Genomic DNA, 144,179 nt, shown 5'->3' on the forward strand with positions numbered 1-144,179 from the left:
ACTGCATGGTGGAGGCTCTCGCCGCGCAGGTGGAAGCGCGCCCTCAGGGCGCTGCTGCGGCTCCCCCTCCTGTCGATCCTGTGCGCAACAGTGACGTTCCACAGGTCGTTCAACGACCCCTCCCACCTTCCCCTGAAGCATACATAAGCCCTCCAGAGCCGTACGGGGGTTGTGTGGAGACATGCGCGGACTTTCTTATGCAGTGTTCGCTCGTCTTCGCACAACGTCCCGTCATGTACGCGACTGATGCTAGTAAGATAGCTTATGTGATTAATCTGCTTCGCGGCAAGGCACGCGCTTGGGCTACAGCGCTCTGGGAGCAAAATTCACGGCTCCTTCTGACATATGATGGGTTTGTGAGGGAGTTCAGAACAGTGTTCGATCACCCAAATAGAGGAGAGACCGCTTCAGCCGTGCTGCTGTCAATGAGACAGGGGCGCCGGAGCGCAGCTGCTTATGCAGTCGACTTCCGCATCGCGGCTGCGAGGTCCGGCTGGAATAACACTGCCCTCCGCGCCGCCTTCGTAAACGGACTGTCGTTGGTCCTGAAGGAGCTCCTGGTGGCCAAGGACGAACCGCGGGATTTAGACGGGCTTATCGATCTCGTTATACGATTAGACAATCGGTTAGAAGAACGCCGCCGGGAACGAGACGAAGGGCGTGGCCGGGCACGCGCCGTCCCTCTCCCTTCCGGTTCCGACCGAGTTCCGCCCTCCCCACGCTCCACGGCCTCTACGCTCCGTGTGGTGACAGCTCCCCCTGCTGACGAAGCTATGGACACGAGCAGGGCCACATTTAGGGCACCAGATAGACAGAGGAGGCTGGCCCGCAGAGCGTGCTTTGTTTGTGGCTCAATAGAGCATCAAGTGAGGGACTGCCCCGAGCGGTTAAACACCAAACACCCGCCCCTAGACACTGGGTTAGGGGTGGGCCAAAACATTCACGTGGGACATACCCATATCGCCACACGACACCCAGTGACAATCCTTTATGAGGATTTAACCCTGAAGGCCCCAGCACTGGTGGACACGGGCTCTGAATGGAATCTGTTAGACAGCAGATGGGCCAGGGAGATAGGGCTCCCTCTGGTGGCGCTTACCTCGCCTGTGCAGGTGCGGGCACTAGATGGCTCCCTACTCCCTCCAATCACACATAAGACACCACCAGTAACTCTGGTGGTGTCAGGAAATCACCGGGAGGAGATCGAGTTTTTTGTGACTCCTACCACCTCCCGTGTGATTCTAGGGTTCCCCTGGATGTTAAAACACAATCCCCGGATCGATTGGCCGTCCGGGGTAGTGGTTCAGTGGAGCGAGACCTGCCATCGGGTATGTTTAGGTTCCTCGGTTCCTCCCGGTTCCCAGGCTAAGGAGGAGGTCAGAGTCCCGCCCAATCTAGGGACGGTGCCGGTGGAGTACCATGACCTTGTGGATGTGTTCAGTAAGGATCTGGCACTCACCCTTCCCCCCCACCGTCTGTACGATTGTGCCATTGATTTGGTTCCAGGCGTTGAGTTCCCGTCCAGCAGGCTGTACAACCTCTCACGACCTGAGCGCGAATCAATGGAGACCTACATCCGGGACTCTTTAGCCGCCGGGTTGATCTGGAATTCCACGTCCCCGATGGGTGCAGGTTTCTTTTTTGTGGGTAAAAAAGACGGCGGACTTCGTCCATGCATTGATTATAGGGGACTGAACGAAATCACGGTTCGTAATCGATACCCGTTGCCCTTGTTGGATTCAGTGTTCACACCCCTGCATGGAGCCCAAATATTCACGAAGCTAGATCTTAGAAATGCGTATCACCTGGTTCGGATCCGGAAGGGAGACGAGTGGAAGACGGCATTTAACACCCCCTTAGGTCACTTTGAGTACCTGGTCATGCCGTTCGGCCTCACAAACGCCCCCGCGACGTTACAAGCATTGGTTAATGATGTCTTGCGGGATTTCCTGCACCGATTCGTCTTCATATATCTAGACGATATACTCATCTTTTCTCCGGATCCTGAGACTCATGTCCGGCATGTACGTCAGGTCCTGCAGCGGTTGTTGGAGAACCGGCTGTTTGTGAAGGGCGAGAAGTGTGAGTTTCACCGCACATCTTTGTCCTTCCTGGGGTTTATCATCTCCCCCAACTCCGTCGCTCCTGATCCGGCCAAGGTTGCGGCGGTGAGAGACTGGCCCCAACCCACTAGCCGTAGGAAGCTGCAACAGTTCCTCGGCTTTGCAAATTTCTACAGGAGGTTCATTAAGGGCTACAGTCAGGTAGTTAGCCCCCTGACAGCCCTGACCTCACCAAAAGTCCCCTTCACCTGGTCGGATCGTTGCGATGCCGCGTTCAAGGAGTTGAAACGGCGCTTCTCGTCTGCACCCGTTCTGGTGCAGCCCGATCCTAGTCGCCAGTTAGTGGTTGAAGTGGACGCCTCGGACTCAGGGATAGGAGCTGTGCTTTCCCAGAGCGGGAAGACCGATAAGGTCCTTCACCCGTGTGCCTATTTTTCCCGCAGGTTGACCCCGGCCGAACGGAACTATGACGTCGGCAATCGAGAACTCCTTGCGGTGAAAGAGGCTCTTGAAGAGTGGAGACATCTGTTGGAGGGAACGTCCGTGCCATTCACGGTTTTCACTGACCACCGGAACCTGGAGTATATCAGGACCGCCAAGCGGCTGAACCCCAGGCAAGCCCGCTGGTCACTGTTCTTCGGCCGTTTTGACTTCCGGATCACCTACCGTCCCGGGACCAAAAACCAGAGATCGGATGCCTTGTCCCGAGTACATGAAGATGAAGTCAAAGCGGAGTTGTCGGATCCACCGGAACCCATCATCCCGGAGTCCACTATCGTGGCCACCCTCACCTGGGACGTAGAGAGAACTGTCCGGGAGGCCCTGGCACGAAGCCCGGACCCCGGAACTGGGCCGAAGAACAAACTATACGTCCCACCAGAAGCTAGGGCTGCAGTCCTGGACTTCTGTCACGGCTCCAAGCTCTCCTGTCATCCAGGGGTGCGAAGAACCGTGGCAGTTGTCCGGCAGCGCTTCTGGTGGGCGTCCCTAGAGGCCGACGTCCGGGACTATATCCAGGCCTGCACCACCTGCGCCAGGGGCAAGGCTGACCATCGCCGGGCATCAGGACTACTCCAGCCGCTGCCTGTGCCTCATCGCCCCTGGTCCCACATCGGCCTTGATTTTGTCACGGGCCTCCCGCCGTCCCAGGGTAACACCACCATCCTCACGATAGTGGACCGATTCTCCAAGGCGGCCCACTTCGTGGCCATCCCGAAGCTCCCAACAGCCCAGGAGACAGCGGACCTCCTGGTCCACCACGTCGTCCGGCTGCATGGGATTCCAACAGACATCGTCTCCGATCGCGGTCCCCAGTTCTCCTCGCAAGTCTGGAGGAGCTTCTGCCGGGAACTGGGGGCCACGGTGAGTCTCTCGTCCGGGTACCACCCTCAGACCAACGGGCAAGCAGAATGGGTAAACCAGGAGGTGGAACAGGCCTTGCGCTGCGTGACTGCCGCGCACCCGGCGGCCTGGAGTACCCATTTGGCCTGGATCGAGTATGCCCATAACAGCCAGGTGTCTTCAGCCACCGGCCTATCCCCTTTTGAGGTGTGTCTGGGGTATCAGCCCCCGTTGTTTCCGGTGGTTGAGGGAGAGGTCGGTGTGCCCTCGGTCCAGGCCCACCTACGGAAGTGCCGTCGGGTGTGGCGTGCCGCCCGTTCTGCTTTGCTAAAGGCCCGGACGAGGGCAAAAGCCCATGCAGACCGTCGGCAGACCCCGGCCCCTGCGTATCGGCCAGGGCAGGAGGTGTGGTTATCCACAAAGGACATTCCCCTCAGAGTGGACTCTCCCAAGCTACAGGACCGTTACATCGGCCCTTTCAAGATCCTTCAGGTCATCAGTCCTGTGTTTCATGTGTCCCGAATCAAACCACATCACACCTCACCCCTCTGTACCCCGGGTCCGGCGCCGCCTCCTGCCCGGATCATCGATGGCGAGCCGGCTCTTGGATGTCCGTAGGATGGGCCGGGGCTTCCAGTATTTGGTGGACTGGGAGGGGTACGGTCCCAAAGAACGCTCCTGGGTGAAGAGGAGCTTCATCCTGGACCCGGCCCTCCTGGCCGATTTCTACCGCCGCCACCCGGACAAGCCTGGTCGGGCGCCAGGAGGCGCCCGTTGAGGGGGGGGTCCTGTTGTGTGGGCCGCCACAAGAGGAGGTACTGCTGGCCCACCACCAGAGGGCGCCCTGTCTGGAGTGCGGGCTCCAGGCACCAGAGGGCGCAGCCGCCTCACAGGAGCAGCCAGGGTGACAGCTGTCACGCATCACCTGCAACAGCTGTTACCAATCATCCGATCAGCAGGGGTACATCAGCAGGACGACGTCTCCACCTCTTTGCCGATATATCGTTCTACCTGGATGGTAACGTACTCAGCTAACTGTGTGACAGTAACTTTTTGTGACTTTGTGCGTTGTATAACAGACTCCTTTTCCAACGAGAGGTGGAGGTAGTTTTCCTGCCGTGCGGATTGTTGGGTGCAAACGCGCCCTCATTTAATTGTTTCTTTGTTCCTCGCCAGCAGTACCAGGTCCGACATGCGGAGGCAGTGGCCACCTGGGAATTCGGGACTTGGCGGCTCCAGTATTCCCAGGGTCTGGTGGCGGAGGAAATCGTGTGGTTCCGGTTCTGCTTTGGACGGACGTCTCCTATCTTCGAGCCTGCCCACACGACACCTTTTGTGATTTGGCTTTTTGTTCATTATTGTAATCTGTTGTATTTGTTGTGCCCATTCACAACAGTAAAGTGTTGTTATTTGACTTCCTCCATTGTCCGTTCATTTGCGCCCCCTGTTGTGGGTCCGTGTACCTACACTTTCCCAACAGAAGTCTTGTCACAAAAGTCATGTTAGGTGAAACGCCTCATACTTTTCAAATGACATGAGCTGCAACTGTTGCACTGACATTAAAATATACTGGATCCTCTCATCAAACACATCTTTGCAACAGACACAACCGATGCACAAATAGCTGAGAAATCTGCCCTACAATCTTCACTTCTCTTTCTAAGCATCCTTTTCATCTACCACATCCTTGAACTGCTGTTGTCTCTTAGCAACGCCACCGGGCATATCAGTGAAAGGAGAGACAGTAAGACAGACAGATGAATGGGAGGTGAGGGGACAAAAGGGGGTAAAAAATGGTACAGAAGTGGGCAGAAGGACAGATGGTGTCAAGAGTAAATAGAAAAAGCCAGAGTGAATGGAGATGGAAAATGTGACACAAGAAAAGTAAGGCAAGGAGGAGGGGTAAAGGTGGGAAGAGGAGATAAAAAGAAAGAATAAAAACTGGAAAAGGGTGCATGGGAATACAAAAGGTGACAAATTCGGATACAGAAAGGAAGCAAGGAAAAGCAGGTAAAAGGGGCTAAAAGGAAAGAAAATTGAAGAAAGGATGTGTGGGGCAGAAAAGACGACAAACAGGCTTGGAAGAAAGGAAAGGTGGGGAGGGGGATACAAAGAAAAAATAGAAACTGAAGAAAAGGCATGAGTGGAAAGTTGAAAAGGAATGCATGGGGATAGAAAAAGATAAAATAAGGCAATGAAGAAAGTAAAGGTGGGAGGGGGGATACAAAGAAAAAATAGAAAATGAAGAAAATAGTACATAGAAAAGATGACAAATTAAGGCAATGAAAAAACTGACATCTGGAGAAAGTGATATAAAGGGAAAGAATTTAAACTAAGAAAAGGATGCATGGGGAGAAAAGGTGACAAAGCAAAGTAAAAAGGAAAGGTACAGAGGGGATAAAAGGAAAGAAAAGAAAGTCAAAATCAGATGCACAAAGAGAAAAGGTGACATTTTTGGGCAAGGAAGAGAAGAAATGTAGGCAGGTGGATAAAAGGAAAGAATAGAAACTTGGCAAAGGTTGTGTGCAGGCAGAAAAGGTGATACAATAAGGGAAAGAAGAGAGAGAGGGTGGACAGAGGATGAAAGAAGGAAGGACTAGAAACTGTAAAAGTCATGATGTGGGTGTAAAAGAAAGATAAGACAAAGAAGAAATAAAATATGGGGAAAGGAGGGATTAAAAACAACAGAAATAGGAACAGGATGCACATGGACAGAAAAATTACGAAATAAGGCATGGACGAGATGAAAGGTGGAACCTGGGGGATTCACAGGAAGTATAGAAACTGGAAAAGGATGCATGGAGATATAAAGGAAAGAAATGCAAAGAAGAATGGAAGGGTGGGGATAGGAAGGATAAAATAAAATAACAGAAACTAGAAAAAGGATGCAAATGTATAGAAAAGATGAAAAATTAAGTCCATGGACACAGACATCTAGAGAAAGGGATATAAAAAGAAAAGACAAGGAAGTGAGAAAAGCTGTGGTGGGGAGAGAAAAGGTCACAAAATAAGGCAAGTCAGATGAAAAGTAAAAAAAAAATAAGGCAAGGAAGAGAAGAAGGGTGAGAAGAGTGGGATACAATGGAAGAATAGGGGATGCATGGGGCGGGAAATGAACGATGAAGCAAGGAAGAAAAGAAAAGTGAGGAAAAGAGGAATATAAAGAATATAAACTGTTAAAGGATGCAGGAGGATTGAGAAGATGACAAAATAAGACAAGAGAAGAAGGGTGGGAATAGTGGGATGAGTAGAAAGCAGAAACATGCGTGGAGAGAAAGGAAAGACAATGAAGAAAGGGATGAGGAAAGGAGAGGCAGAAAGAACAGAAACTGTTGAAGGATCCAGCGGGATATTGAAAAGGTGACCAAATGAGGCAAGGAAGAAAGGAAAGGTGAGGAAGGATGATAAAAGAACAGAATAAAACTGAAAGTAGATAGATCGTGACACTTTTTTTTTTATCAAAGTAAATGTTTTAGAAAGCAGATTAGGGATCAATGGTGTAGCCCACACATTATGGAAATCACAAAAAAGCAAACCTGAGAACTGGGCTTATTCGCAGATGTTTCACAAACCTTACTAAGGAAAAAGTATGTATACTGTATAAAAGTTTAGTCTGAACAATTTTAGAATACAGGTCTCCAGTATGGAAGCCATGGCAAATCAAAGACATATCTTTACTAGAATCAGTATAGAGAAGGTGCTTCAAATATTGTATAGATAAACCTGAACTAGTATCTCACTTAGAGAAGGTAGACTTAGGAAACGGGATCTATTAGAGACATACAACTTCATTCATTGTTTATATAAATCAGACCCCAGTCAATTTTTTTTGCTCAGCCAGAGAGGCAACTTTAGAGGAAATTCATACAAGCTAGCAAAGCAATACTGGGACAGATATTAGGAAAAACTTTTTCTAATAGAGGAACAAGCGACTGGAATAGCCTGACTGATGACATAGTATGCGCACCGACAGTTCAGGGCAGATTTTCTTAAACTTTTCTCGCTTTAAATAATAAAGCCCAGAATAAAAGTGGGTATCGCTGAGAGCTCTGAATACGTCTCACACTTTTGTCTCAGTTTAATATTTTTTTTCTCCTGTTAGTCGAGTTTAATTAAAGACGAGGAGCTGTGATGAGCTGATGGCCTGTTCCAGCAGCAGACACAGGAGGAGGAGGGTAACGCCTGCATCTTCATCCTTATACCAACACAAACAACACTGTCCTCCACAAAAAGCCCACTGTCTGCTAACAAAGCGGCCGTATAAATATGGTTTTAGTCAGATGCTCACCCTGCTGTGTCAGGTGGATTTCATCGGTCCTTTCGTTGCTGTTTGCAGCTGCTGCCTATTTCGAGCATCTTGCGGTTCTCCTCCGTTTTGCGGTCACGTTGTCGGAATTTAAATGTGTGCTTTCTTTACTCTTTCCTCTAGACAAAGCCGAACAAGCTGCGGCATCCTGGCATGGACTTCGGTAAAAATTTGGAAGATGATGAAATAAAAAAAACAACGGACGCTACGTGTTTTCAGTCGGGCGATGCTACCGCTGGACAGCTAACAGCGGCTAACGGCGCTCGTGGAATAAAAATGACCGATGAGGCTGCGTCTAATACGTGAAGAGCGGACTGTGTTCGATAAGACGCCCCTCTGCGACGAGTCTTACCGGGAGGTTACTAAATTAATCAGGATAAATATAAAATTCCCTGTTACAGCTTTCAAAATTATTTTATTACAACCACATAACCACGTTATGTCAACGAGCAGAAGAACCGCATTAAGACGCCGCTGACGCACCGCAGGCTTTACTGGAAACTGTCAGGGGCGTAGGTAGGATTTCTGTAAAGTTGGGGGGTGGATAAGGAGTTGAGCTACTAGACATGTTTTCAATACAAGACACTTCATCTGTAAAGTCTCAGTCCACCCAGCTATAAATGGTGCCAGTGTCAGCAAGGGAAGTAGCTTTCCTGTCTCTGTCCAGGGGGACTAGACTCTTATCATTCTCATGTTTTTGGAATCCATGAATAAGCACAGACACAAATGGGCCTGAGGACCTTTAAAGGACGAGCTTCTTCTTATTGCACTAAAAAGGGCCTTGAGCCAAAAACATTAGTCAGGAGCACCCACAACGGACACTACATGTTTTCAGTCGGGTGATGCTACCGCTGGACAGCTAAAAGCGGCTGCAGCGCTCGTGGAATAAAAATGACCGATGAGGCTGCGTCTAATACATGAAGAGCAGTTCGATAAGACGCCCCTCTGCGACGAGTCTTACTGGGAGGTTACTAAATTAATCAGGATTGTTGGGAAAGTGTAGGGACACGGACCCACAACAGGGGGCGTAAAGGAACTGGACAATGGATGAGCCAATAAATAACAATTTACTGTTGTAAATGTGCACAACGGAATACAGACAGAACCAGAATTTGGATTACAGAAAATTAACGAAGGTGACGTGTGGGCAGGCTCGAGGATAGGAGAGCACCGTCCAGAGAAGAGCCGGACCCCACACGATTTCCACTGCCACCGGATCTGGAAACACACTGGAGACGCCAAGTCCTGAGTCCCCAGGTGGCCACCGTCTTCAGCTGCCGGATCTGGTACTGCTGGCAGGATACAGAGAAAACAGCTTGAGGTGAGTGTGTGAAGACACACCCAGTAAACAGTCAGCACACAGAAATATTCCTCTCCAGGTGGGCACGACACCTCCACCTCCAACACAGTAAGAGACTGAGGGCTACTTAGTTTGACGTGCGTCACTCGTCACGTTTCCCCAAACTTAGCGTCCCACTATCAGTAGGCTCCTCCAGAACTCCTGCAACAACTCAGAGAATTACGTGTTTTCTTTAACAGAACAACGGCTGAGAGTTTACCTATAGGTAGACGATATCTCGGCAGTGAGGTGGAGATGTCTGGCTTTTATGGGATGGTTGATGATGATGAGTGGTGATGAGTGACAGCTGGTAAGGATGATGAGTGACAGCTGTCACTCCGGTGGCTCCTGCGTGGCGGCAGCGCCCTCTCGTGCCCGAAGCCCGCACTTCGGGCAGGGCGCCCTCTGGTGGTGGGCCAGCAGTACCTCCTCTTCTGGCGGCCCACACAACAAGGATAAATATAAAATTCCCTGTTACAGCTAGCAGAACCGCATTAAGACGCCGCTGACGCTGGAGGGCTCCGCAGGCTTTACTGGAAACTGTCAGGGGCGTAGGTAGGATTTCTGTAAAGTTGGGGGGGGATAAGGAGTTGAGCTACTAGACATGTTTTCAATACAAGACACTTCATCTGTAAAGTCTCAGTCCACCCAGCTATAAATGGTGCCATTGTCAGCAAGGGAAGTAGCTTTCCTGTCTCTGTCCAGGGGGACGAGACTCTCATTCTCATGTTTTTAGAATCCATGAATAAGCACAGGCACAAATGGGCCTGAGGACCTTTAAAAGATGAGCTTCTTATTCCACTAAAAAGGGCCTCGAGCCAAGAACATTAGTCAGGAGCATCCACAACCCACATCACCAAGATGACCAGGTTGCCACGCCAGCAGGCAACCTGGTCATGATGGTGATGGTCATGAATCCTGTTATCTTACAAAACAGGAAGGATCTCCGCTTTGAAGGGCAGATGACACTGCCCCAGGTTGCTGAATCACAGGATAGAGCTTGGCACAAAGACGTCTGCTGAGCCTGCAGCCTGATCTTCACAACATCCACTGGTGTGACAACACCAGATGTGATGAGCGCTCCAGAGCCAGAGGCCACCATCTGTTCCACTGGAGAGATGGCAGCAACCTGGCGGGTGACAGCTCGCTCTCCCATTGTGGCGTCCTTTACTGTAGTCTCAAACAGCGACACCGCATCAAGGCCTTTTCTTCCATTTCGGTGGCATGAACCTTAAAGTCAATTTCAATTTTCAATTTATTTTCCTTTATATAGCGCCAAATCACAACAGAGTTGCCTCAAGCCACTTCACACAGGTAAGGTCTAACCTTACCCATCCCCAGAGCAACAGTGGTAAGGAAAAACTCCCTCTGAGGAAGAAACCTCAAGCAGACCAGACTCAAAGGGGTGACCCTCTGCTTGGGCCAAACTACAAACATAAATTACAGAAACAATTCACAGAACAATTCACGGACAAATATACAAGAACTGCTGTTGGTGCACAGGACAGGATGGTCGCCAGCACAAATACAACTCCCATCTCTGGATGGAGCTGCACCTTAAACAGAGAAAAAACAGAATCAGGCGTCAGAAAGACAAAAAATACTGTATAATTTGCCAACATTAATCAATAAGAAAAACAGAAGAAACACTAAGGTGATCGCCGGCCGCTAGCCCTAAGCTTCAGTAAAAGACCCAGAATTTAGGTAAAGTTGAGGCCGCGGCATGCTCCGTTTACTAATGAAACTAATTAAAAGAGTAAAAAGCATAAAACAAAACTGTACCAGTATGCTAGCCATATGAAAGGGAAAAGAAGTGCGTCTTAAGTCTGGACTTGAAAATCTGCACAGAATCTGATTGTTTTATTGACGCAGGGAGACCATTCCACAGAACAGGGGCACGATAAGAGAAAGCTCTGTGACCTGCAGACTTCTTCTCCTCACAGAAGAGCTGCTGAGTGCCTCTGCAAGGCAGTAGCGGAGGAGAAAATTGTTTTGGCTGTTGATGAAGAAAGAATCCTTCACCAATACACACAATTTAAATAAAAAAAAAAATCAACTCCAATTTTTACAGCTTTTGTCGCACAATAACTCTCACAATTTCTGCAGAGGCTTTGGAAATGAAAAGAACTTACAATAATTTCTATCATGTATGTTTTGAAATGATTATTCCCTGCAACAAGCCCAGATACGCCCAGCAGGTGGCAGTGTTTCACAGATGGCAGACATGAGGATATTACACAAGCAAAACAAACTTGATTTTTGGATTGATATGGTGCATTAAAGTTAACCGATGTCCAACTGCTTTATCTTTGTTAAATGTTCATTTAATTTGGTGAGTTACAAGCAACCCAGTCCAGTTGAAGATTCAAGCTTCTCTACTACCCTGCCTTTCATCTTTCTGCCACTTGGTAATCTGACACCATTATGGTCAGTGTTTGTTTATTGGACATTGTTACTTTTTTAAAGGGGCATTTTCACCAAGAGTGAGACCTCTTGGTGAAAATGTTCCTTCATAGCTCACTGCTCTTGACTTGCACAACTTAAATGAATGGATTTCCTCATGACCGTGAGTTTTTGTTTGACTGTTTGATTTTTTTTGCCTCATTCTTTTTGAAGTTGCCCCTCCTTGGTTCACTGCACTGTGCCTGCACAACTTAAACCATTAATTGAACATTGCTGCTAGTTTTTGTTTCCCAGACTATTTGATTTAGTGCCTTGCTCTTTTTGAAGTTAACCCTCCTTGTCTCATTGCACCTGACCTGCACAACTGAAGACATTACTCTGGTCACTACTGTCAGTTTTTCTGCATTGTACAATCTATAGGCATTTGCTTTTGTAACTCACTTATTTAAGTTGCTCCTTCTTGTCTCACTGCAAATAACCTGTTCAACTTAAAACATCACACTGATTGTTGTTGCCAGTTTTTGTTTGTCAGACTCTTTGCTTTTGGTGTCGTCACTTGTTTTGAAGTTGCCCCCCCGCTTGCTGCACATGACCTGCATAACTTAAACAATCACACTGATCATTTCTGTGAGGTTTTGTTTATTAGACTGTTTACTTTTGTACCTTGTTTTTTATGAAATTGTTCCTCTTCAGCTAACAGCACATGACCTGCACAACTTAAACCATTACACTGATCTTTACAGTCCATTTTTGGTCCTGGTTTGCTTTTTGTGTTTGTTTTTATGTCTCATTCATGTTTGGTGAAGATGCCATCTTGGCTCAGTGCAGATACAAGGTCTCATTGGGAAACCACAAAAGAACAATAAGGATTCTGTGTCACAGACTGCAACAGGGATCTGTTCTCGCACCAAACCTCGCCATCTAAGCAAGGAACTTTGATGACATCAGTGGCCTCCTTTCCCATGATCTTAGACTAATGGAGGAGTCTACATCCAAACCTAGCCAAGATATCTGTCACTGCTTTCCACCTTTGCAATCATTTGGCCAACCACCGACTCAAGGTGACTTTCTCTGGCAAACCAGTCAAAAACAAAAACCACCCAAAGTACTTTTGTGTGATTTTGTGTGATTCTTCAGTTTTACATATATACAGAGTGTGGGCCAAAAGCCATCACACCAAATGAGCTGACACAATCCTGAACTCGACAATGCAAATAGCCAGTGGGACACTGAAATCCACCCATCTGCAGTGCCTTCCTCTTCTGTCCAACATTGCACCACTTGACATACTGTGTAAGGTCAGAACTTGGCAGTAATACAACTGTATCCAAGCCAACCCACACATGCCAATCCATGGTGACCTAGAAAACCTGCCAAGATTCTTTTTGAAATCCAACAAATCTTCTAGGTCTCTGGTCAGTTGCTGGTGGATATAGATTTCAACCCAAAGACAGGCTGGCCAGATGGCTGGAAACACAATGATTTTACAAACAAAAATCTTGTGAAAGACTCAACTGTTGCACTGTTGCAAGCGGTAATGGCATGCACTCAGCAGGATCCATACCAAAATGCACATTGTCTGTACATGTGAAAGGTCCCGAATGACCTAAGATGCAACTGTGACCATCCAGAGCAGACCATTACCCATATTGTTGGGGCCTGCAATCTGTTGAAGTTCTCTGGAGGAATCAACAGTGCACTGACATGTCTGACCAACCTGGACATTAATTTATGATACAATATTAAAAGTAAATACACACAATTTTATAAGAATGAAATTATTTTCTGGCCTTGTATGGACTAAATAACTAATTAAGAGCAATAAATTAAATTATTTTTACTCTTGGTTAGTTTTACTTTTTTTTGTCTTGACTGACACCTGCTGGATCATCCGCGTTCCTGCAGCGTGTCTGATTTTACGTCAGGCATTTCGCAGGCCACCTCTCATCACGACAATTTGGCTGAAGGTCCTCCTCCGAACGGCGGGTTGTCGTTTTGCATCTCAAGAGTTGGTGCGAAGTCGTTTCTCTAAATGAAACGATCCATTTGAAATCAGAATCATCTCATTTCAGACACGGGTAATTAAGTTCATGTACAAATATGGTGTTTGTTCGCGATCCAGCTGAGACTGTATGGCCGTAAAGAGTGCACGATATTCAGTATATTATAGTAAATAGAACCAAGCGGAGCTTGGTATGAGCCTGTCGAGTACAAGTCGTTAAACTGTAGAAAATAATCCTTTAATCTTAATTTTGTGCAGTTCTCATTAAACAGCCGAGTCAGAAGTGAAGTTGAACCGATACTAAATGAGAAAAAAAAAAAACCGAAGACTTGCTACGAGGTTGTCTCGTTAAGCTAACATTAGCCGTAGTTAGCAACGTTAAACAGGCAGTGGCTTTTAAACTTATTAAATGCATCTAGACTCGGAACAGCCTAATATCACTAGTTTCTTAAACTGGTAACAATTTTACTACAGTTCATGATTGTACCTCTTCCTTTTAAACAGATTCCCTACATGCCATCATCAGAGATGAAGTAACAATGAGAAATATGGTACTATGTTTTTGTCTGACATGAATGCTGTCTGTCTGTACAGCTTTGAGACAGTAACTGCTGTGCAGCTCAGAAAGAACCTAGTGGAGCCTTCTGAGAAGGAGCCATGTTTCTGTACAACATCACCCTACAGCGTGCCACTGGCATCAGCCATGCCATCCATGGAAATTTCTCTGGTACAATTTCTGTTCTCTCTGGTAGATTTTGGTAGGAATGTCTCAACACCAATGTGGGTATAAGAGCTGATAGCTGTGGTTTCCAGTCCTTAAGGCATTTATTCTCTGCTGAAAATTGGCCTGACCTGATGGAGAAATATTTGTGTCTTTGTAGGAACCAAGATGCAGGAAATTGTTGTTTCCAGGGGAAAGATCTTGGAATTATTGAGACCAGATGCCAACACAGGAAAGGTTCACACTCTACTTACAGTGGAGGTATTTGGGATCATCAGATCACTGATGGCTTTCAGACTTACCGGAGGAACCAAAGGTGTGTATGTGTCTGTATGTCTGTACACTGATGACACCACATATATTCTATAATAAGCGAAGTGCGCAACTCATCTGCACATGCGTGGGTCAAACGGGCAAAAATTCCAACTCCCAAACTCACACCGCTCCCATTGAATTTCGTATACAGTAGCATTAGCGGACTTTAAAAGTTAAGGCTTACAGGGATTGTTTCAAAGGCTTTAAGCCTTAACTGATGCATACAATAATGACAGTTGCGCATTGTGCTGTTTTCAAATGCTTGGGAATTTAGAGGCTTGAAAGTTAGCTGAAAACACTATTGCAAAGCTCCACTGAGTCCACACAAAGACGACAAGAAGAAGAAATGTGGTTGTAAGCCTCCGTTCATTCTACACAATTTCCCCGCAGAAAAGAAAGATCCAGACGGACGTAAAAGACAGACTAAAATTGTAAGTTTCTTGCACACATTTATTTTGTCAATACCCTGAAACTTTGCCGGATTATAATGTGGCTAATGACGCCGTTTTCGTGCATCTGCTTATGACTTTAATGTCGCGTAATATTGTAAAATTGACATGTTCTATAAACAAACAGCATGCATGCACATATTGTATGTCAACTTATCAAAACAAACGTGACACCAAAGAGGTTATATGTGAGACCCACCTTCCTTGTAATCATTATGAAGCCGGCGGAGTAGCAATTTCTCATCCCTGCTTAGCAAATATTCTGCAGTATCCACAGTTTCAGACTCTGGACTTTGTCTAACCATCCGTCAGTTGCTTTCAAGGGGTCAGAAATTTGTCTCCAACTATCAACAAGGACTGGTCATTTTCGACAGCGGCTCTCTCTTCCTCCTTTGTTGGCACCAACGGTAGTTGCTGTAATGATGCAGCACACGCAAGCGCAGCCAGCTCTTCTTTCCGTGTCTGTCTACTGCTGTACGTAGTCCTGGTTGTAACAGGCAATCCGCGGAGCTTACAAAAACGCTTTAAATGGTCAACTTTCCAGCGGTTGAAATTATCCAAATCACAGCACTCCTCACTGCTTTCTGCCATCATAGCTTGTGGATTGGTAGTCGAAAAATTTAGCGTACCCATAATTGTGCACTTCGCTTATTAAACACCCCTGTCTCCCGATATTTAATGTGGATGAACACTGAGCCTATGTTTTATAAGGGTATTTTCAAATGTTCATGATGTTATCGTCACATTTGAAATAATCAAACTCACTTTAAAAGTAAAGTATTCTATGATACTGGTATGTGGCAAATAAGCTCATGCTTATGTCATTTGAAATATCAGTGATGAATTTTGTCTTGTAGTTATAGTGCTCATGGACTCATTTTGCGTGGCACAAATTTGTCAATACCCAGCACCAGATCATGTAATAATAACATAACTGAAATTTGGAATAAAATATTATGCAAGTAGTGAACGTTTTAGCGCAGTTGTAAGAATATTTGCAAGAGCTGAAAGATGGAATGTACCATTCAACTTGGCTGCACCTTGTTGAGTGGTACATTCCATCTTTCAACAAATGTATGACACCTAAATAGGTCTGCATCATTTGATATTTTGGTTAAAATAAGGCAGAAAGTGGAGAGCAACAGGGCACAGTCATCTGTGTCTGCCCAGCAGTTCACTCTGCCTCAGAGGCAACTCGCAGACACGAATTTAGGGAGTGCAGCTGGGCAGCTTTGCAGTGTGTGTGTGTGTGTGTGTGTGTGTGTGGTGCACGCCTGCTCTGTTTGGTTCATTAAAAAATTCACGACAAGAACTTGTACACATCTTCATCTGACAGCGCAGCAACAGCTAAAATTTTCCCTGTGAGCACTGTGGCTACTGGATTTAGGTTTCTTGTACATGGAAGCATTTTTTACAAAAAGCTAATGGAGGCATTCAATAGAGCAAAATGTATGGGACAGAAATGCATGGTAAATAGAGGCAAAATGAATAGTACATACGGCACTAGTACAGTGGGACAAATAATTGATGTAATATACAATTCACCAGTCAAATGAAAATGATCTGTTTAGGTGTCCTATATGACATATATGTCTGATGTGAGGTGCTGTTAATCACATTCACATTTATTGACAAGTAAGTTTGCAGATACAAGGAATTTGATCTGGTGTTATTGGTGCATAAACAGAACATTGCTATAAGAAGTAAAAAGAGTCAGACAGAACTATATTCACTGTTAAATAAATAAGCTGTAATGGAATGTGATTAGAGTACAGATGTACAGTACCTTGCAGTGCAGGAATTACCAATTTGTGCTGAATGGTAGTGGGAGAGGAAAGCTGAGTAAGTGGGGGTGTCTGGCAGTTGCAGATCGAAAGAAGCTGTTTTTGTGTCTTGAGGTTTTGGTCCTGATGGACCTCAGCCTCCTGCCAGAGGGGAGGGTGAAAAAAAAGTTTGTGTCCTGGGTGGGAGGGATTAGCCACGATCTTCCGTGCTTGCCTCAGGGCCCTGGAGGCATACAGGTCCTGTAGGGATGGCAGACTACAGTCGATTAAGCTTGATTTATGCTTCTTCAACTCCATGGTCATGCAATCACGTTGACTTGGGCGAGACCCTTTCGAAGTTCTTCGTCACGTTGCTGGGTGTTGGGGTGCGACGTAGACACCAAGGCAGGGACTTACTTTCCGCCTGCACCGCCACTGCTGCTGGTCATTTTCTTTACCTTTTTCTGGACTAATTTGTCCCTCACTGACCTCCAAACCAACATTGTTTACAATTTCCCTCCATGAATTGCTGGTCATTTGAGCATCTTTGTAGTTTTTCAGCTCCGTGTTGTAAAGTTGGTCATATTTGTGGTCTTCTTCTGCCAAACATTCCTCTGTTTGATTCATGATCAAAATGTAGTAAATGTGCGCACTGCAAAAACTTTTAGTCAGACTTTAAATATGACGGGAGATGGAGTGAAACCGGATGAAAGACCAATCACAGCCCGTCCGGTCTCCATCGTTTCAATGTGTAGTTTCAATTTTTGGGAGGCACACATCAGGCTACAGAGAGGGTTTGCAGCGAAGAGGGGGCTTTGCGTGGCTATGGAGTTGCAGCAACAGAGTAGCATAAATCAGGCTTTACGGTTTACGTTGAATTTGTTTTAATAAGAATTTGAGCTGCACCTGCCTGTTCGTTGTTCTGTATTTTATGAAAGGTGATTCATAAACTGTAGGCAATGTTTTTATGTCACTGTGTGCCCAGTGCCCTTACACCATGTTTATGTGTTCTGTGTACTTATAGATTACATTGTTGTGGGAAGTGACAGTGGCCGCATTGTAATCCTGGAATATTTTCCATCAAAAAACATGTTTGAGAAGATCCACCAGGAAACATTTGGGAAGAGTGGCTGCAGACGTATTGTTCCTGGACAGTTTCTTGCAATTGACCCAAAAGGCAGAGCTGTCATGATAGGTATGTGACCCTTAACTGGACTAAGCCTGTTTAGAAAATAGATGGATTAATCTAAGTATGCACATTGGGATGTTCCAAAAAAACCCTTCTTTTTTTCAGAATTTTACTGCTCTCAACCTTTCACTGAGTTCTAATTAGTTAAAATATTCTACACACAAAATGTTATTGATTTACATTTAGAGGTTGCTCAACCACCCTTAAGCTGCCCGCCTTCACCGACGTTACACCAGCCCTTCTCTTGAACGTTTGAGAGTTTAAGGTTTAATAATGGGTAGTATGGAGCTATTAATGTGATCAAATTGAAAACCTGAAAGCACATGAAGTCAGGTGCCTTTGTGATGTAAGCATCTTTGCTTTTACCATTTACATGAAAGCCTGGTTCACAGCATTCACTGCACCATCTGCTCCCTTCAGTGCCTTTTGCTTCTTTGTTAAAAACCTTAAAAAATGGTAATCATCCTGAGATCAGCAATGCAAGTTCAAAGGCCACTTGTGGTACCTTTCTGAGGAGTCGGTGTCCATAATGGATTGCACCACACTTTCCATTCTGACTGAAGTTCTAAACAAATTTAGGTATTTAATTTCAATTGATGGGTTTACATGGGACATTTCAGTTCAGATTCTTAATTACAAGAGGTTATTAGAGTCTATGACGATGTAGCTAATGTCACACCCGCTTTCAGAATGTTTAATCAGTTTAGTGCTGACCTAAGTACATTGCAATATTTTGTTTCTCTTGAAAATGCATAATATCAGACAAGCTGTTCTGTTGTTATTTAAAAAAAAAGAAGGTAAATGAATGCTCCCCACCCGCTCCTCCGTCTTTTGCAGGAGCAATCGAGAAACAAAAGTTGGTTTATATTCTGAACAGAGATGCAGCTGCGAGACTGACCATCTCATCACCTTTGGAAGCACATAAGGCAAACACACTGGTCTACCATGTAGTGGGAGTGGATGTAGGCTTTGAAAATCCCATGTTTGCTTGCCTTGAAATGGACTATGAGGTAAGGTCATTAAAACCCAGCACTTGACATGTATAAGCACAAAAACTGGCTTTTTAGATTAGCTTTAGATTATATTTTATATTTAAAGGGTGAAGTGGTAAAGCAAAGGTGAGTACTGGAATTGGGTTTAACTGTGCCTGACTATGCCCTTTGTGAGGTGATGTGGTGAGCGCAGTGTGGTTTTGCTCATGTCACTACCTTGTACAACACTTTGAACATGATGTGTTCAGCGAGGTGCTGTGTTGATGGGTGGATCAGCTACATGGGGGGGAGGGGGTCTTACACCCAGCAGAGCCGATTGCGCCTTGTAAAAATCATTAAGAAAAAAAAACATGGTCAAAGTCTATACAAAGTGTGCCAGACAAATGACGTGGAGAGTTTGAACAGCAACACATCACAGACTTGGCTGAAATGCAGCCTGGTGTAAATACACACGCATGTCAGCAGCAGCAGTCGAGAATGCACATGCAACAAATGCAGTGTGTGATAGGCATAACATTGCCCATGTTAGCTACCATTATGGATGGGTATTGATAAGATTTTATCTATCGATGCCATTATCAATTCAGCTAATTGATCTGTAGTAGAGAAGCTTGAATCTTCGACTGGACTGGGTTGCTTGACGCGAGGACGTTTCGCTTCAAATCGCAGAAGCTTCCTCAGCTAAAATTCTTGCTCTGGTGGGCTGACTTCTGTCTTGACTCTTGTAGAGAAGAATCAAGAAGTCACAAAAGCTGGAGTTTTAAACCTAACCAGATCCCTCCTACCGAGAGGCAGACTGCTATAGGCTGGTGACTAAACAATAGCTCTAATTAGCACCTATTGTGCTCTAGTTAACACCCTCCTAATTGATCTGATTCTTTATCGATTCCCTTATCAATAGCTCCTGTGAATTTTCTGTGTATTAAAAGTAGGCTTTACAGGTTTTCTGTGTCAGGCACATTTTTAGTCAAAGTAAATAAATATGGCATTGGTCACTGGATCCTTGATCTCTGGACATGAATAAAAATAAGTAAAATCTGTACATGGTCACTGGATCTGAGATCTCTGGACATAAATAAAAAATAATTAAAATCTGTACATGGTTACTGGATCCTAGATCTCTGGACGTAAATAAACAAAATCTGTGGTTTTTGTCAAAAGCATTTCCTTTCAGGTATTAATGAGACAAATTTAGCTCCATAGCCTCTGAGCTGCGGTCTCGCAAATGGCTGTTCTGCAAGTCAAGATCAAAATTTCATAAAGAACGCAAGACATCTCATTTTGGGAGAGAAAAATTGGTTTTGGTCGCTTGTAGTTTGTTCTCTGTATTACAATGTTTGGAAAGAGGTGTCATTTGATTTAATCTATCTTTCTATTCAGTCATTTGATTTAATCTATCTTTCTGTTAAATCATTTGATTTAATCTATCTTTCCAACTTTACTTGGCAGAGAGCCGCGCAGCATTTGGAGCTGTGCAGTTAGTCCCACAAAACAGAGGATATGATTAGAAATATTATTTCCTTTACCTGACAGACAGTAACTTCAGTTTATGGACTGGTGATGTGGGTCTAGCTCACGCCAGAGAACTATCGCATGCGCTGCCCCACGAAAATTTAATAAGGAACGAATAAAAACTCCGGTGTGGAACGGAGGACGATTCTCGTTTCTTGCCCTCAACAAGATGAGTCAAAGGCTTTGAGGGGCCCACTGCTTCTGAGACTGCTTCACAGCTTGTGCTGTGACCTATTGCTTCTCTTCGCAGTTTCTCAGAAACAGCGGGCCTGCAATCAACAGAGAGAAATGATCATTTTGCTGATACACACCCTCAAAAGCAATGGCTGCTCCGGCGTTTTGGGAAGTTAAGAACCGACAAGAGAATTGTTAAGCAAAAAGGCTATTGATGTCGGTGCAACGAATAATTTCTTATCGAGTCTTAACAGGAACCAGTTTTCGATACCCATCCCTAGGTACCATGCTAACAACATATCGTATCCGCAATCGTGTAGTCCATAAAGTTGAAATTTCAAGCTTTCAGCGCATGTCTCTGGTTTACAATTTGGCCCTCTCCAACCTGTGTTTCTAAAGCTCTGAAAATGCCTGTCCAATGGCAGCGTACGCCTTACGCATGTGACGCGTGGTTCTCCAATCAGAGCGCAAATACTCATGACAAAGGTTGTTTGTGAACAAGAGAATGCTCTGCTTCGACTTTGTATGCTTGTAGTCACTCGGCTGACATTTTTTACGGCTATAAATGCGATCAAATCATGAAAATAACGAGCCTATATCAAAGTATATAGTGCGCAATTACGCACGTGCACTGCACAAACAATATATATACTACAGAGCGGCACAAACACAATACGGTGACTGAAATAACGTCACGAACCAGAAACGGCTCTGCTTTACGCACAGACCTGCGCACAACCATCTGATATACTTTTCTGGAAAGAAGCAAGAATGGCAAAGAAAACTTTCACCGTCCAGGAAGCTTTGCAGCAGATTTTTGACGACAGTGATGTCAAGTCAGGCTCATCCGGTGAGGAGAGTTTTTACACTGACGAGGAGCTGGACTATCTCGTGCGTTTGGATCCACTTGAGGAGTGAGTATCCAAATTATTATAGGTAATAAGAAGTGCAGTAAAACTATTATATCTATAGTAAATTGGGATAAAGAGCAGTGCATTGTGTTGTTTTAAGTGTGTGGGGTTTTTTTTTCTATTGGAGAATATGCAGTTTTCCCCTGCTCAGCAGTGTAAACAATATGAACATGTGTGTTTATGCATTTGTTATGTGAACAGACTATGTGAAACTCACATTTTAGTGATTCTACACTAGTATGCACACATATACTGTAATGTATGTGTACTGACTGTAAAAGCTAAGATTGTAGTTTTACTTTGGGAGTTTACTTGGAGCTCCTTTGTTCCTGTCTGTCACACTTTTTCACACCTTTGGCCTGGGGGGGATGGGGGTACTTAGGTGTGGCCCTGGGTGATGAAGTCAATACATTTGCTGACTTGTCTTTGTGAGATTACAGTGTAAATGCTATATTGTTATAATAATAGTATGAGAGGTATTACAAGATACACAAAGTAACTTATTTCTCTTTTGTTTTAGTGATGAGCCTCAAGGATCTCCACCTACATCATCAGGGGAGCATTTGCCAGTGCCTTGGGCCCCACAGGAGGACGTCAGCAAGTGTGCCTCTTATGGGAGAAGGAAGTGTGTCCTGTGCTTGGACAAACTGAACAAGCAGCAGTCCACACCATGGAAGTGTTTTGTATGCGATGTCCCTCTGTGCCTGGTGGCTGACAGGAACTTTTTTTTTTTTGACTACCACCACACCTAATCTGTCAGGACGAGTGACTTTTTAAAAAAAATTTATTTAAAAAAATATATTTTTACTTATTCCAGAAATTCGAAATTTTGCACATTGGTCAAGTCGACCTCCAAGATCATATTTCAGCTGTGACTTTGCTTATTCATTGGTGTTTAGTGTGTTTTTCCAATAAAACTTTGTAAGATTTGTTTTCCACCTAAATTTTTCCTTTGCATTTCTTGTTCTATAACTTTTTCTACCTTCATGCAAATAGAACAGAGTATGTATATTATGAAAATTCAGCTTGTCCTGAAAAAAGGATATATACTACTTGATTGTGGCTCATAAGGTGTTGTTATAACACCATAATAAAGTCCAGGCGAGAGAAATGGCCAAAAAAGGCCTTAGACCCAGAAGAGTTAAAGTGCTGTTGATGTGATGAGTCTGTCATGTCTCTTCTCTGACCAACTCTGGAGAAAGAAATAGCATCTCTGATCACAGCATTAATCAAAATATTGAAGCACCAGAAATAATATTCAGTCATAACAGTATGTTCAGAAAAAGTATGCCTTTCACTTTTTCAGTGTCTCATATCGTTTCAAATCCAATACTGAATACAGTCTTAAAATATCAGTAGTTGCTCTATTTCTAATACCCCCGTCACACATAGCCGGAATCACGCAGAGTGGTGTCGGACTTTTGAATTGGCGCACATGCGAAAGGTCAATTTTCAGTTCCAAAACGTTCTGACAGCCATCTGCGGAAGTTGACACAGTTGGTCAAAATTGGCCGGCGGCCCCGAGTATGACACGCATGTTCAAAACTCCGGGCGCCGTTGAGATGGGACACCTATCCAACGGCGGTCCATGTGTTATATGAGGACCATCTAACCGCAATTCACATATTCCGATAGCAACAAAACAGGATCCAAAATGATTTGACCACATACGAGGGAACCTCAAGATAGATCTGGCACTTGGTGGCCCATGCAGCGTTGTACACACACAGCTGAGTGATAATTACAGCCCCATGCATGTGTGCGGAGCGCACAACAGTGCTCCGGTCTGCCATCCAGACATTTGGAGATCGGGCAGTCTGCAGCACCTTTTATGGCCACCTGACAGCAGTCTGTGTCGTCTACATACGCTCTGTATGTGATGTGACAAGTGTGGACGAGGAAGTCTGTCTGCGCTCCGACACTACAGACCACACCTCTTCCTCCCGACTGCGTTGGATTATGGCAATATTTGCCATATCGGGCATGCTTCTGGCACCTTTTGCTATGTGTGACGGGGGCTTTACTGTAATGGTGGACAACATGTTGCATCATGTGGTCTTTTATGTTGTTCATTCCTTTAGGAAGCTGACAATGACCCAACAGGAGAAGCTGCTGCTAATACGCAACAGACACTTACCTTTTATGAGTTGGATCTCGGCTTGAATCACGTCGTTCGGAAGTACAGTGAGGCTTTGGAAGAACATGGAAATTTCCTCATTACTGGTAAGATTTTGAGGACAATTAACTGTAACCATGGTTGGAAAAATGATGCCTTCAGTTTTTTCTACATCAATACTTGGCTTAAGTCAAAACCTGTATACACAAGCTTTCACAAAAGTCTGTCCTCATTGAAGACATGTGGCATCAACATTTGGCTTTTTTTTTTTTTTTTTTGTAGTATGGACTTTTTTTCCATTGTTGTCTTGCATTTATCTATGGAAGGAATAATAGTGTTGGTGGGGGAATACGGCTGGGCCTGCAGCCACTTTGGACTTGGTAAATCAACACAGGAGAGTGGCACTGGTTTTAAAGTGTCTGTCTGTATAGATAATATTTGCGTACTGGCTTGTTTTAAATGTTTTTTTTTTTTTTTTTATGGATACCATGTGCTGTAGAAGTGATGAATTTGTCATGTCTCTTCTCTGACTACCATTGGAGAAAGAAATACATTCTCTGATCTCAGCACCAGTTAAATTCTCATGCATCAGTAGCTAATGCAGTGAAGCACTTACTGTTCTGTGTTTTGACCTTTTTAACATACCAATTTAAAGCCTGTAACATCTTAGAATTGTTGCCTGAAATTCATTTTGTGAAGAGGCAGACCAAATGCAGGGTTTTAGTCAAAGTAGTGTTTCTCATTTAAATCAGCAGAAATGTGTGCTTGCAGTGAAACATGTTCTCGATTGATCCCTTCAGGAACGAGAACACTCTTAGACACCAAGACAACAAATGGCCAGATGGTTGCCATCATCAAGTGAAAAATGTGAAATACGGTTTCCATAAGAGGTCAAGATGACTTGTTTTTTTTTTGTTTTTTTTTTTCTTCTTCTTCTGAGAAATTAGTGATTGGTACAGATTTCATCTGTCGTTTGTGTGTGTGTGTGTGTGTGTGTGTGTGTGTGTGTGTGTGTGTGTGTGTGTGTGTGTGTGTGTGTGTGTGTGTGTGTGTATAAATATATTCACCCTTGCCCTGCGAGAAAGAAGAAAAAAACTACACATAAGAACAGGAATGATTTAGCTCTGTGCCTGAAAATTATCATAAAAAGCACATTTGAAGACAAATAACATGTTTGTCTAGTTCCTGGAGGTTCAGATGGCCCCAGCGGAGTGCTGATCTGCTCTGAAAACTACATCACTTACAAGAACTTTGGAGACCAACCTGACATTCGCTGTCCAATCCCACGACGCAGGGTGAGTTCTAGATGCAGGCTGGTTTCTACATGTACAGTCAGGCTCATTCAGTTGAATGGGAAAGTGTGTCTGGTATGGTAGTTGAACAGTACTGTAATTTCTCCTCTGTGCACCATCACAATGGAATTGGAATGAAACAGTAAAGATGTGTTTGAAGTATGCACTTTCAGCTTTGATTCAAGGGGTTTGTTGAGTGCAGTATACGGTACATCCGGAAAGTATTCACCGCGCTTCACGTTTTCCACATTGTGTTATGTTACAGCCTTGTTCCCAAATGGATGAAATTATTTTTTTTCTCATTCTACAAAAAGTACCCCGTAATGATGTGACTTTGTTTTGTTTTGTTTTTTTTGTTGGTTTTTTTTTTTAGATTTTTGTAAATTAATTAAAAAAAAATCATACTTAACGTAAGTATTCACAGCCTTAATCATGAATCTCAAAATTGAGCTCAGGTGCCTTCTGTTTCCACTGATCATATTTGACATGTTTCTACAGCTTAATTGGAGTCCACCTGGGGTAAATTTAGTTGACTGGACATGATTTGGAAAGACACACACCTGTCTACATATAAGTTCCCACAGTTGACAGTGCACGTCAGAGCACAAACCAAGCATTAAGTCAAAGGAATTGCTTGTATACCTCAACCACAGGATTGGCTCGAGCCACAAATTTGGGGAAGGGTACAGTGCTTTGAATGTCCCAGTGAGCACAGTGGCCTCCATTATCTATAAATAAAAGTTTGGATCCACCAGGACCCTTCCTAGAGCTGGCCGCCCGTCTAAACTGAGCGAACCGGGGGGAAGGGCCTTAGTCAGAGAGGTGACCAAGAACCCGATGGTCACTCTGTCAGAGGTCCAGCATTCCTCTGTGGAGAGAGGAGAACCTTCCAGAAGGACAGCCATCTGTGCAGCAATCCACCGTTCAGGCCTGTTCAGATCTGCTTTTAATATTTTTGAAAGGATTGTTTTTATGGTGATTTAAATTATACTGTACAGCATGTTTGAGTGTTTTGAAAAGCGCTTTATAAATAAAAATTATTATTCATGGTGGTGGCAGCATCATGCTGTGGAGATGTTTTTCTGTGGGAGGAACTGGGAGACAATTCAGTATTGAGGGAAAGATGAATGTAGCAGTGTACAGAGACATCCTGGAAGAAAACCTGCTCCAGAGTGCTCTTGACCTCAGACTGTGGGACGGTTCATCTTTCAGCAGGACAATGACCCTAAGCACACAGCCAAGATATAAAAGGAGTGACTTCAGGACAACTCTGTTAATGTCCTTGAGTGACCGAGCCAGAGCCCAGACCTGAATCCCATTGAACATCTCTGGAAAGATCTGAAAATGGCTGTGCACCAACGCTCTCCATCCAGTCTGATGGAGCTTGAGAAATGCTGCAAAGAGGAATGGGCAAAACTGCCCAAAGATAGGTGCACCAAGCTAGTGGTATCATTCAGGAAGACTTGAAACTGGAATTGCTGCCAAAGGTGGATCAACAAAGTATTGAGCAAAAGGTGCGAATGCTTATGTACATGTGATTTCTTAGTTTGTTTTTATATATATATATATATATATATATATATATATATATATATATATATATATATATATATTTGCAAAAGTACAAATAATAAATAAACTTTTCATGTTGTCATTATGGGGTATTATGAATATAATTTTTGTTGGGGGGGATTTTCTCCATTTTGGAGTAAGGCTGCATCATAACAAAATGTGGGAAAAAAGTGAAGCGCTGTGAACACTTTCCAGGTGCACTGTATGATTATCTTCTAGATGTGTCTGTCACAGGGGAGGTGTGGCAAATGTTTTTGTTTATTCAGAGCTTCAGGCTTGCTGTTTAATCTGTTGACTTTGTTTTTACTCCTCATTGTCACTGCTTTCTGCCATTTGTCCAAACATACAGAATGATCTGGATGACCCAGAGCGTGGAATGATATTTGTCTGCTCAGCCACCCACAAGACAAAGTCCATGTTCTTCTTCCTTGCCCAGACTGAACAGGGAGACATCTTTAAGGTTACTCTAGAAACAGATGAGGAAATGGTAAGAAGAGGTGGAAGGTTTTGTTGGTGTTGAATAGTTCTCTTACTCAAGGAATTTGTTTGTGCCTGACCTTTATTAGATGTCTAGTTGGAAACTGACTAACAATTGGTGGAAATATTTGTTTCATATTTGCCAACTGACAGAAAAGGGCAGCAATTACATGGTCACTCAGGCTGTTTTTGTGATAACTCAAAAAGTAAATGATAGATTTACAATTTGTGGAGAGGTGATCTGATTACCAGGGCTGCGAAAACTCCGCGGATCTGCGGGATTCCGCGGATTTCATCATGGGGGGGGTTAGTGTTGTACTCTTTAATCGTGATCGTTACTGAGTTTTTAAAATGCTTATCGCAAAGCGTTCTTTTTTTTTTTTTTTTTTTTTTTTATGACGTCATGCAAGTTTTATGAGTCCGCGGACACTGATCTGTGTGTTAGAGATGCAAATTTTCTCGGATCCGCGGAGTTTTGAGGAGAATAAATGCCACTCAAAGCCTGGCTGTCATAAAGCGGGACTGGTTGGTTGCTGCAGTGACACTGTGTGGCTCCTGTGCGAAGCTTAGCTAAATGTACCATGTGGACATCGCAAACTTTTAGAACTTTCAAGTTTTTAAAAGAAGAATTTTGCATCATGTCTGTGTCACGGAGCGACATCAGACAGAGCGAAGATGGCGAGAAAGACTGTTTGAAAAGTCTGATAAGGACAAGAATCCGTGGAATTGTTGCTGGCTTCATCAACACACCTGAAAGATAAACGGGAAAAGCGAACTGGTAAGAAATTTTTTCTCTCTCTGGAAAGTAAACATGCTGTTCAAACAGAACTTCAGAAAAGATTATGTGCCTTTTTTCTTTCATTAATCTAGACTTTCTTTCATTGAAAAAAAGACATTATGGCTTTGAATGAATTTGGGCTACATGCATTTACACAACAATGTAAATTAGTTTTTATTAATGCAGATTTTTTTCATGGGAAAAAAGACACCCTCCAGATCCCCTGCGAATTTTCCTCAGATTTCACAATTTTCATTTCACAGCCCTGGATTACGATTCAGTTTTTTATTTATTTATTTATTATTTATTTTATTTTATTTATTTATTTATTATAAAAAAAAAAAAAAATACAGGGTCAATAGTCATAGAAGCACCACCTCAAAATGTAATAGCCTCTGTTTTCTAGAATCTAGACCTTGGTCAATATTTTTACAGAGTGCCCATTAGGTTTTTGTTTTGTTTTTTCCTTGGTAATACTAAAAAGGGGAAAAAAGTGATGTAGGGTTGAATGGCATTTTGTAAGTGTTATTTCTTTTTTTTCTCCCCTTCAGGTCACAGAAATCAGGCTGAAATACTTTGACACAATCCCTGTTGCAACAGCCATGTGTGTTCTGAAGACCGGATTCTTGTTTGTTGCTTCTGAGTTTGGAAACCAGTGAGTCTTGGTTTGCATTTTTATTATTTTATTTTGTTTTTCTTTTGAACACATCCTGCTCATGCTGCTGTTGCTTTTGTCTCTCTCCCCCAGTTATCTTTACCAAATTGCCCATTTGGGTGATGATGATGATGAACCTGAGTTCTCATCTGCAATGCCATTGGAAGAGGGAGACACTTTTTTCTTCCAACCCAGACCCCTTAAAAACCTTGTGCTGGTGGATGAGCAGGAGAACCTGTCTCCCATCATGTCCTGTCAGGTGTGTACTCACACATTGGGTTTCTACAGATTGTTTCCTCCCTTATTTAGCCAGTTTGTCTATTATCTGTTCTACCATTTCCAATGAAAAGTCCACTGACAAGCACATCATCTTAATCAGTACATAGTTCAGACATTTTGGACTAGTGAAATGTTCAGGTCTAGTCTTGAGCTTGTGCTGGTGCTGTGTGTCACCTCAGCCACCACACCATGGAACCGTTCTGGGTGGTAACCACTCAGGCAGACCACCAGTCCATCCCCACGTCCCGAAAAAGCTATCTATCTACCACACCCAGGTGAATGTCATCCTGGCTGTTTCCAGTAGCAGGCACGCTCAGGCTCATGTGAACTGGATTGTGTCCAGAGAAACATGCCACATGGCCAGAATGATATGCAAGGAGTATGTTGCATCTGAGACTACCTAAGTGAATAGTCAGTTAACGCAATCTTTCCAATGGTACCAAAGGATCCTCGTAAAAAAAGAGGTAATACCACAGACACGTCGTCGTTAATGCTGATCACTGGTTAGTGTCCAAGTCTCATAACCATAGCGTAAGATGGGAAAAATCAGAATCATAAAGTCTTTGACCTGCTTTTTTTGCAAAGGTATCTGCACCGAAAAAACAACTCTCTCCAATTATCTCATGACTGCAAAAGCTCCTCCCACACAACGGTTTTCATACGTATCACCTGCGTGTGACTGATAAATGGGTAATTTTAAGATGTGATGGTTAGAGTTGGGTATTGAGAACCGGTTCTTTTCGGGTATCGTTAAGAAATGATTCGATCCACCGATATAAATAGTCTTTCTGCATAACGATTCCCTTATCGGTCCTTCAGAGCGGCCGTTGTTTTTGAGGATATTTCTCTACATTGATTGCAGACCCTGCAGCAGCTCTGTAATCAACCGCTTCTGCAGCGCGACTCACTTTAAAGCGTGAAGCAATGCTTCGATCCATTGTTTCTTTGATTCGCTGATTTTCAGAAGCGGCGAAACTACAGATTTTGTTTATTTCTACAACCCCTGGCAATAATTATGGAATCACCGGCCTCGGAGGATGTTCATTCAGTTGTTTAATTTTGTAGAAAAAAAGCAGATCACAGACATGACACAAAACTAAAGTCATTTCAAATGGCAACTTTCTGGCTTTAAGAAACACTATAAGAAATCAGGAAAAATAAATATGGACTCAACTCAATTCTGAGGAATAAATTATGGAATCACCCTGTAAATTTTCATCCCCAAAACAAACACCTGCATCAAATCAGATCTTCTCATTAGTCTGCATCTAAAAAGGAGTGATCACACCTTGGAGAGCTGTTGAACCAAGTGGACTGACATGAATCATGGCTCCAACATGAGAGATGTCAATTGAAACAAAGGAGAGGATTATCAAACTCTTAAAAGAGGGTAAATCATCACGCAATGTTGCAAAAGATGTTGGTTGTTCAGTCAGCTGTGTCTAAACTCTGGACCAAATACAAACATGGGAAGGTTGTTAAAGGCAAACATACTGGTAGACCAAGGAAGACATCAAAGTGTCAAGACAGAAAACTTAAAGCAGTATGTCTCAAAAATAGAAAATTCACAACAAAACAAATGAGGAACGAATGGGAGGAAACTGGAATTGTCTGTGACCGAACTGTAAGAAACCGCCTAAAGGAAATGGGATTTACATACAGAAAAGCTAAACGAAAGCCATCATTAACACCTAAACAGAAAAAAAACAAGGTTACAATGGGTAAGGAAAAGCAATTGTGGACTGTGGATGACTGGATGAAAGTCATATTCAGTGATGAATCTCGAATCTGCATTGGGCAAGGTGATGATGCTGGAACTTTTGTTTGGTGCCGTTCCAATGAGATTTATAAAGATGACTGCCTAAAGAGAACATGTAAATTTCCACAGTCATTGATGATATGGGGCTGCATGTCAGGTAAAGGCACTGGGGAGATGGCTGTCATTACATCATCAATAAATACACAAGTTTACGTTGATATTTTGGACACTTTTCTTATCCCATCAATTGAAAGGATGTTTGGGGATGATGTAATCATTTTTCAAGATGATAATGCATCTTGCCATAGAGCAAAAACTGCGAAAACATTCCTTGCAAAAAGACACATAAGATCAATGTCATGGCCTGCAAATAGTCCGGATCTGAATCCAATTGAAAATCTTTGGTGGAAGTTGAAGAAAATGGTCCATGACAAGGCTCCAACCTGCAAAGCTGATCTCGCAACAGCAATCAGAGAAAGTTGGAGCCAGATTGATGAAGAGTACTGTTTGTCACTCATTAAGTCCATGCCTCAGAGACTGCAAGCTGTTATAAAAGCCAGAGGTGGTGCAGCAAAATACTAGTGATGTGTTGGAGCGTTCTTTTGTTTTTCATGATTCCATAATTTTTTCCTCAGAATTGAGTGATTCCATATTTTTTTCACTCTGCTTGGTCTAAAAAAGTAACCGTTACTGACTGCCACAATTATTTTTCCTGATTTGTTTCTTAAAGCCAGAAAGTTGCCATTTGAAATGACTTTAGTTTTGTGTCATGTCTGTGATCTGCTTTTTTTCTACAAAATTAAACAACTGAATGAACATTCTCCAAGGCTGGTGATTCCACTATTTTTGCCAGGGGTTGTATTCATGTCCAGAGATCAAGGATCCAGTGACCAATTTCATATTTATTTACTTTAAGACTCAATAAAATGTTGTTGACATAGAAAACCTGTAAAGCCTACTTTTAGTACACAGAAAATTCACAAGAGGTATCGATAAGGGATTTGATAAGAAATCGGATTGATAAGCGGAATCGATAATGGTATCGATATCGATAAAATCTTACCAATACCAATCCCCAGTGGTGGGTGGATCAGTTGTTTGCCAGGGTGATATTACAGTGTGCTGGATGAGGGAATGTGCAGCACCAGAGCATACTGACAGATGTGACCTGACACAATGTGGAAGAATGCAATTATGTGCTGATTCATTCTTTTGATTTGTTTTTTTGTCTGTCTCATGCACACACACTCACACTCTGTTTTGTACAGATAGCAGATTTGGCTAATGAAGACACGCCTCAGCTGTATGTGTCATGTGGTCGAGGACCAAGGTCTACACTGAGGGTGCTTAGACATGGATTGGAGGTATATTGTATACCATCCGTTGAGATTGCAAGCTCTGTCTTTCTGTTACTCACTTGCACACAACAGGGTGTCAATTTGTGTAGTTTTGTAAGACTAAAACATTTACAATTTCTCATTGTTTTGATTTCAGCACAAACTGTTGTTTGATTCATTCTACATCCAGAGTCTCACTCAGTAATCAAACGGTCTATCCATTTTCTATACCTGCCTACTCCAATTAAGGGTCAGTGGGGCTGGAGGCTATCCCAGCAGACATAGGGCATGAGGCGGGGTACCCCCCAGACAGGACACCAGTCTGTCACAGGGTGACATATAGACAAACACATTCATACCCACAGGAAAACACACCTACGGTCAATATAAAGTTTCCAATTCAACTAACCCGCATGTGTTTGGATGTGGAAGGAAGCTAGAAGCAGTCTGGAGGGATCCCATGCAAACATGGGGAGAACATGCAAACTCAACACAGAAAGGCCTCAGGTGGGATGCGATCCCATGACTTTTGTGCTGTGAGGCGACGATGCTAACCTTTAAGCCACTGTGCTGCTCTCAATATTCAGATGTAGAATAAAAAGTGTCAGTTATAAGATGCTTGTAGATTTCTATAGGTCAAGTTGTTACCATAATTATTGTAGTGGCAGATTTGTTTGTGTGTGGTTGTGTTCTTTTGGCTGCATTTTCAAACGTATGGTGAGTAACTTCTAGCTCTGCAGTTCCCCATTCTTGTCCTCAAGGACACCTAAAAACCAAAACATGATTTGCTCATTTAAGACCCGGTCACACGGCACTAACGAAGGACACTGAAGCCAAAACAAAACAAGAAATCTGGACTTACGTTGACTTTCGGAGACATCATTTAACCATCGTCCAGCTTCGTTCCTGTAGTTGGCGCTTTGTCAGAATTTTCAAACTGTTGAAAAATGTGAACGAATCCTGATGACAACTTCAATTCATCCGTAATCCGTTTTGCTTTCTGTCTTGATGGTTTCTTATCGTTTGCATAGTTCCCGTACCGTCAGCGTTCCGTTTGATTGTCGTCCAACTTCGTCCAACCTCCCAAGTCTGACGTCTTGCACGAACATTGACGATATCTGAACGGAACAATAACTAAAGCTCAGGCGCGCTGAACATGACTCGTCCACGTGTAGGACAAAAAGCAACGTTGTCATACAGAAACAATAGCGGCAAGAGCGTTGTATCAACTACTGTAACTATTTACGCATGTTCGCATGCCATCTGTGGCTGGAGAGGCTCTGGGCACATTCACATGCTGTCTGTGGCTGGAACGTTCCAGCCATGCATCTCTCATGTTAACATTTATGTGTTCTTAGCCATTGTTTTCCATCTTACATTATTTTCCAATCTTTCGTCTCCGTCTTCATCAGGTTTCAGAGATGGCTGTGTCTGAGTTGCCCGGTAACCCCAATGCTGTTTGGACAGTTCGCAGACATGTGGAAGGTGAAAACATTTGATTTTTCTAAACAACTTATTTTGAATTTGAGCATTTCTAGGGGAGGTGATGGTCTAGTGGTTAAGTGTTGGGCTTGAGTCCAGAAGATCATGGGTTCAAATTAGGGATGTCCCGATCAGGTTTTTTTGGCCCCGATCTGATTCCGAGTCATCTGATTTTGAGTATCTGCCGATACCTAGTCTTGATCCGATACTTTAAAAAACTGAATGGACAATGAACAAATGCTAAATATATAATAATTTCATTTTAATCACCTTATTTTATTATTTATCACTTAAACAGTGCACTTCTCCTTGAGGTAGCTTGAACAATCAAGTAATAATCTACCAGACTAAAAAAAAAAGTACAAATTTCCATGTTATTTTATTTGTCTAAAAATAAATGTCAAAGGTTCCTTCTGTTAAACAAGAAATGATCTAATCTGAAATAACAGGTGGTTTTAATTTATAGATGAAAGGTTTTTAAAGAACCATTTATTGATTTAGCTATTTTAATTACAAGTATTCTAAACTTTTTTAAACAGTAATCAGAAATTTTGAGGTAATAAACAACAACAAAAAACATTTCCAAGGATTTTTCTTCAGACACGTGGTTTCTGCACTGATCTGTGGTTCAAATCCCTGCCTGACTGGAAAATCACTAAGGGCCCTTGGGCAAGGTCTATAATCGCCTATTGCTCCCGGTGTGTAGTGAGCACCTTGTATGGCAGCACCCTGACATCGGGGTGAATGTGAGGCATAATTGTAAAGCGCTTTGAGCGTCTGATGCAGATGGAAAAGTGCTATATAAATGCAGTCCATTTACCATTTGTACAGCTCAGTTGTTTCTGCCACTATTCTTCTGTGTTTTGGCCCGACGCGTCGTTCCTGTTGGACAGCGCGAAGCTACGTCACAGCTCAGAGCGTCGAAAGTTCAAAAGTCAACTTGAAAAGTAAAAGAAAAAAAAAAACAACTTACATTTGCATCCTAACAGTCCTCAGTGTCCCTCTGATGCTTTATCAGTGTTCAAGTTCAGAGCAGCGCAGTGAACGTGAATGAAGACGGAAGCTCTTTAAGACGCGCTCCTAAATGTGATGAGTGTGCACGTTGCTCGTGCGCACACCATCTCTCGCTCCGTTTTGCAGACAAACGATCACAGGACAATTTGTTTTTTTTATTTTTGTTAATCAGATGACAGATCGTCGTCCAGAAGACTTGGTCAGCACCGGGTCCTGCTGCGCACAGAAGGATGACTGAGCAAGATGTTCGGTGGGAAAATGTCCATCATCCTCTTGTCATTCCATCGAGGCGTCAGGCTCAGCGTGTTAACACACAAACAGCAGTTCTGCGAAAGAAACTGCGCGCGTAACACCCCCCACCTCTGTCCGGTTGAACTTATGTTTTTTCTTTTGTTCAATTAAAAAAAAAAAAGATTGGGTTGAACTTTGACCGCGTCAGCCTGCCGACAAGCGGCAGTGCATGCTTCCATCAGAAGCATCATGTCAAAAGCCGAGCTAAAGCGACGCTTCTGACACCTCTAAAAAGCAATGCGTCTCATGCCTCTGCTGCTTCCGACGCATGAAAGGCCCATTAATCTGCAATAATAAGCCTGAAATAGCGCTGATCAAAATAATGACGATAAAATCTATATCGGATTCCTGATCGGGATGCAACGTCCGATTTCGATCAAGTCTGAAACCACGTGATTGGGCCCGATTTCCGATCACATGATCGGATCGGGACATCCCTAGTTCAAATCCCCGCCTGACTGGAAAATCACTAAGGCCCCTTGGGCAAGCCCTTTAATCCCCTATTGCTCCCGGTGTGTAGTGAGCGCCTTGTGTGGCAGCACCCAGACATCGGGGTGAATGTGAGGCATAATTGTAAAGCACTTTGAGCATCTGATGCAGATGGGAAAGCACTGTATAAATGCAGTCCATTTACCATTTCTAGAACACAAAATAAAGTAATGGTGATGAAAGTTTTCTGGAAATGGCCAGAAATCAGGGTTTTTACTCACGTGGTGAATGATTCCAGGTTATTTTTGGCAACATACATCAGAGTCCACTCATTCAGTTCATTTCGGTGCCTGCTCCCAGACCACCAATAACCAGCAAAAATCTATTTAAGCAAAAAAATTCAAAAAGAAAAAATAATATAGCACCTTCAACTGCACCACAGACTAAAACAGTTAAATGTGGTCTATTAAACATTAGGTCTCTCTCTTCTAAGTCCCTGTTGGTAAATGATATAATAATTGATCAACGTATAGATTTATTCTGCCTAACAGAAACCTGGTTACAGCAGGATGAATATGTTAGTTTAAATGAGTCAACACCCCCGAGTCACACTAACTGTCAGAATGCTCGTAGCACGGGCCGGGGCGGAGGATTAGCAGCAATCTTCCATTCCAGCTTATTAATTAATCAAAAACCTAGACAGAGCTTTAATTCATTTGAAAGCTTGTCTCTTAGTCTTTTCCATCCAAATTGGAAGTCCCAAAAACCAGTTTTATTTGTTATTATCTATCGTCCACCTGGTCGTTACTGTGAGTTTCTCTGTGAATTTTCAGACCTTCTGTCTGACTTAGTGCTTAGCTCAGATAAGATACTTATAGTGGGCGATTTTAACATCCACACAGATGCTGAGAATGACAGCCTCAACACTGCATTTAATCTATTATTAGACTCTATTGGCTTTGCTCAAAAAGTAAATGAGTCCACCCACCACTTTAATCAAATCTTAGATCTTGTTTTGACTTATGGTATGGAAATAGAAGACTTAACAGTATTCCCTGAAAACTCCCTTCTGTTTGATCATTTTTTAATAACATTTACATTTACCCTGATGGACTACCCTGCAGTGGGGAATAAGTTTCATTACACTAGAAGTCTTTCAGAAAGCGCTGTAACTAGGTTTAAGGATATGATTCCTTCTTTATGTTCTCTAATGTCATATACCAACACAGAGCAGAGTAGCTACCTAAACTCTGTAAGGGAGTTAGAGTATCTCGTCAGTAGTTTTACATCCTCATTGAAGACAACTTTGGATGCTGTAGCTCCTCTGAAAAAGAGAGCTTTAAATCAGAAGTGTCTGACTCCGTGGTATAACTCACAAACTCGTAGCTTAAAGCAGATAACCCATAAGTTGGAGAGGAAATGGCGTCTCACTAATTTAGAAGATCTTCACTTAGCCTGGAAAAAGAGTTTGTTGCTCTATAAAAAAAGCCCTCCGTAAAGCTAGGACATCTTTCTACTCATCACTAATTGAAGAAAATAAGAACAACCCCAGGTTTCTTTTCAGCACTGTAGCCAGGCTGACAAAGAGTCAGAGCTCTATTGAGCTGAGTATTCCATTAACTTTAACTAGTAATGACTTCATGACTTTCTTTGCTAACAAAATTTTGACTATTAGAGAAAAAATTACTCATAATCATCCCAAAGATGTATCGTTATCTTTGGCTGCTTTCAGTGATGCCGGTATTTGGTTAGACTCTTTCTCTCCGATTGTTCTGTCTGAGTTATTTTCATTAGTTACTTCATCCAAACCATCAACATGTTTATTAGACCCCATTCCTGCCAGGCTGCTCAAGGAAGTCCTACCATTATTTAATGCTTCAATCTTAAATATGATCAACTTATCTTTGTTAGTTGGCTATGTACCACAGGCTTTTAAGGTGGCAGTAATTAAACCATTACTTAAAAAGCCATCACTTGACCCAGCTATCTTAGCTAATTATAGGCCAATCTCCAACCTTCCTTTTCTCTCAAAGATTCTTGAGAGGGTAGTTGTAAAACAGCTAACTGATCACCTGCAGAGGAATGGTCTATTTGAAGAGGTTCAGTCAGGTTTTAGAATTCATCATAGTACAGAAACAGCATTAGTGAAGGTTACAAATGATCTTCTTATGGCTTCGGACAGTGGACTTATCTCTGTGCTTGTTCTGTTGGACCTCAGTGCTGCTTTTGATACTGTTGACCATAAAATTTTATTACAGAGATTAGAGCATGTCATAGGTATTAAAGGCACTGCGCTGCGGTGGTTTGAATCATATTTGTCTAATAGATTACAGTTTGTTCATGTAAATGGGGAATCTTCTTCACAGACTAAAGTTAATTATGGAGTTCCACAAGGTTCTGTGCTAGGACCAATTTTATTCACTTTATACATGCTTCCCTTAGGCAGTATTATTAGACGGTATTGCTTAAATTTTCATTGTTACGCAGATGATACCCAGCTTTATCTATCCATGAAACCAGAGGACACACACCAATTAGCTAAACTGCAGGATTGTCTTACAGACATAAAGACATGGATGACCTCTAATTTCCTGCTTTTAAACTCAGATAAAACTGAAGTTATTGTACTTGGCCCCACAAATCTTAGAAGCATGGTCTCTAACCAGATCTTTACTCTGGATGGCATTTCCCTGACCTCTAGTAATACTGTGAGAAATCTTGGAGTCATTTTTGATCAGGATATGTCATTCAAAGCGCATATTAAACAAATATGTAGGACTGCCTTTTTGCATTTACGCAATATCTCTAAAATCAGAAAGGTCTTGTCTCAGAGTGATGCTGAAAAACTAATTCATGCATTTATTTCCTCTAGGCTGGACTATTGTAATTCATTATTATCAGGTTGTCCTAAAAGTTCCCTAAAAAGTCTTCAGTTAATTCAAAATGCTGCAGCTAGAGTACTGACGGGGACTAGCAGGAGAGAGCATATCTCACCCGTGTTGGCCTCTCTTCATTGGCTTCCTGTTAATTCTAGAATAGAATTTAAAATTCTTCTTCTTACTTATAAGGTTTTGAATAATCAGGTCCCATCTTATCTTAGGGACCTCGTAGTACCATATTACCCCATTAGAGCGCTTCGCTCTCAGACTGCAGGCTTACTTGTAGTTCCTAGGGTTTGTAAGAGTAGAATGGGAGGCAGAGCCTTCAGCTTTCAGGCTCCTCTCCTGTGGAACCAGCTCCCAATTCAGATCAGGGAGACAGATACCCTCTCTACTTTTAAGATTAGGCTTAAAACTTTCCTTTTCGCTAAGGCTTATAGTTAGGGCTGGATCAGGTGACCCTGGACTATCCCTTGGTTATGCTGCTTTAGACGTAGACTGTGGGGGGGTTCCCATGATGCACTGTTTCTTTCTCTTTTTGCTCTGTATGCATCACTCCGCATTTAATCATTAGTGATCGATCTCTGCCCCCTTCCACAGCATGTCTTTTTCCTGGTTCTTTCCCTCAGCCCCAACCAGTCTCAGCAGAAGACTGCCCCTCCCTGAGCCTGGTTCTGCTGGAGGTTTCTTCCTGTTAAAAGGGAGTTTTTCCTTCCCACTGTAGCCAAGTGCTTGCTCACGGGGTCGTTTTGACCGTTGGGGTTTTTCATAATTATTGTATGGCCTTGCCTTACAATATAAAGCGCCTTGGGGCAACTGTTTGTTGTGATTTGGCACTATATAAAAAAAAAGTTGATTGATTGATTGATTGATTTCAGTTCCACGCCAAATAGTTGGTGACGGTAATCCACCGTGTTGGTTTGCACGTCGCCAATCATTTCCAAAGAAGAAGGGGGGGTTCATTTGTTTTGGACTTAAGAGTTTATATAGTCATATTTTGGAGGACTGTATTGTTGTTTTACTAACTGTTTACTTTGTTGTGGACATTAAAAGTCATGAGTTGCATTTTTCCTCCAGTAATCATACATTAAGTGGAGCTAATGGGTGTTTAACTCTTAGAATGCGAGTCAAAACCACAAGATTAATGAGTTTGAGCAAAGGACAAAAATTTGGCTGATGTGATTGAGTGAAAATAATACGTAATGCTAGTGCTCTGCTTAAGTTCATCAGGTAAATTAGATTTTAGGTGCATGGTGTGTCGAGCTGAGTGTTTGACCGATTTTTATTTTTACCAAATAAAGCTACACAGTTTTTATTGTTACTGCCGTAACTACAAGAAAAGTCTCAACTTTAAATAACTTAGATTTTTTTTATTTAAAGTTTAACCATCAAGTAATCAAAGAAAATAGCACAGTGCTCTTTCATATTTCTTTATTTTTTAAGAAATATATTTCTTGACCCACATCAGAAATATAAACAGGGCTGTGAAAACTCCGCGGATCCGCGAAATTCAGCGGATTTCATCATGGGGGGAGGGTTTGTGTTTTACTCTGTAATTGTGATCGTCACTGAGTTTTTAAAATGTCTATTGCAAAGTGTTCTTTTTTTTTTTTTTTTTTTTTACGACATCGTGCAAGTTTTATCAGACCCCGGACACTGATCTGTGTGTTATAGATACAAATCACTGTCCTCGGATCTGTGGAGTTTCATGGAGAAAAAAGCCTGGCTGTTGCGACAGTTGTCGTTATTTGAGACTGGCTGGTTGCTCCGGCGACACTGTGTGTCTCCTGCACGACGCTAAAGCTAAACGTAGCATGTGGACATCGCAAACCTTTAGAGCTCTAAAGTTTTTAAAAGAAGACTTGTGCAGCCCGTCTGTCACGGACCAATGTCGGGAGAAGATGAGAGAAGATGGTGAGAAAGACGGTTTGACAAAGTCTGATAAGGACAAGCATCCATGGAATTGTCACTGGCTTCATCAACACACCTGAAAGACCCCCTGCAAATTTTTCTCGGATTTCAAGATTTTCATTTCACAGCCCTGTATAATTTGCTAAATGAATCTACCATTACTGCATTACACATTACGTTTCATGCTATTTTTATTGTAGTAAAATAGTTTTCTAATGTAAGAAAAGTTTTTTTTTTGTTTTTTTTTACTTCAAATGTACAGCAATCATAAGTTAATGTTGAATTAAAAACATATTTGTAAGGATTTTAAGGTGGTCAAGAATTTGAAAACAGAGATAATCAATAGGTCCAAAGCTCCTGCCAAAACTCAGAAGTGAGGAAAGGTTGAACAAGTTGATGCATTAATGTGCGATTAATACTCCTATTGTTCCATTTGATTTGATACTGAGAATTATTATTTTTGAGTTTTTTGAATTATTTCATTTACTGTGTACCTTTCTGAACCACAATGTTTTTTTTTTGTTTGTTTGTTTTTTTTGGATTAAAGGCTGGTAGCACAATACAAGTTGTGTGAAAAGACTGGGGTGGAAAAATTGACCTGACCCAACCAAAAAAAAATTTACTTTTTTTTTTTTTTTTTTGGAGATTTATTTTGGTGAATAGACCTGAAAATGCACCAGAATGCATCTGCGATATCAAATTTTTCTGGGGGGGGACTTTGGGCCTTTTGCCCTTGCTACAAATCTTCAGGTTTTTTTTTTTTTTTTTTTTCCATGGCCCACTTTCATCACTGAGTAAAAACAAGTAGCACTTCCCTGGTAAGGAAATCTACCTGGGAAAGACTGTGGTGGAATCGAAGCAACATTCAAATTTGGATTTATTACACCATCATTTGTTTGGACTGGGCTCTTGATAATGGTAAATTCAAGTTCCATATACTCTGGTTGTTAGCAGTGCTGAGAGATAAAAGAACATTGTACCAGGGCCTCACAAGTGTGGAACTCCACACTTCCATTTCCTGCCATAGAAAACAGAGTTTGAATTTTAAACTGTTGAAGTCTCTTCTAAACTACTCGCACTGGATTTCTGTTCACCTATTTTTCCCCACACAACCTTATTTCTTATAAGCTCTATATCCTTTGTTATCCCCCCCGTATGAAATACGGGATGAATATAGCGATCAGCATGTCCGGCCGTTTTTGGTTGTTATATATGGTTTATATTGCCATTGCCACCCTTTAGCACAGGGGTGGGCATTGAGGGCCAAGACAGTGCAGGCTTTCTTTGCATCCAATCACCTCAGTAGGTGGGTTTGCTGATGAGCTTCTCCCCTGAGCATAAACACCTAATCATCAATGAAATCAGCTAATGAGGTGATTGGTAGTAAGTAAAACACACAGTATCTTTGACCTTCATGGCACATGATTGCCCACCCCTGCTTTAGTGCAATATCTCAAGACCATTTGACCAATTTAATTAATGTTTAGCATAAGGGCATACGTGGGCAATTCCCCGACACTTTGTATTTCTGATTTGTGGGGACCGGGGTGGGGTGGGGAGGGTCATCTTTTTATGACTCTTATTTGATAAACGCAGTGATGAGATGATGTTCATATTTCTCTTTACTTTGCTCCTTTGAAAAGAGAAAATTACTAAAAAGTTTATTTTGTACAGTGTATTGCAATCTCTGGCTTATCTTTACGAAGATTCTCAATTATTTTGCAATTCCACTCTATTTCTGTCTAATCTTCTGAATCAGAGTATGATTCTTGTTGAGCAATTCAGAACGGAAGAACCTTTGCTAACTTATGGCCTTTTCTCATATTAGATGAATTTGATGCATACATCATTGTGTCATTCGTCAATGCTACTTTGGTTCTGTCCATTGGAGAGACTGTAGAAGAAGTGACAGATTCTGGATTTCTTGGAACCACGCCCACTCTTTCTTGCTCACTGCTTGGTGAAGATGCTCTGGTACAGGTGGGTGAAATGTGGCACTAACATCTACTTTTCTGTGAGCAAATTAAAATATTACACAATGTTAAATACCTTTGGCTGCATGAGCATAAAAATAGGAAACATTGTGACCCTTTGACCTCTTAAAATAAGTCAAGGTTAGCCATCTTTGAACTTGTCCAAGGTCTGTGTTCCAAGTATGCTCCCTGTGAGTTTGAAGACTCTGATAGTAATAGGAATGGACGTATGTTGAGCACAGACGTACGGATGGACCCAAGGCTTTCACCAGATGGCCATATTTTGGCCTCTGGTAAAAATTGGACGTTCACCACAGTATCTGAATGCATATCATAAGCAGACTTCGCTTCCATATTCAAAGTAAAGTCTTTCTATGAGCACAACACGTCATCTATACAGAGGACTCAGGAGAGATAGGGAGGATGGAGGCAGCAGTTTATCCAACGTTTTATAAGCTGGACAAAATCTATCACCATAGTCCATCATCGTCTGTGCTGTGTGAGTCTTCTCCCAAAATGCAGAGAAACAAACTCAAGCCTAACACATCTGAAATGATCTTGTTTTTAAATAAAAACCTTTGAAGCCCCCAAATCCCCTTCATTTTGTACAACTATGGTCATAACAGTACCTAGTTGCACACACATTTCACAGTTTATATCTCTATTACATAGTGTTTTATGATGGCACACTCACATTATAACACAAGTTTATTATTAATGTCTTTAAACAAAAATATAGTGAAACATTTCAAGATGCACATAGAACCTTTATTATTTAACATACATAGCAGAACCTGTTTTCTTGTTCCATGCAAATGCTATGTTTAAGATTGGCCAGCAGATGTCACCACATTTAATTGTATCAAATGCTTCAAATAAGGTTGCGACCGATCTGATACAGTATCGGCATCAGCTTCCGATACCAACATAAGTCAAGTATTGGAAAATACTGATAAAACCTGCAGCGTTTTCCGATACCGGAGAGAAGACACATCTGTGAAATCTCTCAACTGCTGCTGCTTGCTCTCTGCTCTGTTTACTGCTGAGTGTGAGGAGGCGAGTATTGTGAGTACTTGCTAACCAGGATGTTAAATAATGTGCGACATGTCCTTTAAACACTAACTTACTGAAGAAAGAAGCAGAGCAACTTGCCTGAACTTCACACAGGGTCCAGTCCGACGGCTACCTGATGCCTGTTTTTCTGTCAATGTTCCTGGCACCCAGATCACCAGTTTTATTGCTTTCTATTGTCTTTCCGCAGATTTTGACTCATTTTGTTTGGCTTTGCGTGATTACAAAGCAAGGTTTTGGTTTTTGTTGCTTTTTATTTTGATGCTTTACAATTGCAATTTGTACCCATTTACTGTGTAAACATGATTGTGGGAAATTGTTTTTACAACATCTAACATGCGCTTTCAAAACAGACTGATTTTATCTCATGCAAAACACTTTGGCAGAAATGTTAAAGTGCGTAAACACGCAAAAATGTGTTGTTCTCACATGCCTGATTGCACCATGCACCACGATGGTAAAGCACTGCTTGTAATATGAGAGCAGCCACAACAATTTAAAAAGCTGTTGCAGTGTATTGGTGTTTTGGGAAAATATTGCATTTCAAGCAGTTTCTGTGACTTAACACAGGTGCAAGCTCAGCTTAAAAAGAAATTGGAGTCATTCATTTGGTACATTCATGCATGTAAATTAGCAGTTCTGACTTTTTCCTCTAATAATAAATTTAAATTATTTTGCAGGCCTTGACCTTGGCTCTCAAATTATTTTTTTGGTCACACTTTCTTTGTACAGGTGTATCCAGATGGTATCCGCCATATCAGAGCAGACAAGCGTGTGAATGAGTGGAAGACTCCTGGCAAGAAAACCATTGTCCGCTGTGCTGTGAACCAGCGGCAAGTGGTAATTGCTCTTACTGGAGGGGAGCTGGTCTACTTTGAAATGGACCCGGTAAGAACCAAAATATGTGATAATATGTGTGTGTTTTCATGTTCTATAGTAACCTGTAAGACTATAACTGGTCAGGTAAAGGAGCGTGTGCTGGTGCTGCGCATTGCCACATCCACCACACTACAAAACTGCCTTCAGTCTTGTATGGCAACCACCTAGACAGACAATGGAAAGACATTAATTATTAATATCAGTGCCAGAATTTTTTTGGGGGGGTGGGGGCATTTCTTCTAAGCATGGAGGACTATAGATGCGTTTAGGTAAGGTGTTCGTGATCCAAAGGTGCCGCAACCTTGGGCCACCTCCTTTGTCACATGGACACTGTGCAGTGCATGCAGATAAAAAGAAGAAAAAAACATGTCAGTGTGAAATGTTTTTGTGTCTGCATGGGAGATGGTCGGAGCACCTGCTGTGCTCTGTGCACAAGAAGCACGTGCAGAGCACATACAGCCAAATAATAATAAAATCAAAACAAGTCAGTGAAACCGAGAGGAAATTGTACAGAAAATCTTTTTTTTCTTATTTTCTTTTTTTCTTCAGAGCTGAGAACAAAGAAAACATGTGCACAAGCCCCTTTTATTTATTTATTTATTTGTTTATTTATCTGGGTAGTGGCTACCTCAGGCCTGGTATTTTTCTGGCCTGAGCCTGATTTCCGGTTTTTGGATCCAGATATTTGCAGCGGAGGCGACTGGTTGCCATTTAATCTCTATGGAAGGATGCATTGTAGATATGTAGAGACGTGGAGATGTCTGTCTGGAGTTTATACTTGACAAGGACATGTCTCTGGCAATCAGCCTGTGAGCAGGACTTATGTCCCTTTTGTCTTTTATTTAACACAATTATGACAGTTTGAGGGGAGAAAGCAAGGAAGTGCAGCAGGAGCCGGTGTTTTTTTTTTTTTTTTTTTGTTTTTTTTTTTGCTTGTTTTTTCACGTGCGTGCGAACGAATCGTCCGTGAAGATCATTTTATTAATTACACAGATGTATAATAAAACAAATGGTGACTGGTTTATAACACAATTATGACAGAGTTTGAGGGGTTGGTCCGCGAATGATGTTTAGCGTGGGGAAATATACCGGTTCTTTGTTTAATAAGAGCAGTGAAATATACCCTGTTCTTTGTTTAATAACACAATTTTCCATTGGTCTAGCTGTGTGTGATGACCAATCATTGAACGTGTTTTAATGTGGCTCGATCCGTATCAGAACAAAAATCTTTTCTTAGCATTTTGCAGGCGCCTGTTAGACAAAGCAGTCAAACTGAAGAAAGAGATTATTTAGTGGATATAATTTTGACCAGTGCAGCTGATTGCCATAAGTAGACATGGGTCGATAAACGGTTTCACAGTATACCGCGAATATGAAAAAGCCACGGTATCAAAACCAGTAAAATTTTCCATTATACCGTCCTACGGTATGAGCGGGTTATGAGAATTCTTGACAGGCAGAGCGAAGGCAGCCGCTGCCGCCCTTCCCCCTGGTGCGCACCTCTGTCTCTGTTTACAAACAGGCAGCTAATGTTAGCTAGCTCTGCATCATGACTGAAGGAGGCGAAGCTTACTGAACTTTTCCGTACGTCTAAAAGGACCAAGTCGGCTTTTTCGTTTTATTTTCCGCAGAATAGCCCTTCAAGCCAAAAATGGTGGCAACAAAGCACTGTAGCTATAGCCTGTGTCAGACTCGGAGCGATTCAAGATACCCGAAAAGGATTACATGGAAAGAGTAAACTTTATCCCATCTTTGAAACCACTGAGAAGTACAAGCAGTAGATTCGAGTCATGCTTGTGGTTGACGAAATTTCTCCCACAAACATGTCAAGAAGGACAAATACATCTATTACAAGCACTTTGTTGGTGAAGCTGGGCCAAGTATTGAGCATCCAGAGTTCCGGACCTTATTCCAGCCACTTTTCTCCCTAAGCAGGTAAGTCATGTTTCCCACGGGACAGGTGCTACATGTTTAAAAGAGTGAGTATTATTTTGGTATTTTTTTTTCTAAATTTGTCAGTGATATAGTGCCCGTAGCGGTAGACATCGTGTCAATTAGTGCGCCTGAATCATGCGCGCTTCATATGCAAATAGCCATAATGTTGTTAAAGCACGTTTTAAAGCTATACATAATACTGTGAAACCGTAAAACCGCGATATTTTTGTTCACCGGTTATCATACCGTCCAAATCTCATAACAGCCCATTCCTAGCTGTAAGTAGTATTTCATTTTTTTTTATCTTTGTAGTTTGAAGAGGTCTTAGTGAAAGGATTAAGCATCCATGACGAGTGTTCGATAAATTTCAAAATTCAAATTGCTTGCAAATTTTGGCATTTCGAAAACGAAATGCTTAGCTCATGTTGTAAGTTAATAACCGTTCATTTATTGAAATAATAATTATTTTTCACATATTTGAAACTCGGAGTGGATGCGAACCCAACCCTTTTCATTTTCTGCCTTGCTTTTCTTTCCACACTGATGTTTGCTTGGACTGGTCTGTTGAATAAACTATAAAATAATTACCCTGAAAATATGAGCCCAGCAGCAACAGTGTTCAGTGATGGTAGTATGTAGTCAAAACCTGCAGATGTTAGGGGAACCTATGCCCAATTTTTGTTTGTGGTTATTTTATTTTTGCTTTAGAAAACTGCATTATAAAACACAAACAACTTGACCTCAAAGATGGTAATGATTGTTTAAAATGTTTAACATTGGGTGTTTCTGAGAGCTTTCCAAACAGGCTTGAAAAGGCCTAAAATCGCAGCCCCCAGCCCGGGGATTTGCCCCTGGACCCCATTGAGGACCTAGACGACCCCCAAACCCCTTGACAAATTAGTTTCAGCCTTAGCCTTATTACCTCAATGGCAGCCCTGCTACCTGTTTGTAAACACTGTCATTTATATCAACTGGGGAAAGTCATGCTTGAGAATGATTAACTACAGCACTGTGCAGATTGGGACAGTTAAATATGTAACTATGGGTCTTAACTGCTGCAGTATTTGTCAAGTAAAATTCAAACTCTTGTATTTTAGTTAAAGTCTATGTATTTTTTTTTTCTGGATATATTTTGTTTCAGTTAAAGTCTATGTTTTTTTTTTTTCTGGATATATTTTGTTAATTTATAACCAAAGTCCAAATAGCTGTTATTTATTTGTGCTTGTTGAAATAGTTTCAGTTCAGTGTTTTAGTCTTGAGGGACACTTATAATTTATCTTTTCTGTAAAGCATTTTGTGACCCCCCCCCCCCCATATTTCTTTCAATAGTCGGGCCAACTAAATGAATACACAGAACGGAAGGAGATGTCTGCAGATGTGGTGTGCATGAGTCTGGCTAATGTTCCACCTGGTGAACAACGATCACGTTTCCTGGCTGTGGGCTTGGTTGACAACACTGTTCGAATTATTTCTCTGGATCCATCGGTATGAACAAATCCATGTGTGCACTAGATCATTTGCATATGTCTTCATGTTTGATGGTAATGGAGGATAGAAAAAAAAAAAGATGACAAAATTGCTGCTGGCACTTTGAATCTTTGAATTACATTATTAATTAATTTCATGTAACAAATCGTATGAAAAATATGAAATGTACTGAAATGTTGAAATCATTAATTTGCTATGGTGAGCATTGTTTGATTATGTTGCAGTAAGAAAATATAGTGTGAATCATTTATTTATTTTTAAAGTCTCCCATTTCGTCTGCCAAAAAACACACTAACAAAAAAATGGAAGTGAGGCTTAAAAGGGATATTAATAGAAGTTAACATTTAGCAAACGTATAATTATTTAGCGGGCAGGGGCAAGAGGTCCCTTGGTTCAAACCCCACCCCTGCCATATTTCTCCATGTAATGTGGAGATGCGCCAGGAAGGGCTTCCAGTGTACAATTTGTGCCAAATCAACACGCAGAACCACCTTGGATCTGCTGTGTCGACCCCAAGTGAAAATAAGGGAGCAGCCAAAGAGACTGACTTACATAATTATTTAGCAAACATACATGTAGCAAAATACCTAAAAGAACCACAGTTACCTGATGCGGCTCTGCAGCATTCTCACATTTTACTGTGATGATTAATTTCACAATAAAGAGCACAGATCTCTTGTTTGAAACAGGTTTTTATGTTGATGTATGACCATGGTTGTCACAATTACTGCCCTGTGTTTAAGTAAAGAAGTACTAAAAATGCCCCCCCCCCCCCCCCCCCCCCCCCCCCGCATGCCACAAAATTATAGGTGTTTTTTTTTTTTTTGTGTTTGTTGTTTCTAATTTCATTTTATTTTATTCTGGCAAAGTATTTGATTTGGGGGAAATTCTGTGGCAAATTGTGACATTTTGCAGAGGACATGGAGGAAGTGCATGTACATGTGCACAAGGTTCAAAATTTATGCTGCTTTCAATGGAAATCATGGAATTTCTGTTTGAATGTGTGTATGGTACATATTGAAAGTGTTTTGTTTTTTTTTACTATTATTGTGAATGTACAGGACTGCTTGCAGCCGTTGAGTATGCAGGCTCTACCAGCCCAGCCAGAGAGTCTGTGTATTGTAGAAATGGGAGGTGTGGAGAAACAGGATGAACTCGGAGAAAAGGGAACCATTGGTTTCCTTTACCTCAACATAGGCCTTCAGGTATTATTTGCTTACTGACGAAAGTTTGTATTGCAATTAATAGTCATATATTAATAGCTTCTTTTATTATACAGTGAGGAAAATAAGTATTTGAACACCCTACGGTTTTGCAAGTTCTCCCAATTAGAAATCATGGAGGGGTCTGAAATTTTCATCTTAGGTGCATGTCCACTGTGAGAGACATAATCTAAAAAAAAAATCCGGAAATCACAATGTATGATTTTTTTTTTTTTTTTTTTTTTAGTAATTTATTTGTATGTTACTGCTGCAAATAAGTATTTGGACACCTGTGAAAATCAATGTTAATATTTGGTACAATAGCCTTTGTTTGCAATTACAGAGGTCAAACGTTTCCTGTAGTTTTTCACCAGGTTTTCACACACTGCAGCAGGGATTTTGGTCCAGTCCTCCATACAGATCTTCTCTAGATCTTTCAGGTTTGGAGTTTCAGCTCCCTCCAAAGATTTTCTATTGAGTTCAGGTCTGGAGACTGGCCAGGCCACTCCAGGACCTTGAAATGCTTCTTACATAGCCCCTCCTTAGTTGCCCTAGCTGTGTGTTTGGGGTCATTGTCATGCTGGAAGACCCAGCCATGACCCATCTTCAATGCTATTACTGAGGAAAGGAGGTTGTTTGCCAAAATCTCGCAATACATGACCCCATCCATCCTCCCTTCAATACGGTGCAGTCGTCCTGTCCCCTTTGCAGAAGAGCACCCCCAGAGTATGATGTTTCCAACCCCATGCTTCACGGTTGGTATAGTTTTCTTGGGGTTGTTCTCATCTTCTAAACATGGTAAGTGGAGTTGATTCCAAAAAGCTCTATTCTGGTCTCATCTGACCACATGACCTTCTCCCATGCCTCCTCTGGATCATCCAGATGGTCACTGGTGAACTTCAAACGGGCCTGGACATGTGCTGGCTTGAGCAGGGGGACCTTGCTGCCCAGCAGGATTTTAAACCATGACAGCATCATGTGTTACTAATGTAATCTTTGTGACTGTGGTCCCAGCTCTCTTCAGGTCCTTGACCAGGTCCTCCTGTGTAGTTCTGAGCTTTCTCAGAATCATCCTTACCACACAAAGTGAGATCTTGCATGGAATCCCAGACCGAGGGAGATTGACAGTCATCTTGTGTTTCTTCCACTTTCTAATAAATAATCATAACAGTTGTTGTCTTCTGCCAAGCTGCTTGCCTGATGTCCTGTAGTCCATCCCAGCCTTGTGCAGGTCTACAGTTTTGTCCCTGGTGCCCTTAGACAGCTCTTTGGTCTTGGCTATGGTGGACAGGTTGGAGTGATTGATTGATTGATTGTGTGTGAACACGTGTCTTTTATACAGGTAACAAGTTCAAACAGGTGCAGTTAATACAGGTAAAGAGTGCAGAATAAGAGGGCTTCTTAAAGAAAAATTAACAGGTCTGTGAAAGCCAGAATTGTTGCTGGTTGGTAGGTGTTCAAATACTTATTTGCAGCAGTAACATACAAATCAATTATTTAAAAAAAAATCAAACATTGTGATTTCTGGATTTTTTTTTTTTTTTTTTTTTTTTTTAGATTATGTCTCTCACAGTGGACATGCGTCTAAGATGAAAATTTATGACCCCTCCATGATCTCTAAGTGGGAGAACTTGCAAAACCGCAGGGTGTTCAAATACTTATTGTCCTCACTATATATATATATATATATATATATATATATATACATACATACATACATACACACACACATACAGCCAAGTGGCCTCTGTGTGCATGTGTGTGTGCATCTGTATGGCTTCAATCATGCAAAAAACCGAGGAGAGCTGAAATTTGCCATGCTTATGTATTTTGGGTCAAGGGTGAACGCTACAAAAAATTAAGACAAATATTTTTGGAGAAATTAGCCATTTTAGGTCGGCTCTAATTAACCACTCTATAAGTGTGATGTATGGAAACTGATGATGTCCCAGCACATCCCCATTGTATATTAAAAGTATTTTCATTAGGGGCGGGCCAGAAGATTTTTGGAGGGGGGTGGGGAGCAGCAAATATTTGAAAAAAAATCTGTCTCTGATATTTGAGGGGAAAAAGCCCATTAAAATTTTCATATCAGACTTAGAGAGTGGTTAATTAGTGCCAATAAACAATGGATGCTGTGCTGCAATGCCCAATGGGAGTTAGAGGTTTTGAGGTTTTAAATGTTGTTATTGTGGTTTATGTTAAACTGTTAGTGTTAATGGTTTATTGTGTTTTTGTCAGTTAAGATAAGTCTCATGTTGCTGTTACCATGAGTGACCTAAGTTTCATCTTGGTACCATGAGTGAAATGTTTAGTGTTTTAATGTCTCCAGCCACTGTCTTTGCTTATCAAATTAAAGCCACCTGCCTATGGCATCAGTGTGTGCATATGTGCAACTTCAATCAGGGACAAACAGAGCACAGCTGATATTTGCTATTTGGCATGCTTATGCATTGTGGGTCAAAGATGAATGGTGTCAAAACGGAACACTGATAGGACTAATAGTTTTTGGAGAAGCTATGAATATTTGGAGAAGCTATGAATATTAGCCAACGTTGTCAGTTACATTTTGGACTCGCACGCCTTTCCAGTAGGGGGGCAGTAAATCATCTAAAATCATGAGTGTAAGTGCATATAATTGTAACTGTTAAAAATGCATGAATGACACAAAGTGAAAATACTTATCAAATAACAAAACCGAATAATAAAATAATAACTAATAGTAATAATAATAATAACAGTAATAGTGTGTATATGATAAGAACCTAAACAATTTATAAATACATTAAGGCAGTAAATTAACATTAAAAATTACATAATTAACAGGAAATAAAAGGATTGAGTTCTTCTAAAAATTTAGGTCTAAAGTTCTAAAAAAAATTCTGGGCTGACATGGCATTCAAACTCATTGCTTAATTTATTACCACCCAAATGTCAGCTACCTATTTTATGAACACTACCCAATCTACAGCCTGTGTGTGTGTTTATATATATATATATATATGTGTGTGTGTGTGTGTATATGTATATATATATATATATATATATATATATATATATATATATATATATACACTCAACAAAAATATAAATGCAACACTTTTGGTTTTGCTCCCATTTTGTAGGAGATGATCTCAAAGATCTAAAACTTTTTCCACATACACAATATCACCATTTCCCTCAAATATTGTTCACAAACCAGTCTAAATCTGTGATAGTGAGCACTTCTCCTTTACTGAGATAATCCATCCCACCTCACAGATGTGCCATATCAAGATGCTGATTAGACACCATGATTAGTGCACAGGTGTGCCTTAGACTGCCCACAATAAAAGGCCACTCTGAAAGGTGCAGTTTTGTTTTACTGGGGGGGGGATACCAGTCAGTATCTGGTGTGACCACCATTTGCCTCATGCAGTGCAACACATCTCCTTCGCATCATCCGTGAAGAGAACACCTCTCCAACGTGCCAAACGCCAGCGAATGTGAGCATTTGCCCACTCAAGTCGGTTACGACGACGAACTGGAGTCAGGTCGAGACCCTGATGAGGACGACGAGCATGCAGATGAGCTTCCCTGAGACGGTTTCTGACAGTTTGTGCAGAAATTCTTTGGTTATGCAAACCGATTGTTTCAGCAGCTGCCCGAGTGGCTGGTCTCAGACGATCTTGGAGGTGAACATGCTGGATGTGGAGGTCCTGGGCTGGTGTGGTTACACGTGGTCAGCGGTTGTGAGGCTGGTTGGATGTACTGCCAAATTCTCTGAAACGCCTTTGGAGACGGCTTATGGTAGAGAAATGAACATTCAATACACGAGCAACAGCTCTGGTTGACATTCCTGCTGTCAGCATGCCAACTGCACGCTCCCTCAAATCTTGCGACATCTGTGGCATTGTGCTGTGTGATAAAACTGCACCTTTCAGAGTGGCCTTTTATTGTGGGCAGTCTAAGGCACACCTGTGCACTAATCATGGTGTCTAATCAGCATCTTGGTATGGCACACCTGTGAGGTGGGATGGATTATCTCAGCAAAGGAGAAGTGCTCACTATCACAGATTTAGACTGGTTTGTGAACAATATTTGAGGGAAATGGTGATATTGTGTATGTGGAAAAAGTTTTAGATCTTTGAGTTCATCTCATACAAAATGGGAGCAAAACCAAAAGTGTTGCGTTTATATTTTTGTTGAGTGTATATATATTTGTACATGTATATATGTGTGTGTTGAAATTACAGCCCTTAATCTGATGATTTATCTATGTTGTCCACACTTGATGTGTGCATATGTTTGTTTATCCACTTTCACAGAATGGTGTGCTGCTGAGGACTGTTCTGGACCCAGTGACCGGTGACTTGTCAGACACCAGAACACGTTACCTGGGATCTCGGCCTGTCAAACTTTTCAGAGTTAGGATGCAGGGACAGGAAGCTGTAAGTGAATCAAAGCCCTTTTTGTGCTTTCTTGGAAAATACTGGATAGAATTAGGCCAGATATATAGATTGAAGCAATAATTATGATGCAATATGCAGCCTAGAGGAGGAGAAAGAAGGTTTGGACCTCGAAGGCAGTCATTTGTGGTGGAGCTACGGAGCAGGCCACATATCCGCTTGACCGGATTTGAAAACTTGCAGTGCATCCAGAAAGTATACACAATGCTTAATTTTTTTCCCACATTTTCTTACGTTACAGCCTTATTCCAAAATGGGTAAAATTTGTTTTTCCTCAAACTTGTACAACACAATATCTCATAATAATGATGTTGGGGGGGTTAAAAAAGCTTTTTTGAGATTTTTGCAAATTTATTAAAAATAAAAAGCTGGAAAATCACATGTGCATTAATATGCACAGCCTTTGCCATGAAGTTCAAAATTGAGTTCAGGTGCATCTTGTTTCCATTCATCATTCTTGAGATGTTTCTACAGCATAATTGGAGTACACCTAGGATAAATTCAGTTGATTGAATTTGGACATGATTTGGAAAGGCACACACATTTCTACATATAAGGTCTCGCAGTTGACGGTGCATGTCAGAGCACAAACCAAGCATGAAGTCAAAGGAATTGTCTGTAGACCTCCAAGACAGGACTGTCTCAAGGCACAAATCTGGGGAAGAATACAGAAACATTTCTGCTGCTTTGAAGGTCCCTATGAGCACAGTGGCCTCCATCATTCATAAATAGAAGTGTGGGTCCACCAGGACTCTTCCTCGAGCTGGCCGCCCATCTAAACTGAGCGATCTGGAGAAAAGCCTTAGTCAAGGAGGTGACCAAGAACCCTATGGTCACTCTGTCAGAGCTCCAGCATTCCTCTGTGGAGAGAGGAGAACCTTCCAGAAGGTCAACCATTTCTGCAGCAATCCACCAATCAGGCCTGTATGGTGAAGTGGCCAGATGAAAGCCACTGCTTAGTAAAAGGCACATGGCAGCCCACCTGGGGTTTGGCAAAAGGCACCCGAAGGACTCTCAGACCATGAGACACAAAATTCTCTAGTCTGTTGAGTTTGGAGGAAACCAGGCACCTTCCCTACAGTGAAGCATGGTGGTGGCAGCATCATGCTGTGGGGATGTTTTTCAGCGGCAGGAAGTGAGAGAATAGTCAGGATTGTAGGAAAGATGAAGGCAGCAATGTACAGAGACATCCTGGATGAAAACCTGCTCCAGAGCGCTCTTGACCTCAGACTGGAGCGACGGTTCATCTTTCAACAGGACAGTGACCCTAAGCACACAGCCAAGATATCAAAGGAGTGGCTTCATTTCAGCTCTGTGAATGTCTTTGAGTGGCCCAGCCAGAGCCCAGACCTGAATCTGATTGAACATCTCCGGAGAGATCTGAAAATGGCTGTGCGTCAACGCTCCCCATCCAACCTGATGCAACTTGACATGTGCTGCAAAGAGGAATGGACAGAACTGCCCAAAGATAAGTGCACCAAAATTGTGACATCATATTCAAGAAGACTTGAGGTTTTAATTGCTGCCAAAGGTGCATCAACAAAGTACTGAGCAAAGGGTGTGAATATTCACACTTAGTTTCATTGGATGTTGCTGCTCTGTGGCCGAACAGGAAACGTCCAGTGTGCTTGCGCAGCGTGTCCACGCATTAGAACTTAATTCCATTAGATGGAGCAATTCCTCCATGGCTGGACAGGATGCACGGGCTCCGAAATTGTTTGGAAGCACTCTGATAAAAATCCAGTTACAGTGGTCCCTCGTTTATTGCGGGAGTTACGTTCTAAAAATAGCCCGCGATAGGTGAAATCCGCAAAGTAGTCAGCGTTATTTTTTACAATTATTATAGATGTTTTAAGGCTGTAAAACCCCTCACTACACACATTTTCTCAATTTTCTCTCCTGTGTAAACACTCTCAAAGTTCAAACCTTAGTAGAAAAATAAGACCAGTATTATAGAATGAAACCAAAGATCAAAACCTGTTTTCAGGCCCAAACATTTGTTTGAGAAATAAAAATATAACGTTTTCCTATAAAAAATTATGATTGCTTTTAGAACTAACAAATTTAATTTTAACGATTTAAATTTAATTTTAAGGGTTTCTAGATAGCTCAGATGCATTCTGAGCATCCAGAACAGTAATTTTAATGTTTTGAGAAGACCATAAAGTGGACACCATTTGACTTATACAGTTTGAAACTGTGGATATAAGTACTTTATTCTGAGAATAGCCAGCATTGATTTTTATTAACATCCTGGTGTAAATAAGGTATCACCACATGTGTAGAACTCAAAAAGAATGATAGGTTGAGTTCTCATTAAAAAAACAACTGCATTGTGGTAAAATGTATTCATAAATATATGAAAGAACAGGCTCTTAATTATTAATTATATAACGGCTGAGTGGATTGTTGTCATTTGATTGGTGCTTGTATGTCACATGACATGGATTAATTCATCCCATTAGTGTTGCATTGCATTCAGAGTGCGGCTTGGTTCCATTTAGAGTGCAAATTTGGTTCCATACGTTTGGTAAAATTACACTCTTACGTGCACACGCGCACATGTGATCACGCATACACACGTGTGCACGTCCTCGTGCACGTGTACGCACTAGGGGTGTCACGATTCTCCAAATCCTCGATTCGATTTTATTTTCGATTTTAGGGTCACTCGATTCGATTCTCGGATTTTCTTTTTCTTACAACAGAGAGGCCTATGCTAGTTTTAGATTAGTCTATGATCAGTCATTGGTTTGATTCATCAAAGGTGGGCTTGGTATAAGTGATACTTTTTGTAATACATCACATTAGGCACTAATGGTAAAATTTTAATAATTTAATTAAGATATAATGTAACAATCTTCTCAGTCAAGTGGAACAACAAAAAAACTTAATAACAAAAATTAGAGGTCATAGAGGGTAGCTGCCATCTAGTGGCTTTTTTTGGTAGCAGCAGTGTACACTATTAAAATAGCAATGTGCAACATAACAAAATAATAAAAAAATACAGTAACAGTCATGTGCAAAGTAATAGAACAATTAGAGCCATAACAAACTAAACTCTATCCTATAACAGTTGAACATAAAAAAATAAAACTTTTGGTCCCTGAGAATGACAACTGTCATTTTTCTTTAACAAAGATATAACTTTATGTGGAAAGAAAGATGCTCCTTAAGGTACCAAAACTAACATATTTGTGGCTAGACAAGACAACGGTATTTTTATATTTTCAAGTTTTTGTTTAAGAAGATGAGAATGTCCACATTCTCTGGCGAAAGGGCTGCTCTATGAGCAGTCACAATGTCCCCTGCTGTGGAGAACATTCTCTCACTTGCTACACTTGTTGCTTACACAGCAAGATAATGTTTGGAAAGCTTGGACAAATTTGGGTACTGATGCTCATTGTTTTTCCACCATTTCAGTGGATTTGCATCCACAGAAATTACTTTTGCCATCCTGTATAGCTCAATCTCCTCCTTGACAACATCAGGCCATGATTTTGGTGGTGTTGATGTAGTGGAGGCTGTGCTATAAAAGTCACCAAACAGTTCACTGAGTGTGATTCTCTTTGCTGGGGGGCTGCCTTCACTGGATGCTGCAGTTTCTGGGTTCTCTGCATGGTATTGGCTGGTCCCTTTTCCTGAGGCCTGAGTCTAAAAAAATAATATAAATTTATAAATGTATCAGTATTTCAATTACAAGATAATTTTGCATCACTATTAATAGCTGACATTTCATCATATGAATTTCAGTTTGTCACATACCTGTGTGGGATGCTTTTGTAGGATTTTCTCAGCCAGACTGTTGAATATCTCTTTCTGAGAGGGGTCATCCAGATGGGGTAAAGACTTGAACCGAGGGTCCAAGGCAGTGCGCTCATTCAGGAACTGTTGAAGACTGGGATCTGAATACCTCCCTTCAATGTTGGTTGCTATAGCAGATTTACCATCCTTCACAATCTGTGAATCTGTGCCACTATGTTTCATTGTTGTGAGAATGGAGTGTTTGAGTGGCAGGATCATAGACACAGTGGGCTGCTGTTCTGAGCTCAATAGAGTTGTGATTGTTTTCATGGGCTTCAGAACCTCAACCACATCCTCCAGAACAGTCACATCTTGATCAGAGAGTGTGATGAGATCTTTGGCATTCTTTTTAACATCTTTTCTGTGAGTGCAGAATAAACAGCAGCTTGTTGCTCTAAGTAGCGTTTGAGCATGTCATAGCTGGAGTTCCACCTTGTAGTGACGTCTTGAATCAGCTTGTGAGGAGGAAGCTGGAGCATCTCTTGTTTGGCCTTTAAGACAACTGCTGCAGTCGTGCTCTTATGAAAGAAGGTGACGACTCTCCTGACTTTGCTCAAAAGACGAGAAATCTGGTTTACACCCAACCCCTTCTGGGATGCCAGGTCTACTGTGTGTGCAAAACACCCTATATGCGGTGACAATCCAGCTGCACTTGAGGCATTGACAATGTTTTTGGTATTATCAGTGGTCACAGGGATGGTTGTATTTTGTTTATCCAGTTTCCATTCTAATGCTGCTTCCTTTAGCACTTCTGCCAAATTATCACTTGTGTGTGATTCATAGATAGGGCGAGTTTGAAGTACTGGACTTTCAATCTCCCAATCATTATTGACGTAGTGTGCTGTCACTGTAATGTAGCTCACAGTTGCTCTTGAGGTCCAGCCATCTGTTGTTATGGCAACTGACTCCGCAGTGCTTAGACCCCTCAAAACTTTTTCTTTAGCATCTTCATACATGGAGGGCAACAATTTGGTTGTAAGATGCGACCTGCTGGGAATACTGTAGCGTGGCTCAAGTACGTTAATTAAATGTTTAAACCCAGCGTTTTCCACCACTGAATAAGGCTGCAGGTCTGCTGCTGTGAATAGCCCTATAGCGTTAGTTATTGTTTTAGCGCAAGCTGAGGTCTCTGCAAGTTTCATTACAAACGAAGAGTCAATAGTTGGCTGGACCAATGATGATGTTTTTCCAGCCAAATCAACATCTTTGTGATGACGGCGAATGTATCCAGCCATGTCGTTGTGTTTCCCGTAGCCGGGTAAGGTACACGCGTGTAGCACATTTTACACACTGTTGTCTTCTTGTCAACACCGCGAACGCTGTCGACATAACTCACCGTGAACGCAAAATATTTCCATACTTCTGATTTAAGAGAAGCAGGAGCTGCTTCCAGCTCCAGTAAGGCATCCTTATCTGCACTTGCCATGGTGACATACTCTGCAGGTTAGCAAACTAGCGGCGTCGGCTACAGTGTACTGCGTCGCTTGCGTAGCTTAGGGGGCAGGATCGTCGATCCCCTTTTTGACTTCGAGGCTCGAGACCATGACATAATTTAGATCGATTTTGATGAAATATCGACATCGTTACACCCCTAGTACGCACGCATGCGCGCACACGTGCACTCATGCTTGTGCATGCACACGTCGCAAACACACACTCGTCTGCGCCCACGCATGCTCATGCGCGCCCACGCACACACAAAACCAATCCACTGTGCTGCCTGGAGGCTGTGAGCAGGAAGAGAGAACAAAAGCTGGACTCATTTCTGACATGATTTATTTATTTATTTATTTAGCTATACTGAGGACGTATACAGTCTTATTTTTACCAGCAATCTTCCACTCCAGCCTATTAATTAATCAAAAACCCAGACAGAGCTTTAATTCATTTGAAAGCTTGACTCTTAGTCTTGTCCATCCAAATTGGAAGTCCCAAAAACCAGTTTTATTTGTTGTTATCTATCGTCCACCTGGTCGTTACTGTGACTTTCTCTGTGAATTTTCGGACCTTTTGTCTGATTTAGTGCTTAGCTCAGATAAGATAATTATAGTGGGCGATTTTAACATCCACACAGATGCTGAGAATGACAGCCTCAACACTGCATTTAATCTATTGTTAGACTTGATTGGCTTTGCTCAAAATGTAAATGAGTCCACCCACCACTTTAATCATACCTTAGATCTTGTTCTGACTTATGGTATGGAAATTGAAGACTTAACAGTATTCCCTGAAAACTCCCTTCTGTCTGATCATTTCTTAATAACATTTACATTTACTCTGATGGACTACCCAGCAGTGGGGAATAAGTTTCATTACACTAGAAGTCTTTCAGAAAGCGCTGTAACTAGGTTTAAGGATATGATTCCTTCTTTATGTTCTCTAATGCCATATACCAACACAGGGCAGAGTAGCTACCTAAACTCTGAGAGTGAGATAGATTATCTCGTCAATAGTTTTATATCCTCTTTGAGGACAACTTTGGATGCTGTAGCTCCTCTGAAAAAGAGAACCTTAAATCAGAAGTGCCTGACTCCGTGGTATAACTCACAAACTCGCAGCTTAAAGCAGATAACCTGTAAGTTGGAGAGGAAATGGCGTCTCACTACTTTAGAAGATCTTCACTTAGCCTGGAAAAAGAGCCTGTTGCTCTATAAAAAAAAGCTTTCCGTAAAGCTAGGACATCTTACTACTCATCACTAATTGAAGAAAATAAGAACAACCCCAGGTTTCTTTTCAGCACTGTAGCCAGGCTGACAAAGAGCCAGAGCTCTATTGAGCTGAGTATTCCTTTAACTTTAACTAGTAATGACTTCATGACTTTCTTTGCTAATAAAATTTTAACTATTAGAGAAAAAATTACTCATAACCATCCCAAAGACATATCGTTCTCTTTGGCTGCTTTCAGTGATGCCGGTATTTGGTTAGACTCTTTCTCTCTGATTGTTCTGTCTGAGTTATTTTCATTAGTTACTTCCTCCAAACCATCAACATGTCTATTAGACCCCATTCCTACCAGGCTGCTCAAGGAAGCCCTACCATTAATTAATGCTTCTGTCTTAAATATGATCAATCTATCTTTATTAGTTGGCTATGTACCACAGGCTTTTAAGGTGACAGTAATTAAACTATTACTCAAAAAGCCATCACTTGACCCAGCTATCTTAGCTAATTATAGGCCAATCTCCAACCTTCCTTTTCTCTCAGAAATTCTTGAAAGGGTAGTTGTAAAACAGCTAACTGATCATCTGCAGAGGAATGGTCTATTTGATGAGTTTCAGTCAGGGTTTAGAATTCATCATAGTACAGAAACAGCATTAGTGAAGGTTACAAATGATCTTCTTATGGCCTCAGACAGTGGACTCATCTCTGTACTTGTTATGTTAGACCTTATTGCTGCTTTTGATACTGTTGACCATAAAATTTTATTACAGAGATTAGAGCATATCATAGGTATTAAAGGCACTGCGCTGCAGTGGTTTGAATCATATTTATCTAATAGATTACAATTTGTTCATGTAAATGGGGAATCTTCTTCACAGACTAAGGTTAATTATGGAGTTCCACAAGGTTCTGTGCTAGGACCAATTTTATTCACTTTATACATGCTTCCCTTAGGCAGTATTATTAGACAGCATTGCTTAAATTTTCACTGTTACGCAGATGATACCCAGCTTTATCTATCCATGAAGCCAGAGGACACACACCAATTAGCTAAACTGCAGGATTGTCTTACAGACATAAAGACATGGATGACCTCTAATTTCCTGCTTTTAAACTCAGATAAAGCTGAAGTTATTGTACTTGGCCCCACAAATCTTAGAAACATGGTGTCTAACCAGATCCCTACTCTGGATGGCATTACCCTGACCTCTAGTAATACTGTGAGAAATCTTGGAGTTATTTTTGATCAGGATATGTCATTCAATGCGCATATTAAACAAATATGTAGGACTGCCTTTTTGCATTTACGCAATATCTCTAAAATCAGAAAGGTCTTGTCTCAGAGTGATGCTGAAAAACTAATTCATGCATTTATTTCCTCTAGGCTGGACTATTGTAATTCATTATTATCAGGTTGTCCTAAAAGTTCCCTAAAAAGCCTTCAGTTAATTCAAAATGCTGCAGCTAGAGTACTGACAGGGACTAGAAGGAGAGAGCATATCTCACCCATATTGGCCTCTCTTCATTGGCTTCCTGTTAATTCTAGAATAGAATTTAAAATTCTTCTTCTTACTTATAAGGTTTTGAATAATCAGGTCCCATCTTATCTTAGGGACCTCATAGTATCATATCACCCCAATAGAGCGCTTCGCTCTGAGACCGCAGGCTTACTTGTAGTTCCTAGGGTTTTTAAGAGTAGAATGGGAGGCAGAGCCTTCAGCTTTCAGGCTCCTCTCTTCTGGAACCAGCTCCCAATTCGGATCAGGGAGACAGACACCCTCTCTACTTTTAAGATTAGGCTTAAAACTTTCCTTTTTGCTAAAGCTTATAGTTAGGGCTGGATCAGGTGACCCTGAACCATCCCTTAGTTATGCTGCTATAGACTTAGACTGCTGGGGAGTTCCCATGATGCACTGTGTGTTTCTTTCTCTTTTTGCTCTGTATGCACCACTCTGCATTTAATCATTAGTGATTGATCTCTGCTCCCCTCCACAGCATTTCTTTTTCCTGATTCTCTCCCTCAGCCCCAACCAGTCCCAGCAGAAGACTGCCCCTCCCTGAGCCTGGTTCTGCTGGAGGTTTCTTCCTGTTAAAAGGGAGTTTTTCCTTCCCACTGTAGCCAAGTGCTTGCTCACAGGGGGTTGTTTTGACCGTTGGGGTTTTTCCGTAATTATTGTATGGCTTTGCCTTGCAATATAAAGCGCCTTGGGGCAACTGTTTGTTGTGATTTGGCGCTATTTAAATAAAATTGATTTGATTTCCTTTAGGCGGTTTCTTACTGTTCGGTCACAGACGTTGACTCCAGTTTCCTCCCATTCGTTCCTCATTTGTTTTGTTGTGCATTTTCGATTTTTGAGACATATTGCTTTAAGTTTTCTGTCTTGACGCTTTGATGTCTTCCTTGGTCTACCAGTATGTTTGCCTTTCACAACCTTCCCATGTTGTTTGTATTTGGTCCAGAGTTTAGACACAGCTGACTGTGAACAACCAACATCTTTTGCAACATTGCGTGATGATTTACCCTCTTTTAAGAGTTTGATTATCCTCTCCTTTGTTTCATTTGACATCTCTCGTGTTGGAGCCATGATTCATGTCAGTCCACTTGGTGCAACAGCTCTCCAAGGTGTGATCACTCCTTTTTAGATGCAGACAAACGAGCAGATCTGATTTGATGCAGGTGTTAGTTTTGGGGATGAAAATTTACAGGGTGATTCCATAATTTATTCCTCAGAATTGAGTGATTCCATATTTTTTTTTCCCTCTGCTTGGTCTAAAAAAGTAACTGTTACTGACTGCCACAATTTTTTTTTCCTGATTGCTTATAGTGTTTCTTAAAGCCAGAAAGTTGCCATTTGAAATGACTTTAGTTTTGTGTCATGTCTGTGATCTGCTTTTTTCTACAAAATTAAACAACTGAATGAACATCCTCCGAGGCCGGTGATTCCATAATTTTTGCCGGGGGTTGTATAACAGCAGATGGAAAATGAACAGTCTCTTACGAAAAAAAAAACTATGTGCAATGGTGAAAATATGAACCCCAACCTAAAATAAACCACTGATGTTCAGACATTTACCCTTCTTATTTTGTCCTTAGCAGAATACACTGCCTCCACTCACATAACATTCAGAGTCTTTGTCTCCTATCTTTTCTGGAGGCAGTCATTCATGACATCAATGTAAGAGATGTCATGGCCAACTTTGTGGTTGACGGTAATAAGTGCAAGCACTGTGAGTCTTTCCTGTGCCTTTAAAGTAGCTTTTGATCAATTTGAGTTAGGAAAAGCTCCATTCGGCTGAAGCTGTTAGCTATTGGTCGCATTTTGTCAGTTAGCCAGCTAATCTATCCAGAGCATAAACTGAATGGAAGGTTTGGTTATGACAAAAAATATTGTAGTCGTGGACATGCAAATGTACCTTTGTTCAACCAACTTTCTTTTTTCTTTTCTGTGCTCCAGAGGGAAAATTCCTTTTCTGAGACATGCCGACTTGCACTCACTTAAGTTCTCACGTTAGTTATCAACCGCCCAAGCGGTACATATCTGAATTGCCAAACAGTGGCAGCAGCCAGCAGCAGGAATCGATTAACTTAGTGTTGTTGTTGTCAAGCATGAAAATAATATATAAATCAATAATATGTGTGAAATACCATTTTGTTTAAATTATTCAATATTATTAATTATTTAAAATTTTACGTACTTTATCATGATTCCTCTGTCCTCTTGGGGGCCCCCTGGTGGCGTGGGGGCCCTAAGCGACCGTGTAATTTGAATATCCTTTTGGCCGGCTTTGTTCATACAGTGAGGAAAATAAGTATTTGAACGCCTTGCGATTTTGCAAGTTCTCCCACTTAGAAATCATGGAGGGGTCTGAAATTGTCATCTTAGGTGCATGTCCACTGTGAGAGACATAATCTTAAAAAAAAAAAAAAAAAAATCCAGAAATCACAATGTATGATTTTTTTAATAATTTATTTTTATGTTACTGCTGCAAATACGTATTTGAACACCTGTGAAAATCAATGTTAATATTTGGTACAGTAGCCTTTGTTTGCAGTTATAGAGGTCAAACATGTCCTGTAGCTTTTCAGCAGGTTTGCACACACTGCAGCAGGGATTTTGGTCCACTCCTCCATACAGATCTTCTCTAGATCTTTCAGGTTTGGAGTTTCAGCTCCCTCCAAAGATTTTCTATTGAGTTCATGTCTGGAGACTGGCCAGGCCACTCCAGGACCTTGAAATGCTTCTTACAGAGCCCCTCCTTAGTTGCCCTAGCTGTGTGTTTGGGGTCATTGTCATGCTGGAAGACCCAGCCATGACCCATCTTCAATGCTCTTACTGAGGGAAGGAGGTTGTTTGCCAAAATCTCGCAATACATGACCCCATCCATCCTCCCTTTAATACAGTGCAGTCGTCCTGTCCCCTTTGCAGAAGAGCACCGCCAGAGTATGATGTTTCCAACCCCATGCTTCACGGTTGGGATGGTTTTCTTGGGGTTGTTCTCATCCCTTCGCTCTCAGACTGCAGGCTTACTTGTAGTTCCTAGGGTTTGTAAGAGTAGAATGGGAGGCAGAGCCTTCAGCTTTCAGGCTCCTCTCCTGTGGAACCAGCTCCCAATTCAGATCAGGGAGACAGACACCCTCTCTACTTTTAAGATTAGGCTTAAAACTTTCCTTTTTGCTAAAGCTTATAGTTAGGGCTGGATCAGGTGACCCTGAACCATCCCTTAGTTATGCTGCTATAGACGTAGACTGCTGGGGGGTTCCCATGACGCACTGTTTCTTTCTCTTTTTGCTCTGTATGCACCACTCTGCATTTAATCATTAGTGATCGATCTCTGCTCCCCTCCACAGCATGTCTTTTTCCTGGTTCTCTCCCTCAGCCCCAACCAGTCCCAGCAGAAGACTGCCCCTCCCTGAGCCTGGTTCTGCTGGAGGTTTCTTCCTGTTAAAAGGGAGTTTTTCCTTCCCACTGTAGCCAAGTGCTTGCTCACAGGGGGTCGTTTTGACCGTTGGGGTTTTACATAATTATTGTATGGCCTTGCCTTACAATATAAAGCGCCTTGGGGCAACTGTTTATTGTGATTTGGCGCTATATAAAAAAAATTGATTGATTGATCCTCTATACATGGTAAGTGGAGTTGACTCCAAAAAGCTCTATTCTGGTCTCATCTGACCGCATGACCTTCTCCCATGCCTCCTCTGGATCATCCAGATGGTCACTGGTGAACTTCAAACGGGCCTGGACATGTGCTGGCTTGAGCAGGGTGACCTTGCTGCCCTGCAGGATTTTAAACCATGACAGCATCGTGTGTTACTAATGTAATCTTTGACTGTGGTCCCAGCTCTCTTCAGGTCATTCACCAGGTCCTCCTGTGTAGTTCTGAGCTTTCTCATCCTTACCCTACAAAGTGAGTCTTGCATGGAATCCCAGACCGAGGGAGATTGACAGTCATCTTGTGTTTCTTCCACTTTTTAATAAATAATCATAACAGTTGTTGTCTTCTACCAAGCTGCTTGCCTGTAGTCCATCCCAGCCTTATGCTGGTCTACAGTTTTGTCCCTGGTGTCCTTAGACAGCCCTTTCGGTCTTGGCTATGGTGGACAGGTTGGATTGTGATTGATTGTGTGAACAGGTGTCTTTTATACAGGTAACAAGTTCAAACAGGTGCAATTAATACAGGTAAAGAGTGCACAATAAGAGGGCTTCTTAAAGAAAAATTAACAGGTCTGTGTGAGCCAGAATTCTTGCTGGTTTGTCAGTGTTCAAATATTTATTTGCAGCAATAACATACAAATAAATTAGTAAAAAATCATACATTGTGATTTCCGGATTTTTTTTTTTTTTTTTTTTTAGATTATGTCTCACAGTGGACATGCACCTAAGATGAAAATTTCAGACCCCTCCATGATTTCTAAGTGGGAGAACTTGCAAAACCGCAGGGTGTTCAAATACTTATTTTCCTCACTGTAAATAATCACAAGTCAAGAGATGATTTATTTGAATAACAAGAAAGGAAAGTGGTTGCCTTAAGAATTTTCTCTATGCTCACTGACAGGTGTTGGCAATGTCAAGTCGTTCCTGGCTCAGCTACTCGTACCAGTCTCGCTTCCACCTGACGCCTCTGTCTTACGAGACTCTAGAGTATGCTTCTGGTTTTGCCTCTGAGCAATGCCCAGAAGGCATTGTGGCCATCTCCACCAACACGCTAAGGTATGCACAGTGCTAACTTACGTAGCTTAAGGATCCCAAGAAAATGTAGATTTACAAAATACATGTTGTTTTCACTTACATATGTAATCTTGAAATACACAGATACCCTTATTGTTAGTTTGCTGTCACTTCAGTCAGATTTTTTGTAATCTCACTTTGAGATCATTTTCCTGTCACCTCAAACCTGTCACAGAAAATCAATCAGAAGGCATGAAATTGATCTTTTGCAGATTTACAAGACTTGACTTGCACTTCTTCAAAAACAAAACAACATTGTGGCAGTGGAGATAATGTGTCCACATGATCAATATGGCTTTTTTTTGTGTGTGTGTGTGTGTCATTTTCTGATGATTTTTTGATTGCAAAGACTGCACAGACAAAGGTTGTTAAAAGCTCAGTCCTCTGCTCCTCCTGTGCAAATATTACTCTTGATCAATGAACACCATTGCAACTGACGGGTATGTTGCTTTGTAATGATAGCTTAGTCTCCTTTTTCAGCAAGTATCCATTTGACAGTTTTTCACCTGGGTGGTTTAGTGTATTTCTCAGACACTTAGAAACAGGTGATGTACAACACCACAAGTGTAGAGTGCATTGAGAAAACATTCACAGTGCTTCACTTTTTCCACATTTTATGTTACAGCCTTATTCCAAAATGGAGTAAATTAAATTTTTTCCCCTCAAAATTCTGCACACACTACCCATAATGACAACATGAAAAAAGTTGTTTTTTTTTTTTTGTTTTTTTGTTTTAATTTAGTAAAAATAAAAACTAAGAAATAACATGTACATAAGTATTCTCACCCTTTACTCAGTACTTTGTTGATGCACCTTTGGCAGCAAGTACAGCCTCAAGTCTTCTTGAATATGATGCTACAATCTTGGTGCACCGATCTTTGTGCAGTTTTTCCCATTCCTCTTTGCAGCACCTCTCAAGCTCTATCAAGTTGGATGGGCAGTATGTCTCTGTACTTTGCTGCATTCATCTTTCTCTCAATCCTTACTTGTCTCCCAGTTTCTGCCGCTGATGAACATCCCCACAGCATGATGCTGCTACCACTGTAGGGATGTACCACCATCCCTACAGTGGTGGTATGGTGCTCCAAACATGACAGCTGACATTCACACCAAAGAGTTCAATCTTTGTCTCATCAGACCAGAGAATTTTGTTTGTCATGGTCTTGAAAGTCCTTCAGGTGCCTTTTGGCAAACTCCAGGTAGACTGCCATGTGCCTCTTACTAAGGAGTGGATTCTGTCTGGCCACTCTGCCATACAGGCCTGATTGCTGGATTGTTGCACAGATGGTTGTCCTTATGGAAGGTTCGCCTCTTTCCACAGAGGAATGCTGGGACTCTGACAGAGTGACCATCGGGTTCTTGGGCACTTCCCTGATTAAGGCATTTCTCCCCCTATTGCTCAGTTTAGACAGGCGGCCCGGTTTCATGAAGCAGTCTAGTCTTTTAGTCTACTCAGTTTACTTAGTTGACAAGGGTTTGTCGCACATCATTATCTGTCTAATCTCCATTTCACTTCAATGGTTAAACTTGTAGATTACCCGTCTTGTGTTAGTTAACAGTTTTCATGAACTAGCGAGTGCCATTGCCAAGAAACACCTCCAGTGTGCGACAGTTCCTTACGAGTTGTCTGCTACAGAAGAGGAGAAGCGCTTTTGACCTCAGCTTCCGTAAACATCTCCAGTGGATTATTCCGGTCCCGGAACACCCGCTTCCGCTGTGTCCTTCCTTCCTTCCTCCTCCATCAAGTTGTGGTACATGATAGCCACCTTTTTATAGTTTTTGTAGCCAACCAAGTTTTGTAGACTAAAATAAGATTGGCCTCCTCTGTATCATACTAAAAACCTTTAGTCGGGTAACGCGAAACTTTAGCCGACTAAGCACTTTGTGCAGCGACTAACATCAAAAGATGAATTGACTGAGTTTAGTCCACTAAACAAGAGTTTCAGTTTATTGCCATTTGCAGTAGAAAACCCATATTGGAATTAAAAAAAAGATTGGACTACTTCATAAAAACATTCCCTGATGTTGCTGAACGTCTTCCATTTACAGATGATTGAGGCCACTGTGCTCAATGGGACCTTCAAAGCAGCAGAAATGTTTCTGAACCCCTCCCCATATTTGTGCCTTGAGACAATCCTGTCTGGAGGTCTACAGACTATAGTACTGACTGACATGCACTGTCAACTGTGGGACCTTGTACAACCCCAATTCCAATGAAGTTGGGACGTTATGTAAAAGGCAAATAAAAACAGAACACAATGAATTTGTAAATCCTCTTCAACCTATATTCAGTTGAATACACCATAAAGACAAGATATTTAATGTTCAAACTGATAATCTTTATTGTTTTTGTGCAAATATTTGCTCATTTTGAAATAGATGCCTGCAACATGTTTCAAAAAAGCTGGGACAGTGGTATGTTTACCACTGTGTTACATCTCCTTCTAACAACACTCAGTAAGCATTTGGGAACTGAGGACACTAATTGAAGCTTTTTAGGTGGAATTTTTTCCCATTCGTGCTTGATGTATGACTTCAGTGGTTCAACAGTCCGGAGTCTCCGTTGTCGTATTTTGCACTTCATAATGCGCCACGCATTTTCAATGAGCGACAGGTCTGCACTGCAGGCCAGTCAGTCTAGTACCCGCACTCTTTTACTATGAAGCCACGCTGTTGCAACACGTGCAGAATGTGGCTTGGCATTGTCTTGCTGAAATAAGCAGGGACGTCCCTGAAAAAGACGTTGCTTGGATGGCAGCATGTGTTGCACCAAAACCTGGATGTACCTTTCAGCACTGATGGTGGCATGGGCAACTTACACACCGCCATACCATCACAGATGCTGGCTTTTGAACTTTTCACTGGTAACAGTCTGGATGGTGTTTTTTCTCTTTTGTCTAGAGGACACGACATCCATGATTTCCAAAAACAATTTGAAATGTGAACTCATCAGACCACAGCACACTTTTCCACTTTGGGTCTGTCCATTTCAAATGAGCTCGGGCTCAGAGAAGGCTGTGGTGTTTCTGAATGTTGTTGTTGATGTATGGCTTTCGCTTGCATGGTAGAGTTTTAACTTGCACTTGTAGATGTAGCGAGGAACTGTGTTAACTGACAGTGATTTTCTGAAGTGTTTCTGAGCTCATGCGGTAAGATCCTTTACACAGTCATGTCGGTTTTTAATGCAGTGCCGCCTGAGGGATCGAAGGTCACGGGCATTCAGTGTTGGTTTTCGGCCTTGCTGCTTACGTGTAGGAAGTTCTCCAGATTCTCTGAATCTTCTGATTATATTATGGACTGTAGATGATGGAATCCCTAAATTCCTTGCAATTGAACATTGAGAAACATTTTTCTTAAACTGTTGGACTATTTTTTCATGCAGTTGTTCACAAAGTGGTGATCCTCACCCCATCTTTGCTTGTGAACAGCTGAGTCTTTTGGGGATGCTCCTTTTACACCCAATCATGGTACTCACAATTAGTGTCCCCAGTTCCAAATGCTTATTGAGTGTTGTTTGAAGGAAAAGTGATGTAACACAGTGGTAAACATACCACTGTCCCAGCTTTTTTGAAACATGTTGCAGGCATCTATTTCAAAATGAGCAAATATTTGCACAAAAACAGTAAAGATGATCAGTTTGAACATTAAATATCTTGTCTTTGTGGTGTATTCAATTGAATATAAGTTGAAGAGGATTTGCAATTCATTGTATTCTATTTTTATTTACATTTTACACAATATCAAAACTTCAATGGAATTGGGGTTGTATGTAGACATGTGTGTGCCTTTTTCCAAATCATGTCCAGTCAAATGAATTCACCCCAGGTGGACTCCAGTTAAGATGTACAAACATCTCAAGAATAATCAGTGGAAACAGGACGCACTTGATCTTAGTTTTGAGCTTCATGGCAAAGGTTATGAATACTTGTGTACATGTGATTTCTTAGTTTATTATTTTTAATAATTTGTAGAAAAATTGAACGTTTTTTTCATGTTCTCATTATAGGGTTATTGTGTGTAGAAATTTGAGGAAAAGAATGAATTTCATCCATTTTGGAATAAGGCTGTAACATAACAAAATGTGGAAAAAGTGAAGTGCTGTGAATACCTTCTGGATGCACTCTATGTCTGATACAGTTCAAGTGGATTATCATTCATTCTCCTGTTTTCATAATTCTCATCTGATTTTCAGAATCTTGGCGTTGGAGAAGTTGGGTGCTGTCTTCAATCAGGTGGCTTTTCCTTTGCAGTACACACCCAGAAAATTTGTAATCCACTCAGAGACCAACAACCTAATTTTGATTGAGACTGACCACAACGCATACACTGAGGCGACCAAAGCTCAGAGAAAGCAGCAGATGGCTGAGGTATGAAGTGCACCATCCAAGCACAAAAACCTTTCTCATGCACCTTATTCAGAACATGTTTCTGCTTACGACTCGCGGTTCAAGTTAAGCGCACACACAAAAAGGGCAATGCAGTGAGGGTTGTGATCATTGTCATTGTCTATTTCCTGCAAGTCCCACCTTCTGAAAGTCCATAATAAGATGTGTACCAAGGTTCACGTTTTCATGCGTTTGGTTTCACATTGCAATTTTGCATTTGTGCTATGAGCTATCCATGGCTAACATAATTGCTGTCGTTATTGTCTGTGTCGGCTGGATCTCCCTGTAGTTGGGTTTGATTGGTTTGTTGAGTTGTGTACATCTGACACTGGCTTGTTTTCAATTTGGTATGTAGGTACATTTGAATGGAGGATATTTTATGCATCTTGTCAAATAGAAAAAATTGCAGTTCAGAACTATCTCCTTTTCATCCCATATCCGTCATTTTTACTACTACTTTTACAGGGATTAAAGTTCTCCATCGCTGTGACAGATTTCTGTCAAATGGGCTGCCAAAAGGTAGCTGGCGCTGTCCTAACGCAAAATCAAGGCAGGACACAAGATATCAAATTTACTGCATGCCCGGGACACATGCGCGGCGTGTTCAGAATTTTCAATAATCGATTTTTAGAATAATGTCTCTGTTTATTTTTTTAATTTATAATTTTTTTGTTGTTGTTCAGGGCTGTGAAAACTGTGGATTTTGTCATGGGGGTGGGGGGTGTTAGTGTTTTACTGTGTAATCGTGAGGGTCACCAAGTTTGTAAAATGAATTATCACTGTCAGAGTTGTTCAGAGTTGGACCTGAAAAAGAACAATTCAGTTAACAAAGAAATCACACAGGAGACACTGAGTTTCTTTTCCTGAATCAGGAGAGAGCAGAACGAGCGTGACCCTCATCACCGACTGCCTCGTCAGCTCTGAAGGGCCCCGCCCACTCGCTTCCTGTATTTATTAAGAATAACGTGCGTACAGGCATATAGAAAAGGCAAAATACCAAACAAGTAGCGCCACCAAATCTATTCTCACATTGATATGAAATTGTTATGGCTTTAGAACCTCCAGTCTCATGGGTTGTCTCATAACATAAAGAAAGCAGGAAAACAGCGCTCAACCCTGTGCAGGTCACACCGCTCCCTGCTCAAGGCTGAACTGTTAATTAAAACGTACATCTGTGCTCAGCAAAGACATGATCTCAGCAAAACAGTCTGCCCTCTCACTGAGCCAAAGTTCATCTGTTCATCTTCCCGTGCGAGCAGTTTAATGATTACTTAAACAGTTCAGTGAATATAGTGAATATGTATGTATCAATCAATCAGTGTAGTGAATATAACTACTTTAGCAATTCAGTGATTAGCAAAGAGAGTAATATTAAAATGAAACACATATAATTGAAACACATGTATATAAATGTGTACATGAAGAATGAGATCAAAGACAAAATCAAAGACAGCAAATCAAAGTAAAGACATTAATAATTGATAATATATTGACAATTCCTGATATTCCCCCATTTTATCAGAATTAATGTCTACATCCGCAACACCAACATCATCGTAGAAACATCAAAACCTTACACTCAGAGGAAACAAGACACTTAACCATTCATGAATCAGCATCAGATAGCAACAACGCAATATAGTCACGGTCTAGCAATAAGCCATCAACTGTGGTGGAAATCATCCGTTGAACCATTGATCAAATAAGAGGAATTATACAACAAATCATAATACTTAGTGCACCCAACAGAATAATTGGGGTAAGCAGTTTTAACAGAATGTGATACCATGATCCAGAAAAGAGCCACACGGTCCAGCCATTACTAGAAACAAAGTCCTTGCTTTACAGCACTTCTCAATAGTGTCAAATTCTGAATGGCCAATCGTCGTCGTTGTTGGGGACAAATGTACAACAGCTCTCTCCCACCATGGCACACACCCCTCCTGAGGCTGCAGTTAATTCATCCAAAACCATTTAATCCTGCATTTCCATAATCCTCAGAGCTGACAACTCCGCCCTTATGCCTCTAAGAGCCTCAACGGTGGAGTTCACAAAATAGCTAAATCGGTAATTTAATGTCTCCATTTGTAGCAAGACTTTGCCCACGCCCAGCCAGGGGAAGAGTGACAGCAGGACCTTCTGGTCTGTAGACCACAGCTTTGCGTCCTGGGGCACGTCTGTTCCCCATATAGGGTCGTGGGGAGCCAAGTCATGCTTAAAGTGATGACTGGTCGAGAGGTGATCGGCTACAACGTAGGAGTGCTGAGCCATGATTATTGGGGCACATCTGCATGTCCATCCCGTGGGGAGTGCTATGAAGGCGTTGTGGCCACACAGCCAGTACATGTTCACCTGAGCGTAAGTCCCCATCGGGTCCGGTGCTTGGAAGTAATCTATACACTTACCCCCATAGGGAGCTTGAGTATGATTAAAGCTTCCATCCAACAGGCGAGTGCACGGCTCCAAAATCACTTTACAGAACGGCTTAGCTACCTTACCCAAATTAATAATTGGACCAGAAAACAAAGGCTGGTTGTTTGTATAACAGATAAGTCAAGTTCCGGGATCAAGGAAAAGGTTAGTGTGTACAGGTGCGTCAAGTGACCGTTCTGCAGCTAAGAAGTTTTTAAATGATATGTTTTTTGGTGCCTTGGTAGTTATATAAGAGCCTGTATGTCTGTAAACTGAGAAATTGAGTGCCATGGGATCGATTGCTGACGCTACCACATGTGGAAACAAAAGGCTGACATTCAAAAGCGGCAGTGGTTTTATACATGGGTGTGCAGCAGAGACAGGCATCAAAGAACACACATAACAGTTGTTCACATTCACCTCATTAGCCAAAAACTCAGCATATCTGTACCACATGTTCATTTGATATGGATTACGTGGCGTATCAAACATCCACTCAAAACCTCGTGGTTTTACTTTTTTCTGGTCTGAATTATAACGTGGTTCATATATTTTTTCATACCACGACACAGTAAATGACACAATTACAGCAATAATTTTCAAAATCATTAGCAGAGTACAGACTTTGCAACCCGCTCTAGCAGCAAATCTTTCCATAGCTAACACAGTCTTTGAACAAGTTGTTGATATTTCTCTCTCTCTCTCTCTCTCTCTCTCTTTCGTGTTTTTTTTTTTTTTTTTTTTTTTTTCGCTTTTATTCTAGGGAGAGAGGACAGTTCTGGTCTTAAAGATGTCTTCTTTGGTGACAGCTCAAAAGTTCAGTTTGTCTGGGCTCAGGGGCTGAAGGTGATAGTTCAGTCTCAGTTCAGTTCAGCAAGGGACTGAGGGAATCAGGAACTCTTTTTATGTTATTTCCCTTCAGCTGCAGTGCCTGAATCTGTACTATCATCAGTATGTGTAAAGCATGCTGCAATTGGAAGTAAAATAATGTCATGTACTCTGTCCTGTGCCATGTTCTTGACGTTTCTTTAAACGCAGGCACACAGGAATAGAACAGCATCCCCTCGTGGCCTGTTCTCAAAGAAGTGGATTCGTCTGCTTCTTTTTCCCGGGTCTTCAGTGCTCTATTTCAGGCTTGTAGTCTGTCTGCTTCTAAATCTGGTACGAAGGACCAAAATGTCAGAGTTGTTCAGAGTTGGACCTGAAAAAGAACAATTCAGTTAACACAGAAAATAATCACGCAGGAGACACTGAGTTTCTTTTCCTGAATCAGGAGAGAGCAGAACGAGCGAGACCCTCGTCACTGACCGCCTCGTCAGCTCTGAAGGCCCCACCTACTCGCTTCCTGTATTTATTAAGAATAACTTGCGTACAGGCATATAGAAAAGGCAAAATACCTGCCACCAAATCTATTCTCACATCGATATGAAATTGTTATGGCTTTAGAACCTCCAGTCTCACGGGTTGTCTCATAACATAAAGAAAGCAGGAAAACAGTGCTCAACCCTGTGCAGGTCACACCGCTCCCTGCTCAAGGCTGAACTGTTAATTAAAACGTATATCTGTGCTTAGCAAAGACATGATCTCAGCAAAACAGTCTGCCCTCTCACTGAGCCAAAGTTCATCTGTTCATCTTTCCGTGCGAGCAGTTTGATTACTTAAACAGTTCAGTGAATATCAAAGTAAAGACATTAATAATTGATAATATTGAAAATTCCTGACAATCACAAAGCGTTCTTTTTTTTTTACGACATTGTGCAAGTTTTATAAATCCGCAGACACTGATCTGTGTAACAGATACAAATCAGTGTCCGCAGAGTTCTGTGGAGAAAAAGCGTACATGTGTGATTTTATTTAGTATGTTCATTGTAAGTACATAATATACTTGTAAATACATTAATAAAAACACATGGATGACAGAAGAAAGTGAAAACATTTTCAAATCAAATGACAAAGTATAAGTAATACTACTAAAAAAAAAAAACAACCAGTAGTACTGATAATTAGGCATGGGCCGGTATGAGATTTGGACTGTATGATAACCGTTGGCAAAAATACAGCGGTTTCATAGTATTATGTATAGCTTTAAGCACACACAGACACACATTAGGAGACTGTATTATAGGCTGTATGCTTTCCCTCAGCCACTAAAATCCTGGACGCAAATGACTATTGTGATTGGATAACAGAGCTGGAAGAAACATGGTGAACCTCCTTTTTAAGGACTGGTTGACTGAATTAGGCAAAGTAGCTGCATATGAAAGGATGTCATATAGGATATAGGACAGAATAGAAAAGTACTTTATGAATAGGATTGGAGATAAGATATTTATGGCAATATTGGGAATATTATTTATTATTACTTGTCCTGTTTATGTGCACTTTAGTTGTTGTCATTTTCCTCTTCAGGTGTTATTTGTTGTGACATGATGGACTTATTTTGGTGAATTTCTTTACAGGTTCCATTGAGAAATATAGCTACCTTTGTTTTGTTTTTTTTATGAGATGACACTTTCATGTTGTGTGTGGGAGGGGGATGGGGGGAGTATTTCTGTTGGGGAAGAATGCTTTTTTTTTTTGGTGTGTGTGTGTGTATATATATATATATATATATATATATATATATATATATATATATATATATAAAGATCCCTACAAATTTAAGATTGTGGCTACAGGCCTGAGATTTTAATTGGAGTTTCAGCTTAATCGTGCATCCTACATCGTGTAGTATACGTGGAATAACGAGCTGCATTTAACCTCTCACAACCACCTCCCGATCGACAATCGTATGGTCGGATGAAAATCAAACCTGTTTGCTATTCTGGTCGGCCCTCGTGAGGGTATTGTACTGCTGAAACAGCGCCACAAGCGTCTACAAGCTGATTTACCCCAACCGCTCGCACTGTGCCTGCCTGTGCAAACACCAGAGAGGGCATAAACAGTGATCATCTCTTTGGGAGAGCAGCTTCTGTTTCTTTTTTCCCCCCTTACTCTTCAACTCATTTAAAGTCTTGTATTGTTTGTTTGTTGTTTGTTTTTGTTAAAAATTGATGTCTCCCATCGAGAGTTTTTGTAAAAATAAATGTAAATAAAGTTTGAAAAAAAAAAAAGCTTCTGTTGACATTTTGCTTCCGGAAACACGAGTCCGACATAGTTTTTGAACGTACAATGTGAGTAGTCAGATCGCATCAGAGCATCGGGCCGTATAGTGCGAGAACATAAATCGTACACTCTGAACTTTTACACCGTGCGGTTTTGTCGCACAGTTTGAGCTGGAGCCGAGTACAACGATTGAAAATATTGTACAGTGTCTGCCCAGTTTTAGAAAAGAGCAGCAATGGTTAGACAGTGAAATATAATCATGTTCAGCAGGAAAACAATTTGATGTTTTCTTAGCTGTTTCCACCTTATTTTGAGATGCAATCGCAAAAGGGTTTCTATAAAAAAGGTAGATGGTGAACACCTTAAGATTTGGCCATGAAAAAAATAATTCAGTCAAAAGACATATTTTTTAATCCCCATTTTAATACTTTTCCTGTTACTGTTTAAAGGAGACCTGCATTGAAAAAAATGCAGTCAGATTTTTTGAACAAAAAATGACTTACATTTACACGAGATCCTTCTGAATGTAGTAAAGTAAATCTGCAAGCCCAGATCTGTCATTCAACGGAGAAATCTTCATTTGAAAATGACAAATTTACAGCTAACATTTAGCCCTCCGCAAACTGTCCCTCTCATCATGGACGCTGCCGAGACGTCATGGACAAGACCCTCTCCCAGCATGCATTGCGCCAATTGTAATTTGTGTATTTACGTCAGTTTGCATCTGCACCTTTTTCTTGTCTTATACGGAAGGATCTACTTTTTTAAAAACTTCAGACTTCATATTGTCTTGCGGCACGTTTGGTGAGTACACATTTCTTTTATTTGTGCTTGAAAATTATTTTGGGGGACTTTTTCATACGCCCGTTTGATTGAGTGGTGTCGCACTGAAAATCTACTGTCTTTCGCCTCCAGTACCATCGCGGGATATGGAGGCGAGACCCGCAAAGAATCCCAGTCATTAAAAATATATAAACCTCTCTCAGCGTCCATGGAGCTCTGGGGCTCCGATTGCCGAGATGTGCGGTGCTGTGGATTTTGCCGTAAGAAGTCTGTCCTTGCAGCAACACGTGTACCGGCCACTTCGCATTAAAACAGCGAGCGTAATCTCAGGACTTGTGCCAAGTGTGCTGCAGCTCCATTCAGTAGACAGAGAGGTGATGCTGGTGTTGTGCGCTGAATCTGGCACAACACCAGCTGCAAAGCAGACACGGGCGGTGAGTGGCCCGCGTCGGCTGTTAACGAGCTCGTTAACGAGCCCACAGACTTAATAAGCGCAGCGGAGGCAGAGAGCGGGAAAGGAAGAACGGCGCCCGCTGTCGATGTCGTTGCTGATCTGAGCACACAGATCTGTATCTCACATTCATTGCAGCTTACTTTTGGATGTTGAAACCAGGACGTGTATAAGTAACATTACTAAGAGATAAAATCAATTTCAATGCGGGATCGGACTGAAGGCGGGAGCGCGTCGTCTTGTCCCTGACGTCATGGAAATGATACGGCTGTACAAACTGTTTTCACAGAGGGCTAAATTTTAGCTGCAAATTTGTCATTTTTAAACGAAGACTTCTCCGCTGAATTACAAATTTGGGCTTACAGATTTACTTTACTGCATTCACAAGGGTCTTATAAATACATATCAGCTATTTCTTTCTGAAATCTGACCACATTTATTTCAATGCAGGTCTGCTTTAATGCGTGACAGTAACCTGCCTCAGCTTCCTGTAATTGGCCTGAACATCTGGAGTATCCAAAGAGTTTTCAAACTACAAATTAACTAGACCGTGGTTCAGTTTGAACAGGACCAAAGCCAACGCCAACTCTTTAACTTCAAACAACATTATTAATCCCACAAGGTGCAATTAAGTTAAAGCAGCACATAAAAATACAGTGACATATAACAACATTTAAGAACAATAAAACAGATAAAAACAGACTTTGGCAAGGAGTTAAAATGAGTAGCTAGGTTAAAAATAAATAAATAAAGACCTACAGAGCATTTAGAAGTCAAATTGCAGAGGGGATAAATGACTTTAAAAAGCGGTTAGTTTTACAGGCTGGTAAGGCATAATGGCACTCTGAAGGCAACAAAGAAAATGCCCCTTTCTTTTGGTCAGACCAGATTTTGGTCTGAAGCAGATTTCACAACTATTGTTTTGGTTCGCACTAAATTGAGAACTCTAACACTCCAGACCAGACAATGTCTGTGTGAAACGACCCTAAATGTATTTATTTTTTCATTGTTTTTAGGAAATTTTTAACTAAAGCATAGTCCCGCTTTGTTCCATTTCACAAACCGTATGCACAGTCCTGTATTTCAAAACAAAAATGAGGAAACTGCTAAGCTTTGTTTTAATTGTGGCCCTGTGACCATATTGCACTTTTCTGTATAATTGCCAGTCTTTTTTTCTAATTGCTCTGAGTACAGAACATATGTGGCTAAATATAGTGAACTCCAGAAAAGCGTTGCACCAAACATCGTTTTTCAGTGCGACGATTTTTTTTCCCCCTTTTTGTGATCGCTTTAAAGTTGAAAGTCCATCAACTTCTTCAGAAAACCACTGTGATGTCACCGCAGTGCCTTTTCAGGCAACCAATCAGATGGAGCAAAACTTGTCACTGTGTGAGTGTGAAGCTCAGAAGTTTTTTGTGGTTTGTGTGAACAGTCAGCTGATTCATTGCACAAAATCTGTCACAGTAGATGCAAATACCCACCCCCGCTACCCCACAAAACCTCGTAGACAATTGGGCAGACACTTGGTTCTTGCTGAGGTTGAGTGCTTTTTATTTGTGTGATCATAAGCACGTCCTTAGCTGTTTATTTTTGTCATAGAAATGCCCATGAAGAGAATTATTTTTCATTTTTTGGTTTTAAGAAAAGAGCTGAGATGAGATGCTGGGATGACGCACTTCTGGGTGCTCTCTCAGCACTTCTCCTCCAGAAAATGCGCTACATGGACATGGTGCCTTATTATTTCTCCATAAAGTGCACAGTGATGTGTAATAGGACTGCTGAGCATGTTCCAGTATATGGCCATTGAACAGACACGGTGTCGTTGAGTGTAAATTTGTTTCTGTATGCTCCTTTGAATGTGGCAAAACACCATAGTATTCCTTTGTTTTACCTCAGTCTAATCTTTTTTACTCTATGCCTCTCAGGAAATGGTGGAGGCTGCTGGTGAGGATGAAAGAGAACTGGCTGCTGAGATGGCTGCTGCTTTTCTTAATGAGAATTTGCCAGAAGCCATTTTTGGTTCACCAAAAGCTGGAGCAGGACAGTGGGCCTCATTGGTGCGTCTGGTCAACCCCATACAGGGTGCAACACTGGATCAAGTGCAACTGGAACAGAATGAAGCTGCATTTAGGTGAGCGCCGAGTAAAGAGACGTATAAATAAATGCGGTGGATGATAGCAAAAAAAATTGTGCATTTTGAAACTTTCATCAGAATCCTGTAAGTATGTGGTTTTAGGTGTGTAATATTAATATAAACAAGAGCAATCTAAGATTTCTGACGTCCCCCAGTCTGGATCCAAATCATCTCCAAAATTCAGTGGAATCTTCTGTGCCCTAATATCTATCTGTGGTGAAAATTTGGTGAGAATCTGTAAAGTAGTTTTGACATAATCCTTAAAAGCCTATAAAGTAAAATCCTGAGCCCGAATCCAGTGTCACAGATTGAACCCCTAAAAATTGGTCCGCCCTGCCTCCACTGCGCATGCGTCATTTGGGACCACATCAGCTCGTCTGAGATGGGTTCTCTTCACCCAAAACAATCAAAGGGAATAATGGGATTATTAACCATCAGATGACAAGTAGAGCATGACACGGGAGTGGATTTTCACTCCCGTCCCATGCCGCTCCCAGAAAAAAAATCCCATCCTGTCCCAATCCTGGACTGGAGTAAAAAATAAATCCCATCCCGTCCCACTCCTGTAAAGATGACTCCCAATCCCATCCCGCTCCCACTCAAAATCAGTCCCACTCCCATCCCACTCCCGTATGTCTTGCGCCGTGATGATCAATCAGGGACTGAATATGTAGTGACATGGAGATGTCTGGAGTTTGACTGAAGATGTGAACATGTCCTGTCTCTGGTAGCAGCCTGTGAGCAGGACTTGTGTCTCTTTTGTCCTTTATTTCACAATTATGACAGAGTTTTTGGAGCGAGCAGCAGCACCACAGCAGCGGGGAGCGGAGTTTCTTTCTATGTCACGTGCGCGCGCAAGCGACTCGTCCATGGAGATTATTTTACTTATTAACTACACAGATGTATAATGAAACAAATGGTGACTGGTTTCTAAACACAATTATGACAGAGTTTTTTGGTGGAAGAGCGAGCTGCAGCAAGCAGCGGAGTTTTTTTTGTTTTGTTTTGTTTTTTTTTTACATGTGCGCGCGTGAACGGGACAGTTGGTCCTCAAGTTGGGTCCTGCAGAGGCGGAAGGACCGCTGAAAGCAGCCGTCATCCAGACTCAGCTCCTGCAGCAAATAATGATACTCTCTGTATTGGGAGCTTTTCACAACAACTCGCTCCGTGTGATCAAAGTCCGTCATGTTAACTTGACTGACATCCGGAGCCGGCGAGCGGAATGGAAGTTCCTCCTATTTGATGACGCACCGGGGTGAATTTTCGCAGCAAAAGCAGAGCGACACACCAGGCAAAGGAGGCACGTCCGTCGCCACGCGACCCCCGCGAATTTGTAGCGTCTGATCGCACCCGGTGTGAACGCGGCATTAAATAGATGAAAATCATCATCTATTTTTTGCATTCCCGCTCCTGCCCACTCCCGTTCATTTTTATTCCCGTCCCATCCCAATCACGGGATTGATAAAATTTTGACTCCTATCCCGCGGGAATCCCGCAGGAATCACGTGGCCCGCGGGAATCCCGCAGGAATCACGTGGCCCGCGGGAATCCCGCAGGAATCACGTGGCCCACGGGAATTCCCGAAAAATGTCATCCTCTAATGACAAGGTAAAACCTCTTAAATCATTGTAAAGTCAGTTTTAAGCAGAAACGAGGCCGTTTTAAGCAGAAATGAGGCGATAATCGGTGAGTTGCTACTAACGCTTTGAAATGACTTAGGCGCAGTGAACACAGCACCAGCAGCCTGTGTATCTGCAGCTCTCTGATCGCTTCCTCAGTCTTTTATTACGAAATAATGCTGAATTCACGTGGAAATGATTGTTGTACAAAAGCTTCAGATATCTGTCGCTGAGACAGATGATGACTAAAGTGCAGTTTTAAGCAGAAACAAGGTGATAATCGGTGAACGGCAACTGACACGTCGAAATGACATGCGCAGTGAAGGCAGGCAGACCCAGTTTTAGGGGGAGACCGTTTGGTCTGCAACACTGGATCCGGATCACCTCCAAAATTCAGTGGAGTCTTCCATGCTGTAATATGTATCAGTGGTGCAAATTTGGTGACAATCTGTGAAGTAGTTTTGATATAATCCTTCAAAGCCTATAAAAATGAAATCCTGAGCCCAGATCTAGATCACCTCCAAAATTTAATGGAGTGGCCTAATACATATATGTGATGCAAATTTGGTGAGAATTCATGAAGCAGTTTTGACAAGTGTATAAAAGTGAAACTTGATCCAGAATCCGGTGTTGCAGACCGTACAGTCCCGCCTAAAAATCGGCCCGCCCTGCCTTCACTGTGCATGCTTCATTAGCCATAGTTCACCGATTATCACCTCGTTTCTGTTTTAAACCACACTCCATCATCTATCTCAGCGACAGATATCTGAAGCTTTTGTATAACAACCATTTCCACATAAATTCAGCATTATTTCCATCATAAAAGACAGCGGAAGCCATCAGAGCACCACAGCCACATGAGCTGCGAACTGTCATGTACACTGCGCCTCCCTCATTTCAAAGCATCATCGATTATCGCCTCGTTTTTGCTTAAAACCACCTTGTTTCTGCTTAAAACTGACTTTAGAATGATGTTTTACCTTGTCATCTGATGGTTAATAATCCCATTTATCCATTTGAGTGCTTTGGGTGAAGAAAGAGACTCTGTCTCAGACAAGTGGCTGTAGTTCCAAATGACACATGGAGGTAGGACGGACCAATTTTTAGTGGGGGGTGGGGGTGTTCGGTCTGCGGCACAGGATTCGGATTACCTCCAAAATTTAATGGAGTCTTCCTTGCCCTAATATGTATTTGTGGTGAAAATTTAGTCAAAATGCATGCAGTAGTTTTGACGTAATCCTTGGCGGACGTAAAAACTAGTCAAATCCACAGGATCAAGAGGAGACTGTTGTCTCAAGCAGGTTAAGCTGTGAGTTGATGTTCTGAAATTTTCTGTAGAATTTGAATTAACCATAAATTTTCTTTCCTGTGTTTGGTGTTTCTTAGTGTTGCAGTGTGTCACTTCACCAATACGGGAGATGATTGGTTTGTTCTGGTGGGTGTGGCCAGAGACATGATTCTCAATCCCAGATCTGTCAGTGGTGGTTTTATCTACACATATCGGCTAATCGAGGGTGGAGAGAAGCTGGAGTTTGTGCACAAGGTGGGTTTGGTTATTTATCAAAACTGATATTAATGTTTCCCACTGAATTAAAACAAATTTTAGCTAAAAAATAAAACTGTGGATTTAAAAAAGACATTTTCAAATATACTTCTTGGAATGCTTCTTGGTGCTAATTTTGAACTCAGTCATAAGGCTCCTTCATTCATCCAGGATTAAAGTTCTCCATCGTTACGTCGTTTTCTGTCAATTGGGCTGCCAAAAGGCAGAGTTCATGCTGACACAGAATCAAGGTTGGACACAAGATATAAAATGTACCGTGTTCAAAAATGGGTTTTTATAATGTTTCTGTTTTGCTTTTTCTCCTGGCAGCAAGTCATGTCCTGTCTGTCTGTGTGTGTGTGTGGGGGGGGGGGGATGTGTTTGAGTGTCTCTCAACGCGCAGAGTTTTATAAAAAAATATTTTTTACTTTTCTTTCAAAGTCTGCTCTGAGTGACTCTGTGAGTCTCCTCACTGTGGTTAATGGCCCAGTCACACAGCACTAACGAGGGGCAATAAGCTCTAATGAAACAAGAAATCTGGACTTTCATTGGCACCGTTTAACCATCGCGCAGTCTGGTTCCTGCAGCTGGTGCTTCGTCAGGATTTTTAAACTGTTGAAAAATTTGAATGAAGGGCAGCGAAAACCTCAATTTGTCCGTGTTTCATTTTGCTGTCGTTCCTGACATTTTTTTAATCGTTTGTTTAGTTTTTGTAACGTTATTGTTTAGTTTGACTTCGTTCAACCAACTGAATGTTTTCACACAGTGCAGAAGACGGTTTGTGAGCGCTGAGGCTGCTGCTGCGTTCATGTACCGTCGGAAATTACAGGGCAAACTCAGCCTGTTTGCTTGGATTTTTTTTTTATCTGGGTGGGGGGTCAGCTTCAATTGGCTCAGGCACCTTGTATAGACGAGAATTAATCTTTTGTGTGGATACAATTCATTATTTTGCCACAAGCAACTGCTGAATTTGAAACAACAAAGAAGTTGTGTAATTTCCGACGGTACTTGAACGCAGCGACAGCAGCAGCTCCTGTATGCACTTATTATCTTTTATTAAATATAACAATATGAGTGTAGGAATGACAATCCAGTCCTTCTGTACATGTGGCAACAGGTAGATAATTCAAATGATTATATAACGAGCTGTTCTGGAAGGCAGAATTCACGTTGTGGATCAGCTGCAGCTGGTGGAAATAACCGCACGTGAGTCAGTGTGCGGCGTTCACACGGACTGATCAGTTTACTGTTCTGATATATTCAATCATCTTTACACATATTTATTCCCCGTTTTGACAGTTTTTTGGTAAATTAATATATATGGCTTAGAACATAATACAGTGATACAGCAGTAACCACGGCACACCAGAGGTTTTTTTGTTGTTGTTTTTGGAGCAAGACGGAGTGCGCAGTGAGTTGTCAGACAGTGAGGATTCTGATGATGGAGATGATCCCTCTTTTGTTCTGGACGAGGAACCAGAGCAGGTGGTCCACCGATGTGCACACAGATCTCCACAGCTTCTGGTTGTAGTTTTTCCAGGACTCAGGCGCTATGAGCTCTGTCCCAGCACCGAGTCCTGGAACTCAGAGGTTCAGACACACACTGCTGCAGCTGTGGCTCCAGGCGCGTTTCATTTAAAGCGTCGAGATCATTAGCTTCGGTTTTAATTTCCTCTTTCGTCTTTTTTGCGCTCTTGCTTCGCAGGCTATTCGGTGATAAAGCTCTTTCGTCCACCTTTTCTCAATGAGTTGTGACTTTTTTTTTCTTTTCCCCTTCGTTCAGGAATCGTCGTGCCGTGTGACTGGGCCATAAACTATGACCCACGACGCATTAACATCAAACACTAACTTATTTCCAAACTATGGCCAAAATCTTTCCCTTTGGATGGTATGACCTAAAGCACTCATTAAACCTTCTTACCTCTCAATCAGGTCATACATTTCACATAAATACACAAATTGTTGATTGTTCCTGCTCATAGACTGCAAACGGGGGTGAATCCCGACGAAAGAGGGCATTGTGTGTGTGTAAGTGGCGGGGAGCGTGGCTCCCCAGCACCCTCTTGATTAAAGGTCTATGTTTGACAAGACATTTTTCATGCTATTGCTACTAGTAGTAATAATAATAATACATTTTACTTTTGCTATAGTTGTGGGCTAAGTTTAATTGATGAGCCAAAAAAATTTTTTTTGTGTTTATTTTTTGTGTGGTTTTTTTTTGTGTGTGTGTGTGTGTTTTTTACATGTAATGTAAATGGGTCTGTTTGGGGTTCTATCTTTAAAATCAGGTCAGTGATGATGAGTGAAGCCAAAAATATGAAAATGATCACCGTGGTTAGTAATCTTATCAAACAAAGATGTAGGTTGCGATATCAATTTTGGTAAAAGGCAAAGAAAAGGTGAAAATGTGCAAAAGAACCCCCTGCTGACAAAGGTCCACCTTCACCAAAAAAGACCCCCCCATTCACATTCTGGCTACAGGCCTGAGATTTCAATTGGCGTTGAATAGATAAATAAATACTTTATTCATCCCCTTTAAGGGCAAATTCATTTGCCTGAAAGCATTCATGCATACACAATTCATCCATTCAATAAAATACCACTAAATAAGCCAAATATATAAGAAGTAAAAATGCATTAACAAGAGGCGTTAAACAGTCTTGTGGCAGCCGGGACAAATGATCTTCTATACCTCTCAGTCCTGCGTCTCATGGAGAGGAGTCTGTCACTGCGGTTACTTTTCTGAGCAACCACTGTGTCTTGCAGAGGATGAGATTTGTTGTTAATAATAGAGTTCATAATACACCTCATCCTGCTCTCCACCAGTTCACCCACAGAGACCGCCTCCCTCCCCATCACTGACACGCACTTCCTGACAAATTTGTCCAGTCTGTTGCTGTCCCTGATAGACATGCTGTTCCCCAAAACACAACAGCAAACAATACAGCACTGACCACCACAGATTGATAAAAAAGCAATGAAGTAAAAGCTCTAGAAAAGCCGTCAGGGTTTATCCTAAAATATTTAAATATTATGTAAGCTAAAGACTTTTATAACATGATGGCTGCATTACAAAAGAGCAGCAATGGTTAGTGACTGAAATGTAATTTTGTTCAGCAGGAGAACAATTTGCTGTTTTGTTCATGGTCTCCACCTTGTTTTACCTTAAACTCAAGGTCGTGATCGCAAAACTGATCCTATAAAAATGTAGATGGTGAACAGCTTATGATTTGGCCGTGGAAAATAATTCAGTCAGAAGATTTTTTTTTTTTTTTCTTTTGCTTTAATCCCTGTTAATTTTATCAGAACAACAGGGGAAAAAAGCATTTAATTCAATGCTTTGAGCAAAATGTGCATGGACTCATTTGCTTTGGACACGTTGAATTGAAGAAACAAGGCTGCAAGTGGAAAATGTTTTTAGTTCTTGCGAATATTATGCACTTAAATTGTGTGACTCCATTTGGTCAGTATACACCAATAAGTCACCAAAACATACAGTACACACACACAGTCTATGTGTATGTTCACTGTCTGTATGCTGTGTGAAAATGTTGCTGAGGTTTCTTGCTTGTAGGCATTGATGTTGATGTGCATTATTTTTCCTGCCAATAGATGGCAGCAGTTGTACTGTAAGTGCAGGTCTGAAACTGCTGATGGATGATGCATCTGCTCAGTTGTGTGAAATTGGTTTCTAGCCTTGATTGTTTTGCATTATTTTTTCCCCCTTGAGCATTAAATGTAGTTCATTATTTTGGGGTAAACAGTGCAGTGCAGTGGTGGCCAAGTGGTTATTGCATTTGGTTTCAGTGCAGAAGGTTTCCTTTTCAAACTCCACCCCTGCCCATTTTTCCATGTAATGTGGAGTTGCATCAAGAAGGGCATCTGGTGTAAAAGCTGTGCCAAATCAGCATGCAGATTCACCTCGGATTTGCTGTGGTGACTCTGAGTGAAAACAAGGGAGCAGCCCCATCCCTAGCACAAACCAACCATGAAGTCAAAGTGATTGTCTGTAGACCTCCGAGACAGGATTGTCTCAAGGCACAAATCTGGGGAAGGGTACATAAACATTTCTGCTGCTTTGAAGGTCCCATCTGTAAACGTAAGACTCAAGACTCAAGCTGGCTGCCCATCTAAACTGAGTGATCAGGGAAGTGACCAAGAACTCTATGGTCACTGTTAGAGCTTCAGCATTCCTCTGTGGAGAGAGGAGAACTTTCCAGAAGGACAACTGTCTCTGCAGCAATCCACCATTCAGGCTTGTATGGTAGAGTGGTTAAACAGAAGCTTCTCCTTAGTAAAAGGCATATGGTAGCCCACCTGGACTTTGGCAAAAGGCACCTGAAGGGCTCTCAGACCAAGAGAAATAAAATTTCCTGGTCAGATGAGACAAAGATTGAAATTGGTGTGAATGCCACCTGTCATATTTGGAGGAAACTAGGCACCAGCCCTACAGTGAAGCATGGTGGTGGCAGCATTTTGTGTTTGTTTTTCACCAGCAGGAACCAGGAGACTAGTCAAGATGGAGGGAAAGATGAATGCAGCAACTAGGGCTGCAGCTATCAAATATTTTTGGAATTGAGTATTCTATCTTTTATTTTATCGATTGAGTAATTGGATAGAAAGTACTTTTGTGTTTTTAAACAATATCAATAGTGGCAGGGCTCTCCTTAAGCAGTGGCACAATGTCGCTGTGCCATCATGCAGATTTTTAAGTTTAGGGTGTTTCCTCTCGCTCTGTTTTCCCGAGTAATTATTTTTTCACATCAAGAGTTTTGGAGCTTTGCCAAACCATAGACCCAGGTGGTCTGTGAAATCTTAAGTCTGCGGACAGGACATTTTTCTCTCTCTCATTGCACACAGAGGTGGGACGAAGTCACAATCAAGTCACTTTCAAGTCATGAATCAGCAAGTCCCAAGTCAAATCTCAACTCATTAATGACCACCAATTGTTTGCAACCTGACTAATATATTTTTAAGAACTGTTGTCTAGAGTTTTGGAGCTTTGCCAAACCGTAGGCCCAGGTGGTCTGTGAAATGTTAAGTCTGCGGACAGGACATTTTTTCTCTCTCTCTTATTGCACACAGAGGTGGGACGAAGTCACAATCAAGTCACTCTCAAGTCATGAATCAGCAAGTCCCAAGTCAAATCTCAACTCATTAATGACCACCAATTGTTTGCAACCTGACTAATATATTTTTAAGAACCGTTGTCTAGGGCTGTGGCCTATCTGATCCAATATCTGTATCAGGTTCCGATACCAAGGTAATTCAAGTATCGGAAAATACAGATCCAACCTGCGGTGTTTTCCAATACTGGAGAGAAACCACATCGGTGCAACCTCTCAACTGCTGCTTGCTCTTTGCTCTGTTTACTGCTCGGCAAGGGGGAGGGGGAGGTTTCTGAGCTGAAGCCGAGCTGTTTCTTCGCACCACAGCCGAAGGTTTTAAGGCACGGGAAGCAGCAAATTTAGCTGGGTAGCGGCTCTCAGGTTCAAATGGTCTGTGCCGCCGAGGATGGATTTTCCGAAAAAATAACTAGAAATGTGTGCTGAAAAAAAAATCTGCTGCTTTGGCGTCCCGAGGCAGTGAAACAGCAGCTCAAAGCACAAGAGCGGAGCAGAGTTTGTTTCTGTACGCCAAATGTGAAAAAACTCCATCAGAATCCTTCAGTATTAATCCGCAGTCCCCCTTGTGAGCCTCACTGATAATACATTTAGAAATTTATGGTTTATTTTACAGTTGAAAGGCTTTGTGTTTCCAAAAAGTAACACGTTTGCTGTTAGTAGGAAAACTACGAGAGGGGGAGTGAGAGAGAGAGGGAGAGGACTCTTTTTTTTTTTGCTCAACACTTGCTTTGACAATGTAGATGCACGTTTGTCAATTTAGAGACAGACAGAGGGAGAGAAAGGACTTCATTTTTATTTTTTACTGCAACACTTGCTTTGACAATGTAAACATATATATACAGTGAGGAAAATAAGTATTTGAACACCCTGCAATTTTGCAAGTTCTCCCACTTAGAAATCACGGAGGGGTCTGAAATTTTCATCTCAGGTGCATGTCCACTGTGAGAGACATAATCTAAAAAAAATAATACGGAAATCACAATGTATGATATTTTTTTTTTTTTTTATGATTTATTTGTATGTTACTGCTATAAATAAGTATTTCAACAACTGTGAAAATCAGTGTTAATATTTGGTACAGTAGCCTTTGTTTGCAATTTCAGAGGTCAAATGTTTCCTGTTGTTTTTCACCAGGTTTGCACACACTGCAGCAGGGATTCTGGTCCACTCCTCCATACAGATCTCCAAATCTTTCAGGTTTGGAGTTTTGGCTCCCTCCAAAGATTTTCTGTTGAGTTCAGGTCTGGAGACTGGCCAGGCCACTCCAGGACCTTGAAATGCTTCTTACGGAGCCCCTCCTTAGTTGCCCTGGCTGTGTGTTTGGGGTCATTGTCATGCTGGAAGACCCAGCTATGACCCATCTTCAATGCTGTTACTGAGGGAAGGAGGTTGTTTGCCAAAATCTCGCAATATATGACCCCATCCGTCCTCCCTTCAATACGGTGCAGTCATCCTGTCCCCTTTGCAGAAGAGCATCTCCAGAGTATGATGTTTCCACCCCCCATGCTTCACAGTTGGGATGGTTTTCTTGGGCTTGTTCTCCTCTAAACATGGTAAGTGGAGTTAATTCCAAAAAGCTCTATTTTGGCCTCATCTGTCCACATGACCTTCTCCCATGCCTCCTCTGGATCATCCAGATGGTCGCTGATGAACTTCAAACGGGCCTGGACATGTGCTGGCTTGAGCGGGGGGACCTTGCTGCCCTGCAGGATTTTAAACCATGACAGCATCATGTGTTACGAATGTAAGCTTTGTGACTGTGGTCCCAGCTCTCTTCAGGTCATTGACCAGGTCCTCCTGTGTAGTTCTGAGCTTTCTCAGAATCATCCTTACCCCACAAAGTGAGATCTTACATGGAATCCCAGACCGAGGGAGATTGACAGTCATCTTGAGTTTCTTCCACTTTCTAATAAATAATCATAACAGTGTCAGAGGACAAGTTTGGACATGTCTATCTCGGCTTTCAATGCTTACCAGTCCAGTAAGTATCAGTGAAATTGTGGAGAGCTGGACATGTCCAAACTTCTCCTCTGACACGCCGAAACGGAGGTGTTCCTTTGTCTCGCTTCCAAAGCGAATCGGTCTTTATGCGCGAAGCCTCCGCGTGGCTTTCCATGACAAAATCTCTTGTTAAAAGTGAAATCTGCCGGAAAATGGCTGATGTCCAGCTCTTGTGATAACCAGAGAAAGAGCACACGACGGTCTCGTATCCACAGAGCCATCCATTTAGAAATGGTCCGGTGGCTTGTGCCGCGTCGTCGCAGCTCGGAGCGCAGTGCGCCGAGCATCCTTAAAGGGGTCCTTAAAGCTGTAGTAACAAACCTTATTCTCTGTCAAGCCCGTAAAATTTTCACAGAAAGCCAGATAAATTTTTCGAATGGTTTCCAGGTGCCAGTCTCTAACAGCTTCTGAAAAAATTCTGATGGAAAAAAAGTCCTTTTCATTCCGCCATTTCCAGACAATGAAAATCCGACGAGGTGGCGAGACCACTCCTTCCCAAGGCGTGCTCACAGGCGAATGACGTCACCGACAGGCGTGGAAAAACTCACGCATGCGCACGAGGGTTCAAGCATGTCTGACGTAAAAACATGAATGAAATCCATATAGTTTTTGAAAAAAATAAAAAGGACCGTTACTTTATTGACAGACCTCGTACCTCGAAATGCTAACAGAATGTAGCAAGCACTTTTACCAAAGAAGCATTTGCTAGCGAGAGATATTGTGCTGTCAGAGCACTCTTGTTTGTTTTTATTTCATTTGCCATGTTAAGATCAGTGCCAGCCCTAACCAAATTGGCGCCATGGGCAAGATTTTTAATGCCCCCACAGATACACACACTCCCACACACACAAATGCAATGTATAGACACTGCTGCATGGAGAATGGTCCGGTTGATCAAGATGTTGCAATCTGATATTTAATTCACAAACTGAAACAAAATAGTGTCTTCCTGATCTTGGTTTTACATTGTGATGACGAATTCATGAAGTAATTTTGATGTAATCCTTAAAAGTCTAAAGTGAAATCCTGATCCAGAATCTGGATCCATATCATCTCCAAAATTTAATGGAGCCTTTGATGGCCTAACACCAGTGTGTGGTGAATACATACAAAGAATTCACCATAAACGAAAATAACAAATGTTTATAGCTGCAATGACTCCTCTGCACCGGCGCATCAGAGGCACCATGGCATAAGGCTCTCAGTAAGGAAACCCTAGGTCTCCCCCAGGTGCCTGGACAAAGAAGGAGGGTGCCCCCATGGAAGAAGGTGTGCAAGCCCGGTGGGTCTGTTCAGATCCAGGTGGGCTGGCTTGAGGCGGTCCACCGAAATGTGCTTTGCTTTACCGCCTGTATCAGCCACATTCATCATATTATTTTTACTGTACGTCTTTTCTTGGTCCTGATTTTCAGCCCCCCCCCCCTCGGCCAGGCACCAGACAGTTTGGGCCATTTTTTTGTTGTTGGTTTTTTTTTCTTTTCTTTTCTTAGAAGAGCTCACCATCACACACTTTGTCAGGTGGGGGTTATGAGGAAACTATTACCATCGTTATTATTTAATAGGCTTTGCTATGCAGTTAAATCAATATGGGCTAATATTTATTTCGTATTAAATAGTATTAACTAGTTTTAGTATAACAATACTGGAAATTTACTTTATCTCCCGCCTAAAATTTTTATATACAGAACCTCACCTATACATAACGTGTGTGTAATTTCAAAATGAAGACGTGTAGCAGCTCAAGGGTTCACAAAGTATCAGATACCACTGTACATGAGAAAACAATCACCCAAATGGTTCGAGGCAAAAGGGCAAAGAGTGCTGACGTCATGTGGAAATTTGCTGTACTTTAAAACAAAGGCAACATTATTGAAAATAACCTTAACTCCAGGGCACTACATATTTTCTAGCAGTTTATTTTTAAGATGAGTGCTTCATTTCACTGTGCTTCTTATCGCCTTTTTTATCCTGGAGTCCATGGCAGTGTGGTTTTTGAAAATGTTGATCAAAGTGATTGTGGGCCACATAAGGAGCTTTTTCTAAGGCCTCTGGCTGTAAATTGGCTTGGGTTTTGGTTCATTTCCCCCAAAACAATGTGATCAACATAGTCATGTCAACTGATTTTATTTTATTTTTAAAAAAGGGAAAGAGAGAGGTTAAAGACACTTCTGTCTGAAAGTAAAGGTCCATACACTGGTAAAATACAGACTCACTTGATGTCAACAGCTGTATGTACATGTCAGTTCAAGTTTAAAATTTTCAAATTGTTATCATCTAATTAAAACAAAACAAAAGTTTTCCTCCAGTTTCTGAGATGTACATGTTGTAAACTATGCATAAACTGCACAAATTTTCACCTGACTTTAATTTGAGAAACGGTATACAGCAGGACTTCCCAAAGTCGGAAGCGCCACAGCCCCCTTAAAAATCTGACTCGCCTGTGCGGCCCACTCAGTAATTGCACCAGTGATACGTGATACAGGATATTCTCATGTACACCTAACTTTTGTGTTGCATTTTTCCCAAATTTACAAAGTAAAATAAACAAGCTCTGAACTTTCAAAATGTTAAATAGTTCAAAAAATATATTTAAAAATGTAAAAAATATATATTTTATATTTATATTTTTTACATTTTTTAAATCTTTTGTGTCTGTGTGTTTTTGTAAAGAGGCTGAATGGGACTCAAAAGTTGTTTCATAAAATAAGTTAGACCAGTACATTTCATGACAATAAATAAATATAATCAGTGTATCTGGTATCTGCTTGATCTCTCGCAGCCCCCCAGGGGGCCCCGGACCCCACTTTGGGAGACACTGGTATACAGTAAAACTCTCCTAAACCGTCATCGTATAAACCGGATATTCGCACTCACCGGACAAAAGCGAAAGTCCCAGTGTTGTATAGTTTTAAATTAAAATTTAAAATAAATACCATATATAATGGATTTTCGCTCGCATCAGACGTAACATCCTGTCCAATCGCAATGCATTTTCATTAAAAACCCCTCACATGTACAGATCAGTCTGGATATTCCCAGTAACAGAGGTATGAAGTGAAGTTCAGCACTGACACCAATTTCAGGAAAGTTGGTACCATATTTCCTTGATTTAAAAAGCCCGCCTTTTTTTTTTTTTTTTTTTTTTTTTTGTCCCTTCAGACCGTGCTCAGACCTGGCACCTAAACGAGGCAGGGCGTAATCAAGGCCAGTGATTATTAACAAACTGCTGCTTGCTGCCTGCATTGTAATATGGTGTCAAGTTTCACACATATCCCTGGGTGTGGCAAACCACACAGCTTTAGATCTTAGCCTTCTGTGTAGCTGTGAACCCTCCCCGTGACATGCACCTGCTAAAAGATTGAGACCGCAAGGGCTGTGATTTATCATCTTTACATTTTCTCTCCTTCCCCTGCCATCATATTTTAAAAGTTTTTGCAGTGCGCCCACTGATTACATTTCGATCATGGATCAGATATGGTTGGCAGAAAATTCCGCAGATATGACCAACTTTGCAACATGTAGTTGGAAAAGCCACTCAGATGACCCGCAATTCATGAAGGAAAATTGTACGTACCATGTTGTTGGTTTGGAGGTTGATGATTGCGATAAAGAAGTGTGGAGCTCGTTGAATATCACAGATTTCGAATATAACAGACAAAATTCGCTGGTCCACCTGAATCCATTATATACAAGTTTTACTGTAGTTGCACTACATGGTGCAGTTTTATCATCCAAAGCAACACGACGGAGTGATAATTATTGACAATTATTATTAGTGACAATTATTTTATTAGTGATCAGATATTTATGCTCAGGGGAGAAGCTCTTAAGCAAACCCACCTGCTGAGGTCATTGGTTTTCAGGGAAAACCTTCAGTGTCTTGGCCCTCGCTGCCCATACCCCTGGCATAGACAGTTCCTTAAAAATGCACAAATACTTTTAAAATGTGTTTAAGATGTGTAAAAGAATAAAAAGAAACACATAAAGATGTTGAAATTGTGTGTATGTGTGTTGACTGGCGTATTTATTTGTTCTCTGAGGTGGGGCTCACTCTCCCACACTTTGAAAATCCCTGATAGACACCAAAACCATTTTTATACCAGGCTGTAAACATGTTTATTTCTGCTCTAAAGTTGGATGTTTTAATGTGAGCTTGAATGGGAGCCTTTGGGGCCAGCCTCAAGTGGCCAGTCAAGGAACTGCAACTTTTTCTTCTTCTGAGAGGGCCTCATCTGAGGCCAGCTAAGTTTACTGCTTCATTGTAACTGTGGACTTAGCGCATAGACCCCATCCCCGTACCAAACTGAACTGCCAAAACTAACTGCCCATTGTATACTCATGCACTTTCAGTAAAGCACCATCCATGGAGTGCACATGTGGACCTTCTGAAAAAGGACATCTCAATCACTGAGCGACAGGAGACATAAGGTTTTTAGGCTAATATCCCATTTTTCTTTTCTGTCCTGGCAGGCATTTTCTTTATGTCCAAAATGTGTTCCCGTCATCCCCATCAGAAAATATTATCACAGATATCTTTTACTTTACGGGTTTCTTGGCCTAATAAATCCCATGAGCTAGAGTCTTACTAGACATGAGAGCATCAAAGCAGTTTAATTTTCACATCAATGTGTTAATGAAGCTCATGTAGTGCAAACTGTTTTAATTTTTTCCTTTTGTTTGGCAGACACCAGTTGAAGACGTGCCATTGGCCATTGCTCCATTCCAAGGACGTGTCCTGGTGGGAGTTGGGAAACTTCTACGAATATACGACCTTGGTAAAAAGAAGCTGCTGCGCAAGTGTGAGAACAAGGTAGCAACAGACCAACACACAAATAGGTCATTTGTTGTTAGGTTGAGGTTGATATTTGCAGATGTCTTATTCCAGGGGTGCCCAACCTTTTTTGAGCCCAGATCTACTTTTAAAGTTGACAGTGTATCAAGATCTACCAAGCCATATCGAACGCCATAGCGTAGCCGCAATTTATTGTGCACCAATATAATAACACAATTTCCTGGCACATAGATAAAGTTTTAACAATAATAATGCATTATTGAAGTAAATGTGCAAAGAATAAGCACAAGTAGGCTTAGGACTGACCTGTATTAACACAACAACGAACAACTCAAATTACACAATGCCTAATTAAAGTTGGAAAAGTTGTTTCCTACCTTAGTGGGACCTAATGGCACTGAGAGGAGGCAAGAAATAAGTAAGGCTCAATCCAAAAACTGCATATTCAGCATGGTTTGAACGTTTCAGAGTTTTTTAATTTTGGGCAGTAATTCATTAAACCGTTCTGGAAATTTACCTCTGCTGAACCACCTAATGTCTGTGTGCAGCAGTCCTCCAGCTGCACATGGAATAATGAAAAAATAAATAAAATAAAATAAAACCACAAACACTGTCGTCTTTATCAAAAGCAGGAAATCACAGTATATCTCTGTATTATATTTATAAACTGTTACAGAAACGGCTCACCCGTGTCACTTTTGTAAACATTACACAAAATGAACGTACAAAAAATAAAATAAAATCTCAAACAGTCATCATCTTTGACAGAAGCAGTAAATCACAGAATTAAGATTCACACTTTAACTGAACTAACGGCTCACTATTTGCCTTCACACAACAAATGCACGAAAAATAAATTCATAAAAATACTGACTTTTGAACTGTTTACATACCGTTTTTGTCCACAGTGTAACTTATTCCGGTTCTTTAAGCTGTTATGTTGCTTCAAAAACTTTTTTCCTCATTTTAATGTTTTTCTCCTCTGCATCCTGCACCATAGAAGACAAAGAAGAAGCTCTTCTTGTATCATGTTTAATGGCAGCCGACATCCTTATTGGTGCATGCTGCCACCTTCTGCATCAATCCATTCTAGCAACACTGTCCGTTACAGCACCAGTGTCAAGCGATCGACTGGAACTCAGCTGGCGATCAACCATTCTTACTCTGTTTAAAAGTTCTCCTGGTTGTCATCTAATAGTGCTTTGCAGATGTTTTCTTTTTAGCCCATTTAGTCTAATGACATCACATCATGCGACTCATAGGTCAAACACACTGCAGTGTAAGGCACTGTAGATTACTTAGCCTTATTTAAAATAAATTTATACCCAGTTTCTTGTTATTTAGTTTGTTGTGTCGGGTACCTTATTTTAATAATTTAATTTTAGTATAAGCCACATCTGTCAAAAAATGCCTCTTGAAGTGGAAAACACCATATATAAGTCGCACCTTTTTCTGTGATATGAGCTTTTTAATTTGCATTTTTTATTACTGGCATTTATTGTTTTATTTTTGGAGTTTATTTTGTTTATTGCTTTGACTCTTGGCGAAGTTCTATATAACAGTCATAATTATTATTAGTAATAACAAACATGTGAATTTTTGGTAGATAAGTCGCACTGGAGCATAAGCTACAGGGCCCCCCCCCCCCGGTAGTGGAAAAAAAAAAGCGACGTATGCTCTGGAAAATACAATATTTAAAAAAACACACATACATTGAGGCTCTCATTTAGGCACTTTTATTTTAAATTTTTTCCTCATAAACTATATTTTTGCCCAAACAGGAGCACAAGTTTTACATCAGTGGAAATATTTGTTTTGCTTTCACCTTGGAGCCACAACAGCAGACACAGACTTAGTCCTACGTAGCAACATAAGAGCAGTTTTGAATATTTCTGAGATGGCGTGTGATCTGTAGAACACTGTTCTAATGTAATATTTACGTTTTTATGTTAAACTGACCTGTTATGGTTTTCTGAAACAGTTCATAGGTATATTTTATAACTTAAAAAAGGGAGCGATGCTAACGGGTTAGCATGCCTATGGCATTTTCAATGTTAAAGTTAGCATTAAGCTGTCGCCTCTCAGCACTTTATGTGCATTTGTGTTCAGTATAATAATTAATGACTCAGCATTTGTTGACGTAAAAGAGTCAAATGCATTACAAACTGTAATGTTTTGGTTTTTTTCATTTTATATTGTAGTTTCACAGTGATATTCACAGTGAGCATCTCAAAACTACCTGGTGACTCCTGGATGTTTACTGTTGAACTATTTATTTGAAGGTTTATTTTGAACATAATAAAAGAAATAAGTGATTTGTGATCATGGAGCTGTATATGAGAACTAGAGAGCGCCGTAGCGCTGAGCCATGTGCCGACAAGGAGGCATGATCGCCATTTTAATTCCGGGTAAGTTTGTGATTTGCCGTGCATAGAAGTTCAAGAAACAGGTGGAATATGCCGGAAAGCTGCGCATGTTGGCAAAGCCACAAACGGAGGAACAAGGGAGACAATATTTTCCTCCATAAGTAAGTGGTTTTGGTTATTCTTGTCACTTTGTCCGTGATATTTGGATGATAAACAGCTGTATGTCTCGTGCCGTACCTGTGTCGCCCGATGACACGGACCATTAACTCTTCACTTATGTCTAGTTGATATTTTCCACTGCTAGACCAATATCTAGTTAAAATACTTGTCGTTAGCGATTAAAATTGTTCAACAAGACTGGGGATTTTTTTTTATTTTTTTTATTTGCACCTTAAAATAATGAGATTATAATGACCCGCGCTGTGCCGCTCACAGTCACACCCACACATAGAGATGTGTACCCACACCGCTGACTTCATGAATGAAACTCGGTCAATAAAGGATAATTGTGTAAAAATATAATATATATATATATATAAATGTATTGTAATGGTTTTAGGAGCCGCGCTGCGTGAACGCAGCAGCTGCAGCAGGACGCCTCAGGTCAGCATCTTGAACAGCGCAGATCAGTGTAACTTTCAACACTAATATTTGGGAATGTGTGTGTGTCAGAGTAAGTTTAATACTTTCCTGACATAATTTAATGTAATTAAATTTTACTGGCTCGATATCCAGGTCAAAATGGCATTTTAAACATGTATTTTGCAAACATTTTTCTGAGTGTGTTCAGTCACGACTCCGTTGAAAATGCGTTAACATCCGGGTACTTCATCAATATTTTGCCCGGTTGGGAGACGTCATATCGCTGACTCGCTGTCCATGAAGGGACGTTTTCGTTTAGTGTGCAGCATTGGGACTGCGCTCTCTAGTTCTCATATACAGCTCCATGTTTGTGATCCAGAACATTTTTTTGCTTTTTTTTAAACACTGAAATACTTGATAATTTGGTTTGTTTTTATTTGATATTTGGTTTCCAGCTAATTTTCTCATCTATTATTATTGCCCCAAGGAATTTATTTTCATTAACCCTTTCAATTTACACCTCATCTATCTGTATTTGTACTTGCTCATTGGTTCTACAGTTCCCAAATAACATTAGTTTTGTTTTATTTAAGTTTAATGACAATTTGTTTCGGTCAAACCATATTTTCAGTTTGTTCATTTCTTCATTGATTTCCTCCAGCATTTTCTCCAGAACTATCTGCCAAGATAGAAAACTGCTGCATTCTAGTAAGGGCAAAATACTACTAGTGATTTTCTGCACTCTGCAGTTTTTTGTCTGGAATAGCCCCAAATTGCATTTTAGTTTCTAGAATTCAAAAATATTTGGGGGGGATAATTTGGGGTTATAGCTTTTTTGTGTGTTTCACCACTTTCATCCCTATTTAATTTATTCACCTATTTCTTCCACAGTTGAGGAATTAAACATGATGGCAACAAAACTTCAGAACCTCTGCTAGTTTTTTCTTTTGTGATCTATACATGAGGACAAGTTGTTTTATTCCACCTTTCTGCAGACTGTCTGAAACAATTATTTCAAGGCTTTTTCTCTGGTGTGACAAATATCACATGGACTGTGTCCTGGCCTTTACTTTGTAGAATGTCGCTTCGCTGTTTTTGTGTACATCAGCAGTCATGTTGTGGACACTAGTGTACACAAGTGTACATTAACACTCTTTTCTCTTTTCTAGCACATTCCTAACCTGGTGACTGGCATTCATACCATTGGCCAGCGCGTGATCGTGTCTGATGTTCAGGAGAGTCTGTTCTGGGTTCGTTACAGACGCAACGAAAATCAGCTAATCATTTTTGCTGATGACACGTATCCCCGCTGGGTGACATGCACATGCCTTTTGGACTATGACACCATGGCCACTGCTGACAAGTTTGGAAATATTAGCATTGTAAGTGGGGAAATGGGGTTGCCTTGGCTGTGATAATATCATATTTGTGTGGAAAGAATAAATTAGCAGCATGACTTTTGACTTGTACAGTTGCCTGTTTATGGAATATTATTTCAGGATATTCACAAAAAGTGTCATTGTCACCATGCCAGAAATATTTTATTGACAGCAGCAAAATGTAACACTAATGAAATAATAAAAAAGAAGACCAAATCTCCATTAATCATTTTGGTGCAACTGCAGCTCGAATCAGCACAACAGTGCTGAGGCTTTGATGATGCTCTGTTTACTATCCTCTCTCTTGCTGCTGAGCTTCATACGAATCAAACACCTGTTAAATGCATATTCTTATAGACAGGTGTGCACATAACTGGTGATCATAGAGCTCACATTTGATAAAAGTAAATGATGGAGACATTGGTAGTGGAAATACCTAGTAATACTGTGACATAATGCTGTCACTGTCCAAAAAGTGAAAAATACCTTTTAGGTCATATGGTCCACCCAACACTAAGCGAACACACCTCTTTATTTTCCGCTTGATTCCCCACAGGTGCGTCTTCCCCCCAACACCAGTGATGACGTTGATGAGGACCCCACAGGAAACAAGGCTTTATGGGACAGAGGTCTCCTTAATGGGGCATCACAAAAGGTAAAACATCTTTTACCATTATTTTACATACCAGTATACACTCCTGAAACTATGAAACTGTTGGGGGTGATCGATACTCATGATTTTCCGATATTTTGATAATCGATATTTAAAGTCCAGTATTGCTATACCGTAATTTCCCGACTATAGAGTGCACCTGAATATAAGCCAATTTTAAAAAGGAAGAAGGAAATTGTACTTGCTGGTCTATAAGCCGCAGATGTCCACATTGTAACATGAGATATTTACACAGAAAGACGTTAGGAAGATTTTTTTAACTTTTAATCAAATACGTACCATAAATGCTGTTTTCTGACAAGCATGTCACTCAGCCTGCGTGTGGTGTCGTGCGGCGTCTCTGCTCCACTTGGAGAACTGAGTAATTTTAACTTTTTTTTTTTTCTTCTGTGTGGATCATGAGATAGTCATCACGTACAGCCAGGATCACCTGGTGTCTGTGGTAAATGAGACGTTAATGAGGTGGGGGCTGGGGGCAGAGAAGGCGCCGCTGACTGATCTGATGGAGGCGCAACTGTAGCGCAAAGCACCAGAGGGACCTTTCTTCAGCCACTACAAGGAATTAAAGTATTTTCAGATGTTGTTTTCTTCAGGACGTGTTGATGAATCCAGTAAGACTATATATTGTGAGCGTGAATTTACGCTGCATGACAACCACAGCTTTCAGCCTATTAATGGACAGCATCAATTGACATATTTCAACTTATGAAAAAACATTTAAAAATCCATAAATTAGCCGCATCATTGTTTAAGCCACAGTGTTCAAAGCGTGTGAAAAAAGTAGCAGCTTATAGTCCAGAAATTACGGTAATTCAAACTCAGTTGCCATTTTAAGGATAATTTAATTTATAATGGGATAATTGCCAATTATCATGTAAACAAATATGTGACATTATTTTTAAGTCAGAAACTTTAGTCTTTATTTATAAATATTTATTTATCAAAGACTGAGGCATATTTACCTCAGTGGCAAAGCTTCCAGCCAGCGTGCCAGCCAGCCAGCAAAGCTTCCAGCCAGCGTGCATTTAATTTATTTTGTAGGTTTTCTGAAAAATAACTATAAAGCCCCTTTCACACCGGGGCCAACATAGAATTGTGTGTGCTAAGTCTATGCTAAGTTATGCAGCTCTATGCCGAGTTTAAGCAGCTCTACGCTGAGTTTTTGCTCCCCTACACAGCAGTATTCTGAGGAGGACGCAAGAAATGAAACATGTTTAATTTTTTCGGCATAGAACACTAGATGCAGACAGTACGCAGTTTTTAAGCAAGTCTACACAACACTATGCTACTGTATGTAAATCTACAGAACACTGCGCTACTGTACACCAAACCTCCGCAACTCAGTCTGGACCAGTCTTAGCCTTCCTCCTGGCTCATTTCGTCTTTCTGGTCCTGGCTAAAACATCCTCGTGCTGATTTAGTTTGCTGTATTGTAGGTTGCTTACGCCTCTCGGTACAATGGCTTTGCAAACATTGCACGTTGCTGTCCTGCTTTGCAGTGTTTTTAGTATAAAACATTTCCAATCAGCGGACATGTGTTGAAAAGTTGGTCAGCTTAATGCCCACCTGTACTGCTGGCTGCAAGCTGCAGAAAGGACCCCCGCAGCCAGCCAGCAAGAGGTTTCAGCAGAAACACAGATAAAATAAAATTTCTTTCAACACCCCATAATGACATGAAAAAAAAATTTTCTGAAAATGTATTAAAAATAAAAAACTAAGAAATCACATGTACATAACTATTCACAACCTACAAAATGGCACCCGAAGGACTCTCAGACCAAGAGAAACAAAATTTCCTGGTCAGATGAGACAAAGATTGAAATCGGTGTGCATGTCAGGCATCATGTTTGGAGGAAACCAGGCACCATCCCTACAGTGAATCGTGGTGGCAGCATCATGCTGTGGGGATGTTTTTCACCAGCAGGAACTGGGAGACGAGTCAGGATTGAGGGAACGATGGATGCAGCAATGTACAGAAATATCCTGGATTAAAAACCTGCTCCAGAGCGCTCTTGACCTCAGACTGAGGCGACAGTGCATCTTTCAGCAGGACAATGGCCCTAAGCACACAGCCAAGATATCAAAGGAGTGGTTTCAGGACAACTCTGTGGATGGCCTTAAGTGGCCCAGCTAGAGCCCAGACCTGAATCTGATTGAACATCTCTGGAGAGATCTGAAAATGGCTGTGCACCGACGCTCCCCATCCAACCTGATGGAACTTGAGAGGTGCTGCAAAGAGGAATGAGCAGACTGCTCAAAGACAGGTGCACCAAGCTTGTGACATCATATTCAAGAGGACTTGAGGCTGTAATTGCCGCCAAAGGTGCATCACCAAAGTATTGAACAAATGGTGTGAATACTTATGTACATGGGATTTCTTAGTTTTTATTTTTAATAAATTTGCAAAACAACGCTTTTTTATGTTGTCATTATGGAGTGTTGTGAGTAGAATTTTGAGGAAAATGAATTCCATTTTGGAATAAGGTTGTAACATAAGCATGAAGCACTGTGAATACTTTCTGGATGCACTGTAAGCCTTCTGAAATCAATTTCTCTCACATTTTTAGTTGTAATTTAGTCGAAATCCTTGTAATAGGTTGAAAATTAATTTGTTTAATTTTTGTTAATTTAATCTGAGTGGACAGTCTGCCGCTATGGGTGCACTTCACAAACACAGCCTGTTAAAAAACAGCCTCGTGCTCCACTTCAATGATGTTGTTGAGGCTGCTGAGTGCAGCTTTTCCACAGTGATTTCCTCAGAAGCTGCAATTATAAATCCGCTGTGCACCCTGTTGACAAATAGATGAAAAACTCTGATAAAGTCCAGTAAGAATCAGGACAATAAAGGTGTTTTTTGATTAGTGGGTTAAACTTGATTCACTAAAAAAGTGTGCACAACCTCTCTCACTGTGTGTCTGGGTCACTGTTTGATAGTGCCGACTTGCGGAACCGATAACAGCAATTTAAAAAACAGCCATCACACCTGCTTTTTCTTCTTCTCTGTTCTGTACTTCACACATAGTGGGTGTGTTGGGAATCCCCCCCCCCCCCCCCCTTTTGAAGATATTGTTTGCACATAATCAAATTCAGTGGTGGGCACAGTTCAGCAAATCCGATAGCAGTTAATTATCGAAGCTAATGTTTTTGCTATCTGATTAGCTTTTCAGATAAAGGTGCGTTTACACGTAACCAAGACGCGTTACGAATGTCATTTTTCTGTCATTCGTAACACATTCCTGATAGTGCGTGTTGGTGTGTGATATTCTTGATATTCGTGGAGGATGTTTTGCCTGTCAAAAAAATCTTCCACGAATGTCACACACCACCCTCATTTCGTCTCACGTCGTGTAGGGTCGCAACTGAGCATGTTGATCCGTCTTGATGAGTAGTGATCCTTAATAGAACGTGACAAGGTTCGTAGTGGTTCCTGTGATGGTTCTTGGAGCCCAAACTGTCACGCGTTATTACGAAGTGACATGGAAACTGTCAAGTTTTGACACGACTTGTAACGCGGCGTCACATTTCACTGTGCACCACGACAAATCAGTTTTCTGTCACGTGCGCACAATTAAACTTGGTTTAATTGGTTTAATTTTTTTAATTTCAGTGCTCTTCAGCGCGCTCCTGCAGGTGTTCCACCTGCTGTGTGTGCCTGATGTTTGGGAAAATGGGCGAGACAAGAGCCACATGAAGCCACACATCTGGCTCTGTCCGTCTCCTCCTCCCCCTCTCTGCGCCACTCCATGGCACAGAGCCCAACTACGCATGCAGTCACAAAGTTCTTCTGAAAAACTGGAGTGATCTGAATTCAGTTGGATGAATATGGGTGTGTTTGTGTGAAGACAATTCACCTCATTCACAACGTGACAGAACTTAACGATGCGCCGTTACGCACAATAGCGTGCAACAACACGGAACACTATTCTTGACCGTGTGGAATGGTTCTTGATAATTCTCCAGCAACACATGCCATTAATCGTAACGTGTGGTAACAGGTTGCAGCAGTTCCTGAGGACACCTGACGCCTCTGCCCCGAATCATCACATTCGTGATCAGCGGCCAAGAATGTGTACTTCGCGGCATTTGTGACTTGTCATCGTTATGTGTAAACGCAGCATAAGTTTTAAAACTATCATCGCACCAATTATCTTCCGATAAATTTAGTTCTGATAACTTTCAGTTTGATAACATTTTCTTTGCTGGTAAAGTTTAATGGTCAAAAACGTTTGTAAACCCTAAAATCAAACATTTTAGTCCGTTTGTTGTGTTTTTGTATCCACTGAGCAGACTGGCTGCCTGTCGCTTGCTGATGACATAATCATTAAGCGCAAAACGTGATTGGCCGGTTGACACAGGGAGCATTGTGGGTAGTGTAGTTCAGGTTCACTTTGCACATTAGTGACTTGTCCACTCGACACAAAAACAAACAGACTAATTTTAACATTATTTAATTTTATTTCTTTGCGGCTGTAATTTAATCGCCAACACTCTGTGGGGGAGGGGAGCTCTCATGGTGCAGCTGTGTGTACAGAGGGAGGGACTTTTCTTCACGTTTAGACACTGTTTAAGATTTTAAAAAAGGATGCTTTTTGTGGATTATTTATTCAAATGAATCCCACTGAAACTAACAGATAAGAATTTATATTTAATATGTGTATTTTACTCTACCAATCAATGCAGTAATGGATGTATTTCGGGTGTTTAAGCCGCAGGGTTCAAAGCATGTGAAAAAAGCGGCAGCTTTTAGCTCATAAATGACGGTGTATCTAATACCGAGATAAACTGTGACTTCTAATACTGTGTTTTACTGCTTTTGAAAGATGATGACTAGGGATGGGTATTGATAAGATTTTATCGATATCGATGCCATTATCGATTCTGCTTATCGATCCGATTCCTTGTCGATTCCCTTATCAATACCTTGTGAATTTTGTACTAAAAGTAGACTTTACAGGTTTTCTATGTATTTCATTGAGTCTTAAAGTAAATAAATATGAAATTGGTCACTGTATCCTTGATCTCTGGACATAAATAAAAATAAACAAAATGGTGTTTCGCTTTGAAGTTATTAATTCAGACTGGATTCTATCATTCTAACTTGACTCGTCAGAGAGCCGCGCAGAGTTTGGAGCTGTGTGAACAGAACGGAGGACGATTCTCGTTTCTTTCTCGCAACAAGACAGGAGTCCCAGTTAGTAACTTTAATCCGCACAAAAGTGAATCACGATTGAAATATTCAGGGATGAAAGTGGTGAAAAACAAAAAAGCTGAAACCCAAAATTACCCACCAACACCACCCGCACGAAAATGTTTCAATTCTAGAAGCTCTGAAATGCAATCTGGGACTATTCCAGACGATAAACTGCAGCGAGTGCAGCATCCATTTAGGTGAGGGAAAAAAAAACAACTTATTCAGATTCATTCCAGTAGTATTCTGCTCTTATTAGGATGCAGCAGTTTTCTAGTTTGGCAGATAGTTCTGGAGGAAATCACTGAAGAAATTAACAAACTGAAAATATGGTTTGACCAAAACAAACTGTCATTAAACTTAAATAAGACAGGGATGAAATGGAGGTGTAAGAGTCACTGTGTGTTCACAGGAAACATTTATTTCTGTATGTATTTATTTATTATTTATTTATGTTCATTGTTAGTTGCTTTATATTTTTTGTTGTGTTTCTATTCAGGTTCTTTTTGTCTCCTTTCTCTAAAATTGTATATAATAATCATTAGATTATTAATATATAAACAAAAATAAATTTAAGAAATATTACAATTTGAAAACAAATGCACCCGAACGTGATGACAGCTGGCAACTGCTTAATGCTAACTTTTAACATTGAAAATGCCATAGACATGCTAATGTGTTAGCATCGCTCCCGTTTTTAAGTTATAAAATACATCTATCAACTGTTTCAAAAGACCATAACAGGTCGTTTAACATAGTAAAAAGGTAAATAATACTCAGACGTATGCTCTTTAGGGTTTTAGCGGGGGGAAATTACGCGAACAGAAAGAAAGAAGAATAAACGAAGCAATAGATCAAAGCATTGCCTCAATCTGCGAACCACTGCTTCGATGGTTCAAGGTTCAAAGCAAAGCTACGCTGCAGAAAAGTTGATTACAGACCCGCTGCAGGGTCTGTAATCAATGTAGAGAAATTATCATTTTCCTGACAAACACCCCCAAAATAACGGCCACTCTGAAGGACCGATAACAGAATCGTTAAGCACAAAGCTTATTGATGTCGGTGGATCAAATCATTTCTTAACGATACCCGAAAGGAACCAGTTCTTGATACCCATCCCTAATGATGACAGTGTTTGTGGTTTTATTTTTTATTTATTGATTTTTCGTGTGTGTCTCTTGTGTTTGTGATCCTTGATTTAACTGGTTATCCAGAAGCCGACAGTGTAATCGGATGTGGCTGCGTCCACATCAATACTAATAGTTATCGGTTATCTGTAATAAACATTAATTTTTTTTAGTAGTTTATTGTCATAAAAGATAACTTTTCAGTTATCTGATTAATGGTTTCAAAACTAATCCTTTTTGGTTAGCTGCGCCCACCACATGGTCAAATTTACCAGATTCTGCTACTTTGAAAAAATGTAGTTTTGAACCATGTTGACTGTGAAACCAAGATTGGTTTTGATTGATTTTTTATTTTTATTTTTTTCCCCTGAGCTCACTGAATCAAAGTGGCACGTCCAAGTGACTGAAACAAGTATTCCGGACATTTTTCAAAGCTTCTACTAGGCTAAAAAAAATTGGTAAATGGACTGGCATTTATATTACTTTCCTGTCTGCATCAGACATTCAAATGCTTTACCATATGCCTTACATTCATCAGATGTCAGGGTAGCTTGCCATACAAGGTGCTCATTACACACCGAGAGCAACTAAGGGATTAAGGACCTTGCCCAAGGGTTCAGCCTGGTTAGGCTGGGATTTGATGAAACCAAGGGTCCTTGGTCTCAAGCCTGACACTTAACCACTAGACCATCATCTCTCCCCTTAAAATGAAGGCTTAAAATGAAGATATTATGTTTAAAACCCAGGATTCAGTGATTTCTCCTTCTCATTAAATGAAACTTTTCTAAATAATCACTGTACATATGATTTACGAATATGCAGTTAATGTACAATGAATAATGTAAAGTGTGACCTTGTCGTGTTATGTATTTCCTTCTGGTATGGTAATAGCAGAACAAGTATATAGGTCGTTCTGTAGGAGGTGGATGTGGTGAAGCACAGCCCCAGTACACGCTGTTTGACCTGACCTGGTGTTAAACTCATCAGTGGAAGGCAGTGGAGGCAGACATGAAAGTTGGAGGATTTCATGTTGCACAACATTGGTTTCATCAGGCATTGGTTTGAGTACAGAAACATTTTTCAGGTACTGCTGAGGTTGAAATTGTGGGGCTGTGCTCTGCCCTAATTTGACTCCTCCGCTCTTCTGACCAAAACACTGAAATGTGCTTATACTACACAAGATCCATGCAGACTTTAACCACAAGTTTAACTTCTCACAGACATAAAGGTGTGTAGAGACACCACAGGCCAAAATGCCCCAACTTCACTGCCCTACTTTTAAATTCTGGTTAAAAACTGTGTTGGTAGCAGATGGTCTTGGAAAGTCCCATCAGTTTTAATGTGATCGCTTGGTTCCAGTAGTCTTCATGACATTTTGGCCTCTGCACAGTTTGAGGATTTGTTTTATCTTTGTAAATTTACTGTGTCCATTTTTAGATGTGGGTAACTAGATTTGTACTCATCTTAGTGTGTATGTACGTTTGTGAGTGCTCACATACCACTGGCTGAATTGTAGTAATTATTTTATTCATTTATTTATTTGGAAAACATGGCCTTATGTGATCCTACATAAAATTAGATTAATTACAATTTTTAGTTCATTAGCTTATCTCAAAAGATGAAGGTCAAAGCTGTCTCATGATGGAGTCCTCAGGATCTGTTGGGCAAAATGAAAGGATTGCTTTGTAAAAAAGCTACAAAGTGTCAGGATTTGTGGTGGTGTTTTTGTTTGTCTGGATTCACTTGGGGTGTATTAAGTTGTGTCCACTCTTCTGTCTCTTGGTTTTGGTGTCCTGTCTTATGAGTATTTCTTGCACTATGGTTGGGCAGTGTAAGAATCCATCGCCTGTCTTGATGACTGACAGGAATTACAGTATGGAACCCACCATCATGATTATACAACCCTCACTGTGGCCACACACACACTCAATATAACATAAACACTGTGGCGCGCTCTCTCTCACTATATATACATACATACACATACAGTAGTGTTCAGAATAATAGTAGTGGCTATGTGACTAAAAAGATTAATCCAGGTTTTGAGTATATTTCTTATTGTTACATGGGAAACATGGTACCAGTAGATTCAGTAGATTCTCACAAATCCAACAAGACCAAGCATTCATGATATGCACACTCTTAAGGCTATGAAATTGGGCTATTAGTAAAAAAAAAAGGTAGAAATGGGGGTGTTCACAATAATAGTAGCATCTGCGGTTGACGCTACAAACTCAGAACTATTATGTCCAAACTGCTTTTTAGCAATCCTGTGAATCACTAAACTAGTATTAGTTGTATAACCACAGTTTTTCATGATTTCTTCACATCTGCGAGGCATTAATTTTGTTGGTTTGGAACCAAGATTTGCTCATTTACTAGTGTGCTTGGGGTCATTGTCTTGTTGAAACACCCATTTCAAGGGCATGTCCTCTTCAGCATAAGGCACATGACCTCTTCAAGTATTTTGACATATCCAAACTGATCCATGATACCTGGTATGCAATATATAGGCCCAACACCATAGTAGGAGAAACATGCCCATATCATGATGCTTGCACCACCATGCTGCACTGTCTTCACTGTGAACTGTGGCTTGAATTCAGAGTTTGGGGGTCATCTCACAAACTTTCTGCGGCCCTTGGAAATTTTTGCAAATACAACCTCTGGCAATATTATGAATCCACCGGCCTTGGAGGATGTTCATTCAGTTGTTTGATTTTGTAGAAAAAAAGCAGATCACAGACATGACACAAAACTAAAGTCATTTCAAATGCCAACTTTATGGCTTTAAGAAACACTATAAGAAATCAAGAAAAAGAAATTGTGGCAGTCAGTAACGGGTTACTTTTTTAGACCAAGCAGAGGGTAAAAAAAATATTGGAATTCACTCAATTCTGAGGAAAAATTACGGAATCATGAAAAACAAAAGAACGCTCCAACACATCTACTAGTATTTGTTGGCGCCACCTCTGGCTTTTATAACAGCTTGCAGTCTCTGAGGCGTGGACTTAATGAGTGACAAACAGTACTCTTCATTAATCTGGCTCCAGCTTTCTCTGATTGCTGTTGCCAGATCAGCTTTGCAGGTTGGAGCCTTGTCATGGACCATTTTCTTCAACTTCCACCAAAGATTTTCATTTGGATTAAGATCCGGACTATTTGCAGGCCATGACATTGACCCTGTGTGTCTTTTTGCAAGGAATGTTTTCACAGTTTTCGCTCTATGGCAAGATGCATTATCATCTTGAAAAATGATTTCATCATCCCCAACATCCTTTCAATTGATGGGATAAGAAAAGTGTCCAAAATATCAACGTAAACTTGTGCATTTATTGATGATGTAATGACAGCCATCTCCCCAGTGCCTTTACCTGACATGCAGCCCCATATCATCAATGACTGTGGAAATTTACATGTTCTCTTCAGGCACTCATCTTTATAAATCTCATTGGAACGGCACCAAACAAAAGTTCCAGCATCATCACCTTGCCTAATGCAGATTTGAGATTCATCACTGAATATGACTTTCATCCAGTCATCCACAGTCCACGATTGCTTTTCCTTAGCCCATTGTAACCTTGTTTTTTTCTGTTTAGGTGTTAATGATGGCTTTTGTTTAGCTTTTCTGTATGTAATCCCATTTCCTTTAGGTGGTTTCTTACAGTTCGGTCACAGACATTGACTCCAGTTTCCTACCATTCGGTCCTCATTTGTTTTGTTGTGCATTTTGATTTTTGAGACATATTGCTTTAAGTTTTCTGTCTTGACGCTTTGACGTCTTCCTTGGTCTACCAGTATGTTTGCCTTTAACAACCTTCCCATGTTGTTTGTATTGGTCCAAGTTTAGACACAGCTGACTTGTGAACAACCAACATCTTTTGCAACTTGCGTGATGATTTACCCTCTTTTAAGAGTTTGATAATCCTCTCCTTTGTTTTCAATTGACATCTCTCGTGTTGGAAGCCATGATTTCATGTCAGTCCCTTGGTGCAACAGCTCTCCAAGGTGTGATCACCTCTTTTTAGATGCAGACTAACCGAGAGATCTTATTTGTATGCAGGTGTTAGTTTTGGGGATGAAAATTACAGATTGATGTCCTAATTTATTCCATAATTTATTCCTCAAAGTGAGTGAGTCCATATTTTTTTTCCCTCTGCTTGTCTAAAAAGTAAACCATTACTGACTGGCCACAATTTTTTTTTCTTGATTCTTATAGTGTTTCTTAAAGCCAGGAAAGTTGCCATTTGAAATGACTTTAGTTTGTGTCAGTCTGTGATCTGCTTTTTTTCTACAAAATTAAACAACTGAATGAACATCCTCTGAGGCCGGTGATTCCATAATTATTGCCAGGGGTTGTAAATTAGGCTTCAGCACAGGCATCTCTAACTGTCACAGGCACTTACAGGTAACGCCAGACTGTCTTTGATCATCCTGGAGCTGATCAATGGGTGAGCCTTTGCCATTCTGGTTTTGTCTTCTATCCATTTTGATGGTTGTTTTCCATTTTTCTTCCAGCGTGTCTGGTTTTTGTGTCCATTTTAAAGCATGGGAGATCATTGTGGATGAACAGCGATAATTTTTGCACCTGCGTATGTTTTCCCCCTCTCCAATCAACTTTTTAATCAAACTATGCTGTTCTTCTGAACAATGTCTTGAATGTCCCAGTTTTCCTCAGGCTTTCAAAGAGGAAAAGCATGTTCAACAGGTGCTGGCTTCATCCGTAATAGGGGACACCTGATTCACACCTGTTGGTTCCAACAAAATTGACGAACTCACTGACTGTAGCCAACTAGTATTATTGTGAACACACCCCTTTTGTACTTTTTTTTTTTTTTTACTAATAGGCCCAATTCCATAGCCTTAAGAGTGTGCATATCATGAATGCTTGGGGTCTTGTTGGATTGTGAGAATCTACTGGTACTTTGTTTCCCATTTAACAATAAGAAATATACACAAAACCTGGATTAATCTTTTTAGTCCACATAAACTACTATTATTCCTGAACCACTACTGTGTGTGTGTGTGTATATATATATATAATATATAATAATATATATAAATACACACACACTTGCTCTCCACGCTCTCTGGTCCCCTGTCTCATGTATGACTTAAGCCTGATTTATGCTTATACATCTCTGTAACTCCGTAACCGTGCAATAACGTCAACATGGGCATGACCCTTTCAAACTTCTCCGTCGCTTTGGTGGGTGTCGCAGTGCAATTTATCGCCGCAACAGTAGGTGGCTCAATGTGAAGAACATGGCAGGGACTTTCTTTCCACCCGCTCCACCACTGTTCCTGATCCCCCTCCCTGCCCTGCCTCTTTTTCTGGACCAATTTGTCCCTCAATTACCTCCACTTCTTTATACAATCATCAACCTCAAAACCAACTTTGCATGCAATTTCACGCAAAGTTTCACGCAACAATTTCTGGCACCTGTTAACAGGTATTCCATAGCAGGACGATTGGACTACATTCCACAGTTTTGCCTCAGAAACAGGCATTTTTGATGTCACCCCACAAGTTTTCTATCGGACTAAAATCATTGGCTGCCCCATCTTGAGGAGATAGCTACCTCCTGCTGTCTCAACCGATCCAGAGCCATTTGCTGACATTTGTCATTTGGTATGCTTATGTGTTTTGAGTCAAGGGTGACTTCTTCATCCATCAAGGACAGAAAGCGCTGTAGTATCTTACTCTGATTTAGCCATCTGACTTAAGTGTGGAGGAGGAGCTCCCCGTACGCCGCAAAGCATTCCTTCAGGAAAAACTTAAAGCTCCGGTGTTGCTTTTCCTTTACTCAAATGGAATTGATGATCTTAGTAACAGGCACTATGGCATGGTCAAATCCCATAACCTTTGTGCATATAGCTTGTTTGTGAATGATGCAGTGATAGTTCAAGTCCACTTTGCAGTGTGCAATAAATCTTGAGTGACAGCCTGTCATCACTGGTGATCCGTTGATTGTTACAGACACCAGGTTTTCTACAGGGATCTTTTTTCTACAAAGATATTCTTTACTGCATTGTAAATATCAGCTTACCTGGCTGTAGTTTTCAGTGGAAGTAAGGTTAAAAACTCCTCTTTGGTGGCAAAAACCAATTGGAAGAAGTATTTGGAAAGGGGCTTCAAGCTATTGGTAGCTCGCGAGTGACGTGTTGGAGACCCTTGCTCCAACATGTTGGGGAGGTGATGGTCTAGTGGTTATGCGTTGGGCTTGAGACCAGAGGATCCTCGGTTCAAATCCCAGCCTGACTGGAAAATCACTAAGGGCCCTTGGACAAGGTCCTTAATGCCCAAATTGCTCCCGGTGTGTAGTGAATACCTTGCATGACAGCACCATGACATTGGGGTGAATGTGAGGCATTGTTGTAAAGTGCTTTGAGCATCTGATGCAGATGGAAAAGCGCTATATAAATGCAGTCCATTTACCTTGCTTTAGACCTTCTTTGCTCTACCTGGAGCTGATCATTGGCTGAGTCTTTGCCATTCTGGCTATTCTTTGATCCATTTGAATGGCAGTTTTCTGTTTTCTTCCACATCTTTCTGGTTTTTGAGACCATTTTAGTTGAGCAGCGTATCATTTTCTGCACTTCTGTATACGTTTCCCCAGTTCAGTCAATTTTTAAATCAAAGTACACTGTTCTGACCAATGTCTGAAATGACCCATTTTACTCAGAGAGAAATGCACAACAACCAAAATGTACAACATTTTCTGCCTTCGTCATTAAATAAGGGCCACCTGTAAGGGTGTAATAAGGGTCACAGAAAAAAAAATGCAGACACTATACGCTTTTTTTTCTTTTTTTAACAGCCTAACATTCCTTTTCTTTACTTTCTGTAAAGTAACAACAAATTTGATCAATTTTGATTTGGTATAGAATGTGGAGTGTATGGAAATAAAAGCTATTATAAGTATTTTGAGCTTTACTCACTTTTTTAAACACTATTATTTTGAACATAACTATTCATCTATGAATAAATAATTTGACATTCAATTTAATGCATATTGGAATCATGCTTTCTGCACAATTAATAAATGACTGTCAGTAATGTGCATTTACTGATAAATAGTGTCTGTTGGTGGTCCACCTACAGCATGTCAAGGAGACATGGTGTAACAAAGATGATGACAGTAGCTTACTCTGTTAATGTTAAAGCGTGACTTATTCAAGGGAACAAATTCATAATTTGAGCAAATTAATTAGTAATTCAAGGAAACAAATTCATGATGTTACAGCACAGAACTTATTTCTTAACAACCAGGAAAGCTGCAGGGCTTCATGGAAATTTTCCAGTTCCGCTGGTCCCCCCCCCCCCAAAAAATTAATTAATAAAAAAAAAACCATCATATTGCAGCAGTTCTGCTGTCATGTGAGACAGCATCATTTTTGTATTGAATGGCCAACCTTCTGCCCTGTAGACAGCTTGTGTTCATTCCAGATAAATATTTTTGGACCCACTTTTTTCATTTGCTTGCTTTAGTTTGTGCTTGTGCTGTGCAGAGAGGTTTGTCTTGCTGAGGGATCTCTAAAGATCTGTTCGCACCAGCAGACTAGTGGTGTGTAGATGCCAAACAACCATGAGCGACCTGCCGCCCAACTCCGGTTACCCAAGAAATTTGCATTTAAGCACTACAGTGCATCCAGAAAGTATTCATGGTGCTTCACTTTTTCCACATTTTGTTATGTTACAGCCTTATTCCACTCACTCAATCATCTTCAAACCGGATCAGATTGCGGGGCCAACGCTCCAGCAGGGGACCCCAAACTTCCCTTTCTCTGGCCACATTAACCACCTCTGACTGGGGGATTCTGAGGCGTTGCCAGGCCAGTGTGGAGATATAATCTCTCCACCTAGTCCTGCGTCTTCCCAGGGGTCTCCTCCCAACTGGATGTGCCTGGAACACCTCCCTCGGGAGGCCCTTAGGGGGCAACCCTACCAGATCCCTCAACCACCTCAGCTAGCACCTTTCAACAAGAAGCAGCAGCGGCTCTACTACGAGCTCCACACAGATGGCCGAGCTTCTCACCTTATCTCTATGGGAGACACCAGGGAGAAATAAAAGCCTTATTCCAAAAAGGAGTAAATTATTTTTTCCCCTCAAAATTCTAATCACAACATCCCATAATGACAAGTTGTTTTTTTATTATTATTATTTTTGCTAATTTATTAAAAATCTAAGAAACTACACATACATAAGTATTCACAGTCTTTGCTCAATACTTTGATGAGGCACCTTTGACAGCAATTACAGCCTCAAGTCTTTTTGAATATGATGGCACAAGCTTGGCACACCTATCTTTGGGCAGTTTTGCCCATTCCTCTTTGCAGCACCTCTCAAGTTCCATCAGTTTGGATGGGGAGCGTCGGTGCAGATCTCTCCAGAGGTGTTCAGTTGGATTCAGGTCTGGGCTCTGACTGGGCCACTCAAGGACATTCACAGAGTTGTCCTGAAGCCACTCCTTTGATATCTTGTCCTGCTGAAAGATGCACTGTCGCCCCAGTCTGACATCAAGAGCACTCTGGAGCAGGTTTTTATCCAGGATGTCTCTGTACATTGCTGCATCCATTGTTCCTTCATGCCTGACTAGTCTCCCAGTTGCTGCTGCTGAAAAATATCCCCACAGCATGATGCTGCCACCATCATGCTTCACTGTAGAGATGGTTCCTGGTTTCCTCCAAACATGACGCCTGGCATTCACGCCAAAGAGTTCAATCTTTGTCTCATCAGACAAGAGAATTTAGTTTCTCATGGTTTGAGAGGCCTTCAGTTGCCTTTTGACAAACTCCATGCGGGCTGCTGTGTGCCTTTTACTGAGGAGTGGCATCTCTCTGGCTACTCTATCATACAGGCCTGATTGATTTATTGGTGCAGAGATGGTTGTCGTTCTAGAAGGTTCTCCTTTCTCCACAGAGGAATGTTGGAGCTCTGACAGAGTGACCATCGGGTTCTTGCTCACCTCCCTGACTAAGGCCCTTCTCAGGCTCATTTAGACAGGCAGCCAACTCTAGGAAGAGTTACGGTGGATCTGAACTTCTTCCATTTGTGGATAATGGAGGCCACTGTGTTCATTGGGACCTCCAGAACAGCAGAAATGTTTCTGTACCCTTCCCCAGATTTGTGCCTTGAGACAGTCCTGTCTGTGAGGTCTGCCTTCATGTTTGGTTTGTGCTCCGACATGCACTGTCAACTGTGGGACCTTATATCTAGACAGGTGTGTGTCTTCCAGATCATGTCCAATCAACTGAATTTACCCCAGGTGGACTCCCATTAAGCTGTAGAAACATCTAAAGGATGTTCAGTGGAAACAAGATGTACCTGAGCTCAGTTTTGAGCTTCACGGAAAAGGCTGTGAATACTTAGATACCTTTATTTTATGATTTTAAGAAATTTGCAAAAACCTTCAAAATAAAACAAACAGCAGCCAAAAAAAACTTTTTCACGTCATAATGGGGTATTGGGTGTAGAATTTTGAGGGGGGAAAATGAGTTTCATTCCTTTTGGAATAAGGCTGTAACTTTTTTTAACACTGGTAACATTAAATCTCTGTTTTGGTAGAATGGAAATAACCATCATGTCTTGAGCCTCATTTTAATTGTGTACATGAAAAGATATGATCAGTTTGATTTAAAGTAAAAGACAGATTAAAGTTTCCTATTTTTATTTTTTGAATGTCGTGTTCAATTGAAAGTTATTGTTTCTGGGGAAAAAATGAGTTCACCAGCTGTAAGCAAAATGTTTGTTATAAAGTTCATCCATCCATTTTCTTCCGCTTCATTCGAGGTCGGGTCGCGGGGGCAGCAGCTCAAGCAAAGCTGCCCAGACCTCCCAAGCCACACACACCGGCCCCAGCTCCTCTGGGGGAACCCCAAGGCGTTCCCAAGCCAGCTGCGAGACATAGTCCCTCCAGCGTGTCCTGGGTCTTCCCGGGGCCTCCTCCTGATGGGACGTGCCCGGAACACCTCTCCAGCGAGGCGTCCAGGGGGCATCCGAAAAAGATGCCCGAGCCACCACAGCTGGCTCTTTTCGATGTGGAGGAGCAGCGGCTCGACTCCGAGCTCCTCACCCTATCTCTAAGGGAGCGCCCAGCCACCCTGCAGAGGAAACTCATCTCGTCCGCTTATACTCGCGATCTTGTTCTTTTGGTCATGAGCCACATCTCATGACCATAGGTGAGGGTCTGAACGTAGATCGATCGGTAAATCGAGAGCTTTGCCCCCCTGCTCGGCTCTCTCTTCACCACGACGGTCCGATACAGCGACCGCATCACTGCAGATGCTGCACCGATCCGTCTGTCGATCTCACGCTCCATCCAGCCCTCTCTCGTGAACAAGACCCCAAGATACTTAAACTCCTCCACTTGAGGCAAGGACGCTCCATCGACCTGAAGAAGGCAAAGCACCTTTTTCCGGTCGAGAACCATGACCTCCAATTCGGAGGTGCTGATTCTCATCCCGGATGCTTCACACTCGGCTGCAAACCGCTCCAGTGCACGCTGAATGTCCTGATTTGACGAAGCCAACAGAACCACATCGTCCACAAACAGCAGAGATGAGATTCTGTGGTTCCCAAACCGGACCCCCTCTACACCCTGACTGCGCCTAGAAATTCTGTCCATAAAGGTAACGAACAGAACGGGTGACAAAGGGCAGCCCTGGCGAAGGCCGGCGTGCACTGGAAACAGGCTTGACTTACTACCGGCAATGTGAACCAAGCTCCTGCTGCAGCCGTACAGGGGCCGGATAGCCCTTAACAAAGGACCCCGTACTCCCGGAGCACCCCCCACAGGGCGCCTCGAGGGACACGGTCGAACGCCTTCTCCAGATCCACAAAACACATGTGGACTGGTTGGGTGAACTCCCATGAACCCTCGGGCACACGATGGAGGGTGTAGAGCTGTTCCAGTGTGCTGCAAAAGTTCAGTGAAAACAAAATAATAATAAAAAAGCAATAAGGCTGTAACATAACAAAATGTGGAAAACGTGAAATGTTGTGAATACTTTCTGGATGCACGGTAGATCAAATCTGGCCTGTATATTCAGCGCATGTGTAAACTGTCCTTGCCGTTACATGGCGCTAGATGCCCTAGCCTCCATGGAGAGAAGAAACATCGACTTGGAAGTTGATGCATAAATGAGAGCTACAGAATTTGTTTCCTCTTGATCTTGTCATTGGCTTGTTTGTGTCACTTCAGCTTCAGGGAAACAGTGCACAAGAAGAGAAACTTAACAGCCAATCAGCACGTGCGCTGTGTGTGGGATAAATGTTGATATTTCCTCTATAGCACCTGATTGCAGTGTGTGTTTTTTTTTTTTTTTGGCACAGCAATGAGTAGCTACAGGCTGCAGTTTATTATCATAACCAGAAGAAACAAGATCTCTGAACCTGGGGGAATAACAGGGCATAACAGTGTTTGCAAAGAGCCATGAAATCAAGAAATTTTGAAGGTTTAAAGTGATTTCAGGAAGTATTTATATCACACTCTTAAAGACGAGATGTCACAAAGTGCTTCACAGACTAAAGACATGCATAGTATAAAGAATAAATACATACATTTATACAAAGGTAAGAACTGCAACCAGAAAATCAGTGATGTTTAATTTTTAAACTTCATACATAGAACTGTAGAGATCTCTTCATGGGCCTGCAATAGAGCTCTAATATAGGAATGTGGAACTTGATAGGTGATCATAGGCACTGGAAGGTGGAATCTGAGTTTGTGCAGAAGTCAGTGAAGAGCAGTTAAAATCAGTGTCATGTTACATCCATAAATAAAAGCAAAATGACACATTTCTAGATTTTCCTTCTCATCTTATAGCTTAGGTTAAAAAAAAAGGCACACCAGAAAACCCCCACTGTGTTACTCTTTCTTTATCCAGGCTGATGTGATAATGAACTACCATGTGGGAGAGACTGTGTTATCACTCCAGAAGACCACTTTGATCCCTGGAGGTTCAGAGTCCCTGGTTTACACCACCCTGTCTGGAGGCATTGGCATACTCGTCCCATTCACTTCACATGAGGTACAGTGCACAGTACATGGAGTCAGTCCCACACAAGGCTGCCAATGCACTGTTCCAACGGTCTGTTTTATTTCATTTTTTAAATATCTCCTGCACACAAGTTTGGTGGGGTGAAGGTGTAGAAATAGGAATCAATTGCATGTATAGGAAAACCTGTTTGACCCTTCAATATAAAGGTTGACAACATTCAGGTATTTCATTCTAAAAGATTTAGTACAGGGTGACCCCCCCCCCAAAAAAAAACAGAACTCATACAAATGGTCATAAATCCTACAAACTTCAGTCTGTGTATGATCATTCTCAAAAGTTTCAGTTGTCTTGGTCGCTTTGCATAGAAGTCATGTCCTTTCAAATTATGCCCCCAATGCTTTGATTTGTTGGTGAGATGGGCCTCCACAAATGCCTTTTCCTTGGTTGACCAAGACATGTTGAGGAAGACTATTGTTCCAGTCATCTTCCCCACCATGTCCCCAATAAATCTACCTTTGTAAGATTCATTACAATTTTTATGGGTTCTGGTTTTTGCGGAGGGGAGGGGAGGTGTCACCCTCTATCACCAGTCGTGCTCTTCCAGCTTCATACAGTTCTCCTTTATACTCAGAGTTTTGTCCCACTCTTATTTTATCACATTGCTTTCTCTCTTTCAGGATCATGATTTTTTTCAGCATTTGGAGATGCACATGAGATCAGAGTTCCCTCCACTGTGTGGCAGAGACCATTTGAGTTTTAGATCGTACTACTTCCCTGTCAAGGTTAGTGTCAGTTTTAGTCTGTACCTGTTGGAGTTAAGGTCTCACACAGATCCCACACTTGCACGTTGCACAGAAGCTTGTTTTTCCCATAGCTGTTCTTGTATAGCCTGCAATTCCGGTTAATTAAGTACAGCAATGAAGTAAGCCCTCTTGTGCTGTAGTGGCAAGACGTTTTCTGCTTCTTTTCATTCCAGCTGGAACAAAATCATAAAATTCTGATAACAGTTTTCAGTAAACGCAGGACTTTTGATTCTCTGCAACTGAACACTGTATCTGACGTCAACTACGTTAATGCATTTCCACCACAGATTCTGAAGATACTCCGCAACACATTTTAAAAATTCAGTGTGTCACAAGGTGGGTTTCCATTCCAGTTTTGTGCAAACGTTGAGCGATATTTTCAGAATGTCAACGAGGCTTTTTCAGTTCCCCTGAAAAACCACCTCATGTGAGCATAAAAACATTTTTGTGATATTTGAGGGTTTATTATTTATTTATTTATATACAGTGTTTTTATTGAGCATATTTTCAATTGGCGACTTCAAATTGTGTAATTTGGAGGGTAATGAAAACCTGCTTCATGCTGAAGACCCCAGTAACTGTAAAAGGCCATGGGGACGCCCACATTTCACTTGGCCACAGAAACATGGCTACTTTCAGGAGTTTGAGATGGACCTGTGGTTGCCAGTCACGACGTGAGGCAAAGTACTTGATCCCATACCTGGCCTGACTGTACCCATATTTGCTTGTTATTTTCACAACAGCCAAGTGGTCAGTGCACACGCTCTGAAAACAGAAGCTTCCCAGTTCAACATGCAGATCATTTATCAGATCTGCTGCGGCGATTCCGAGCAAAACGGAGATTCCCAAAGAACCTATTGTGAAAATTTTGGGCTGATCCTTGACTAGAATCAATTAGGATTTGGGGTGTTTTGCATAAAGGAGGTATGGCATGGTATTCTAAAATACACTTTTGATATTCTGAGAGAAGTTATATGTAATGTGGCGTTGCGTCAGGAATGTCATCCGGCGTAAAACGTGTGCCAAATCAAGATGCAGATCCATTTCGGATCTGCTGTGGCGACGCCGAGGGAAAGCAAGGGAGCAGCCAAAGGGACTTAATGAAGGTGGATTTGGGTAAATGAGTTCAGCATTTACTTTATTATTTTATTTTATTTTATTCGGATTGTCATATGATTCTTCCCTTACTTAAACCCACTGTTTATAAATAAATAAAATAAAAAATCAGGTCATCAAATTTTAAGTAATGATGACATCCTCAGGAGGAAATACATATAAATTTGTTTGCTGATTCTTTAAAAAAATTTTTGTTATTCTTTATATATATATATATATATATATATATATATAATATTATATAAAAATTTTGACCTGTTAGAAATCATGAATATTTTGTGTGTTTGTGTCATCTTTGCAGAATGTGATTGATGGTGATCTGTGTGAGCAGTTTAACAGCATGGACCCTCACAAACAGAAGAGTGTGGCAGAGGAGTTGGACAGAACACCACCTGAAGTCTCTAAGAAACTAGAGGACATTCGCACTCGCTACGCTTTCTAATCATCACATTCTCACATGTCAATGGACACGCATGGATTACCGCAAAAGAACCCACATCCACCTGCAATCAGTTTTGTTTTTTCCCCAGCAGTCACACGTATTGACTCAGTTAGGAAACATTTTGTGACTATTTCTCGTGTATGTGATGTCCTCAGCAGGAACCACACCAAGGTGAAGTGTTAGTAAGAACTACACTCAGACTTCCTGCCCTTTTTATTTCTAACACACACTCAGAGGTACAGATGTGGGTACAAACTTCATTCACTAAGCTACAAACTGAGCTCCAGTCATCTGGTGTCTGTGGGCAGGTGGTTCTTCAGCGATGGAAATACTTGGAGAAGAAAAGCTTCCGTTTCCTGCTGATGACATTATTTAATGATATCGTTGGTACCTGCACCACCATTGGCCTGAATGCATGTTATACTTTTGATTTTGCTGAAATAAATTTTGTATGGTGTGATTATTTTAAGCATATTGTTTACTGTGATTCGTGTATCGTAGTCTCGGGTCTTGTTTTAACCCTTTCATAGTTCCTGAACTGATCAGTCGACATTTTGGCCTCGGATTGATTTGAGCACGTTGCTTCCTAACAGTTGGAAGCGAAACTGACGCAAACCTGTTGTAGCTTTTAGGTGAGCTTCAAGAGCTGGTGGCGTACTGTGGCGACGAGTGAATCATGACATAAACACGTGGGTGGAAGAATGCTGAAGGTTTGTAGGCTGTAAATTCCCAACCTCAGCCACAACCAGACATAGCATTCCACAGCTGTCATCGAGTTTAGGGGTTTGTGGGATGGACGGTGGTTGATTTGTAAATAAATTTTTTTTTTCTTTTATCACTTTACACTACTGTGAGTTTGTGTGTCATTTCCTGTGCTGTGAGTAAGAGCGTTACTCAGCTGGACTTACTTTCTGTTGTTAAGCTTTCAGTGTCCAACTTTAAAAAAAAAAAAAAAAAAAAAAGTTATTTTAGCTTTTCCCTTTTCATTTGGGTCACCAAAGCAGATCTGACATGGATGTGCTCTTTCTGGTGAAATTCCCAATTCTGGAAACAGGCGCACTAACCGCTTGGCCACCACGCTGCCTGAGTTCCAATGTTATTGAGCTTTGCATTTTTCACATTACAATTGCCCCACTGTGCTTTGGGTAAGTTTAGACCTACTTGTGTGTAGTGCTGTGGGGGCCACTGATGCTGTGATTTGACAGAGTGTAAATAAATTGGCAGGATCAGCTGCTATAATAAATGCTAAATCTGTTGAGGATTGTCACTTCAGACTGTCAAAGGAGTTACTTAACACTGCCTGTAAAAATGTTAAAATTAAGGAAGTGGGTGAAGGAAGCTACTGAGGCACTTACCACAACCCTGTTATAGGCTTTTGTGGCCTTGGGGCAACTGTTTGTTGTGATTTGGCGCTATATAAAAAAATTGATTGATTAAACTGTATGGGTAGTTAAATTTTGTCTGTTGCACCATCAGTCACAACTTCATGTTGGAGTGGAACACAGAAGGATTTTCATACAATAAACTTTACATCTATGTTATGGTATTCCATGTGCCTTCTAGAGAACTGTTTCTGTGAAGGCTCTCAGTTGTCCAGGTGGTTTCTATAGTAGAAAAGCTTGAATCTTCGACTGGACTGGGTTGCTTGACGTGAGGACGTTTAGATTCTAATCGCAGAAGCTTCCTCAGCTAAAATTCTTTTTCTGGTAGTCTGACTTCGGTCTTGACTCTTGTAGAGAAGAGAACTATTGCTGAAATTTTTATTTTGTTGTAAAATCTCTCTGGTGATGCAACAGATGATATTTGAGTCTGCTGCTTTCTCAGTTTTTGTCTAAGGCAGCATCTTGACATCGAGTTGATCTCTTGGGGCCAGGCTGTGGTTACACTCTGCTCCTGGAGGTTGAATTATATCTAACTATAATTATGATGGGTTAAATACAAAGGGCAAATTTCATTGCATTATTCTATACCTTTTCTTGACCGGAAAAAGGTCCTTTGCCCTCTTCAGGTCGTGGAGTGTCCTTGCCTCAAGTGGAGGAGTTTAAGTATCTCGGGGTCTTGTTCACGAGTGAGGGACGGATGGAGCGTGAGATCGATAGACGGATCGGTGCAGTGTCTGCAGTGATGCAGTCGCTGTATCGGACCGTCGTGGTGAAGAGAGAGCTGAGTAGGGGGGCGGAGCTCTCGATTTACCGATCGATCTACGTTCCGATCCTCACCTATGGTCATGAGATTTGGCTCATGACCGAAAGAACGAGATCACGGGTACAAGCGGCCGAGATGAGTTTCCTCCGCAGGGTGGCTGGGTGCTCCCTTAGAGATAGGGTGAGGAGCTCGGTCACTCGGGAGGAGCTCGGGAGTCGAGCCGCTGCTCCTCCACATCAAAAGGAGTCAGTTGAGGTGGCTCGGGGCATCTTTTCCGGATGCCCCCTGGATGCCTCGCTGGAGAGGTGTTCCGGGCACGTCTCATTGGGAGGAGGCCCCGGGGAAGACCCAGGACAACGCTGGAAGGATTACATCTCTCGGCTGGCTTGGGAACGCCTTGGGGTTCCCCCGGAGGAGCTGGGGGAGGTGTGTGTGGATCGGGAGGTCTGGGCGGCTTTGTTTGAGCTGCTGCCCCCGCGACCTGACTCCGGATAAAGCGGAAGAAAATGGATGGATGGATATTCTATACACAGTGCATCCGAAAAGTATTCAGTGCTTCACTTTTATGTTACAGCCTTATTCCAAAATGGAGAAAATTTATTTTCCCTTAAAATTCTACTCACAACACCCCATAATGATGACATGAAAAGGTCCCAATGAGAACATCTGTAAATGGAAGAAGTTTAGATCCACCAGGACTCATCCTAGATCTAGCCACCTGTCTAAACTGAGCGATTGGGGGAGAAAGGCCTTATGGAGTTGACCAAGAACCCGATGGTCACTCCGTCAGAGCTCTAGTATTCCTCTGTGGAGAGAGTAGAACCTTCCAGAAGTACAAGAAGCCACCAATAAAGGCCTGTATGGTAGAGTGGCCAGACGGAAGCCACTCCTTAGTAAAAGGCACATGGCAGTCCACCTGCCAAGGTACCTGAAGGACTCTCAGGCCATGAGAAACAAAATTCGCTGGTATGATCAGACAAAGATTGAACTCTTTGTTGTGAATGTCAGGTGTCATGTTTGGAAGAAACCAGGCACCATCCCTACAGTGAAGCGTGGTGGTGGCAGCATGATGCTGTGGGGATGTTTTTCAGCGGCAGGAACTGGGAGACAGGATTGAGGGCAAGATGATTGCAGCAATGTACAGAGACAACCTGGATGAAAACCTGCTGCAGAGCCCTCTTGACCTCAGACTGGGGTGACAGTTATCTTTCAGCAGGATAGTGACCCTAAACACACAACCAAGATATCAAAGCGGTTGCTTCAGGACAACTGTTCTCGAGAGGCCCAGCCAGAGCCCAGAACCTGAATCAGATTGAACATCTCTGGAGAGATCTGACACTCCCATCCAAACTGATGGAACTTGAGAGGTGCTGCAAAGAGGAATGGGCAAACTGCCCAAAGATAGGTGCACCAAGCTTGTGGCATCATATTCAAGAAGACGTAAGGCTGTAATTGCTGCCATAGATGCATCAATAAAGTATTGAAGAAAGGGTGTGAATACTAATGTACATGTGATTTCTTAGTGTTTGTTTAATTTGCAAAAAATAATTTTTTTTTTCTTCATGTTTTCATTATGAGGCGTTGAGTCGAATTTTGAGGGGAAAAAAATAATTTACTCCATTTTGGAATAAGGCTGTAACATGAAATGTGGAATAAGTGAAGCGTAGTGAATACTTTCAGGATGCACGGTATACTTGGTACAAATCCTTGTTATAGATTGGTAATATATTTTCAACAATATTTTCATATTGTTCCAATTAGGCTCCTTTTACCAGAGCTATGGCCTGTGGTTAGGGCCCCTTCACACAATCCAAAGTTTGGTTGACGTCTGGTTGATTACAGCGAAAAAGTTCAAAATTAGCGCACCATGAAACATTGCGCCGACGGGTAGGCACGCACCATTGTCTTTCGAGCAGGAACAGTGCCAGGTGCAGCACATGGCATAGCTTATGTGGAGGAAATAAAAACCATTCAGTACGCATGGAACCACATCACGCTGCTTACGTGGAATAAAAAAATAAATAAAAACCAGCCGGTACCAGTGGAACCACATCATGCCGCTTATGTGGAATAATTTTTAAAAAAAGAAAAAAAAAAACACCATCCGGGACAGAAACTCGCACCTTTCAAAAGCTCTGATTGCTAGACAGCAACTTTACCACTGAGCTACGGAGCTGTTCTTTGAAAGCTGCGGTTATCTGCCTCAATCATGAAGGACATGGAAGTATTACAAAAAAAAAATAAAAACCCTTTGTGGAATTTGGCCGACACCTGTCGCAATGTGTTCACACAGTGCATACTTTGTCTTTCAGCCACTGGTGTGCACATATAGTTGTAGTAACAGGTGTACGAGGCATTAGAGGCAGGTACGATTTCACACGGTTTGCACACAATTCCTTCGTCATGTGCATTAAGTGTGCACCTCGTCCAAACTTTGCGCTATGTGTGAAGGGGACCTTAACAAAGCTAGACTGTCGGTTTGATTTTGAAAAAGTTAAATTACCGTATTTTCCGGACTATAAGTCGCACCAGCCACTATATCCATTATAAAGAGAAGTAAACCATAAATAAGTCACACTGGACTATAAGTCGCATGGACATACAGTGTTGACAACCCTCCCCCGGCCGCACGTTGTTCGAGCACCCATGTGCGGACTTGTTCCTCTAGCTGTGGCCATCTAGCTTTTAGCCCGTGATTAGCTTTTTTTGTTTTTTCATGGTGGTTAGAGTAACCTCCGCTTTCCTCCAGTCCCTCACAAGTTTCTCACTCACTCCAAACTCACTCTCTGCTGCTCGATTACCGTTTTCGGATGCATATTTCACCAGACGCAACTTGTAATCTGCAGAGTATTATTTTCTTTTTGGTGGCATTTTTTCGGGCCTTCTCCGTTGTCTTATCAGTAATGCTGAAATTTGTATTTCTCTATGGTAGTCAGAAGTCACAGGAACAGTCACACAAGCCTTGAGCGCCCTCTCGTGAGCTGCATTTTACCTACAGATATGTTTGTATTTTGCGGACCACATTGCGAGCCGAACCATAACCCGCACCATCACTGAACGGTACTTTTCTAACATATTACCCGCTGTGGACCATAGTACACACCAGGTGTTTGCTGCCGATGTTCATGCAGCACCTACCTGCGCAGCTCATGACCTCCCCGTGGTGTCGACGCCAGCTCCTTCCAAGTGCAGACGCTAATCCTCTGCCGTCGCTCACCCAGTGCTCCCATGTAGCTCTCAGCGTCAACTTAAACACTCTGCTCACACTGATATCCAAGGGTTGAAGCTGTTTTGTTAGCCCTCCCGGAATAACAGCAACCACCGTGTTCGTCTGCTTCACACGCTGTTTCACAATCATTGTCTGGGTGAGGTGAGGAATACGCGTCCAGTGTTCTGTTCTCTGATTGGTTATCGTGACCAGCGTGACCTATAGGGCAGCCACCATACTACAGTGCCCATGATGCATTGCATTTCTGTTTCCAGTGGCCATTTTAAAACATAGTGCGACTCTGTCACGTAAAATTGTTTTATTATGGTAAATTAATTGAGAATCTACCGGTATATTTTTCATTTATAAGTCGCTCTGGAGTATAGGTCGCACCCCCGACCAAAACGTAAAAAAGTGTGACTTACAGTCCAAAAAATACGGTAATACCATTCTGTTCCACTGGGCTTTGTGAAGGGACACCTGTTGAAGATGTTTGCCTCACTTTACTTGAGAGGAGGATTATGAACAGTAAGATAAAAAAAAAAACTGCGTCACGGAAATGGAGAGCTTTTTGTGACAGGGGCACGATAAAAAGCATGAGTCCGGGCTGTTTAACACACCAGGTGCACGGTCTCAGCTTCCATGCTTGTTTAAGTCTGACTGTCTCAGTACTTTGTTTCACGAGTCCCTTTAATTTCCATTATGACATGATGGACAGAACAATAACCACTTGTATGTCTTAACAAATCACAGCTGTTACAGTGTCTGCACATAGTGAGTTCTGCTTATGTATAAAGAAGGCAAACCAACTGGACAGATTACATGTGGCAGTCATATTTACCAATCATTTATTTATAAAGCGCTTTACAGCACCAGATGTGTCCAAAGTGCTTAACAGTTAAAAACACAGATTCACAAAAATAAAACGCACATACAATAAATTTACGAGGGTAGGCTGAAAAGTTCTAAGGCTCACTATAATGCAGTTAATGCATTACTCCTTCATGGGGAGCCTTGGAACTTTTCAGCCTACCCTCTATAACAGCACATAAAAACAGAACATGTCACCTCCCCACTAGGTGTTAAAAGCCATCTTAATTCTTTAAGTCTTTAACTTAGATTTCAGTAGTGCTTATTACCTCCTCGGGGCTGCAGTGCAGATGTTTGAGGTGTGTTTTATGAATATATGTAAAAGTTTTCTAGCAATAATGTGTCCTAAGCCCATCTACTATAACCGCCTCAAAAATGAGAAAAGTCCGTATCGAGCTTTAGATCATATTTCTGAATCATGGCCTTTACTTCTGACCTTTCATTTTGACTTTTTGTCCTGTGCTCTCTGATCCCAATCGCTATTTTGATCATGAAAATAAAAGATCCCCACCAAAATGTGATGGGTTCTGACTTGACCCATGCTTCACCTGATCAGCTTCACCAAATTAATTTCCTTTGTTTTTTTCTTAAACCTGCTAATAAACTGACAAACCAACAAACACTGGTGATCACACAAGTCTTCACAACTAGAAAATTAAGTATTTAAACAAAACTCATATTTAAGGTGCATGAAGGAACAACATAATTTTCTATATTAAACAAAATGTTTGACTGTAGCTTGTGGAATGAAAATAATATATATATGAGTGTTTAATCATTACAAGCAACACTTCTTACTATGAAAGTTAGATTTTTATTCCCCCAAATAGACTGAATTTCCCGTGTCCAAACATTTTACTGCTCCTGTAGATTAAATAATAAACATGGCAGCCAATAAAGCCCTTCATAGTTTGTATCTACAGATGACATGTGCTCCCAATTTTGTGAAGAACATTTGCAGAGCACAGCACAGAAATGTGGTTCTTTTCTGGACTGTCTGTCCTAATGAAAATCACTGGTTTCATGTGATTCTTTCCAGTTAACTTCAAAGTGACAGCAGCAGTTTGATGTATGGACAAACAATAATGTCAGTCAGGAATGTTTATGTAACTGATCTCCCGCTTGTTTACAGCGTGCAAGGATTTGAACTTTACAGCTTTTTATCCCCGATGGCCATAAAACCAGAAGTGGCGGGTGTAGAAATGCACTCGGTCAGTGTATCCGGCCTTCTGTGTGTCAATCACACTTTCTTCTGCCAAAAATAACTTGAACAAAATTTATTGGATTTGCAGCAAATTCGAAGTGGATCCCTTATGAGTGTATCTAGGATTTCACAGACCTGCGAAGGACCAAAGAGGATTGATGTGTCCACAATGACAAAGTTGATCTGATTTTCAGGTGATGTGGACATCCAAAATAAATACCTCAGACATGTTTGAATCTCAGCATGGTCAGGTTTCACCAAGACCAAAGGACCAGAGCTGATTGTAATTTGTTTCCAACCAGCATTTGTGGTTTTGTTGGTTTTTTTTTTGTTTGTTTGTTTGTTTTTGCCAGTATCAGGCTGGTTTTTGTTTGTTCGTTTTTTACATTTTCACTACATAAATTGTAAAGCTTCCATCTTTAAATTTTGAAAGCAGTATGGCCAAAATTCTGTTTACTCAAATCCCATTGTGGTTGCATATCAACACAGCTGGTTGTTTTTATTTCCAAATACAAAAAGACATGCTTCAGTGAATTTTCTCTATTTATTGCCCAAAGTGATGGTGCTAACTCTAAGCCAGTTACCATAAACAACTGAATGATTACCGATGAGGATGATTGGCACATTAGTGTGTATATTCTTGGTTTTGTTTTCTTCTTGAACACATTTTTCACAGTAAGCCTTTTTTGGCATTTACTGTGGCTGTATCTTTTACAGCTGCAGGAAAAAGGATGTTAAATGTTAAACAGAATATAATGTAACTGAACAAGAAGTGCATTCGACACTAACCTTTGTGCTGAGTGCTCACGGGCCCCTGGGTTACACTTGCACGTGGGGTCTTAAAACTCCTTTATAGTCAGAATATAGGTGAATAATGCTGAATTAATATATTGCAAAGAGCACTTTTACAACTTCAGGTGTTTTTTACAACAAAACACATCATTGGACAAACTAAATATAAGGATTATTGTTAATGCAAATCACCATTTTTGCAGCCAGTTTCTTTAGATGAGTCAGGGAATGTTTGCATGAGTATTTCTACGTCACTGAATAAGTCTTGGACATCATTTTGGCCAATCGTGAAGAAATACAAACAGTATGATAACTGTCTGGAGTGGGCAGTTTTTTTCAGAAAACTGAGGGGACTAGTGAGGGAAGCCACCAAAACACTGGAGTTATAGGTTTCTGTGGAGTTCATAGAAAATGTATTGTGCAGTTTTTGTCTATTGCGTCACCAGATACGTACAGTAGTGTTCAGAATAATAGTAGTGCTATGTGACTAAAATGATTAATCCAGGTTTTGAGTATATTTCTTATTGTTACAGGGGAAACAAAGTACCAGTAGATTCTCACAAATCCAACAAGACCAAACATTCATGATATGCACACTCTTAAGGCTGTGAAATTGGGCTATTAGTAAAAAAAAAAAAAAGTAGAAAAGGGGGTGTTCACAATAATAGTCGTGTGGCATTCAGTCAGTGAGTTCGTCAATTTTGTGGAACAAACAGGTGTGAATCAGGTGTCCCTTATTTAAGGATGAAGCCAGCACCTGTTGAACATGCTTTTCTCTTTGAAAGCCTGAGGAAAATGGGACGTTCAAGACATTGTTCAGAAGAACAGCGTAGTTTGATTAAAAAGTTGATTGGAGAGGGGAAAACCTATACGCAGGTGCAAAAAACTATAGGCTGTTCATCTACAGTGATCTCCAATGCTTTAAAATTGACAAAAAAAAAACAAAACAGACGCGTGGAAGAAAACAGAAAACAACCATCAAAATGGATAGAAGAATAACCAGAATGGCAAAGGCTCACCCATTGATCAGCTCCAGATAATCAAAGACAGTCTGGAGTTACCTGTAAGTGCTGTGACAGCCTGTGTGAAGCTAATTTATTTGCAAGAATCCCCCGCAAAGTCCCTCTGTTAAATAAAAGACATGTGCAGAAGAGGTTACAATTTGCCAAAGAACACATCAACTGGCCTAAAGAGAAATGGAGGAATATTTTGTGGACTGATGAGAGTAAAATTGTTCTTTTTGGGTCCAAGGGCCGCAGACAGTTTGTGAGATGACCCCCAAACTCTGAATTCAAGCCACAGTTCACAGTGAAGACAGTGAAACATGGTGGTGCAAGCATCATGATATGGGCATGTTTCTCCTACTATGGTGTTGGGCCTACTATTATTGTGAACACCCCTTTTACTAATAGCCCAATATCATAGCCTTAAGAGTGTGCATATCATGAATGCTTGGTCTTGTTGGATTTGTGAGAATCTACTGAATCTACTGGTACCTCGTTTCCTATGTAACAATAAGAAATATACTCAAAACCTGGATTAATCTTTTTAGTCACATAGCACTACTATTATTCTGAACACTACTATATACAGCTTTATGGTTCCACAGTGGTTTTAGTATCGTCCTTTTATACGTTGTTATTATGACCAATTATTTCAGTCCATAGCAATTATACATATGGCTCCAGTTAGTGCAGTTGAGAGACAGAGACTGTTGGGTTTGATGAAATGCAGAGAAGGGGCAAATATCTTCAGAGAGATGGAGGAAGAACAACAATTGAATGACCAAGACCAAAGACATAAGACATTGCAACAACAAAGCTCTAGGATAAAGGAAAGGAATGTCTATCACCTCAGTACCACTTCACATTACAGCTTAATCATAGGGCAATGACACAGTAATATCTTCATTGTTCCCTAGGAAATCACATGCAGTTACCGAAGTAATAATGTAAAGATTACTGTGGAAGAATGCCCTAGATAAGCCTGTGGTGCTGGTGCTTATCTACAGATTCCATGGTGTGAAGCAGATGATGCCAGTGCGACACAGTTTGCTTCCTCACTCAAGGCTGGAACCCATCATAAGGTGGGGGCACCGAGGGAATTTACTACATACTGGCCGGCCAGCTCCTTGCCAACTCATCAAGGCTGCTCTACATGGTACTCGACCATGGTTTAACAAGATGTGGTACCTTTGTGCTATTCCTGTCAAAATTCACATCAGTCCTGTCACACAAGACATTACTGTTAAAAAAAAAAAAGACAGTTTGAGAAAATAAGAGTTATGCTCTTTGACCATGAAAGTGGGATGACATATCTGCCATTATGTATGTGTGTGTTTTAAGAAGTATATGAATGACTGGTGACTATTTTCTGCTTACCATCTACTACAAAAGACAGAATCATTGCTTATATTTCTTAAAGAAATAAAAAATACAGATGAATTGGTAATCAATCAGAAAATGTGTCAAATTTGTGAGGCACCATTCAAATGTAATACAAATGGTCTGTGACAGAGCCTGACATTTTTGGAGTGAAATATGTATAAAAATGTATTTTATTCAACCTTAAAAACATGATGCAATGGCATAATATGTATTTCTCATAGTGTGACATACTCTAGCTCAATCAGTGTTCAAATTCTAAATTTTGTTCTCCCAAGATTTTTAGAAGTGGGCCTGTACATTTCTGGCCAAGTGCCGGGAGGTGTCTTTTTTCTGGATATGATCCAGTACACAGGGGCCTCAGTGCTGAGGACCCCAGCGTCTGGAGATGGCTAAGGGAATGTCCACGTTTAATGCTGTGGAGTTGTTTGACGTGGATACGCATCAAAGTCACATTCTGTCCTCTCACCAAATCCCCTACACTCTCAGTTTCTGTTTGAATGTTTGTTGAAAGGGCAGACTTCAACCTATATACCAGTTTTTAAATTTTGTTGATAGACCCAGTAAAACTTGAGTAATAATTTTCACGTCTTTTCCCAAATTATTATGTTAATGTGTGGAGCGGTGCTTCGTGTGATTGCTTCGTCCAGCACACGCGTGAACGGGACTTCTCTCCCTCTTTCTTTTTTGGCCGGAGCAATTACGGGGGGGGATACTTTCCCTTTATCAATTGGTGGAAAATGCATGACCTAAGCCAAATAAAATAATCACAGACTCACGTACTTGGTTGTGGAAATCACATGTATTCAACCTACCATCCCTGGTTCTCAAGACCAGGCACCTAAGTGGTTCTACTTTTTTCTTTTGTTTTTTTTTTCTTTTTTATAAGATATTTAGATGTACCTTAGTATACACTAGAGATCCACCTTATATTTGGAATGTATAATAGAAGATATACCTCACTGAATTTTCATGTACATATGTATTCATGCCCTTTGTTCAATACATTGTTGATGCACCTTTGGCAGCCATTACAGCCTCAAGTCTTCTTTAACATGATGCCACAAGCTTGGCGCATCTATCTTTGGGCAGTTTTGCCCATTCCTCTTTGCAGCACCTCTCAAGCTCCATCAGGTTGGATGGGGAGCATCGGGACACAGCCATTTTCAGATCTCTCCAGAGACTTCTGAGCTCTGGCTGGGCAACTCAAGGACATTCACAGAGTTGTCCTGAAGTTGCTCCTTTGATATTTTGGCCGTGTGCTTAGGGTCATTGTCCTGCTGAAAGATGAACTGTCACCACAGTCTGAGGTCAAGAGCGCTCTGGAGCAGGTTTTCATCCAGGATGCCACTGTACATTGCTGCATTCATCTTGCCCTCAATCCTGACTAGTCTCCCAGTTCCTGCTGCTGAAAAACATCCCCACAGCATGATGCTGCCACCACCATGCTTCACTGTAGGGATGGTGCCTGGTTTCCTCCAAACATGACACCTGTTATTCACACCAAAGAGTACAATCTTTGTCTCATCAGACAAGAGAATTTTGTTTCCCATGGTCTGAGAATCATTCAGGGACCTTTTGGCAAACTCCAGGTGGGCTGCCATGTCCCTTTTACAAAGGAGTGACTTCTGTGTGGCCACGCTACCATACAGGCCTGATTGGTGGATTTCTGCAGAGATGGTTGTTGTTCTGGAACCTTCTACTCTCTCCACAGAGGAATGCATGAGCTCTGACAGAGTGGCCATCGGGTTCTAAGGCCGTTCTCCCCCGATGGCTCAGTTTAGATGGGTGGCCAGCTCGAAGAAGAGTCCTGGTGGATCTGAATTTCTTCCATTTGCAGATGATGGTGGCTATTGTAGCCATTGGGACCTTCAAAGCAGCAGAAATGTTTCTGTACCCTTATCCAGATTTGAGACAGTACTGTCTGTGAGGTCTACAGACAGTTACTTTGTCTTCATGCTTGGTTTGTGCTCTGACATGCACTGTCAACTGTGGGACCTTATATGTAGATAGGTGTGTGTTTTTCCAAATCATGTCCAACCAACTGAATTTACCCCAGGTGGACTCCAGTTAATCTGTACAAACATCTCAAGGATGATCACTCGAAACAGGATGCACCTGATCTCAATTTTCAGCTTCATGGCAAAGGCTGTGAATACTTTTGTGGATGGGATTTCTTAATTTTTTTTTTTTCATTAATTTGTAAATATCTTTTAATCTTTCCTCTTTTGTGTCTTCATGTTGTCTTTATCCTGTTTGGACTGTTGTATCTGCAGGATATAATGAATAGTTTCTATATTTTTGGAGTAAATTGCATTCAAGATGACTGTAAACTCAGAAAACCCAAGTGGGGAACTTTAGAGTTTCAAAAGACATGCGTTCACTTGACTTCACCAACTCAACAAAACAATATGGACACCCGCTTTGTTGTTGTCTTTATGAGGAACACATCAGTAAGTTCTTACAGCTGCTTGCTGTTACTGAGCAAGACAGAAAATGTCTGATAATAATAATAATAAATTTGATTGATCATGCATCTTTCATTAATAAAAAATCTCAAAGTACTACAGAAAATAAATAAATAAATAAAACAAAGGATAAACAAGAGATTGAAAACAGAAAATCTTAAGATAAAACAGTCAGTAGAATGGAATAAAACCAAAATAGATAATGAAATGGAATAAAAAGACTAAGATGCAACAGTTCAAAATTATTGAGACCTGTGAAAGGCCTCTCTAAACAGGTATGTCTTGAGACTTTCTTTAAAAGCTTCAACAGTTTGTGGAGCCTTCAGGTGGTCCAGAACAGAGTTCCATATATGAGCGGCAGCTAAACAGAAGGCCCTGTCTCCCATGGTGTGTGGCTTGGTGCAAGGGGGACGAAGAATATTAGTGTTGTACAAGCTGAGTTACGCGTTCTACGCACGGATAATAGAGAAGAATTTTAGCCATGTCATTGTATATGTCATGTCACTTTAGCCGCTATTATGTAGTAAGTAAAGTATGATATTTGCTACCTGACCTGAGTAGCACATGAAGTGCGAAAATGAGGGCTCCATTGATCAGGTCGTGAACATCACAGAAGATCCCCAAAATAATAGTAATAATTAAAAAAAAAAACTTCAGAATACCTAATGTTCATGATTAGGTGTTAGTTATTGTCAGTTTTAGATGAATGACTTTCTTGATGATGACGTGTGCTCTTAATGGTGGATGATGTCACTTTTGTATCCGATGCGTCAAACTCCATCATCAGTTCCTCAGTTGGGATCCTGAGGTTCTGTTGTACCGTTACATCATTATCATAGATCATTCATTCTTGGGTATTAATGTTAGCTTCCCTCTTCACTGTTGTAAAGTTTGTATCATCTCAAGCATGTACAGTATGTTGGTATTATTGATTGTACAGCTGGTCGTGGTTCTGGGATTTTTTTAATTAAGTGACTCCTATGGAGACGTCTGACTTGCAGAACACCAAAATATTACTCCTGAACCCTCTGAACACTGAATTACTCTTAAACACAATAAGGCACTGGATTATCAATGATGCCCTTAAATATAACCATCCATCCCTCCTTTTTCTTCTGCTTCATCTGGGGTCAGGTCGCGGGGGCAGCAGCTCAAGCAAAGCCGCCCAGACCTCCTGATCCACACATAACTCCCCCAGCTCCTCCGAGGGAACCCCGAGGCGTTTCCAAGCCAGGTGAGAGACGTAGTCCCTCCAGCGTGTCCTGGGTCTTCCCCAGGGCCTCCTCCCGATGGGACGTGCCCAGAACATTTCTCCAGCGAGTCGTCCAGGGAGCATCCGGAAAAGATGCCTAAGCCACCTCAGCTGGCTCCTTTCGACATGGAGGAACAGCGGCTCGATTCTGAGCTCCTCCTGAGTGACCGAGCTCCTCACCCTAGCTCTAAGGGAGCGCCCAGCCACCCTGCGGAGGAAATTCATCTCGGCTGCTTGTAATCACGATCGATTGGTAAATCGAGAGAGGGTGTAGAGCTGGTCCAGTGTGCCGCGAACAGGACGAAAACCACACTGCTCCTCCTGAATCCAAGGTTTGACTATCGGTCGAATTCTCCTCTCCAGTACTCTGGAATACACCTTACCGGGGAGGCTGAGGAGTGTGATCCCCCTGTAGTTGGAACACACCCTCTGGTCCCCCTTCTTAAACAGAGGGACCACCACCCCGGTCTGCCAATTCAGAGGTACTGTCCCTGACTGCCATGCGATGTTGCAGAGGTGTGTCAACCAAGACAGTCCCACAACATCCAGAGACTTAAGGTACTCAGGACGGATTTCATCCACCCCAGGAGCCTTGCCACCAATGAGCTTTCTGACCACCTTGGTGACTTCGGCTTGGGTGATGGATGAGTCCGCCTCTGAGTCCCCAGTCTCTGCTTCCTCTTTGGAAGACGTGACGATGGGATTGAAGAGATCCTCGAAGTATTCCTTCCACCGCCCGATAACATCAGGGTCAACAGCTCCACACCCGCACTATAGACAGTGTTGGCGGAGAGCTGCTTCCGCCTCCTGAGGCGTCAGATGGTTTGCCAGAATTTCTTCGAGGCCGAACTCCTCCCAGACCCGGGTTTTTGCCTCTGCGACCGCACCAGAGACCTTGCGACCACAGCTATGAGTGGCCGCATCGACAATGGAGGTGGAGAACATGGTCCACTCGGACTCCATGTCTCCAACCGCCCCCAGGATCTGGGAGACGGCTGTACAGCACTGACTGGTGCTGTAAAGCTATCAACTATTTGTGTTATTTGTTTGGAAGTTCTGAGAAATATAAGTTACGTTTTACTTCATCATGTGTCCAAGTCTCAGACACAGGGAGATTTCCCCCTGTTGGTGAGAGCCAGTAACATTAGAAATGTGAAACTAAACCACACCCATTGTTAACACTCACAAGGTATAAAAAGTGTTGTATGACTCATTTTAGGGGCCTCTCATAAGATGGACACTGTCTGTGAGGGTCCCAGGCCTGGTTTGTAATGTGACCTTGAATAAACTCAAAATGAGGAATGCAATGGTTTGGTTTTTGGTAAGGGGCAGAATCTTCCATAAAAGAACCGGGTAGAAATAACAATTGGTGCCGAAACACGGGATGTAATCTGTTCCCGGCAAACAACGACCGTCCATGTGAACTTTTTACAACCAACAGAAAAGGCGCCTTTAGATGAATGATTAATTGAAGTGAAATTATGTGGAATAATAGGTGGTATTCTTTGGAAATTGTTATGGCGTATATTGCAGTGGAAATTGCATGACAAACTGACTCTCGTTCAGAGATCTTGTGAGACGATTTGTGGTGTTTTCCTGTACAGGTAATGGTGACAATAGATGAGTAATTAAATGATATGACTAACTATATAGCTGAAACCCGTATTAGAGATAGCTGTTACAGGATGTCCGTCTTATTTTTATGTGATTACTGACGTGATGTGGGACCTGGGGTCGCTGTGCTTTATTATTGACTAGCTGGGGTACCCGGCGTTGCCCAGGTTAACCTGTTTAAGATATAATCTACAAAATATTCCAAAGTTTATATTTTGTCATAATTGTAGATATCTTATAAGTATATACGTAGTCCAAATAGGCAAAGGTTTGAACTAAAAACCCAAAATAGGTGGGATCCCCAAACCAAGAGAAAAAACTGAATTTTGCTGCATGCAAGAAACAACAATGAAGTTCTTCAGACTTTATATTGCAGATCAAGTATGCTCATAATCATTAATCAGAATTGATGTCATGACCTTTATAATTGTTGATACATTGCAAATCTAGTTTATAAGAATGCTACAAAAATAAAATGGCTTTTAAGCAAATGTTAATTTTGGATTTGAGATGTTGAATATATATTTAAATGTAGCTTTTACTGACCAATAGTTCTGAAGAGCCTCTTGGTAGACAATGTTCCTTGTCCTTCTGTCAGGAAAGTGGAAATACAGCTGATTGGGGTTACCAACTCTGGAGCATCTGACTAACTAACTGTGGAAGATCGCAGGTTCTGCCATATCATTGTATATGTCATGTCACTTTAGCCACAGTGAGAGCCAACCACCATATCTGGTGGTTGGCTCTCACTGCGGTATTGTATCACTTCCTGTTCTGGAGCACAGCGGTGTTTTTCTGTATCTGTTAGCTGTTTAATCTGCGCAGTTAGATTGATCTAGTTAACTAGATAATGATTTGTTTCACAGTGTAATCTTCACGTGCCTTAACTAAAGCACTCCCTCTGCTGAATCACCTCTAAATTATTTACACATTATTCACTTTGCGTGTTTTTAGGAATCCGCTAGCTTAGCACAGCTACTAGCTCTTAGCCGGTTTAGCATGGCGGCTTCTCCTGTCTCTCCCACACTTTTCTGCTCTGGGTGTGAAATGTTTAGTTATTCCTCGGCCTCCTTTAGCAGTAATGGTACTTGTAATAAGTGTAGCTTATTCGTAGCTTTGGAGGCCAGGCTGGGCGAATTGGAGACTTGGCTCTGCACCGTGGAAAATTCTACAGCTAGCCAGGCCCCTGTAGTCGGTGCGGACCAAGGTAGCTTAGCTGCCGTTAGTTCCCCCCCGGCAGATCCCGAGCAGCCGGGAAAGCAGGCCGACTGGGTGACTGTGAGGAGGAAGCGTAGTTCTAAACAGAAGCCCCGTGTACACCGCCAACCCGTTCACATCTCTAACCGTTTTTCCCCACTCGGCGACTCTGTTTTGAGAAATGTGAAGTTAGCGACACCAGCAACCATAGTCAATTGTCTTCCGGGAGCCAGAGCAGGCCACATTGAAGGAAATTTGAAACTGCTGGCTAAGGCTAAGCGTAAATTTGGTAAGATTGTAATTCACATTAATCGGAGGTCACTAAAATTAACATTGAATCGGTGTGTAACTTTGCAAAAACAATGTCGGACTCTGTAGTTTTCTCTGGGCCCCTCCCCAATCGGACCGGGAGTGACATGTTTAGCCGCATGTTCTCCTTGAATTGCTGGCTGTCTGAGTGGTGTCCAAAAAATGAGGTGGGCTTCATAGATAATTGGTAAAGCTTCTGGGGAAAACCTGGTCTTGTTAGGAGAGATGGCATCCATCCCACTTTGGATGGAGCAGCTCTCATTTCTAGAAATCTGGCCAATTTTCTTAAATCCTCCAAACCGTGACTCTCCAGGGTTGGGACCAGGAAGCAGAGTTGTAGTCTTACACACCTCTCTGCAGCTTCTCTCCCCCTGCCATCCCCTCATTACCCCATCCCCGTAGAGACGGTGCCTGCTCCCAGACCACCAATAACCAGCAAAAATCTATTTAAGCATAAAAATTCAAAAAGAAAAAATAATATAGCACCTTCAACTGCAGCACAGACTAAAACAGTTAAATGTGGTCTATTAAACATTAGATCTCTCTCTTCTAAGTCCCTGTTAGTAAATGATATAATAATTGATCAACATATTGATTTATTCTGCCTTACAGAAACCTGGTTACAGCAGGATGAATATGTTAGTTTAAATGAGTCAACACCCCCGAGTCATACTAACTGCCAGAACGCTCGTAGCACAGGCCGAGGCAGAGGATTAGCAGCAATCTTCCACTCCAGCTTATTAATTAATCAAAAACCCAGACAGAGCTTTAATTCATTTGAAAGCTTGTCTCTTAGTCTTGTCCATCCAAATTGAAAGTCCCAAAAACCAGTTTTATTTGTTGTTATCTATCGTCCTCCTGGTCGTTACTGTGAGTTTCTCTGTGAATTTTCGGACCTATTGTTTGACATAGTGCTTAGCTCAGATAAGATAATTATAGTGGGCGATTTTAACATCCACACAGATGCTGAGAATGACAGCCTCAACACTGCATTTAATCTATTGTTAGACTCGATTGGCTTTGCTCAAAATGTAAATGAGTCCACCCACCACTTTAATCATACCTTAGATCTTGTTCTCACTTATGGTATGGAAATTGAAGACTTAACAGTATTCCCTGAAAACCCCCTTCTGTCTGATCATTTCTTAATAACATTTACTCTGATGGACTACCCAGCAGTGGGGAATAAGTTTCATTATAGTAGAAGTCTTTCAGAAAGCGCTGTAACTAGGTTTAAGGATATGATTCCTTCTTTATGTTCTCCAATGCCATATACCAACACAGGGCAGAGTAGCTACCTAATCTCTGTGAGTGAGATAGATTATCTCATCAGTAGTTTTATATCCTCATTGAGGACAACTTTGGATGCTGTAGCTCCTCTGAAAAAGAGATCTTTAAATCAGAAGTGCCTGACTCTGTGGTATAACTCACAAACTCGCAGCTTAAAGCAGATAACCCGTAAGTTGGAGAGGAAATGGCGTCTCACTAATTTAGAAGATCTTCACTTAGCCTGGAAAAAGAGTCTGTTGCTCTATAAAAAAGCCCTCCGTAAAGCTAGGACATCTTACTACTCATCACTAATTGAAGAAAATAAGAACAACCCCAGGTTTCTTTTCAGCACTGTAGCCAGGCTGACAAAGAGACAGAGCTCTATTGAGCCGAGTATTCCTTTAACTTTAACTAGTAATGACTTCATGACTTTCTTTGCTAATAAAATTTTAACTATTAGAGAAAAAATTACTCATAACCATCCCAAAGACATATCGTTCTCTTTGTCTGCTTTCAGTGATGCCGGTATTTGGTTAGACTCTTTCTCTCCGATTGTTCTGTCTGAGTTATTTTCATTAGTTACTTCCTCCAAACCATCAACATGTCTATTAGACCCCATTCCTACCAGGCTGCTCAAGGAAGCCCTACCATTAATTAATGCTTCGATCTTAAATATGATCAATCTATCTTTATTAGTTGGCTATGTACCACAGGCTTTTAAGGTGGCAGTAATTAAACCATTACTTAAAAAGCCATCACTTGACCCAGCTATCTTAGCTAATTATAGGCCAATCTCCAACCTTCCTTTTCTCTCAAAAATTCTTGAAAGGGTAGTTGTAAAACAGCTAACTGATCATCTGCAGACGAATGGTCTATTTGAAGAGTTTCAGTCAGGGTTTAGAATTTATCATAGTACAGAAACAGCATTAGTGAAGGTTACAAATGATCTTCTTATGGCCTCAGACAGTGGACTCATCTCTGTGCTTGTTCTGTTAGACCTCAGTGCTGCTTTTGATACTGTTGACCATAAAATTTTATTACAGAGATTAGAGCATGCCATAGGTATTAAAGGCACTGCACTGCGGTGGTTTAATCATATTTATCTAATAGATTACAATTTGTTCATGTAAATGGGGAATCTTCTTCACAGACTAAGGTTAATTATGGAGTTCCACAAGGTTCTGTGCTAGGACCAATTTTATTCACTTTATACATGCTTCCCATAGGCAGTATTATTAGACAGCATTGCTTAAATTGTCATTGTTATGCAGATGATACTCAGCTTTATCTATCCATGAAGCCAGAGGACACACACCAATTAGCTAAACTGCAGGATTGTCTTACAGACATAAAGACATGGATGACCTCTAATTTCCTGCTTTTAAACTCAGATAAAACTGAAGTTATTGTACTTGGCCCCACAAATCTTAGAAACATGGTGTCTAACCAGATCCTTACTCTGGATGGCATTACCCTGACCTCTAGTAATACTGTAAGAAATCTTCTAATTCATGCATTTATTTCCTCTAGGCTGGACTATTGTAATTTATTATTATCAGGTTGTCCTAAAAGTTCCCTGAAAAGCCTTCAGTTAATTCAAAATGCTGCAGCTAGAGTACTGACAGGGACTAGAAGGAGAGAGCATATCTCACCCATATTGGCCTGTCTTCATTGGCTTCCTGTTAATTCTAGAATAGAATTTAAAATTCTTCTTCTTACTTATAAGGTTTTGAATAATCAGGTCCCATCTTATCTTAGGGACCTCATAGTACCATATCACCCCAATAGAGCGCTTCGCTCTCAGACTGCAGGCTTACTTGTAGTTCCTAGGGTTTGTAAGAATAGAATGGGAGGCAGAGCCTTCAGCTTTCAGGCTCCTCTCCTGTGGAACCAGCTCCCAATTCAGATCAGGGAGACAGACACCCTCTCTACTTTTAAGATTAGGCTTAAAACTTTCCTTTTTGCTAAAGCTTATAGTTAGGGCTGGATCAGGTGACCCTGAACCATCCCTTAGTTATGCTGCTATAGACTTAGACTGCTGGGGGGTTCCCATGATGCACTGAGTGTTTCTTTCTCTTTTTGCTCTGTATGCACCACTCTGCATTTAATCATTAGTGATTGATCTCTGCTCCCCTCCACAGCATGTCTTTTTCCTGGTTCTCTCCCTCAGCCCAACCAGTCCCAGCAGAAGACTGCCCCTCCCTGAGCCTGGTTCTGCTGGAGGTTTCTTCCTGTTAAAAGGGAGTTTTTCCTTCCCACTGTCGCCAAGTGCTTGCTCACAGGGGGTCATTTTGACAGTTGGGGTTTTTCTGTAATTATTGTATGGTTTTGCCTTGCAATATGAAGCGCCTTGGGGCAACTGTTTGTTGTGATTTGGCGCTATATAAATGAAATTGATTTGATTTGATTTGATATTCAGGCCAGCCACATTATCAGCAAAAGTAGTGGTTTCTTTTTGCACACTTTGAGGCATTCCATCTTTAAATGGTGTAAATGCTGCCTTGCATATTTCTTAAAGTTATGCATTCATTGGTATATTTAGAGAACAATCTTTTCAATTGTAAAAAAAAGAGGTTTGACCACTAAAAACAGTTTGAGCCATGAAACATCAACATACCAAAACTATTAGATCAACCCCAAAGCTAGTGCACTATTATAATAGGACAGCAGGTTGTGAAGAGTTGATAAATAACAAAATTTAATTTATGATATTTACATCATAATGAGAAGCCTATATACAACGCGCCATTGGAGAACACAGGCTCTATGCCCGCTTACTGGCTGATTGAAAGGGTACTGCCCCATCAGCAGTTAGAACTACATCACTTTTTCAAATGATCTGCAGAGTGCCATTGTGATACAGAAAACATGCGTTTGCCTGATACATTATGATCAACGCTAGGCAAGTGATACACATCATGTACACTCGACACCTTTATTTTTAGAAAATGTGCAAATGTGTAGAAATACATGTACAAATTGCAAGAAAAGACAAAGCTTGATATTTTATCCAGTAAACTTTTAAAGTTTAATTTACAGCCTGTGGTTGAAAGCTCTCTGCTATGAGTGAAAACCTTAATTCCAAGAAGGAATAGGCTGTATTCTGATAAGTATTATATCATAGTGATTGTGTATAAGTTTTATCAAAATTCATGTGGATTGACCCCCCAGCCACCCCCACCCCTTCTCAGCCACCAATGCCTGGCATGGGGAGAACCCATCTACATCTCTGAGCGGCACCTTATCTGCAAGTCTAAATCCTTGTTCCTGGGGACAGCATTATGAAGAGTTTACCCTGTATTTATTTTGAAGTTGATAAACATAACGCAGTATTGGCCATTAGGTACAGAAAAATCTGAATTTGAGGGTGTATATTGCCATAATGATTAAACCAGATTTAAGGACTATTTTTAAGTAGGATGGCATATCTACTCATTCACACATGGTGTCAAATATCATGGGTGTAATATTGGTAGAGGGGAGTATGGGGATAACAAAGCACATGGAAGAAAGTTACTTTGTATTGAATTGTGTATTTATATTCTTACAATCAAAATGTTCAGTATATGATTAGTCAGTAAATGACAGAATACTCACATTTGTTTTTGCTATAAACAGGTCTGAAAACACTAAAGTTTGTAGAGTTGTTCAAATCTTTTCAAGGAGAGTCAAACAGGTTTGTAGCACCCACGTGCAGCATGTGCAGAGAAAGGATGCATTCATATCAAGGGGGATATTTGAATCTGCTTGGTTATACAACCAAGTTGGCATGCACACCCACGCTATGTGTGCTAGCCAGCAGCCAGCAGCAGATAGCCCAGGAGTCTGGGCTCTGTTTATAGCAGTAGGCAGGCTACTGAGCCCCTGCATATATGCATAGGGCCAGCGGCCAGCTATTAAAGCTGAGAGATTTGTGCTGGAGTACAACTGGCACTGAGGTACATATGGTTCAACTGTATGTATCAGATTATTGTTAATATTTTTGTCTTAATATTATTTTTTTTTTTGTTTGAAAATAGTACCAGGTTGTAGCCCATGTCATGGTGGTTCAGAATATGTAACTTTGGGGTTCAACTGTATGTATCAGATTATTGTTAATATTGTTGTCTTAATATTAATTTTTTTGTTTGAAAATAGTACCAGGTTGTAGCCCATGTCATGGTGGTTCAGAATATGTAACTTTGGGGAGTTCACCTTTTGTAGTTTTAGAGCCTATTCCAGACAGACAGAAAGACAAAAGTAGCCATTTATGTATATAGATATTGTGATTTGCATTGTTGCCAGTTGGCTGTTGTTTTTCAGTATAAATTTGCTTATATTTTACTCTTTTAGGGTGGACAACATGACTTCCTACCTGCTGTCATAGGTAAACAGCTGTTGTGTTTATTCTTGCTTATGTGGACATTGACGAGGAGTACTGGTCTGCCTGTGGTGGAGTAACTACATTTCTGTTGTACACCCTGAACATTGGTGGTGTAGTACCTGGGGATGTGCCTGTGTTTCACGGTTGTTTTTTAGTGTAGATTTTCGTTGTTTGTTTCTGGGGTGCAGCCATAAACTCAGATATGGCATTTGATCTGTTGTATTTATGCTTTGGTACACGCTGTTAGACGTGGAGGTGTGCACGGTATGGGTTTGGGTCAGAAGCTCCTTTGTGATGCCGTGGGCGTTGGCTTCTGTGACTTGGTGTGGACGGTCCCTTGGTAAGTACCTGATGTGGTTAGCCACACAGTATCTGTGTGGCTAAAAGGGGGGAGTGTAGAATAGTTGTTTACACTAGTTTTATTGTTTGATTGTTGAAAATTGGCTTCATAAAAAGGTAGACATGTCAAATTGGATAAAGGAATAATCCAAATTATATTTTCAGTGGATACAATATGCAGACTTCACTGCTGGAGATCCAAATTTTACAATAGTTAAAATAACTTATGAGACATAGTATGATTTGTAAAATTATTGGGGATGCTTAGGACCTTGCTAGCATTTTGTTAGCCCTGTAACCAGAGCCCTGGCAGGACTAAAGACATGCTGAGGGATTGGCTATGAATTTGGTATCAATCTAATAGTTGACTGAGTTGGTAGAATATTTTGGCAGATGTTTGGGCTGGTGCCCTCATATTATTACATTCAAATTGACTTGACTTTAGCAGTACCTGTACTGGTCCTCTGTATAAGACATTTGTTTTTTAAATGCATCACCACTGCCTGAGACCAAATTAGAGGAATTTTCTCCTATCATATGTTACAGTACTCTTAATGAAAGGATACCCATAAGTTCCCCTCCTGAAGAAGACCCTGGAAGAGGATCTAGAAGAAGACGAGAAAGAAGACTGATGTGTTCTTGCTTCCTAAATAAAATGTTGTGCTGCTAAGTGTTAACACATATAGGCCACAGTTCTTTTTGGATGGATGGATGAGATTTATTGTCATTGTCATTACAAGTGCAATAACAACGAGATTACGTCCATACTCAAATTGCCACAGACAAGGTACAGCAATTAAACCACAATTATTACTTGTTTACCATAATAATGGCACACATCAGAATTAAGACAACACATATACATTTGACATTGTTTATGTGCACTAAACTTGAAACAGTACATTTTCTGAATTGATGCGATGTGAGTTTGTGATAGCCGCAGCAACATGAGTCGCTAAAACTACTCAGACCTGGAGGGGAAAAAGGGTGGAGTGAGCGTGATGGGGTGTGTGATGGGGGCAGGAGGGGAGGTAGGGGGGAGAGGTGGAGCATGCTTTCAGTCTTTGTCCATGTGTGAGTCAGTTTCTGTCCTTGTGTACTGGAGTTAGAGAACATAAGGAGGCAGCCGAATGTTCACCAAAGCAGTAGAGATTCTTCTGGAGGAAAACAAAGGGGCATTTTGTCCTTCAGAGGATGATAAGATTGCTGTGTTTGTAGTTGAGCAGTGAAAAACACTTTTACAGTCTCACATGAACAATCCAGATTCCATTTATGAATATTCCCCGGTCTCTGAA

General features: G+C 41.4%; 1 protein-coding gene across 3 annotated transcripts; it reads left to right on the forward strand.

Annotated features, from left to right (window-relative positions):
- The first annotated feature begins 7,798 nt into the window (after nt 1–7,798).
- Nucleotides 7,799–119,939, forward strand: sf3b3 (splicing factor 3b, subunit 3). 3 transcript variants are annotated; one of them, XM_034176960.1, is made up of 27 exons: nt 7,799–7,873; nt 14,049–14,181; nt 14,336–14,491; nt 17,727–17,897; nt 18,729–18,901; nt 23,562–23,703; nt 24,779–24,891; nt 26,810–26,947; nt 28,267–28,370; nt 28,464–28,629; nt 31,677–31,772; nt 33,158–33,230; nt 41,580–41,731; nt 43,528–43,683; nt 46,939–47,094; nt 48,159–48,302; nt 52,607–52,729; nt 65,267–65,421; nt 69,632–69,806; nt 78,501–78,706; nt 81,715–81,871; nt 93,683–93,808; nt 97,908–98,120; nt 98,674–98,772; nt 116,996–117,139; nt 117,787–117,891; nt 119,330–119,939. In XM_034176960.1, exons 2-27 carry the CDS (start codon nt 14,112–14,114, stop codon nt 119,468–119,470), a joined length of 3,654 nt encoding a protein of 1,217 aa, XP_034032851.1. In that variant the 5' UTR covers nt 7,799–7,873; nt 14,049–14,111; the 3' UTR covers nt 119,471–119,939. The 3 variants fall into 3 exon arrangements, with proteins under 3 accessions (XP_034032851.1, XP_034032849.1, XP_034032850.1); XM_034176958.1 differs by lacking the exon at nt 7,799–7,873 and adding an exon at nt 13,404–13,530; XM_034176959.1 differs by lacking the exon at nt 7,799–7,873 and adding an exon at nt 13,408–13,521 and having other exon boundaries at nt 14,046–14,181.
- The last annotated feature ends 24,240 nt before the right edge of the window (nt 119,940–144,179 follow it).

Source organism: Thalassophryne amazonica, chromosome 8 (genome assembly GCF_902500255.1).
Source record: "Thalassophryne amazonica chromosome 8, fThaAma1.1, whole genome shotgun sequence".
NCBI lineage: Eukaryota > Metazoa > Chordata > Actinopteri > Batrachoidiformes > Batrachoididae > Thalassophryne > Thalassophryne amazonica.

Bases quoted from the DNA above. Each gene is read 5' to 3' on its own strand.
- sf3b3 (XM_034176960.1), top strand. From the start codon at position 14,112: ATGTTTCTGTACAACATCACCCTACAGCGTGCCACTGGCATCAGCCAT. The intron at 14,182-14,335 runs GTACAATTTCTG...GTGTCTTTGTAG, and splicing joins CATCCATGGAAATTTCTCTG to GAACCAAGATGCAGGAAATT. The intron at 31,773-33,157 runs GTATATTGTATA...CGTCTTCATCAG, and splicing joins TGCTTAGACATGGATTGGAG to GTTTCAGAGATGGCTGTGTC.